The sequence below is a fragment of the Echiichthys vipera genome, assembly GCF_963691815.1.
Source record: "Echiichthys vipera genome assembly, chromosome: 6".
Classification (NCBI taxonomy): Eukaryota; Metazoa; Chordata; class Actinopteri; order Perciformes; family Trachinidae; genus Echiichthys; species Echiichthys vipera.
The window spans coordinates 22,595,191-22,715,190 of record NC_139831.1 but is presented as its reverse complement, the minus strand read 5'-3'; the positions used below and the strand labels follow the sequence as shown (position 1 = coordinate 22,715,190).

Genomic DNA, 120,000 nt, shown 5'->3' with positions numbered 1-120,000 from the left:
ACACACACACACACACACACACACACACACACACACACACACACACACACACACACACACACACACACATACTACACACTCTCATAGATTTCAAATATCTCTATCAGCCCTTGGAGGATCAGATTGTTTTATGGGAAATCATGTCACGGGTCAAATGATTGAATTATTAATGAAAGTGCAGTGCAATAACAATCGGACGGTGTCTATTGTGATTCCAACGGGATATTCACAGGCGCTCCTCTTCCTAACTTGATACTGCCATGTAACAATCCAAATCCAATAATGCAGACTCTGCAGAAGAATCCCCTCCGTCTATTGTTTCATCAGTCAAAGAGCGTCTTTAGTCTGTATCCTTCACAGTAGAGAGTATTACTGAGTCTGTGGAACCATATCGACTGCTGTGCCACATTTCCAAGGACAAGGCAATACATTTTCATCAAAACAGTCATGGGAAAGTAATTCACAATCATAGGACTCTTTCACAATACACTGGTCTATGAAAAGTGTGTTCTTGTGCATACATGTGTGTCGGCTGCAGTATTTGTGCAGAATCAAAACTGTTATCTTTGTTCCTTTTTACAGTGCCAAACATGGGTTTTTTGTTCCTGAGCATAACTGGAAATCATGCACGCAAAATCTAAAGCACATTCATGATTCACGTTATGGAAATGAAAGCAGACATTTCTCAAATTTGCATATGTAAAAGAAGCACACTCAGAGAGGTGCATGTATTTTAACCTTATTTAACACACGAGAGATTCAATTGAAAGTAATACGTTGCTTTATGATGTTTTAAGAGGAGTTCACCGCAACCAGAGGCCTTCATTCCCTTGGGTCTGTTTCTCAAAGAGCAAGTATGGAAATGCATGTTATTGTAAAAACCCCAGTGATGGATTCTTGACCTGAGAATTTCTTGGTCTGTTTTGAGAATGACCGTAGAGCAACACGGGGGGAAAGACACGTAAGGTCACCCCTTTAGCATTTATTATCAGCCGGTGCCAGAAAACACAACTCTTTTAGACATCCTAAACATAGCATGCTGGACACATGGGACTGACAACTACACTTAGGAGAAGGAAATCAAACAGGCTTGTTAATGCAGCTGCTGAAAACAGTCCCATTAGGAGTGGTCACTCCTTTTCTTTGTTTTTCTATCATTTGTACATGCCTTTTATCGTCCCTCCCGGATGGGCATGGCTGGGAAAATAATAGGAAAATTAAAAAGAAATGAAACATGTTCGCTTAAGCATTTAACGAAGACATTTCTCTTCCACTTATAGTTCAGAATGATATCATAGAGAATAAAACAAGAAAAGAAAAAAGCTGTATTTTTGGTTTCGTATTCCTGAATGAAAGCGATGCCATGTCTAGCTCCATCAAGCTTGTTTGCGTCATTGTGCGTTCTCATTACAGCTTAACAGAAGTTTCCCATCTGGAGAAGCAAAGCCCCTCTTAACGGTCCGCACGGCCCCTCCTGTCCTCCCATTTCAAACCCTATAGACATTCTGCGAGGCCTAAATGAGCTTGAAGACAAAAAGCACCGTGTAGTATATCCTTTTTTCTTTCTAATTTGCTTTTTCCCTCATTATGTTCCCTACATTATGGGAAAGAGAAAACAAAAGACGACATGTAATTACTGCATGACTAAAGCATAAACATGCCTTATAGGATGAGGCTACGCTCTCGGCGGCAAGCTAATTGTAACTTTCGCCTTCTCCTTCAGTGCCTGAGTTATACGATAGCTCAGAGTCAGACACGTGAACATGCATATGTGCTTACATGCAAGCACACACCCACACAGATGCACCCATGCTGTGTGAATGCAGCCAGTTTAGTTTCACTTTCTGTCTCTCAAAACCAGGATGTTTCTCAATGATGTTTATGGTATTTATCGCTTTATAGCATGAGATACAGGAGGTTATATTGCTGCTACTCTCTCAAGCACATGACTGTTGTATAGTTATATTCTCTGTACTTCGTTCAGGTAAAGTAAGACACTGAAGCGAAACTGTTTTAATGGTCCGTTATTGTAAAAAAGGGAGATTTCTATGCCTTTTTGTTTATTCAAAATCAGTTCGACTCGCTGTATAAATACTTTGAAGTATCAAAACACTCAATCCACAGAGAAATGCAATCAACCCGTATTCAGAAACTGTGCCTTTAAACAAGCCGACTTCTGTACGGTTATATATATATATATATATATATATATATATATATATATAAATATAAATATAAAGAAAGTGCTGTTACAGTCCTGTAACATTCCCCAACTGCAATGACGGTGCAGAGACGCAGAGAGCGCAGATGCAGAAGACCTGGAAACGCTGACCAATCGGAGCACACCGGGCTTTTTCAGGTGGTGGTCTTAAAGAGACAGGAGTGTTTCAGACAGAGAGTGAATACAGATGTGTTTTTGCGAAAACCAAAGCATATAATCATGATAGAAACCCAAAATATGAATCTTAAAATGAGCACAATATGGGACCTTTAATACACAAACTGCACTTGTGATTGCACCAGGCTGTGTTAACACTACTGTCGAGAACTTGCCAGCCACAGTCTTAAAACCTCCTCTGGCAGTCAAAACCACAACGCTACAACCATGAATGGCATCCCGGCCTTGGTCTACACACACCATTCCACACATTACTCCCCTTAGCTCTCCTTTTGATGTGTCAGAGAGAGAACTAGCCACTGTTCCACTGTTTTTTATTGCTCACACAGCAGTGTGTGAGTATATATATATGGGTGTGTGTGCAAGCGAGAGAGTGTTTGCTCTTCAAAGGCAGCAAAGGGGGTGCGCTACTTAAGGCCTATTAAACCTGGAGCTCTGTTCATTGTGACCGGGAGAGAGAGCGCTGCGTGCTGAGGCAGACAAAACGGCGAAGGCATACCTTTGAACTGGAATCATGTGGGAGCTCACATTTTCACAAGTGCTGCAGAACTGAAAACAATGTTTTGGCGAGTCCCCTGATATGTGTTTTTTTTTCTGCTAAGGGCCAGCTAACAGAGAATCTGTTAGGGCTTTGCCCTGACGGTGTGATATTACAAGCCCACAGTACATAATCCAACATACTGTGAGTTATTAAAATATGACCATAGCAGCTCCCCGGGGCTATATAACTCACACAAACACTGTCTCTCTCTCACACGCACACACACTGGTACACATTCCTACGGCATACACACATGCACACTGCCCCCCCCTTTCTCTCTCTCTCTCTCTCTCTCTCTCTCTCTCTCTCTCTCTCTCTCTCTCTCTCTCTCTCTCTCTCTCTCTCTCTCTCTCTCTCTCTCTCTCTCTAATGCAGACACCCAGACTTGAACACGCAGTTTTAATTAAAGCTGCACACAAGCTTGTATCCCACTGTAAAGGTGGTAAACTTCATCCCACAAATCGATACTTTAATGGAGTTTCATTCCTTCATTACACACCTCACACTGCAGTCCGCTGCACTGCACTGTAAAAAAAACACTATATGTTACTCTATACCGCCGAGGTACAGAAGACAAGCACAGCAGACAGAGTTCTCTCCGGAAGCAGGAAGGAAGCGACTATACCTGATCAATGCCACAGACTGCAGTTTATGTATAAGGAATCTGAAAACGGAGAGGGATTATCATAACCTACAGGGTGGTTAGAGTATGCCTGGATTGATTTCCAAAATCTCGTTCCAAATAAAAAGAAGCTGAGTGCAAGTCCTGTGGTAATGATAGATACGCCAGTATTGGATTCATTTATAGAGTGGGAGTGGAACACTATTGTTAGATCATAATTCAAACAACCTGCTTCTTTCAACTATGGTAGATGAGACTCCCGGGAGGATACTGCTATAGTCATCTGCATTTTGTGTGTGTTCGCATGCATGCAATCCCTTCACACGCACATACTGTATACGCACGCACGCACACATACATTCTGTAGATCCACACAGACTCACACAATTTCGGTGTTTGTGCAGTCCCCAGGGCACGGAGCAGGACAGGAGATTTATGTTCTCTGTCGTCCAGACACAGTTCTCCTGGCTAGCTCCCCGCTCATTAGGGCTCCTACATGGTCATACGTGTTACTCTAACAAGCTGTACAGAGTCCCCCTCTAAAGCCTGATGGATTCGAGGGGTGGAGTGAGTCCCCCCCTGCAAGAACCCGGAGGAGACGTCACAATGCATGAAGCATAGCAGAAACAACTTATCTCCAACGAGGCAGGAAGAGAACTATGAAGTTGTTCAGCCATCCATCATGGTTAGCTGCATTTATTAGGCCTCGGTTTAATGATCCTCACACAGACATGAAGATGCACTGAAATTGAAATGTTTGGTTTGCGCTGTGTTTGTGTTAGAACTGAGCGCTGTTATCAGCGCTGCGATGGCAACCGAAGCAATAGGGAATGTTTGCTAATCTCTACAGTTACCTGATATGAAATGAGTGTCATTCTCGTTCTCTGTTGGTTACGGCGACAGGAGCAAATATGAAGGCCAAATGAACAAACAGATGAATTGTTTGTGAGGGGTTTATCAGTTATGCTCCTAATGCGCTTGATAATGCGTCCAAAGTGTTTTTTTTACAACTCGTGTCTGACTTATCATGGCCTACGCACGCGTCCGTGTGTCTTTATATGTGTGTTGTTGACAGCAGGGCCACTAACTATGAGCTCAGCGCTTGTCACAGAAATCGACAGCAATGAGAAAAGGAGCTTTGCTTTGTTAGACTACCACTTCTTTTGAAAGCTCAAGCAATAAATGGTAATATCACTGCCAATGAAACTCATTTCATCGAAGTCTGCACCTAGGGATTTAATCAAAAATTCTGTTGCTATTCACTTGCAACTGGTGTGATCGGGCTCTCTACTACTGAGGAATACATTATAATGATTTCTGTAATGAAGACATATTGCACATTCTCAGACTAAGCATCGAGGCTGTGATCAGAAGAATAACTGACCTAACCACAGCTAATGATCTCCCACCGGCCTTCCTTCGATTTGTTTTATGGCGACAAAGTTACACCCAGGTGAAGGTTGAAATGAAGTAGCCAAACAGTGGGTAAAGAGAAACAGAAGACAAGTATTATTTACAATCTAGCAAGTGGAAGATAAGTTTAGGTTGGAGAGCAAGATAGATGCACCTACAGTATGCTCCACACTCTCCATATTTCAAGCATATCAAGAAGTGGCAAATAAAATGTCTGCAGTCAAATTTTGCAGACCGGTAAAGTGTAACTTAATAAAGGCGGTGAAATGCCTGCTGTATTGACTGCTTGTGCAACAACATGGTGATTTCAGAGTGATGGAGGATGCCATTAGCAGCTCCATTAATGAGCCAACTTGATGCCTTTGTTATCAAATGGTTCCGTTAAGCAGTCCTAACTTATTTTAAGAAAGAGTGGGAAGTGAAAACAGTGGTGATAGCACAGGCAAGGCAGCAGCTCACACCTCCCAAGTCTCTCCTGATTAATCACACTGCAATTTTTGCGAGCTAGGTCATTCACCTCGGCAGCTTTGGCAACGGCGAGGAGTTTGATGGTTCTTGGAAAGTGCAGTTTTATCATTGCACCAAGTACAGGCATTTCAAATGTGGGACAGGTCAATTCATTCAACGTAAAGCTGTTTGAGTTGGCGGGCTGTATAGGTTTTTAAAAAGATATTTGCACGATCCTGAGAGGGTTTCACTTTTCTAACACAACATCCAAAGTAAACCGTTTCACTTCCAATGATACATAACCAGGCAGACAGAGACAGAGAGCGGTTGCCATTGTAAATTAATCAGCCTTGTGGAGGAGAAACAGGAAAAAACATTCCTCAAATTAGACAAACCCCAGCCCCAGCTTGATGCGGGCAAGCCCTCGCTGTGTTATGGCCAGCTTCCATGCTTCATACAGAGCCAAGGCAAATTTAGAGATGATAAAGTTGGCTGGGGCTGTTACAGTTCACCTCCGTGTTATCAGTGCTCTGGCCAATTATCTTTTCAGATGCCTCCGCTTGTGCATTGTCTATCACTGCGATGGACAGATGAGGGGGGGTGAGTGGCATCAGAAAGTATTGTTCATTTACAGAAATAGCAACAACGTCAAGCTGTGTCTTTGGGTTTTTATCCAGACACATTTCCACTGCTGAGTCGTTGTCAGATCTATTGCTTTTTCCTCTGATTCCGGGAACACACTAAAGGGAGACCGTGGTGTAGTCAGTCCCGATGCAAGCTGCTCAGTCTGGGGGACACAAGGCCAGCCTGGCTGCTCGGCCCCTTCATGAAGACAGTGCTGGGTTTAATTATCCCCAGCTGTGCTTCATCTCCCTCCCCAGCTGGGCTCTGTGTCCCAGTGTCCTCTGCAAGTGTGCCACATTCACACTGAAGTCAAGGTGAGATATACACACACACACACACACACACACACACACACACACTGTGGCTGCACAAACTTGCAGCCACAAATAGAGAATGTGCATGCATAGATGAATAGCAATGGAGACAATAATATGGACACCTGTATTGTAGTTTAAATCAATCACCCTGCTAAACATGTGACCATTTTGGTGCTGTTGTATTGGATTGCATAATGTTTTATTGTGTTCATGTTGTTTTGTTCCTTCTGAATACTGAATACACACAGGACCCTGAGACAGGTGGTACAACATAATATGAAACCCTTCCAGGGTATTAAGCGTTCAATGCTATCCCAAAAAATCCAGTCTAAATGTTGTCTTGGTACCCTGCCTTTTATCAGGGAAATCATTTTCTTGGATAGATCTAAAACTGTTACACGGTACTATATTTATTCAATGTAGTATATGTAAACTTTCTAACAAAGGCATTATAAGCAGAGTTGTAGCTGCTATTAAAGACACTGAGATGATGTTGATATTTTCTCTGCAAGTTTTCAAATCCTGGTGGACGTTTCTTAGATATTTTTTATTTTGTATCTTTTGTATCTATTTTTCAAGGATTCATTATCTTCCCACTCTATTCCTGGTAGTTTGGCAAAGGCTCTTAAAAGCATTTGGTGTTTGGGACACACATGTACAGATGTACACATGTACTTTCCCCATTTCATGTAAGTTTGGGCATTCTGTTCCCATGAACAGTGTTTGGTCTGTCTGTATGATGGACATCCCCGCAGAGCAGAGCATCTGAGATCTGCCAAAATCTGCCGGATGATGTGAAATGCCTTATATAGTAGTTGTGACATCAAAAATATACAGTATTGGTACAGCATTTACATAGCACTTCAACCTGATTTATAACACAATCTCACTTTTTACAATATGGGACCACTAAAGTCATAATCCGTAAGATTTAATATACCTTATTTCTAAGATTAAGATTAATTGCAGGTGAGCCTGTTCATTCCGAGTCCTCTATCTTGTCACGTTCACGGTCACTATGTGGGTTAACATTTTTATTTTTATTGCTCTTTCATAAAGTTTATTGACACACATTTACTTCTCTAATTCAAGTCTGTCCTCTATATGTTACACACACACACACATATTCCTCACACACTTCTGCCCTCACTACAAGCCTGACTCAGAAGCCGGATATTGGAATACTGGGCAAAAAGGCAAATACAAGTGCTCTCATTAGTGGGTCATATGATCAATCACCATTGTTTTAACTCACTCTTTGATAGATAGTAACTTAAAAGACAATTAAATAAATGAAACTAAATAAGTACAAAACAAAAGAAATTCAACATATCATTTCAGTATTTTTGGGGTCAAAATCTTCTTTGGGTGAGGTGGATACTTTTGACTGAGAACTGCAAACATCCTGGCTATGGCACTGCTTAAAAGACACGATAAAATATATAACATATGCTGTGCAGTTGCTCAAGTTGTTTTGCTTATTGCCTCTATACATGCATAGACACACACATGCACCACACACACACACTTACAGTTGCTTAAAACAGATGTGAGTGTTGAGATAACAGAGTACCACCATCCCTGCTGCTTTCAGAACGAGACAAATGCTTATGAAAGCTGTCCCTGCGTGAAGCTTTTGCATGACCACTGCTCTGGCAGTTTTGATTGAATCCCAATCTGACTGTGTTTGACTTGGTCCATCTGTGCGACTGTCCTTGGCCTCGGTTAAGGGTCTTGGGTAGAGGGGGCCGCGGCGTTATCACACTGAGAGGCTGTTAGGGTCATTACAACCCTCTGCTTCGATATTTCCACTTTTTTGATGGGAGCCAAATGTTGTGCTGGAATCCCTGTGTCTGTCTGTCTTTGTTCCCGTCTCTCACCATCCTGTCCAGGCCTATGCCAGCACAGCTGTGAGCGGCAGCGTGTAATAAAAGTCTAATGCGAGCAGCTGCCGGGGGTTTAAACTGTAATGAGATGGTGTGTGAGATTACCACACTTCGCTAGTCGCTGAGAGAAAGCTTGGCACCCCGACAACACTGCCCCCCCTCCCCAATGGTACAATTACACTTTAGATATGGCTAATAGAATATCCACACAACGCCTGTAAGCAAGAAGCATAATGAGCTTTAGCTTAGCCTCTTCCTTTTCTTTTCCTCTGTCTCTCCATCTCTCTCTCAAATGCCCACAGCTGCACGGTGCATCCACCCCAAGGAGTTCCTGTAAACTGCGAGGAGCTGATGTAGGAACCAGAGACTCTTTCTGAAATCAAAGGCACGCCTAGTCAGAAGATTCCCACAGAGGGGGACAGCTTTTTTTTCTCTGATCGCTGGAAATACCGTTTGCCTGCTTACATCAACCCAACAAATAATTCAGGCCTCAAGTCATGAATAGTTGAAAGCCCTGTGTCAACTTCATTAGTCATCATGGCCGAGTTTGTGGTGCAGGATGTATGCATGCCCACATGGTGCCTGTACATTCAATAGTAGGGTTATAATGCAAAGGAGGCTTGCTATGGAGTCCCTTTAGACCTGCTGTGGAGCTTTTGTTATGCACTACTTTATCATGCAAAATCTTTTCTTTTTTGTCCCCTTTCTTATTGTCTTGCTTATTTTCCATTATCACCTCTTTTTGTGTTTGAGTTTCAGTTATTTGAAGGCTTCTTCTACTGCTAGATCCACACTAACACTTAGAACTTTGGCCACGTTTACGCCTAGATTCCAAGCTACTCCGGCGTTTCAAAGGTCCTAAAAAATAGAATTTGTAACAGACATCCTTTTTGTGGGTGCCCCTTTCTCTTTGCCTTAGCTTCCTCCAGTAGTACCACTCTAATATGTTGCCATATTTGCTTTGCAACAACTCAAAATCTGTTTCCCACAGGCTGTTCTGGTGCATTTTTCGTACATATAACAATGAAAATTCATGAGCATATTTCCATATATTTTCTTTATTTGTATTACATTTAAAAAATATGTTACATTTTATTTGTGTGTATTCCACAAATTGAAGTAGTATAAGACAGTGAATGTCTGCTTGAGGAGGTAGGTTGGGGTGATGGATGGGTGATGGATGGTTTTCTAATCCTTACCAAGTGGTTTTTATGCCTAACCCTAACCATCACCTTTTGTAGGCTAAAACCGGTCAGGTTTCGATAGTTTTGGTGCCTAAACCTTACCAACACCAAAAGCAATTGTCACGGCCCACTTCCGGTCCATCGCCTACTCGCAGTCAACTTCGTTCTAGGTTTTGTAAGATATCATACGGATTTTGTTTACCTTTACAGCCTTAAACTAATTTTTCAGTAAATGCAGTGTAACATTAGTCAATCTGCTTCTTTATAAGCATGCCTGGTACATGAATAGTCATGTGATAAGCATTTTCAGGCATGTTAATATGGACAGAGATTACTTCCGATACAAAGCTAAAATGCTTGTGGGGAGAAGATTGTTTTTTTTATCCTTTCTCTGTCTCATGTTATTATTGGAGCTCTATGCCAGGCTTGATAGGATGGATGTAGGAACATAAAAGTCCTTGTTATGATTCCTCCTCCGAGGTGCTGTGTAATGAAAGTTCACGGTCTTCAGGGTGTGAGGCGTCTGTACCTGTCACAGCAGTGTTGTGATAATGGGCCCAAAGGTGCCACTTGCTCATCACGGAGGAGGAGGAGCTCTTCTGAATTCGTGTGGCTCTTCATTACCTCATGCAGAAGGCTAAACTCTAGATTCACAGCCCTGAGGTGCTGGATATTGTGAATGCGACCCCAGGGAGCAAAGCAGTGGAATTTCAATACGCCACCAGGTCAGAATTATTCCACACCTGAGTGCAGAGCCTTCCAGACAATTAGTGGAGAATTATAGAAAGCGAGGAGTCGGGTAATTTACAGAGTCCATCTTGCCTCAGCCCTATAGCCTTGGCCTTGCGAGATTTAACATTCTCACAGCAGGAAGGGTTGTGATGCCGCCGGCAGGGAGAATGAAAATGGATGCTCTCAGAGAACCTAAATGAGAGGAAACTCAATTTCTTCAGGTATTTAGGAGATGTCGAGTGAGGCAGCTCAAACCATTCAATTTATAAACGTTATTGCTAAGTGTCTTCGTGTCAGGCTGATGTCTGCCTCGGTCACTGAGGCTGCGTTTGCAGTTATGTCTATGTTTCAGTGCAGGTACAGCAGTGAGATTTTATGTTTAGCAAATGGCCTGTCACCGTTGCACAGTGTAACCCTTTTATCAAGCCACTGCAGACAAGCCCTGTTTCATTATAAATGCAAAGGATGATCAAGTCATTAAAGTAATATTTGAGCCTGGACTGTGGCGAGGCAGCCTTATCAGTGTACTCCACCATCCCTTTCATTAGCCCACCTCATCTTGTTATCATCATCTGCAGCAGATATAGTCTACCGGAGATAACAGTTGTCATTTAACTACACCGCAGCCCTTGATTAAAGTGCTCTACTAAGTGACACTCCGTTGTTACTCAGATCAGTCTATTCATCTACACAGAAGTTTGGCTGATTATGAGATGACATGAAAATAATGGAAAGTTGAGCACAATTTCCGATCAGCAGACATGAGTTGATAACATCAAATTACAAAACACCTAAACAAATGATTCCGTTAATGCATCCGTCAGCTCACTTCTGTTCCCCTTGTCATCTGCTTGTCATGCAATGCCACGGCACTGCAGCTCAATACTCAATGTGGAATGCTTATTGCCATATGAGATCTTGGTAGTATCCCAGCTCTCTCCCTCTGAAACGTGTGTTCCAGCTGTTACCACTCTATGGAGTTGTGAGGTTATAATGAGCATGGAAGCAGCTGCTTCCTCCTACAGTAGAGGCCCCAGCTTCTCTAATCCTGATCATTAAGAAAGAAAAGGGTGTGGGGAGCTGGAGTGCACAGACTTGAGGGCCTCCGCACCCCAGGACACACTGCAGAGACTTGGGTTACCCGACCGTTTTATTAGTTGGACCAGCAGCAGGTATAGAACCTTATTGATCTGCCTGAAGTGGTAAAAAGGATTAACTTATGCAAGACAGCTGGAGCAAACACTACAAAGTGCAGCGGTTCCATTTTTAATCCGTCATTGTCCAATCTCTGGTCTGAGTTTGGACATTCAGCAAAAATCACATCAAAGTGTGAACTTGCTTAGCTAAGATAAAGACACAGTAGCCGGATATTTCCCCTATCCTCACAGCATTAACGTCACCATGCATAAACTCAGTCGTACATAGAAAATATCAGATTATGAAATATTTATGTTCTGACCTTTCTCAGTAATGATTTCATGATTTAATTTTCTCCAGCTTTACCTTAAAGTGCTGAAAGAATACAAAACAGACCCAAGCACTAGTCACAAGGGGGGAAAGATGATCTATGGAGATGATGACATTTGCATTCAGCTTGTAAATATCAACAACACTCGGGCAGATTATTCATAGGTCTAGGCTTGCCTGTTCCACTGCTGTCCCTCAATAAGCCCTGAGACAATGGCAAAGACACCTCTGTCTTTCTCTCGATTTCACTCTTTAATACTTTGAGCCGAAACAGTTGAGTGAGCGAAGTTTAAAATGGACTGATATCCAATACAAAGAGTAACTCATAGACCATGAAAGCAGCATCATTTACACAAAATATATGCAAGCATACACCATGGAATGTACCAGTGTAAAGTTAATAGCGTTACATTTAGAATAACGAGCCCACTCAACCGTGTTACGGTTTAGTCGACGTGAAACTGCACCCAGAGCTGCGACTCTAACAAGACTATGTCTATGGAGCAATTTTATGTAGATTAGTAATATGCTAATTTGAAGCATGGCCTCGCTGTTTGCCAGAGTAAATCTGTCTCCTTTTTGATCTGCATATTAATGTCCAAAGACTAGATGGAAGTTGAGACATGAAAAGGTTTAATAAAATCAGCAGGTAAAATGCTGTCTCATAATTAATCCGGCAAAGAGGAAGACTTCCACAGACAATGGCCACACCTCAAATTCAAAATTGGGCACTTTATTGATATTCCACAGCCTCTCCAGTGTATCCCCTGAAAGAGTGATTAATCTTTCACAGTCTCAGTAAAAAAACTAGTGAGATGTGCTTAACCATCCTACCGACATGTTTATTATATAAGGACCACCGAGTGGGGTCCATGGGGACCAGTAAACATCATAGAAGAATGTTAACTTATTTCTTCCCAAAACATTATTATTTATGAAATTAATGTATTTGGGAAAAAAGAGACTATTATTATTCTAACCATTAATTTGCATATTGTGCACAATGAAAATAGAGCACATGAGGAAATCTGTGAGCTGAGGAGTCTGAGTGCCTTTCCCCCCCTGAATGCATGTGATTCTTTAAAATGGGACCTATAGCAAGTATTTTACCAATATATCCTATTTTATGTATTAAAACTGCATAGCACAGCAATTGGGTGCTTTTGACCCCATATTATTTAAAAAAACAACAAAAAACAAATTCAAATCTGTAACAGGAAGCATTGATGTGAAGTCATTAGGAACATACTTATTGATAAAGTAATGAAAAATCAGAATGATCTGTGAGAAAAAACGAAAAGGATACCTCTGCTACCCCAGTTGGTATAGGATGAGGGTTTACTTCCTCCTTTGGCACACCTGGTTCAGCCTATCCCAGCCCAGAATGGTTTCAGCCAGAATCATTCCCCCCGGCGATAAATACACAAACTAGCAAAATTACTAAACCAAACTCATTTTTCAACAAGAAACACAAATGTAGGTGCAGTTCAGGGGACAGGCCGTGGCTTTATGTGTGATGGTCTGTCATTGCGTTTGCTCTACCTAACCTCTCCTGACACCTGGAGTCAGGGACCCCCCTCTGAATGTGTAATATTCAATCTTCCTGACAGCTCTGCTAATGACCAGGAGGAATCAAAACAGAGGTAATAGGTGAGCCTCAAAATTGCTTTCAAATTATCCCTGATAATGATTCCCTTCCAAGTAATAAACTCTGTGGTGTGTATGTGTGTGAGTGGCAGTGTGTTTACATCGGGTGAATGTAGAATGGCAGGGCTAATTATCAGCACTATTAAAGGTAAGTACATCCAGCTGCATCCCGGACAAGTCCTAATGAAGGACAGCAGACAGGCTGGACTCTTTCATCTGTCGTCTGTTGTTGGTCAATATCCACACCTCCAGCCGGCTGCTCTGCTTCTGCTTCTGCTCCGAACAAGCTTTGAGGAAAAGGTAAAAAAAAACATCTCATGAGGGAGATTGGTATTATTCACCATGCCGTGAGAGTAAACCCACCAAAAATAACTTTACACACCTTTAAGAAGAAAAGAAGGAAAACTCAAGAAAATCAGGTCTTTATTTCTTTTCTCTACCCAAGATGAACAATCCCGTCAAGCACCATTTGCTGTGAATTATTATCAAAACACAACTGGTATTAATTTGTCTTATTGAGATATTCAATCCATTTTTCAAGTAGCGCTGTCAAGGAACAAGTTTGAAAAAGTTCACTGCATGGTTGTCACATGCATATCCCAAACATCTGTTTCTGTAAGAGGAAACTAGATGGCTTTGCCTCATTTAGCCCATTTAATCCACCTTTTTTGTCAGATATGTAGCCACATAAATTATACTTCTTAGGCAGTCCCATACAGGAATATACATAGCTCATTTCAAAAGTTAGTGGAAAAGGGTGTCTTGTGAATGGTCACAATTTTCATCAGTGGGAACACATATAGTGTCCTAACAATATAGAAGACACAGTATATTATAAACTATAATAAAGTGTCAATTCAATTCAATTCAATTTAATTTAATTTACAGTGCCAAATCATAACAAAAGTTATCTCAAGACACTTTACATACAGAGTAGGTAAAGACCACACTCTATGACTTATTTATGATTTACAGAGACCCAACAATTCCCCCATGAGCAACACATCACACTATCTTTCATAAAAATAATAATAATGATATTAATAAACAGTATTAATCCAGCAATCTTGTGCACACAGTGTTGACGAAAAACCTTCCCTTTAACAGCAGGAACATCAAACAGACCCAGCTCTGTGGAGGACGGACCGTCCTGACCGGTTGGGGAGGAAGAAAAGGAGGGAGAAAGAGAGAAGAGACAGACAGATGGACAGAGAGAGACAAAGGCAGATAGACAGACAGTCCCAGAGATGCAAGCAACCACAAAAATAACAATAACATAATAATGTCTATAGTAATGTGAATATGACTAACAAGTGATGTCAGTTAATATACCAGAGTGATAAGGAAAGAACTGCAGTTAAGTTGATAGAAATATGAATAATTTTAAATTATGGTGGTGTCTCAACATAATAATATAGAAGACACTGTATTTTATAGACTTTAATATAGTGTCCCAGCTTTATGTAAACACATAACATATGTAAACTTGCTTAAGTATAAAGCATAAGTTAGCACACACTGTTATATTTTACTGCATATTTATTTTTATTTTGTTACTTGGGTTAATGTTTGTGTTCTACAACAGGTTTACTGATCATTGGGCTCCATCTATGTTGTTTATAAGTGTTTTTCAAAACTGTTACAAATTACCGATACCAAATTGAGTGTTTTCTGATTTGTCGCCTCCACGTCGACATCTGGTAAGGTTTGAGCAGAAAAACAATTTGGTTATGTTTGAGAGACCATGGACATTGTTAAAAGACACCATACTGACTGCTGGTTGGAGACAGGAAATGGCATCCTTCACCACAAAGTAACATTTTGTGGTGTACTACCATTACCATTATTTTTCTCATTCTACATGTCTGAATATTCCTGTATTCACCCTATATCAGAAACACTCGAGCCTGTCTCCTTCTGCCCCTCCTCCCAAAAAGCGGTGGTCAGCATTTCGCAGACTTCCGCATCTGCACTCTCGGTGTCTTTGCACCATCATTGCATCTGGGGAATTACTGTAAAGGCCCTGACGCAGCGACATCACAACTATACAGTCCAGATGACTTGTTTAAAGGCACAGTTTCTGAATATGGGCTGTGTGCATTTCTCTGTGGATTGGGCGTTTTCATACTTTCACAGTAATTATATAGCACCTCGATCTGCTTTATAATGAAAAAAAGGAAATCTCACTTTTTACAGTATGGGACCTTTAACACATAACTGTAATGTACCACTGCAGAAGGACTGCAGAAAGACTGCAGATTCTCTCCCTTGATCTTCTTATACAGTAGGCTATATTTAATACCAAACATTGTGGAAGTTGGCTAATTTAATAGAGGTCACACTCCTGGACTACAGTTCAGTGTATTTCACACTTCAGTTTTCTGTGCTGTATGCCAACGTGCAGTATATCATTCTCTATTTCTCCTCTAATGCATGTAACACAGCAATTTGTACATTTCTAATCAGTGCTGCTTAAATACATCACTGTCACCATGCAGCACACCACCGACTTCTTTCTTCTCTCAAATTACAACCATTGTAAGTGCTCTTAATTTTCCAGAGCTAGTGAATTATGAATGATGTAAAATATTCAAAAACCAGCATGCAACAGCAGAGAGAGTTTCATAATCAGGCTAAGTACGTGGTGGTCTGTACTTAACTAAATGAGCCCAGAGCTGTGCACTGAGTAACTGTTTGACCTCTACGCGACACATTCATTTTCCAAACATATGTTGGCTATTTTAGCAGCTCTGGACTGTGAAACTGAGACAGGAGGAGAGGGGTCTGTCTTGCATGTGAGCATGATCTAACTGGCTGTGAATACGGGGGAACAGACCAGCGGTTAGCGGTTGGGGAGGAAAAGTCAGCAAACTGAATGGCATGTTTGTGTGATCTAATGCAGATTTTTTCTGAGGCGCTCTAAAGGAACGGGAGGCCGAGGCCTTTGGGCTATGAACTTCAAATCATTTCCAAACATGCATGAGCACACACACACACTAACACAGGACCATAGGTAATTATGCCACCAATCCCCACTAGCATAAACACTGGTAAGGTACAGCTGTTCTAGTGTCTGATGTGAAATGACAAGGTGACTTGGTGTCCTCCTAGGCCACCTGAGACATAGACATCCACATGGGGACCCAGCAATCTATTCTCTTCAGTTGCTGAGGAATTTATTCAAGCAAAGCAGCAGTTATTTCCCTACTCTGCTCCGCACCATGCTGCTCCCATTCCCTCCCTGTTTGCCTTCAAGTCAGCACCAGTTAGTAGTTCCTTCTGCGTGTGCCTGTGTGTGTCTGTGAGACACTAGGCTCATTTCCACCGCGATGCACTGCAGTTTGCTACGAGCGTTCTCCAGGATATTGATGTGCTGGATATTAGGCAGCAGAGTGAATCAGCTCTGTGTGCTGTAAATATTCTATTGTTACTTTAATGCCTCTGTCAATGGCTTTGTCCAGAGTATTTCAGTCCTCGAGTGTTTCTGTCCCCTGTAGCTTTCACCAGCAAAGAGTCTCACACACATCTGCACACACTTTATGCACACACATGCAGATACAGAGAGACTGAAATAGAGAAAATGAGAGGAGAGGAGAGGAAGGAAGAAGAAAGATAGGGAGGACACACACATGCGCGCAAACACACACTTTGCCTCAGGTTTTTCTTGCCGTCACAGATGATCAGGCCCAGTTTTGGCTTTAGCTCAGCTCTGACCAACCCCTGGTCCTGGAGCCAAACTGTTAAAAGACATTAAGTCAGCACAGAGACGCGCCACTGCCTCCTCTCTCTGCTAACCACAGGACACTAAAAGTGTGTGTGCACACATGCGTGTGTGTGTGTGTGTGTGTGTGTGTGTGTGTGTGTGTGTGTGTGTGTGTGTGTGTGTGTGTGTGTGTGTGTGTGTGTGTGTGTTTGTGTGTGTGTGTGTGTGTGTGTGTGTGTGTGTGTGTGCGCGTGCGTGTGTGTGTGTGTGTGTGTGTGTGTACCTCACAGTGTGTGATGGAAACAGGGTGACTGTGAGCTAAGATCTGCACACATGTGTGTCCTAATGAGTCTTTGCATGTACTGGCGCATGTGTAGCCTTCTCCTTGGTGAGGTCAGATGGAGAGGGGGCAGAATATTTGGAGCAGCCTTCCGGTCTCTCTGGGCGCACCACATGCCTGTCGCAGCTCAGTGAGCAGACTATGAAAAGCTTATGTAAATGACGAGCCGCTCAGATGTGAAATCAGCCCTGTATTAAATTGTTTTGTTCCACTTGTCAGAGCTGATTAGTCCAAAAGCTCTCCAAAAGCTGCACAGGTATTGTGTTGATTGTATTCATATAGAAAAAATATTCCATAGATCACCTCGGGAAATAGCATCTGTGTAGGTAGCAGGGTGCAATTGCTTTCTGAAGTGTGATCATTAGTCAGTTATCCCATGACAGATTAGTGGGGTTTTTTTTGAAGATGCTGGATGGCCCTTCACAGATGCACACTGATTGCAATCCTCCCCCATATGTATGTAGGAACGCTCCTCCTGTGTCTTCAGAGGAGGCCATTACAAAGACCTGATCACAGGTCCCATTAGTCTTACCTTAAGATGTTTTTACACCAGCACTTTCAGTCCGGTAAATTACGTTTGTGACAGGTGTATGCACACCCGGGTGAGAATCAAAACAGCCCACCAAGACCCCCAAGGGAATTAAACACCGGAGCAGTTTGTTGAGATGGGAACGTGATCCGACCACGATCAGACCCAACTACCAGGTGTACTTGCCAAACTGCTCCCGGTGCTCTGCTGGGATGCAGCAGAGCCCCCAAACTGTAAAAGTTTGTGCAGCTATAGCTGGAGAATTGCTCAGTAATGTTTCTCTCACAGAAATTAGAACGCAGAACCTTCTTCATGTATTTACTTTCTCGCTAACCCCCAAGACAAATCACATGATTTGTTTGTCGTGATGCAATGTGGTTTGCTTTGATTTTTCTCTGTGTGAAAAAATATGAACCGACATCCAACCAACATCAACTGATTTGGACGAGAGCAAACAAACTTTAGGCGTGATACCGCCTCTAAGGGTGCCTTCTGAGCTGTTTGGTCTGTTATAACTAAACCCTGGAGTGTTTCATCAGATAGTCAGGTCTGTTTGGGATTGTGTGAAAGCTCATCCGAACTCTAGTGTGGACCTAACAACCAAACTCTGGTCTGCTTGATAACATGGGTCTAGTTTCACTGCAGTAGTTTGGTTTAGGGACGGCTGTGGCTCAGAAGGTGGAGCAGGACTTCCACTAATCGGAGGATCGGTGGTTTGATCCCTGGCTAAACCCACACTAAACCCTGAATCACGATTAGATCAGATCCTGATGAGCAGACAGCACCTTGCATGGCAGCCTCTGCAATCACAATAAGAATGTGTTTGTGAATGTAGCAAGTGTAAAAGTACCTTGAGTGATCAAAAGACTAGAAAAGCATTATGTAATTACTAGTACATTTAACATTCATGTTAGGTAAATGTAGGAAGGGAACCCAAAACAACAGTGATTTAACAGATGACAACTTTCAAATCTATAACTTATTATAACCATACTTCTGTGTAACAAGGACTGCACGTCATACTCTCTCTCTCTCTTAAGGGCCCTCCTTCTCCTTCAGTACTGTCCAGAGGTCGTATTTTCCATCTCTGGTGAAATGTTTTTAACAATGACAGAAAGATCCGAATGCCGTCCGTCATTTTGACAGATTAGAACACTGAGAATGATCTACAGTAATTTAATTCCCTCCTTGTTTAGTTAAACTGAAAATGTTCGCTCCATACAGCAGCAGCAGAGTTGTGGAAGAGTTTACTGACAAGACGATAGCAGAGGATTTGATATCAAAGTGAGAACTCTATTATTTTCACTTTTTTGCTTATTTATTGTAAGCTGCCTATGTCTGGCTAGGGAGTACAGCTGGGAATAAGTCATAAAGGCTAAATCTGCTCCTTTTATTGTACAGTTAATGTGTCAAAACTATAAACAAATAAAATAAAACTAAACTAAAAGCAAAAAATGTGGCCATTTTTAATGATTTAATCCAATGCTAACAGGGAAGCTGATCATGTTAATGAGGCACTCTGTAAACTGTGAATGCTAAAAAAGTAAAGACTTCTTTAAAAGCCCAATAATTGTGATGGCACAGTGGTCACAGTGTTTTTGTCTCCGCTGTCACTGCTGAACAATAAATCATTCATCTGTTTTATGTGGTGCTGACATGAAAAGTGACAGCACAGTGCAGAATCTATGACCATGTTCTGTATATTAATTATAAAAAAATCAAAATGAATGCATAAAAAGTAAATGTCATTAAATATATCTCAAAATAATAATCAAATGACGGATAATAACAGATTATGGTGGAATTTTTACGTCAAAATGACAACGAGAAAGTCTATCGCAACCTCTGGTACTGTCTCATTTGTCTCATTCAAAGAATGAAATGCTTGACAACTCGCTGGCATGTCAGCTGCATACTACACCAAAGCAAAACCAGAAAACGCAAGACCGCATGAATTTGGTGTTGCTCTATTATATCTGAGACCAGAAAGTGTTGAACTCTGAATGAATGAATGAATGAATGAATGAATGAATGATTGGTTTATTTCAAACATATGAAAAAAATAAATTTCACTTGAAGCACGAGTCATTAAAAACCCTTTGTATGTTTGAAAAGACTCTCAGATTCTGTCCAATGGACGGGCCAACTGCTTCAACCTTGAGGCATTTATTTACAGTGTTTGATGCACTTGACAAAGTGCAATATGAACGCTAACCAGAACAAATAAATAAAAAAAAAATAATGTTGCAACTTACCCAATCAAGAGACTACCGAACTATAAGTGTGAAAACTACTTAGTCCACTTCTGTCTGAATGTCAGGAAGTGCATGCCCCCCCTCCCTCTACTCTCACGCACATACACCTCTGGGGTGCAGCACAGGTGGCATGATATCTTCAATTCTGTGCTGGAATAGTGAGGGGGGAGAAAGCAAAGAAACAGGTTTGGGAGATATGTGGGCAGAGAGAATGAAAGAAAGAAAGAAAGAGAGAGGCAGGGAGGCAGTGAGGACATTGCAGCAAGACGGCTGGAGGGCTCCCAGCATAAAGCAGGTCTTTGAAAAGGGCAGACAAAGGGAAAAGGTCTCGGCCAAATACCTGAAAGAATGTTGAGAGGAAAGAGGAGCACGGCCAGAAGGAGATAAGGCAGTTAGCCGCACACTGAGGCAGCTCCTATGTCATTGGATCAGGTTACTTCTGCTCACGTGTGTGTGTGTGTGTGTGTGTGTGTGTGTGTGTGTGTGTGTGTGTGTGTGTGTGTGTGTGTGTGTGTGTGTGTGTGTGTGTGTGTGTGTGTGTGTGTGTGTGTGTGTGTGTGTGTGTGTGTGTGTGTGTGTGTGTGTGTGTGTGTGTGTGTGTGTGTGTGTGTGTGTGTGTGTGTGTGTGTGTGTGTGTGTGTGTGTGTGTGTGTCTGTACGCTAGTCCATTTGAGCGCCGAGGTCGATACCGGCCCTGCCGACATTCCGCAGTGGTCTGTCTGCTTTCATGGTCCAGTGAGGTTGCTGACAAAGCCGTGATGGGCAAGTCTGCGTGTGGCGCCTCTAGGGCGAGCCCAGGTTGGTGTGACAAGACCAGGACCGCAGACCTGAACCACAGCATCAGGCCAGACTACAGGATAAAAGAGTTATGATAAAGTCTCAATATCTGTTAGATTCATGAGAGTCCTGGTTCCCATGCGTTGCTTTTTCAAGCTCTTCTCCTGGGCTTCAAAGCATCTTAAGAGGAGACGCTGCTTTGAAAGTGATTTTCAAGTCTGGGCTTTATCTGTGTGTGGGAAATCACCCTCTAGCTATTTTGTAAGCTTAGCTACCTTTGAATAGACTAACAGAGCCTTAGGATAAAGGGATCTACTGAGCTACCGTAGCAACAAACCTAAATGAGGTGCAGACCAGCTTCTCCCTGTGTCGGTGTGGAAACGACAACAACTCCGTCAGGATATTAGAAGTGGATAATGTGAGTATTGAAACAAATCTAAGCAGTTATTAGTTGTGATTGAGGTCTGATAGCAATCAGTCTTGCTCCGGCGCACAGACTGACTCCTGTCTAATGATGTCATTGACCTTGTCACCCCCCCAGAGGTCAAAGTGTCCATGTTAAACCATGCGTAATGGTTCCGTGTTTAGACTACAAGGGCCTGTCCGGCTAAATGGTGATGGATCGCTTCTTTTTGCTGCTGCTGGTGTGTGTTGCATCAGATGATACGGGTCTCAACATGATACGCAGTTGATTAAATCAATACTCCAAGGAAATGTGCGGTGGGCTCCATTTCAATCCAATAACACAGAGGCTTAGGATGTGCGTGTGCGTACGTGCCCACACATGTATGAGCGTGCCCGCGTGTACCCTTGAGGAGTGCTTGCACAGTCCACAAAATAAAAGGACAAGGACATTTTGTTTGTTTGCAATATGCTTTTGAAATGAGGTCATCAACAGTAACTGCGGGCCTTTCGAAAGAGGCATCATGACCATCTGAAACACATGAAAGCAGAAATCTCTTCCTTATCAGCGATGACAGACTAGATGATAGTGGTCAATTAGTGCCCGAGGATGCTAAATCATATGGAAGGGATAGAAAATATCAGAAAGCCAAGCGGGCTCATGCAAGAACCAGAAGAGGCCAGCTACAACGAAGGCAGAACACCGAATGCGACTGGTGGATTTGCGTGTACAATAGTGGATAGTAAGGAATTTCCAGCCATATGGCCGGTACTTTCTGCGTTATGTCAGGGATTGTTAGCAGGACAGGTGCTGCCCTTAGGCTGTACACATTAACAAATGCATGCATGCTGTTCATCACACTGTTCGCACACAAACATAAACACAACACAGCAGCTCTGAGGACAAGGGAAATCATTTGTGCTGTTTTACTGCCCACCTCTTTTCCCTCCTTCTCCCTTTTTTTCCTCTCCTTCTTTCTTTCTGTCTCCCCAGCGGTGACCCGTAGCAACCCCCAGTCTAATGATCGCCACAGTTTGACACTCATTAAAGGTGGTCAATTAACCAGAGGGCCCTGAGTCACTTTCATTAGACGACTTGTAAAGGTCTATTTTAGTCTGGCTTTAAACAACAGGGGGGCAGACAGGACGGGTGCTGGGTACTGGACCTCGGGTGGTTGTAGTTGTCTACAAAGCCAAAGGCGAGGGGAGGTTTTAAAACCTGCGAAAGGAAGAAAAAGTACCTCTGGAGAGTCATTTTTTTGTTTGTTATTTGTTTTGTTGAACTGGATTTAGTTGATGTTTTATGGAAACAAACTCAAATGGTGAAAAACAGTGAAATTGTTGAATAGAGCACAGAAAATTAGATCTCATGAGAGGGAAGATGAAAAACAGAGCCATCTGCTCTGAGGGCTGGCTCTCTTAAGACGATCTGGTCTCATTTCAATCCTTTGTATCACTCCTTTACAGTAAATCAAGAGAGAAAGATTTTCTTTCCGATGGTTTAAGCTTTTGTGTGTGTATACTTAAAACTGAGTGTACCGAGGGGAATGTTTTCCCCATTGTGCATGCTTCCTGCTGTAACATATCTCAGTGTGTGTGAGTCTGGTTTTAGGTAGAGAGCGTCTCCTGGTCCCAGGCCTCTGGAGTCATCAGCCTGTGAAGGTCAAGTCTGATTCAGAAAGAGACAAGGAAGATTGGCATGGAAATGGAATCTGCTGTCTCCGTGCCAAACGTCCAGACTGACTGACTGCCCTCAGCCTCTCATCACATCCAAGTCTATCCTCTCATCGCACCGTCCGCTCCTCCGCCTCCTCCGCCTCCTCTCAACCGCCGCCTCTGCATACCAATATCAGAATAACACAGAGGAGGAACAGCGCTGAAATGGGCCTGTTTAATAATCACGATGTCAAACAATGTCTGCATGAACGGGAAACATGAATCCAGCTGTTAGCTGCAGCTAGAAACCATCTGCTTTACGCAGAGCTGTCTCTTCTCACTGCTTTTCTTTTTTTTTTTTTGCATATGGCAGATGTAGCCTAAAGCCATTTTAAGCAGTTATTTTATAATGAAACAAGAAATGCACTTATTGAGCTAGTGGATTCATAAGCATCCGCTGCTAAGAGATATTACTAAAATGTTTATGAGAGAAGTCACGTTAGATTAGTTGTATGAGGCTTAATGTGTGTGTGTGTGTGTGTGTGTGTGTGTGTGTGTGTGTGTGTGTGTGTGTGTGTGTGTGTGTGTGTCTGTGAGTGTGTGTGTGTGTGTGTGTGTGTTCTGCTGTTGTATGTAATGAGCATGCGCTTTTGATATGAATGAGTGCAGTGAGGCGTGAGATGAGTATGTGCCTGCTGGTATGGAACAAGTCCTTGCACTCCTTGTGTGTGTAAGATTTTGTCACTGGACTGTGTGTGTGTGTGCGTGTGTGTGTGTGTGTGTGTGTGTGTGTGTGTGTGTGTGTGTGTGTGTGTGTGTGTGTGTGTGTGTGTGTGTGTGTGTGTGTGTGTGTGTGTGTGTGTGTGTGTGTGTGTGTGTGTGTGTGTGTGTGTGTGACAGAGAGAGAGAGAGAGAGAGAGAGAGAGAGAGAGAGAAAGAGAGAGGGAACGAGGGAGGGAGTGTTCAATGGGCTGAAATGGGTCCCTGCCCTTCATGAATATTCAGTCACCCCCTGCGTTCCACTGATGTCTCACTGATGTCAGCTTGCGTGTGGGAAAAGTAGTTGCCCCAGTAACAGTACTCCCCCAAAGCTGTTCTGACTGCTGCAAAGAAGAAAATTGGGGACGTGTACTGGAATAACTCCCCCCCCCCCAAAAAAAGCAAAGCGAGCTGCTCTAGAGTCAGCAGTAAAACACAGCTGAGTGAAATCTTCTTGATCTCATGTGGCACCCTTAAAACTAGGGCAGCACTTAGGTCACATGTTTAGGTCAGTCACCCTTCACTGGGGGATTCTCTAATGCATCCTGTCAACTGCTGTGCAGCCACAGCATCGCAGGGAACACAAAGGCATGTCTACGCCCGCTCATAATGCCTCCTGACTGCTCCTCTCACTTTTAATTTCTCAGCTGGGCATTTGCTGTGAATTTGTCTGTTAAGCTGAAAAGCTCCGATATAAAAGCTCTGTTTTGCTCCCTTCAAGGCGAGTGACATTGAGAGATCCTTCACTGCTGCACTGAATGAGAGATATTATTATTCTGACACTGTCATTGTCAAACAGGCTTGCAGACAGAAACACAGGCCTGCGCACACTTACTCATTCACTCAACCACACACACACACACACACACACACACACACACACACACACACACACACACACACACACACACACACACACACACACACACACACACACACACACACACACACACACACACACACACACACACACACACACACACACACACACGCTATCCGTCAGCATCCACCATCTCTGCCCCCACAGATGTTGCCTAGTATTTAGGTCAGTTAGTTTGCAGATGGGTGGTCAGCAACGCTTGTATTAGCTTGGGTTTCCAGGAATTGATACAATAGGCCAGTCAGCTCTCAGCGGCCACCCCAGAGAGGCCGGAAGTGCAGCTCTTTATAATTATAATGGACAGTGTTCGCTTACGGATACCAAACAGCATTAAGGTCCGACTAATGACTGTTGCTACAAGATTAAGACTGCTGTGAAAATCCATTCTACTGATGAATGCTTCCACTGTAGCTGTGGAGATAAGATTTCTCATATGACTATGTACTGTTTGTAACCGCCACTGCACTCCCAGCTTTTTGAAACATATTTGAAATGTTTTTCATATTTTTAGGTTTTCTCGTACGTTTTCATTTAACACTCCCATGTTCTGACTCATTATTCTCGGTATCAATTTTTATGTTCTCAGTTTTCTTTGAATATTTGAAAGTTTTCATTTTTCAAAAACTTTATTCTATTACACTCTCAGACTTTTTCAGACCCTCATCCCTTTATTACTTACCATCTGGATTACTGCAATCCGTCCAGTCCTGTCTAGGAAACCCAGCAAAAGCCCGCTGCTAGGATTCTCACCTGCACCAGGCCCTGGCAGAACATCGCCCCCGCCCTCGTCTACCTGGCTCCTGGTCAAGTCCTGCATCTCATACAAAACCCTCGTTCTCACCTACCATTGCCACCCAGTACTTATCAGACCTCTTCCCTCCCTATACCTCGTCCTGGAATCTCCAGTCCGTGGACTCTGGTCAGCTCGCCACTCCTCACACCAACCTGTGGACTTTTGGGCATTCAACGGAACTGAAACCTGTAAAGCAGCATCTATGGACACCTTTAAAAAAACTCCTGAAAAGCCACCTGTTCACCAAGGAAGCAAACACTGCAACAACTATTTTTTGTTTATAAGTTATTTGTTCTTCTTTCATATATCTTAAGCATCCTTGGGCCCCTTAATAGGCCCTATAATTATATTTAATTGATATCATAATAATATTATAATACTTATTATTATTGTTGTTGTTGTTTTTATTGTTATGAGGTTGAAAATAAAGTTTCATAAACATCAACATTTGATAAAGCAAAGAGAGGCCATTACTCTACAGTACAAATATGTGTCTGGGGTGACTCTTTTGTAGTGTTAAACATCAAGAGCGGTGTGAGTGAAAGGGGGGAATGAGAGAGACAGAAGGAACCAAAGCTTCAAGGCATAATACTGTAATTGGAAAATTGTGCAAATGCATTTTGGAGTCATGTTATATAAATGGCCAGCAGAGATAATGCCTAAGATTTGAGGCATGGCCTAATTGAGAGTAGGGGAGATGGAGGAGGAGAAGGGTGGTGATGCTAAGGGGGCGAATGAAGTGTGGGTTTTAAATTGGGTGAGGGAAATGGGATGTTTTCAAAGACGAGGGAGGGAGGGAGGGAGGTAGAGAGGGAGGGAGAGGGAGCTGTTTCTCTTTAAAGGGGAGGAGGGAAAAAAAGAAAGGAAATAATTCCCACTTTCTTTCTCGGTCTCCACACCTGTGACCCAGCAGCCAGGCGCAACAGCTATTTCTCCCTTGCGTGTGTGTGTGTGCGTCTGTGTGTGTGTAAGTGTGTGTATGTGTGTGTGTGTGTGTGTGTGTGTGTGTGTGTGTGTGTGTGCAATTCTCTTTGGTTCTCTCACTCTGTATGATTGATGAGCCTTGGTCAGACCTGGATCTCTGCCATAGCCCAGGTCTGATCAGGCATGTTCTGGTCATAACAATGCCATCAATATGTAGCTGACGGCTGTGTGTGTATGTGTGTGTGTGTGTGTGTGTGTGTGTGTGTGCGTGTGTGCGTGTGTGCGTTTGTGTGTGTGTGTGCGTGTGCGTGTGCGTGTGTGTGTGTGTGTGTGTGTGTGTGTGTGTGTGTGTGTGTGTGTGTGTGTGTGTGTGTGTGTGTGCGTGTGTGCGTGTGCGCGTGTGTGCGTGCGTGCATGTGTGTAATGAAACATAAAAAGGAAGCATACCATAACCCAAGAGAACCAAGATGTTTTGGTGGAATTTCCATTTCCTGCCCCTCTTAGGGATAAAAGAGGAACGTTGTTTAGATATAGTTCCCCCCAACTGATTGGAATTTGAATCACATTAATTAGCCCTTTCATGTATGATCTATATGTAACTGTTTGACTAATGAACTCTCCTTTCATGGCTTTTCTTCTCTTTTTCTTCTCTCTTTCTTGACGCCATCTCAGGTTTCGTCTGTAGCTCTTATGATTGACCAAAAATCTGCTTGATATTTGATGAGCAGCATTTGATGAAAGGCATTAGTGGGCCTGCATTATTTATGACTGGCGAGTGATGCATTAACTCATTAAATATGTATATGTACATTACATGATAAAGAACATGTCCTATAGCATGTCATATTGATTCCGGTGTGAGTTACGAGACTCCTGCGCAATCCATATGAAAAAACATTAGCGATGGCACACCGTATCGCTTAAGAGCTATATTGACAGACTCTCCCCCTGGATGTGTTGTCACAGCTGAGAAGTTACAGAGTTTAAACTTGCTTGCTTCAACAGATCAAGGGTAGCGTCTGCACATGCAGCAGATTTTGTGTGGGAGCGTAGTGTGTGGAATAAAGTGAGGGGAAACTAAGATGTGTCCGACTTACACCATTAAAGGAATTGTACCAGTGTTATTGAATTTTCCCCCTCATCTGGTTAGCTATCACTTTACATCTCCCGCTGACAACTTTATTTTCCATCCATGGCTTCAATACAAGCTCTACCGACTACGTGGCCTCGTCAGAAGTTAAAGCGACGTGCCTCGGAGACAGTGATGTAGCAGCAAAACAACATGATAGCTAAACGATGCTAATGCACTATCGGTGGGTGATCATCTGAGGCAAACCACCACCAGTGCACCTTCACCTTAAAAAACCTGTGTTCATTTAGTTCACATCAGTTTGACAGTAATTACAATGGCAGCCACACGCTATGGTTTATATTATGCAATTTCTGTTAGTCTAAGAAGAAAGTTCATTTCACGCATAAAAGTGCAAGTTTGTTGTGCTTGTAGGTCTCTATGATAATCTCCAGTGATTTACTTCTTTTTCCACATTGCAAACGGTTATAAAAAAGTGGAACTGGGGAAAAAAGGAGCTTTCTTGGAAGTTCCTTTTTTTTCACACTTAGTATTCATGGTCATGGATGAATATGAGTGTAAGTTAAATTGTTCCCAAGCCACCTCAAACTGCTGGCAGCTGTTGCTTTCCCAGGTGACTTGTTTCATCTATAAAGACATGTGAGCCACCGTGTTACACAATCAAAAAAACAATATGGGGAATTACACATGCTCACATTAAGTGAAACTCACGAGGGGTTTAAGCTGCAGTTTAAACATGCACTGTGTTTAAATATGCAAATGAAGTGGAGTCTAAGGGCACAAATGCTAAAATACTTACAGTTAAGGAGACGACCCTTGCTAAAAGTCGGAAGATGCTGAAGCTGATGCAGCGATATACATATATACAGTACATGTACTGTATATATAGGTATATACAGTAAATATCAAATAAAAAAATCTAAGTCCTTTGTTGAAACCACTGGACAATTGAACATCACAAGCCTACAGTATATTATTAATATGGATCTGGAAGACAAAAAACAGAGTAAAAATGCTGCAGTGCATGCCGCAACGGTAATATTTCCTTATTTTTGTAAGAGCCTTTTGGCAAATGCAAACACACACGCACGCACGCACGCACACACACATATACACACACGCACACACGTGCACACAGTCGCACACAGTAGCTCAGTGGGGGGAAGGTTTTAATAAACCCACAGTAACGTGTATCTATGGGGGCGTCTCGGGACCGAGCCAGGAAACCAGATGAACGTACCTGCCCTGGGGCACAGAGAGAAACAGTGAGGGAGGGAGGGAAGGGGAGGGGGTGAGCGAGCCAGTGAAGCCACAGGCACATTATGTCTCTCACTGCCCTGACTCTTTCTCTCTCCTGCCATCAGTCTCTTCACTCGCCCACTCCGTCTCTGCTCACATCATCAGCCACACGAAAGCCATGCCCACAAACACTGATGTGTTTGTCAGAGAAAATGCCTGATCACTTTAATAACATTTCATGCCATCTCTGATTTCACCGAGGACTTAGGAGTTTGTTCCTCAGTCGGCTAAACGCAGACTGCAATTTCAGACAAACGCAATGGAAATGCCGAGTGCAGCCAATCAGATTTAATCATGTATGAAGAAATGTAATTTTGGAGGACACCAGGGCAGAGCGGGTTGTTACGGGTATTAGTTACTATGCAAAAAGGCGTGTCCATACTCCCGGAATATGAATTTATGAAGCCTGCTTGTGATTTCAATCTGACTAATGTATCAGAACAAACCCATCTGTGCAGCACTGACCCCTGAGGTGATGGGGTTTTGTGGGGGGTGGGGGGTAGAGTTAGTGTGGACGGCTGGTTGGTTTATGCCCCCACCATGAACCAAGGTGGTCAGTGACAATCTTTTTACACAGAAAGCTTGAAGGGCAAACAAAGAAGGAAGAAACACATTTCTCAAGAACAAGTTCCATGGGAAAAATTTTATTTATCAATATGCGGTAGTTTCCAAACTGGTGGAACATTATTTCCATTGTAGCTGGTGCCAATAGGTTACGCTGAGAAGCGGCAAAAGAAGTGAATGGCAAAAAAAGAAAAGAAAAGAACAAAACTTGACAGTTATGATTCAAAACAAAGGGAAACAAATTCAACAGGTTTTGCTTACACATGCACATTGAAAAATAATACTGTGGCTTTGAACAATAGCAGAAATCAACCTACAGTGAGGCTCATAAGAGCGACCGACATCCTTGTGCTAAATTAGGAAAGGAGGGAGAGAGCAACTTTAAAACAAAGGACCGCCTGGGAGATAATGAGTGGTGTAAACCGGATGATTTATGGCGAGCGCAGAACGGTCATACTCTCATACACGGCCCCATTTCTCCTTCTTCTCCTCCTCTCGCTCTACGTCTCTCTCCGTCTAGCTCCATAGACTTATTAAAACCAAGAGAAGATTCATCTTTCTGGACCAAAAATGTTTTTGTTACATCTAGTAATGTAGTTGAAGGTGTAGGGAACTCAAAGGCAGTGGAATTACACAGTCTTCATATGCAGAGTTAAGTGCTGTCGCCAACAGAGAAGGGCTTTATCATTCATAGTTTCAATGATCCATTTCAAAGCCACTTGATGACAAAGCTCTAGTCCTGAACAGTTTCTGAGCAACTAGAATCGCTGTTGAATGGCGATGTAAAAACTCTGAAACCCAGTTTTTTTTTTCTTTAAACACATGTGGTAACAAAGACTTTTTGACAATACTGGACGCTGCGGAAAAAAAAAAAAAAAGACAGCTCATGTGTCCATTGCAATATTCAGTTTAACTCTAAAAGAAAATAAAATAAAAACATATTGCAAACAGAGACAAAAATGCAAGGATTCATACAAAACACACTTTAAAAAGACAGCTATTTACAAACATCCTCCATTACAAAAATCTAACCTTAAATTTTTCTTATGAGCAGTGTTCAGGTGAAATTACATCTTAAATCGGGCTCTATCCATATATTTACATTTCTCTGTTATCTCATTTTATTAATTTTTTTTCTCCCTCACCCCCCCCAAAAAAATCTTTTTGAATAACATTAAGTGGTCACTAGAATGAATAAAAATGAGATATGGTTTGTGGTAATTTGGTAATGACTCCCTTGGCTGGTGTAGGTGAATGGGTGCGCATTGATCCGAAACAAAAATATTTGATCTAAATGTGTTTCACAGAGGGCCACTGAGGGCTGCATGCTGAGTTAAAACACAGGACCACAAAAGCACGAGCAGCTGTTTAGGCTGTTAACTCTGAGGTTAACGACACGCAAATGCCACTGGAGTCTTCCCGGAGTCTTCAAGCCGGGCTGCCTTTTAACTCAGCAGTGTATCCGTGGATGGCGATAGTATGTGGCAGCCGGTGATAGGTGAATAAACAGTCACCGGCAGAGTGAATTTGACTGACCGTTTGACTGTAGATAAAACCTGGACCCGTCAGTCTCGGTGCATCTGCGCGTGTGTGTGCACATGTGTCGAACGTCAGCTTGTGTCTGCGTGCGTGAGGAATAGCTATCCTTATCTGCTCCCCTCTCCTCTCACACATCATTAACCGGGACTGCGGTGCTCCGTACTTTGGCAGCCACTCTGTTTGGAGCACCGAGTTCCAGTCCCGAAACAAGCCCGTTCAGCTGCAAGACCACAGCAGCATTCATAACACACAGAGGAAAAACTGCAAATATAAGCACAAATAACCACTCACACCTTCATGTGCTACACAGATTCAGGCACTAGCCGTCTCTCGCCTAAAAGTGAGATTTTGTCGTGCACATGTGCGCACCTCCAGCTGCAGTAAATCCCGTCTAGGTGCCACTGCCCTGGGCTGTGTGATAGCTGAGCTGCAGAGTCCTCGCTGGCTGAACACCTTGACTGAGGAATATTCTGCACAGCATTTTTATTCACAGCACAACTGGTGAGGGGATGGAAAAATTAATGCTAAACTACCTCCAGACCCCCAACCCCACCCCACCCCACCTCATCCCCATCCGCATCGCCACCTTTCTCTCAGGTTAAAGCCAAGTCACAGGAACATTTTTTCCTTTATGCACCCCTCTCTCTTTTTCTTTCTCTCTCTCTGTTTTCCCGGCTGGTGATTGTGGGCATGGAGATGGCACATAGATTAGTCACATGCTGGCGACACCACTGACTGCGCACTCCACTGACTCATCCACAGATGGCGGCCAATTGGCATCGTGGAATACTGTATCCCAACGTTCAGCCGTAGCTCGCCATCCAACTTATATATAGGGCATCCTACCTATGTAGGCCAGCCAATCAGTGCTAACCGCACAGCAAACGCCCACATTCGCCAAGGCAGCAGGCACCAAACTAACTGTTTGATGCTTACAGACGCCAGAACAAACAAATATCAACCTGCCTGCTGTCTTAAAAACCATCTCCCCAAAAAGCTCATCAGAGACAATAAAACCTCAGAGGGTTTGTAAGATCTAGGGCTTGTCTGTCTATGGGCGCGTCAGTCTGTCTGTCTTGATATTTTGAACCTTACAATGCAGTAACTTCTGCGGTTCTACACCTAAGCCAGAATGTCTGCCAAGATATAAGACTAGTCCGGACATGTCCAAACACACACACACGCTCACAGAGGACACACCCTGAAATACACACAGTAGGTCATAAATACCAGAGTAATGGCAAAGCTCATATCAGACCAGTGGAGAAGGGAGTTTTCCAGGACACACACACACACACACACACACACACACACACACACACACACACACACACACACACACACACACACACACACACACACACACACACACACACACACACACACACACACACACACACACACACACACACACACACACACACACACACACACACACACACACACACACACACACACACACACACACACACACACACACACACCGATCAACATCAACAGTCCAGGTCAAGGTACATTCTTGGGAAAAGAATGAATTCGATGGATGACGTGGGTGGTGAGAAGATGGAGTAATCATGATGATCTATTCAACTCTATACATTGTGCACTTGTAGGAAAAGTCTAACAAAATACAACTGCTTTGTGAACTGAATCAGGGTTTGAGGAAATCATCCATCAAAAATAGTAAGTAAGGCAAACATCAGAGGTGCGAAGGGAGAGGAACACATTATTTCACACACTGTGTCTGATACCTGAGCTATCTGGAGAGTGTCCTGGCCCAGGGCGGAGCCCTGACTAACACACACATGCACACACACATTTTATGCTCGCACACAAACCGTAGGCTGAGTGGCGTTCGGGGCCTGTGTCTGCCTGTTCTTAGCTAGTGTGCTAGGGTTGTGTGTTTAATTGGGTGTAGCACAGACTGTACTTCAGGGAACTGAGATAAGTTATATCCTGCCTGTTAAAGGGGACAGCGAACCAGGAAGCTAGGGTTCCATCTGTTGGTTCGCTCTAGCCCCGCCCCCCTCACTGTCCAGCACAGTAGGGAGATGTAGCAGGTGTGGAGGTGGGGGGGAGGGGATGGGGCAGGTGGGGGACTGTCAGACAACCTAAACAAACAGAATAAACCTCTCATCAGTCAGCTCACAACCCCCCTGGTTACTGGTCAGTGCGTGTCTCTCCAGATTTGTGCAGCAGGTGGTAGAAATAACACGGGCTTGAAGAAGCATCAAGTCCCCAAAATGCAAAGGAAAGTGTTCTTCCCAAGAACATAAATCAAGCGCTCCTCTCTTTCTCTCTCCCGACTGTGTCGCTGGCTGTCCGGAGCGTGTCAGACTTTGTAGTAGATGTTGGCAGGGCTCTGCGGGGGCATCTCCTGGACAATGTAGACGGGGTGGCCATAGTCGCCGCTCACCTTCTCATAGTGAGGGCAGTAGTTGTTCTCTGTCCGCAGCGGAATGATGATGTCACTGGGCTCCGTGCCCGCCGTGCCCCCGGGCAGTTTGGGATTGGACAGCGTGCTGAGCGAGAGCGCCGAGGGGCGGGGCTGCGAGTGGGCATTTTTCCTGGAGCGCTTGCGCATCTTGATGAGCAAGATGACGAGGAGAAGGATGAGCAGGAGGAAGATGATGCAGCCGGCCCCGATAGCGGAGAACACGGCCACTTTGGAGCCGAGGATGCCGTCCGAGTTTCCAGAGGAACCAGACTGGTCCTGATTCATGTGGTCTAGAGAGAGAAATAAAAAGAGAGAGCTTAGGGACTGTTCATAAATTATTAGGGTTGGTGGAGGGAGGATGTCAGAAAAGGGGGAAGACATTGACATTTTACTTTTACAGAAGTTTCTCTGGAGAACAAGGCAGGGGTTTATATTTTCCCCTTCCCCATATTTCTATTATTTGTAAGATTTATTACAAAATAGAGATCAAATAGGTAAATAAAATTTAAAAAAAGCAAAAGCATTTTGCCATTTACAGAGGATATGGGGCAAAAATATGGAAGTGAATAAGCCCTTGAGCAAAGAGCTTTTCCCAGTTCACACATTTGAAGGCTATAAAAACTGTTTATTTAGCAGCTTTTTTGCACAAAAAAAGTATTATTTTGATATATTGCAGTTTTTTTCTAACAGTAAAAAAAAAAGGTTGAGTCAGCATACCTAAGTACCCAAATCATATTCATACAGTCCCTTAGAGACCACTGAAACAATCAGAGGAGTAATATAATTTACAGTAAGTCAGCCCTGTCATGTGCAGATCTTACTGCTCTGTGCCTAAATCAACTGTGATGACGTTCACATGTGTTGTTTGTTCTACATGACTAACAGCCCCATTGATGTAATCTAATTGAATTAGCTAATTCAAAATAGATTCCTAATGAAATCTGTAGACATCAAACAACATAACAAAGATTCCCGCCCGGATAAGATCGAGCCTCGGCAACTTGCACGACATGTCAAGGCCACATTTGAATGGCAAAGGCCAAGTGAGATATGAAGAAAATGAGGAGAGAATATCTGAACATCTGATTTTATTTTTATCCTTTTGTCTAGGGTTGGGGGGGGGGGGGCTGTTACTGGATGAGAGAGAGAATGACTGGCTCCTCCAGTGACTGAAATCTGAGAAGAACCAAATCTGTTTTCCATGTATGCATGCAGCTGCTGCCAAAGAGCAGCACTCACTTCCTCTCACGACCACCACCTCTTTACTGTCCATGACCCCCCCCCCCCCCCCCCCCCCCACACACACACACACACACACACACAGACACACACACACACACAGTCACACAAAAGCCTCAGACCTCCGGAGACTACCGTCCCCACTAATGACTGTGTCTCTGCACTTGGCTGACCACTCCGCACTTAACCATTTATTGAGGAGGGGATAACTGCGCCTTACGCCTTATCACGACTAAATGACATCACTGAGAGCTACCGTGTGCAGCCTTATCAGTGAAATCAGAGGCGCAAGGAATTTCGTACATTCAGGAGGGAGCAGGAGAGAGGCTGTCAGACATTTCATTCCTGAAATATCAGCCCCTCAAAGCGCAGTGACACGTCCTTCACTCCACCCTGCACTTCTTCACTTGACATAATCACTGATCTAACAATGGTAGACAGGTAAAAGCCTGGGTATAGGGAAAAGTGACATTAAGAAATCTTTTTATAGAGCAACTAATGTCAAATATGAGCAATTATTAAATGAGGGCAGCTTATCACATTGGGACAGGCAGAACAGTCTGTACTTGGAGGAAGTTTGTGGCGTACAAAGTTGTGGAGTAAGTCCAAAAGTTGAGGAGTGGTCCCTTCTACGGGAAGCCATTATAAAAGGTGCTGGTGAAAACATGAGGGAGGGCCCAATTATCTCAGCTTTTAATCTTAGTTTATCTGAAATTCTAATGGCGTTTAAAACGATATATAATACAGAGGAATGTCTTTGAGTCTCCTGGGCAGCAGCACACACTTTGTGTACATGAATAAGAAAGCTATTCAGGGTGAGCTATATTTGTTTTGGGTGTGGTTTCTTCTTGTTTCATTGCAAGCTGCATTTTTGTGAGCATTATTTTATTGTGTACAACATTGGTTTTACAGCATTTGCAAGTTGACCCCCAGCTATCAAAGGAATGCCTGAGGCATGAAAAAGCCATGTGAGAGAAGGCTTACTTTGAGAACCTCAAATATCATTTTTATTTTCTCTTTTACGACTAAATGTGATTAATTATTCGAGGAACACTTGAGGCTGTGAATATTCGTCTTTTTAACTAAAATATTTACACTTTATAAACTAGGGAGCATTCTGTAAAGAGTCTGAAGCTGGAGTTTAGGATTTGGTCTGTTAATCTGCTCACCAGAGTTTCCTGGCATCTCGGGACCAGGCCGACCCTGGTCCGGCGGACTGGGACTGGACTCCGGTATGGCGTTGTCTTCTGGAGCCTCCGGCGCCACGGGGTTCGCTGCGTTTGGGACTGTGGGAAACAAAAAAAAACACACAAAAACTCAGCCTTGGCAAGCTGCATGCGCTGAATTATAATGAGTTCTTCCCCTACATCGACGAGGCTTATTTTTTTCATTATCTTTTGATATATCTTTTATACATACAGAAGGTTATCTTTGCATGTGTTTCAGTAGGGAAGATGAAAGCACAAAAAGAGGAAGGACAAGCTAGCGAACGTCTGTGAAACACGCCTGTATCCCTGTCCTGTCGTAAAAAATGAGCTCACATCTACATCAGCAGCTCCTTCAGCAAACACTCAGACAGGCATTTCCAACACTGACACATTCATGAGAGCGTAGGACACACACACACACACACACACACACACACACACACACACACACACACACACACACACACACACACACACACACACACACACACACACACACACACACACACACACACACACACACACACACACACACACACACACACACACACACACACACACACACACACACACACACACACACACACACACACACACACACACACACACACACACACACACACACACACACACACACACGCACACACACACACACACGCACGCACGCACACACACACACACAGTGTGTAAACATGAGCCCACACCTAGAATATACTTACAATACACTTAGGCATGGCAGAATAAGGGTAAAGTAGTTATATATTAACTTTTTATTGTTTTACATTATTCATCACGTTAAAAGGCCATAATATGTCTTATTTATTGCTCTGGCTTTAACTCTGCCTGAAAGAGGCACACGTCTGAGGAGGAGAGGGTAGGAGGACTGGAAGAGAAGGGGGGAGACAGGGAGAAGGGGAGAGGAGGGGGTTGTACAAGCTCTGAGGGAAAACGCAAAGGAAACAGACAGTTTATCAGTCTGTCTGTTGTGATTCCAGCACTCACACTTTGAAGTCTTTGTGCGGTAAACACCGGTGGGTCCTTGGCGCGGCTTTTACGAGGGCAGGGCCGGCAGACGGAGGACAGTTATAAACTATTACCGAAGCCGGTTTGATGGATTCCACAGAACACTATCTGATGCCTCTCTTCTATCCGACCTTATCTGCATCTGCCCTGAAGGCCTGCTCGGGGTGTGTGTGTAAGAAATAGAGAGGAGGGTGTGTGGGGAAGCCAATTTACATATGTGGCAAGTTTCTGTGCCATGTGTGTGTGTCTGTGGCCCTGCACGATGTGTGTGACAGTCTAGCAGTCCATTTTCTATTTCCACCTCAGTTTGGCCGAGCCCTGGGTGTGGGGAAATGATTCGGGCGTGGGATGTCTGGAAGATATGAACGATAGAAAAGAGAGAAAAAAAGGAAAGGATAAATTCCTGGGTAATATACTTAGTTTTTTCGCGAAAATAACCTCACTATTTACAAATTGATCTCCTCTCCTCCTCTATCTTCTCCACGTCCAGACAACCGCATTGCTTCATACTACTGATTGCAGCAGTGGCGAACCAAGCCGTGAGCTGTTGTGCTCCGTCAATAATTGATGAGAAAAGACAGGAGTGAGAAGTGGGAACATTCACATATGACGGGGCGGGTTGAGGGTATGAAAGGACAGTGATATGATTCACCCGTATAGCCCCAACATTATGTGTCATACACTGAGCATGTGCAGGGAGCGTTCTAATGTTCTGACCCATTTTTCTGTGTGTACTGCTGACATTTCCCTTAGCTATGCAGACAGAAACTACCTCAGAACTGCCAACGAGCCAGAAGGGGGGAGAAGGCAGAGGGTAAGAGGAGGAGGAGTGAGAGAGAGGGACAATGATCGAGCAATAGAAGAGAGAGACAGATATCTTGGGAGAGAAAACAAGAGGGGGAGAGATGCGTGCGAGGCGGTGAGTCAACATATTTCTAATGAGCACGGTGACATGATGTGGTGGAAGAGAGACAGACATTGTGAACGGAGATGGATGTATAAAATATGGGCTTCCCCTATTTCTCCTGCAATCAATTTGGCTTCCTTTTCACTTCACATTTTATAATAAAGACAAAAGACGGAACACGAGGCATTTAAAGCACGATTAGGTATCGACTTGTTAGGGTGTATAATTCCCACAAACCCATGATTCAACGTGATTAGGCACAGGAGTGTCTCCAAAAGAAAATACAATAGAAAGAATGCGCACATACTGCAATCTGGGATGAGTCACCAAAATATAATCCATAGAGCAAAGTGCAAAGGAGTACGAGTGGGCATATGGGAAGAGCTTGGGGACTTGGCCACAGGAAGTGCTGGCATTGAGCTGCACAGGCTTAAACACAATAGTATCTGGGGTCAAAGCCAAGCAGAGCCCAGAACATTTTTTTTTTTTGTTAATTGAAACACCATCTAGTGCGGCTGCAGAATGTCTACAGTCTGGGGCCGCTGCAAATAGTGATTGTTTTTTTATCTTCAAATTACTTGCATTGTTTAACCAACAGTCTGTACGGAAAATATATCCAATTTATGAACAAATAAAACTGAAAAAAGCAGCAACTCTTCACATTTCAGAAGCTGGAACCGCCAAATGTTTTTATAATGGGATTCAGCTTCATAAATTACTTAAACATATAATCTATAATGAGAACTGTTGTCAATTAATTTCCTGTCAACCATTTAGTCAATTAATAAACCATTCCTTTCAGTGCTAACAGAACCAGTCAGAATATCCCTTTTCAGAGGCCAATTCTATTGCTTTAATGGTAAGTACAGCTGAAATGATTCATCAAATGGTCAGACAACATACAGGAAGTACGTATTTAGATCCTTTACTCAAGCCAAAGTAGGAATAAAAAGTCCTGCAATTAAAATGTTGTATATAGATAAAACTATACAGTATTATCAGCAAAATGTATAATATTAAAAGTACTTAATGTAGGAAAATGGCACATGTAAGTGTTATACTATTATGGATTATACTGTATAATTGGATTATTAACACTGTTGCATTTTACCTTTGTAGTTGTTTAAGGTGGTGCTAAATTTAACGGTTTTACACTGTTGTTCAGTCTATAACAGTGCATTAGAAATCCTACGTTGTATGTAAAATTACAATTTTCAAAGAAAATAAGACTATTCATCTAATAAATGTGTACAGAAATCCTCTAAATTCTCTAAATACTAAGTGCAGTAAAACTAATTCAAAATTGTACTGAATCTGAGTATTTGATTAAATGTCTTCCATCGTTGTTGGATAAAATAAGAACAAAAAGATATAAATAATTACTATGTGAAGCCCTGACATTAACTTATTTCTGTTTTCAGGGAAATCACAGACAGACGGACGGACAGAAGGACAGACAGACAGAAAGACACACACACACACATACACTAAATCAAAGCTCCTGTTGACGCTCTAATTTCTCACTGCCCTTCCTCTAATAGTTAGCGGGCTGGATGGGCACATTATGCATCAAATATTCCGCTCACAGAAATAGATTTAAAAGTTATAGCAGCTGGGCCAACAGCATCTCTTCTAACAAGGTTTTTAGGGCACATCGATTGTGAGTGACAGCTCGCTTCGGATCATTTTGGGAAATGAGCGCATGGCTCTGGCGAAGTTGAGGAACAGCTGGCAGCCACAGAAACAGAACTGAGAGGAACTTTCCTCGAATATGACATTTCCCTTCAACTTTCATTAACGTGAGTCCAGGGATTTGTTTTTGTGGCAGTTAATAGTATACTGTAAAAGCCTGTGTAGCCTGCGTTCATGCAGCCATGTTGTCATTAGGTGATGGTGTGTTGCAATCCCCGGCTGTCGGATGCTCAAATTGACCTACATGGAAAGATAATGCAATGCCTGCCTGTTTTCCGAGGTGGCTGTGGGCATTTTTCACTGTATCTGCTGAATTTGTTCCGACTCAGACCTTGCTAGCATCAGCAGCTTGTTAGCTGCTATTCTCCCTGCAACTGCCAGGATACACTGCTGTCATCCAAGTCGACAACATCCAAAAATCTACACTCAAACTTGGACGCACACACACACACACACACACACACACACACACACACACACACACACACACACACACACACACACACACACACACACACACACACACACACACACACACACACACACACACACACACACACACACACACGCACACGCACACGCACACGCACACGCACACGCAGAGTCTCAGTTTCTTTCTGAAGTGTTTGAAGCAGCGTTTTAGCTGGATTCAGATCATCGTGGCAGGCAGATGTTCCTCTCAGATGGTGGTTAGTGTCTGTTTCAGTCAAAACAACCACACTGACGATGGGGGGAGTGTTTAGAGAGTAACGCATCTGTGTACTGTTCCCTGTCAAATTCAGGATATAGGCGTCCACATATTGAGTAAAACTGCATCTAAAAGTGAAATGTATTATGCAAACCAAATGTTGTGTCCAAGGATATCCAAACAAAACTTGCTTGTTTACTTCCAGCATTTCTAGATGACCTACCCCGACCATGCACTTATATGCCAATTTCAAACACATTCTCATTCTGTGATTACTTTACATGGAATTTAGTTGAATAACAGCTGAACAATATCACAGGCCTTTTTACAGTTTCCTTTCTTTATAGCCATTTCTTATTTCAGTGTTATTTCTTGGTGATCTCACCATTTGCACAAACTGTTTATGTGTATAAAATTATTTATTCAGGAATACTGTGCATGACTAATATGACCAAAATCATGCATCACAGTTATATGTGATTTTACAGCATGCCATTAATATATCCCACGTTTTTACTGGAAGTTCAACTGAGAAGCTCATAATAGACCCGACTAAATACCCAACCAATCAGGTCACTTCATCACATTGATGAAAAAATCCTGTAAATCCAATACTGCAGTACATAAAGCAGTCCTGCTTATTGATTTGCAACATTGCATTCAATGGCCTAATACAACCAGACAATAGTTACCTCAGTATAATATATGGAACAATTTTATAACCATACCCCCCCCCCCTCGCACACACACACACACACGCACCTAAAGAACTGCTGATATGAAAGAGATTTAAATAGTTGGTAAACCCCTTGAGTAAACCCCTTTCTTTACAGTACAGTAACAATAATAAGTAGTTCACCTATAATGTAGCTTTATGTTTATAATGTTGTAATAATAATAGTGTATTTGTGAACAGCTAAATCTCCTGTGAAGGATCTGTAAGTGGTGTTTATACAGTACAGCACATTAATATACAGTATTTCCTTTTATATGAATGTGAAATATTTGTTTGTTTATTATATTCATTCATTTTGTAATGTATTATGTATTGCATACTTTTTTTATACCTTTTTTAAATACAACACATTTGTAGTATTTATTTTATTAAACCAGTGGTGAGTGGTTTTTTAAGGGCGGTTATAATTGTGGAAAAATATATATATAAACACTTTAAATGTCCTTATTTCTCCTTACAACTACATCTCAGTGTGTTAAAAAACTATTTAGTAAATACTTTATATTGCTAATTTATGCTACACAGTAAAGTGTTAATATCACTTTTTTTAAATAAAGAAGCAAAATATGACATTAATTGTTTATAAATGTATCATATTATCTATATTTTTCTACTATATATTAAATGGCCGACACTGGTAAGGCTGTGTATTATGAATCTTTATCAGGAGGACTATAACTATAAGTTATATATAACACAAGTCCACATCTTTGGTGCATTAGAAGGGCATTGATAGTGAATTATAATGCATTCATAATGTTTTATGACTACTTATAAATGCAAATAATGCCCTCTGATGCACTAGGTCACCAGTCATAAAACATTATAGATGTGTCTTATAATGATTTATAAGTTCATATGTCTTATGGATGCTCTTGACTAGTAAACTAAATAAACTACAGACTGATTATAATACATTATGACTACCTATACACACCTTAACAGTCCGCTGTAGAAAGGACTCACAGTGTGTTATATTGATAAGTTATGATAAGTTATGATACTATTATACTATACACTATTATATGTGTTCAGTAAAGTGAAGTACATATTGATGAATTTATAATTCTGCTTGTTTTATTATAATATTGCATTGTTGGTGGTAAGAGAAGTGTAAGAAGCTAGAAGAAGCATCACAAGGGATTATTATGTACGATGCTAAAAAAGTATAGCATTATAGCTCACGGTAAGTCCTTATATTATAGCTCACGGTGAGTCCTTATATTATAGCTCACTGTGAGTCCTTGTTACAGCTGACTGTTGAGGTGTGTAAAGGTGAGTTTAGGTCATCATAATGTCTTATAAGTCCACATCCAGTTTACAACTTGTCAAGGGCATCCAGAAGACACTTAAACTTGTAAATCCTTATCACATCTTTAATGTTTTATGACTGGTGATCTAATGCATCAGAGGGCACCATGTGTCTTTATGAGTGTAATCATAAAGCATTAGGAATACATTATAATTCGCTATGAATGCACTCATAATGCACTAAAGAGGCAGTCGTTATAGAAAGTGTTACCGAATAGAAACGACATGACGACATCATCAAAGTGCGACAGGTAATGCCGCTATATAAATTATATCAAAAATATAACTTTTTCCAAAAATTCCATTGATTTCATAACCCAACTTAACAGTTGTAGAGAGGTGTTCCTGTCGGAGGCCGGTGGCAGACAAAGTCACGCTCGGCACACATAGCGACAAATGAAAATGTCACACCAAAGTGAAACATGGCTTTAAGGCAGCAGTGCTGTATTGTGTTCTACATGTGAGGTGAGCACACATTTACCTTGCCCGACTTTCATGATGACTTTCATGGCTCGGCTCTTGCACGCGCCTCCCTCACGGTTCTCCAGGCCCTCGACTGTACCGTTGGAGGTTGCTAGAGGGGGGAAGGAAAGAAGGGGATGGGGAGAAAGAAGAAGAGGGACGGTAAAGAGGACAAAAGTGGGAGAAAGAGGAGAGAAGATGACACACTGGTTAATGAGCACGTCCATAACGCACAGAACTAATCAATATTTACGACAAGCACTGATTAGCTGTTCCAGTGATTAGCTGTTCTCACCCTCAATCAACCGCCAGCTCCCCTCAACGGTATCTCTCATTAACACAATAAAGTGAAGTCAAACGAATGGAACAACATTAGAGTCTACTGAGGGAGGGTGGGCGCTGAGGTGGAGAGGAGGAACATGGTCACCCTTTATGTGTGTGTGTGTTTTCTGTCTTTGCATACTTTAACAGTGAGACATGCCAGCGAGAGCTCCAGCTGCTTGCCAAGTCCTCGAGCTGCTTACTCGCTCTGAACCACATGTGTCATTACTTGCTGGTAGTGCTGAGAGCTGAATGCCTCTCTTAATGTTTTTGCGCGTGCGTGTGCGTGCGTGTGCGTGCATGCATGCGTGCGTGCGTGCGTGCGTGCGTGCGTCCATTTATATATGAGTATGTGCATGTGTGTCGGCCCCATCCATTTTAAAAAAAATGTGTGTTGGGCTCAGACTCGAGCGAGGAGCTACGGGTCAAGGGTTGTTTATTCAATGTCACATTCACTTCAGACACTGTGACACAATTGGCTGTCTATTTTAGGGCCCATGATAATGACCTAGGGAGACAGAGTGTGACTCTGACCTTAACACTGAGCGGCTAGCACAAGACGGTTGTGTGTGTGTGTGTGTGTGTGTGTGTGTGTGTGTGTGTGTGTGTGTGTGTGTGTGTGTGTGTGTGTGTGTGTGTGTGTGTGTGTGTGTGTGTGTGTGTGTGTGTGTGTGTGTGTGGCCGTGCGCCTCTGTGGGCGCATGAGATGGCAGCTCTAATTTTGGAATTCCCCAAATGATCTCCATCTCCGCTTAGTCTGCTGTTTCAACTTACTCCCTTCCTCTGAAATGCTTTTGTTTCTCTTCCTCGTATTCTCCGTCTTGGTCTCTCTCTCTCCCTCTCTGTTTTTTCGCTCACTTCATTTAGTTTTTTATCTGCGCTATCTGACTCTACCCCTCCCCTTCCCTCCCTCTTAACTCAATGACCATCTCCCTGGGTGATTGCTTCAGATGGCACCCTCATTATGACGAGATAGTCTTGGAGAGGGTGCTTATCTAATGATGACACAAAGAGAAGCAGACTTAGCTGCAGATGGGGGGGGGGGGGGGGGGGGGATTGGGTGCGTCCAAACAATACAAACATGGAAGTACTTACCCTCCCTGGCAAGATGTATCAATATTTCTGCAAGCATTTCCCTGCTATAAACTAATGTTGCATCAAGCAGTATTGAAGTCTGGCTCTGAACTACGGAAAAGCTCATCTGGTTGATTCATGCCTTGTCGTTCTTAAGTATTATTAATGTTGACATTTTGTTGCCCTCTGGGATTTCAAGCTTTGTACTCCAGCGAAAATTGAAGAAAACAAAATAATGAATTGCACTAATATTATGTTACATTATCAGATCATAATCAGGCTTTAAATTACAAGGAGAACCACAACATTTTGCTAGTGTGGCCGGAGTACGTGATAATTTGCAATAACATTGTGACAAGAGCTCTTTGCTGCAGCTGTAGACTCAACACGACTGAGTGAACCGGACACTGAAATATATACGAGAGGCCAAGCTGAGCCGAGTGCGGCGCAGGAACAAGAAGATTTTAAATTTACGTGGGACATTAATGTGAAAGAACACTCAGGGCTAAGTGAGTCTTATGATTTATGTAAAGTCTATGCAGGGAGTATGTCTCTTCTAAAGGGAACATTCAAAGACAGTGAGGTGAACAGGCTTGTTTGCAGTCTTAGAGGCGCACCGTCTGAACGGCCCAGACGCTGCCAGGATTGCTAACCTCATCCTGCCATTTTCCGCCCAATTTCTCCTCTTCTTTCAATTTTTAAATTTCCAGGGCAAGGTTATACAAAAATGAGCTCTTTGAAGATCCAGCTCAAAGGCGCTTGCATAATCTGACTAAGAGTGAGCGTCATGCTATGAATTTTATGTCCACTCAGGGAGAGCAAATCTTCTCTGTGTTAACTTATTTCTGTCATCTAAATTAACTATTCCTTCAGGCTGGCTGAATAGGCTCCTGCTTTACAGATGTGGCATGATGATAAGTTGCCCCTCCAAGGCTTCTGTTTAGGCAAACAACTGAAAGACAGCTAGATTTATAAAGAGATGATGACTATATATGTTGTTTGTATTGAGGCTATTTAAAACGTCAAATCATTTAAGGCTCTTACCGCGCTGATGGAAATTCCTAATCCGATTAACCGTGTCCAATTTTTAACCACATTTCCTTATGTGAATCCATCTTTTAAGCGCTATTCAAGATGGAAATCGACTTCAGAAACAACTGTTGAGTCCATTAAAAAATGTGCAGTGAACTTGCGGACTGCTAAGGACCACATGCTCCTGTGTTTGTCATTTTAACCCTTGTGTGATATCGTTGTATTTACATATATCGTGTCAAAAAAAAGCCACATTGCCCAAACACCCTCAACCTTCTCCACAACAAGGACAAGCTGCCAGCTTTTTTAATCTGAAAGCTTCTCACTCACTCTCGCTCACTAACTCAACCCCCCCCCCCCCCCCCCCCCCCTTTTTTTTGGTTACATCCCTGCATACTGACGTTAATCCAAATCTGGATTTCCAGATATTAAAAGGCTAACGGTCAAGTCTTGTTTCGGAAAGAGGAAACTGGGGAATTGGGTCTTCCTGTGTGTCTCGGCAGAGATAAAAACACAAGGGGATAAAGCAACGACAGGACGAAGAACAAAGAAACTCCCGTTCTGCTGCTAATGATTTAGTGGAACAAACCGCTTCGATGTTAGGAGAATACCGAAAGAACTGGTCATTGCATGAAGGAATGTTGCTTTTTTTTAATAAAGCGGTCAAGCTCCAAAGCTGGGGCTTCTTGTGTGATTTAAGGCCCTCTTTGTGGGTGTGGATCATTGGCCGCAGAGTGACTAGTGGGAGAACAAAAGATCTACAGCTGCTGAAGTCATAAGAGAAACCAGGTGCCAAATGTTGATGTTGGGAAATATCTACAGTACAAATGTGTCAGCCAAGAGAAAGCCCTACAGGGGGAAAAGCTGGCCTGCAACAAAGGCTCCTGTTCCAATACTACACATATCCCACTACTGCTGGCACATTAACATGCATGTGAATACTTGCATATACACAAATGCAGGGATTTCACAAGGACATTCGGGTGCAGAGTGGAGGGACTACTCCCCATAGGTGCTCCGAGGAGAAGTGTGAGAGATGCGGTGCTGACTAGCCGAGACGAGACAAGCTAAGGCTAAAGTGCGACGGTGGTCTATATTTATTCTCAGGTCTGCTAAATGAGGTCACTCAGGTGGTCCTGCTGAATACATTCCCCATCTCCATCATGAATCATCCGCTGCTTATTATTCCTGTCCAGCCCAGAGGGGCTTGCTTTCATACACCGCAATGGGCTGTGTACGTGTACGTGTGTGTGTGTGTGTGTGTGTGTGTGTGTGTGTGTGTGTGTGTGTGTGTGTGTGTGTGTGTGTGTGTGTGTGTGTGTGTGTGTGTGTGTGTGTGTACGTGTGTGTGTGTGCTCTCGTGCGAAACATCTGCCCAAAGCACCGAACGAGGGGATAGATACAGCCCATGTGACAGACAGAGAGCAGGTTGTTTAATGAGAAAGTGGATGAGAGGTGACATTCATTGGCTACCTTTCTACCCCCCCACACACACACACACACACACACACACACACACACGGCATTCAGACTTCCACTTAGACGAGCCGAGCAGGGGCAAGGTAGTCACAGTAACCACCAGTAACAATATCTACATTTTCAACAACAAAAAAAACGAAATACATCAACAGAACCAACCACGATCTGATCACTCACACTTAGCATCAAGGAAAAAAACACCGGCACACTGAGCTGTATCATCCATTTGAGGTAAAGCAGGGAGCTAAGCACAGCCGTGTCAGGCATGCATGTCTGTATCAAACAGAGTGTCACAACAGAAATGGCTATTTCTCATACCTGCGATATTCTTATCTCAGTTTTTGTTTACATTAGCACACCAGAGTCGAAGTGGGGAGAAGGAAAGGAGAGCCTATTTGCACAAAATATTTCACTCCTGAATGAGCACAGAGAGGGTTAGATTAGGTTTATGGGCCTGATTCCAGAGATAACCCTCCCCAGCAGATCTGGCATGCACGCAATCTTGCACGTGCACACACACAAACAAACACACACATACACATACACACGCACACGCACATACAGAGTGAGGTTGGCAGACTGGAATAATACTGGGAGATCTAGATGTTTGCACTTTGAACCTTTTCTAATCCTGAGCATTAGGCCATGGCTAAAGCCTGATTATGGCTGAATGAAATGGATCTAAATAGATGTCCAAGCCCATCAGTACTACATTTCTTTGTCCTAGAAATATAAATGGAAATCAGTTATCAACCTCCAGACCTCTAGCTCGCCGTCTCTCCCACATAGCCTTCTGCACAGGTTTGGCGTCGGCAAGGAACATTCATTGAGATTTTTCATATCATCTTGGATGAATTAGGTGCACTCGGCTCGACCGATGTGTTTCTTTTCAATAATAAAGCCTGGCAGACAATATAAAATAGTCATATCTTTGACATTCAGGCTGCACATTTTTCATGCTATTTTGCAAATCCAATATTGAATTTAGGTTCGAATAAATGTGGTTTTGAATAACGTGAGAGGACACAGATGATTTTCTCATCTTCATGTTCAACAACGGAGGTTCTTTTTCCATTTAGGTTTTGCAAAACATCGCCATGTAGGCGCCTCTACCGCGTGCTGCCTGTTCCCAGGAGCCGCTCCGCAGCACGTACAGTAAGCAGGTAGCAGCATTAATGTCAAGGTTTAAGGTGGTAAGCGGCCCAGTGCTCGCAACTGTTGCTCAGCTCACTGCTTTAGTATACAGCCAGAGGGGGAGCTCCTCTCCTGCTACTTGATTAGACTGCTCTCTCTCCCTTCCTCACGCATACACACGGCTGCAAACACACAAGGCTGCACACACAAATACAACCAATAGAAATGGTTGTGAAAAAAATATACAGACATGTAAGCACTTGGCCCCACACACTAAAACACACAAATAAATACACACACACACACACACACGCACACGCACACGCACACACGCACACGCACACGCACACGCACACACACACACGCACACACACACACACAGCTTGTGTAGCAAGAAGATCAGGCAGGACTTAAGAGCTCCTCCGGCACCAAAATTACAGAGTACCTCTAAATCCTTCCAGCAGAGTGCACTATGGGATAGCACCGGGTGGGGGCGGGGGGAGCGGTGCTTCTGCGGAGGGGCAAGGAAGGGAGGTGAAGTGGAGAGAGGTGTGTGTGGGGGGGGGTGAGGTGTTTAGAGGGGGGATAGAAAGAGGAGTGCGGGGTGAGGAGGGGCAGGAGACGAAGCGGGAGATTCCTTTTTTTGAAGACGACAGAGTGTGCGAGCCGGGGAGGAGTGAGACTTGATCTGTCTGAAGTATGTGTGTGTGTGTGTTTGTGTGTGTGTGTGTGTGTGTGTGTGTGTGTGTGTGTGTGTGTGTGTGTGTGGGTGTGTGGTGGTGGTTGGGGGTGCGTGTGTGTGCGTGCATATGTCGGTGAGGGAATATGGAAGGAGGTGATGAAGTGAGGAGTTGAGAGGAGGAGGAGGAGAGCTCAGTTTGGAAAGAAAAAGAAGTGGGAGTTGATCTCTCTCTGTAGCAGAGGAAACATAGCGTGCGTTGGATCATGTGCATGTGTGTGTGTGTGTGTGTGTGTGTGTGTATGCGTCTGCCAGCCTGCTTCTGTCTTACTCACACTCACCATTTCTCTTACACCCTACCCTGAGTCTCTCGTGAGTGTTTTGGCCTCCATACAACTGTGGGCACTAATGTATGTACAGCCCCATTTCCCAAAAAGTTGGGATGCTGTGTAAAATATAAATAGAAACAGAATGTGATGAGTTGCAAATCATTGAAACTCCATATGTAATTGGAAATAAGACAAATATTTCACATAAAAGAAAAAAGTAATTGTTTCTGAAACTATATCCTCATTTAAAATGTAATTCTAGCAACATGTTGCAAAATGCAAAAAAAGTCATGTTACCAATGCCATATGCACTAATACACCACCATACCACCCATGGTATCCATGATTTACAAAAAGAATTTCACATTCACAGAAAATTCATTCTGTTTGTATTTACATTTTACACAGCGTCCCACCTTTTTTGGAAATTGCATGTGTGCTTGCATTTATTTGTATTTTTGAGTGTTCATGCATGCTTGGACAGATATGTACATAAATGTGAATTTGTAATCCAGCAACTGTTTGGGAATATGTGAATTTTCCTTGGTGATTTTGGTGATTGCTTTAATGTGTGTGTGGTCCTTATACATCAGTCAAGTCCCAGATTACTGAGCCAAAGGTCGGGCATTATGGACTTCTATGGCCAGCACCGCTGGGCCGGTGCTTCAAGACTACTTATGACAGCTTTTAACCTCTGCAGAGGACCTGTCAGCAGCTCCCAAAGTATCTGCGTGTGTATCTGTGAGTGTGTGTGAGTCTGTGCAAGACTCACAGCCAGCAGACTCAGAGAGCTTCTGCATCATTTAGCCGCGGGTGTCTGTGTGTCACCTCTCCAGTGAATCCAGCGGGGCAGAGCTTTTACACCGCTGCACATTCCACTCTCCATTTCCCAACTCAGCATGCTGTAAAACCCCATGCTCCTGTACAGGGCACAAACTACCCCCGTGTCAGGCAAAGACAGAAAAAGACAGGACATTGTCCTGTGTGGGCAGGCACAGTGTAACAACATGTAACGAGGATGTGCACATGCAGCTTTTTCACATAAACACACCCACAATTAAACCAAGGTACACACGCGGTGCAGGCCGTCTGTCGGATCAGTTGGAGATAAAGGACGCAGAATAACAGGAGGACCTTGGGGAGCAGAGCAAGTCATCTATCTCAAACACGAACAGACTGAGCACACTCTAACATGACAGATGTAGACAGACTCATCCTGGAGCACATCGCATCCTGAACCTCTCTTCTGCACTCCTGCCCCCTACCCCCACTACTCCCCACTGCACCACCATACTCCCCGTTTCCCTTCACACACACACAAAATGAAGGAGGCCTGCTCAAAATGTGCAAACACGCTCCTAAGCCGAACCCCATATAATCTGACAGGTGTGCACCGGGGGGACTTGAGATCATTGAATTCTGACTGCGCTCGATTGGCACAATAAAACAGTGGAACCTGAGGGAGGAGAGACTTGCAGCTTATAATACTATAAGATGTTGCACATAGTATTAAAGTTATGAGAAGCAACGACAGCAGCCGGAGCATCCAATATTAATTTAGTAACCACACTGACTGCAAAATTGGAGCCTGCCATCCACGACTCTGCCATGGTTAATATGGACAGTTTTAGATATTAGCTGTTTCAACTTTACCAGCTATTTCAGTTATAATGTATTCTGTTGTGTGGAGAAGTTGCCAGTAGCCCACACAGCCCTCCCTAATGACAGAGTAGCTAATTGGCTGTAATGGCTCTTTTCACCGATATCATCGAGCTGCAGCCGCAGAAAACCTCAGCAGTTTTACACAAATCATGTGCAGAGTAAAAAGAGGGGGAAAACAGCCTGAAGAAGTGGCCTACAGTAGCATGTTTCGCTTCAGATGATTAGCGTTCACATACATCTCAAAGTAAAGACACAGCCATGTAAGGAAGAACAATATTTCATACTGTTATTTTGCTTTGTTTGCACTCCTGATCAATTAGATGATTATTTTAAAAAACTGACATAGCCCTAGTGGGCACACACACATTAACACCTATGACTACACAAAACTAAAAGGGGAACAAACACGCCCTTAGAACTACGCACACACACAAACAAACACACACAGCCAGCACACACGCAGTTGCCTCTGAACTACCGTCTCAGACAGTGCATCATTTCACTAATAGCAGCTGAAATGTTGCGTGTTCAGAGAAATAAGCAGAGGGGAAACTGGGTCAGAGAAAAAAAAAACTGGCATTTCACCTTCCTATTTATCACAGCTAAAGGTTAGCAGAGATGCAACACATACTCAGGCACATGCGCGCACACACACACACACAAACGCACGCAAACACGTACACACGCGCGAGCCTGCGCAAAAGCTAAAGGTTAATATTGTTCATGTGGGAGTTGCTGAGTTACTGTTTATCTCGTGCTTAACCAGTGTGTGTGTGTGTGCCTGCATATGGCTTGTTTGTGCACTTGTGTGTGTATAGCAAACAGAGTACACAGAGTTTATTCTTTTTTAAATACAAACTTACAAATTAATGTTTCAATAATTGCACTATGGACCCAGTGTTTCTGTTTATTAGTGGGCTCTCTTCTTAATCCACATCAATACAGTCCACATGACTTCTTCCACTTAATGTAATCTAACTGATAATGGCACCACTAGTGTCTGATCCGTCATCATTTCCCATATTATTGGAGCTTCTTTTAAGCTGGCTGGTCACTTCCTGCTGCTTTTTCAAACTAAAAGGTGCACACCTTAGCCATATGCTTTGCCTGTGTCCAGGCTTAAGAACAGTATGGGAAGTTATACACAAAGCAATGGAGCATATTATTCAATTTTCACTCTCCATTAACTGTCATTTTATACCGGGGAGAGTGGGGGAGAATGCAGAGAGAAATGGTGGACACAAGACAAGTATCTGCTCACAACATTATGAGTAACTGCCCTAAAAATGAACAACTAAAGCTGCTTTCACACATGCATCGCAAAACCTGAATTTATTTAGACATTACCCCTGAGGAAGTGTAGGTGAGAATGCAAATGCCCGTTTCAGTTGAATTGAACATTAAGCCCCCTAGTAAAAAGTCTGTGTAATGTCCGATTTAGCCCATATGTGAAGACAGCTGCTACACTGCTACAGCACTGGGTTCATAATGTTTCTATCGTTTGAGTTGTGTGGAACTGGAAGAAAACAAACATCCAAGAGTGTAAAGAAAGGGTTATTTACACAAAGACACCAACGGAAATGTCTAACTGGATAGACCACAAGATTCTGGAACTTCTGTCGGTAAGGAACGGCAAGAGACTACCATGACTACCATACCAGAGAAGCTACCATGCAAGGTGCTAGACATCGGAGCAGTTTGGGGTTTAGTGTCTTACCCAAGGACACACTGTGGATAGAAGAAACTGGGGATCAAACCAGAGATCAAACAACCTTGTGGTTGACGGACAACCCACTCTACCTCTGAGCCAGAGCACTCAGGCAGCGCCCCTTGTCTAAACCAAGCAAAGCATTTCCTCTAAGTTAGAATGCTTCTTACTTTAAATGGACAGTCTCCTTTTGTCTGCTACATTTGTGAAAAGGAAACTTCGAACATTGTCTGGAGTTCATATAATGGCTTAAAAGTGGCTGCACAATATATGTCCACGTACATTTTAAAATACAGAGAAATAGATACATTTAATGGATGGATAACATATGATATAAGAGGAAAATAAATGATTAAAAATAGGAAAACTGAAATGGCTTGATAAGGATAAGGATAACATGAGTAGCATCGGATTAATGCCCTTGCATGAATCTTATAGTCTATTATAAAAAACAGCAGGTGATTTCTCAAAACATCCAGTAACCTGCACATTAGTGGGTGGTATTGCTATTGCCATGTTACACGTGTGCAATCAGCTGATGCACACACACGGTCTTAGTGAAGTTTTTGTCTTGCTTCATTTGCACTGATAATCACATGAGGTGAACCATGGTTCACTGCTAAATCCCAACAGATGATAAAACTGATCCTCTATAGCTTTTCTCTGGCCTTTGTGGTCCTCTACAAAAGGTGATATGGGACTCTGGACTCCAAAGAGGAGTCGCCCTCCTCGATCTAAAGGTCCACAAGCCACAAATCACCCTGCGCTGCCTGATAAAAGAAGCGCTGGGATGGATCGGAATGTGGCGGGTGATAGTAGTGGCATGTCAAAGGCTATGAGACTCCAAAAATCAAGACTGACTAAAGAGCTAATCTGTTAACAAACGCCTCCCCTGAGGGAAACCAGAGCCCTGGAACAAGTTAACGAATACCAACAAGCGGAGAACGAAATATCCTCTGAGAACTTGCCACTCGTGCTGGTGCATGTTAATAAAATGCGCTCGTAGGCACAGCGTGTGTGTTTCTGTGTGCATTTATGCAAATGCCTTTAGATGTCCAAGCGTGTGTACATGTGTGTAAGGCTCGTCTTTGTGTGTGTGTGTGTGTGTGTGTGTGTGTGTGTGTGTGTGTGTGTGTGTGTGTGTGTGTGTGTGTGTGTGTGTGTGTGTGTGTGTGTGTGTGTGTGTGTGTAGCTCCTACACTGTGTCCATTCATCCTTTTTGGAGAGAGGAGCTTCATTTCACTGACCTTTTCAATCTGGCCTCCAGAAAAGAGTTATGACAACTGAGCCAGCGCTGTGTTCCTTGGCACAATAACACTCATCAAAGATGGGACACAAACAAACAAACAATAACTCGTACCGCAGGCTCAGGCGCTTCGCAATTAGGCAATGCAAAACAAACCCAATGAGGTATTCTAAGTTTGAGGGAATGGCATAGTGATGCAATGTGCGAGGAGAGACAGGAGTGCTTAACTCAGGTGAGAAAACTTGTCTCGGGGTAATGAAGCTGCAATAGTGATGATAGAGTCAGAGAAACACAAGAAAGATTTGGGATGCAACTATTGATTTTGGACACAGAGATTATTTTTTCTGATTTATGGATTAGCTTTTTAGTCTATAACATGCCACAGTAAAAGGAAAATGGCTATCACAATCACAAGGTGAGGCTTCCAAATGTCTTGTTTTGTCTGACCACCGGTCAAAAACCCAAAGATATTCAATTTATAATTATATAAAACAGAGAAAATCTGCAAATCCTGCAAAGAAATAGTTAAAGGTTCCATATTATGCGTATTTTTTCAGGTTCATACTTGTAATTTGGCTTAGTACTAGAGCATGTTTACATGCTCTGATGTTCAAGCTACATTTTTTTCTCATGTGTGAATATACCTGTATCACCCATCTGAAACGCTCCGCTCTTGAAGCCCCCAGACCCCCCTCGAAAAAGCCCGGTCTCTGATTGGTCAGTGTTTCCAGGTCTTCCACATCTGCTCTGTCAGCATCTCTGCACCATTATTGCAGCCGGGGAATGACTGTAACAACACCTTCTACCTATATATAGTATAGCTGTAACATCACAACCGTACAGAAGTCCTGACAGCTCCTTTAAAGACACAGTTTCTGAATACAGGCTGTGTGCATGTCTCTGTGGATTAAACATTTTGATACTTTAACAGTATATCTATAGCACCTCAAACAGATTCATAATAAAACATTGGACCTTTAATGTTTTTTTTTTCTTAATAAATGATTGAAACTAATCGTTTAAGCACAAGAAAGACTACAGCGATTGCAGAGAGAGAGCAAAACCAGTGAGATGGACAGCGAGAGATGTCAGAGACAGAGAGTGTACTTGTTATTTTGGAGAGAGCCGATGTCAGCCCATCTGTTGTCCGCAAAAACAAAATCTGCAAGTGGCAGAACAAAGACAGAGATAGAGAGCGAGAACAGTGCACGTGTGTGGGCGTGCATGTGTCCCTGTGACTGTGCACGTGTTTCTGTGTTCGTGTGTGTATTATGTGTGAATTTAAACCCTAGGGGAATCTCCTGTACCTGCTAACATGGAGGCGACTGAACAAAGCTGACTGCAGCCAACATGGGATCTGATTCAGAGCAGCTCCAACGCACACATACTTGCAGACATTGACACGCACAAGGTGGCGATGAGACAGGCAGATATATAATAGATAGAGGGTCTGATGGAGCAGATGTGTAAAAAGCCAAAGCTCCGAGCGCGGCTCCAAACCACAGCGAGGCTCCTCCAGCTCTGAGGCCAGGCTGCAACACAAGAAGCAGGAACACTTTTCCTTCATTCCCCTGCTATTCGCCAAAACCCCAATCAGAGTGCACAGCAGACCACAGAGAAAATGCTGCTGATTACATCCTAATACACACAAAGCCAGCAGCTGACGTACATATAAAAACACGCGCACTCACACACACACACACACACACACACTGATTACATCCTCTCTGGTGCTCCTCTCTCCTCATCCCTGGTATCAGTTACACGGTAAAGCCATGCTGATCGAGGATCAGTGTTTTTTGGCGCAGGGCGGTGAAAGAGTTCGGGAGCTTAACCTTTACTCTGGGAGCTGGGGAGAAACTGGGCCTCCGGACCCTAGTGTGCCCCCAGCACAAATAAACAGCTAAAACACAAAAATGTCTGGCAGACTCGAAACAATTTCCTGAAGGATCTGTCACTGTGCAGGAGAGATGGGGAGAGGAGGGAGGAGGGTAGGGGTAAGATCTAAGGAGGAGAGAAAATAAGCGGAATGGCAAGGCGGAGGGAGAGACAGATTAAGTTGCAGAAGTAAAAAGGGATAGAGGAACGGAGAGAGAGAAAGAAATTGAACCTGTGGGTTTGAAACGGAAGGTAAAATTGCTCCATCTACGAAATCATCAACTCGCCGTGAAAGGCGGCACAGCCTGAACGCAAACACAACACCCATTTATTTGTCATTTTCTTTTCAGCATCTCATCCATCCATCCATCCATCCATCCATCCAGCCATCAAGGTACACATGAACAAACGATGACAACAGACACATTTCCCACCCATGGGACCACTGCCTGAAGATATCGCATGCTCAGCTAAGCTACATTTCTCTTGAATGTGCATTAACAAAATGCACATTGCATACAGCGGCTTCTATTAAGGAAGCGAATGCCGAGAAAAGGAGGACAGACGTGTGAGGGCGCATTGTGTTTTTTTTGTGTGTGTGTGAGCATCTATTTGCATGCTAGTGCAAGCTTATGAGTATATATATATTTGAATTTGCTTATGTGGCTTTGTGCTTATTTATGCCTGTGTGTTTGTGCGCACACACGCCTCCTGTGTCTGCTCCTGTTGCTGTGTTTGTGTGCCTGTGGTCGTGCTGGAATGGAACACGGACATTTTGCCACTGAGCTGAATTCACAGAAACGGGCTTGGTCCTGGCCTCCAGAGCAGTATTTAGACTCTGTATTTATGTGTTGGACAACCACAGCAATCTCTATCACCGCCTTGTGATTCATGTGTGTTTGCTTTGCACAGCGCTGATTTGATTCCATCGAGAAGCTCAACTTTTTCTCTTCCGCTCACCCCCAAAACGTTTTCCGCACAAATCTTCACGCCATCCCCGCTCAGAGTTTCATCAGCCGCCCCTCATCGTAGCTGACCAAGCATGCAGTGGTTTCCATAGCGAGGATGCGACATTAAAACTCACAACCTCTATAATTATACAACCATATTTCTCCGATGAGTTTGTGTAAACAAGCCCGGGCTCCAACTCAGGGAGGCGGACTTCTTGGCAGGCCCTGGCTGAGGGTGCCACTGAATGGCTGTCGGAAAACAAAGCCATTTCAGAGTGCGCCTTGGAAAAGAGAAACCACTGTTCTGTTGGGACGGTAAAGAGGGTGAGCGAGCTCCATCTGACAGACAGAGCTGTGATTTGAGCTTAGCTATTGGCCGGAGAAGAAAGAATATGTGTTGTTGGCAAAGCAGAGGGCAAACAACCTCAGACATCTCAGATGGAAAGGGAAATATGCAATTCCAGAGTGTTTTAGATTATGGGCTGTCATTGTTTTATCCTGCGCTTATGTTTTGGTTTTTTTATACAGCGATACACTATTGTCCGATACAATTTGCCTTTTGGACAATGACGTTCATGTTCTCGTGTCCTACATCGACTTTTCCTAATCACCGTGGACTCCAAACATGCATCTTTCCAGCAGTCTTAAGTCCTCTCCTTTTGACCGCAGCTATTTTAGGGTTGCAAAACCACAGAGATGGTTTCTACATAGCGGACGGAATTTTAGAATACAAGGACGCTTCTTTTATCGACTGAAAAACGCTCATCGAGAAAAGAGTTGTTTGGCAAAGTTGTTTGTGTTAGTTAGGAGTATAAGAACAAGAAAAAAACAATCAACTGTTTTTGTTTCGCAGAGGTTGCTCTGTGGTCTCTTGTGGTCTGTGTGTTGAGAGGAGATCCAAGCTATCAGTTAACAAAAATGACTTGACTTCCCACAGCACCTACACACACACAACTTCTTAATGTGAGAGCAGAATAACGGAAGTAGAAAAGGATGGAGCAAAGGGTGACATAGTGGGAGAGACGGAGAGAGAGGAGAGAGACAGAGGGAGAGAGAGAGAACTTGCACGCAGGATAAAATATTCTAATAAGATAAGCACGGAGCACAGCCGAGGAGGGATGAGTGTCTGCATTTGAAGATGCACGGAGCGGACTAATTGAGATGAATACATGAATATATCAGCTTCATCTAGCAGCGATGGGTCTGGGCGTAACCAATGGTAACCATTCACTTGTACAGCCACGTGAGCAGCCCTCCCTCTGAAAAAAAGTCCTCGTGCCCCCCGCCCCCCATCTCACCCTCCACCTCCCAACTCCCCTCCCTCTCTCTCTCTCTAAACAAACTCCTCTGTAATAAACGAAAGGCAATAACCAGCGACAATAACGCTGTGCCTGCTAACCCTCTCCGAATGAAATATCCAAAGGAGAAGTAGCAGAGGCAGCCTGGATAGATTTGCAAAGCAAGCAGAAAGTCATACATTACACTGACACTCTAATAAACACTGGGCTATATTCCCTCACGGCACAGGGGGGGTTAAATCTCCTTATCCCAGGCCATGCTGCTTCACCGGTACTAACCTGACCTGTTAGAAGGGTTTACTTTGAAAATGAAATCCGTTAAGGCTTTGCGCTAATCTGTAACATCAATGACAGTTACTCCAAGTAAATCCACAACTGCTTTTCTAATTCTTAAAGCTATTTAGTGATCATTTACTAATTGAAAAAAGAGACATACTGGAACAAAATGGTTGGTAACAGCATTTAAACAGTATGAATGAGGAGACATTTTTAACACTCACCTCAAGAATAAAGGGGTAAAAACTTAAACAACTCATTCTTTTCAATGACTTTTTGTTACCATTATGATGATGATTATAATTATGATTATTATTGTTATGCTGTTTTAAATCAGGGCATTGCTGCACTTTTGGCCCACTTAGCCACCTTATTGATCTTTAATAGCTAGTCTTATTCCTATCTTCACACTCATTTTATACTTATCTATCTACTAATACTTTTTAAATGTGTTTTATTGTATGTATGTTTATATACAATAAAACACATTCAAAGTAAAATATATAATAGATCATTTATATATATATATATTGTTATTATTATCATTTAAAAACTATTATTTCTTATTTTTTGACTTACTAATGTTGGCATCGACCTCAAACATCCAGTTTACGTCAGGCTCTAGGTGTTATGTTTCTTTATCCCACGATATATATACTATAGCATATATAAAGCAGCACTGATTGAACTGTTTGCGAACACTAACCATTATTTCATGTAGTGCAAGAGACTTTTCTGCTAAATATGCAATAAAACAGTACATCCTTTGTCCACGATTGGTGCAAAGGGAAAATCCTGCAGTGTCTCTTGCTTGTAATTAAAATATTTCAGTGGTTACCAGATGTTAACAGTTATCGCTTCTCAACAAAAAATAATTTCATTGCGAGTTAGAAATGTGTGACTTATTTGCATTTCTATAATCTGACAATCAAAATGCCTTTGTCTCTTTCAAACGCACCGCTGACAAATTCAGCTGTCTGTTGTTTTTTTGGGGGGGACGGGCTGTGATTTAATTATGATAATTTTATGTTAACTCTAAAAGATGACATTTAACACTTTTTCCTAATCAGATTACTGATATTGCACTGCAATAAATCGTGCTATAAGCCTGTCTGTTTATTTATTTTTTTCACTGCGTACAAGCCTTCATGTGTTTATTCATATGTTTGTTTGTGCATGTTCCTGAGCTCACTTGCATTATTATTGCAAGGACCTGCGTGGGAGCATGCATGTGCACATATGTTGGAGTGTTTACATCCTTGCAAAATGTAGGGCAAGGGAGGATATTGTGATCTAGCTGTAGCTGGGCCAGGGATTTCAACCTTGACCTTCAACTCTCCTAAGGGCACATAAGAGGACCTGAAGCTGACTTGTACTGTAAAGCAAAAGATCATAGTGTTGCATGCATATTCCCCAAAGGAGGAGGATTTCTTTGGGGTGATATTTGGACGGAGGGGTGCATAATGTGTAGGTTGTATGAGCAAAAAATAACAGCGCTACAGAAGATAGCCCACGCAAAAATGCATGAATCTTAGTGATATGCAATATGCCTCCTAACCTTAATCCTGTCAGGTGTGAGCACCACAGACGGATCATCCCACAGCATCAAATACACATTTTTAACATAAATTTTAGTTTTCTTAGCTGACTGGGTCAGCACCCATGTATTAAAGAGACAGAAAATAGAGCTTTTCTATGACCAATTTACCCTCAAATAATAAAGTGCTTGTCAGTCGCTCTGTGTTTCCAGACTAGAAAAAAAAAAAAATGGAGGAAGTCGGATTTACCCGCAATGTCAAAGAAACAGAGCGACAAGAAGGAAAACAACTTTGCCATTTACTGCAAGCGGGCATTATGTATTGCACTGAGGCAATCTTCTGGAGGTGAGATAGCATGCGCTCCACTGCGGCAGTATTCTGGTGCGGAAGTCGGTGTGTGTCACAGTCCACGATGGTACACTGCGATGGAGAGTGACAGCTGTCAGGAGGGATCAGGCTTACCCTGCGCGCTGCACTGGGAATCAATGGAGAAGAGGAGCACGAAGACAGGCTGCCTCTGTTTACTGCCTCATGGCCTTACCCTTATATAGAACAGAGACTCACCGGCCCAGCTAACCACTGAAAACATATCACCCAGCCGTCATGGTACATTATTTCAATGAGGAGAGAATGGGAGAGAAAATGGAGGGACTTTTTTTTGGCTTCATTGGAGGATTTACAAGACTGTATATATATATATATATATATATGTGTGTGTGTGTGTGTGTGTATGTGTGTATAAGTATGCCTGTCCCTTTTCTCTCTTTCCCTCTCTATTGCTCATTTTCTCCATTATATATGCTTTGCCTTAAAAGCCCCCTGTCTAAAATCACTTCTTTCCTGACTAACCACTAAACACAGCACTTCCATTTTACTCACAAACAGCTCATTCCATATCCTGTGTTTAGACAACGCAGTGAAATACAACCAGTTTGTTCGCTCATACACCGGAGGGGGGTTGGGGGGTGGGTGGGGGGCTACGTGTATGCATGTGTGTACGCGTGTGTGTGTGTACATAGGGGGTTGGGGGTGCTGATGGACAGCACAGGCTGGTGCTGGACTGGGGTTTAGATCAGCGCAAGGTTATCATTACTGACCCCCTGCTGTGTTTCCGCGACCCCTTGTCCATGAGTTTTGACCTTTGACCCCCCCGTCAGAGCTGAGCTGGGATAGACGGGACTGAGTGGACAGGGATCCCCTGCTGTGACGCCAAGGAACAGGACACACATGTAAAAAAAATACACACACACCATTTGTTGCTTACTTTACCCCACACCTTTTGTTGCTTATTCTACCCCATGGAAGGCGCAGAAGTAGGAGCGGGGGTGGGGATGATCAAGGAAAAGACAAACAGGACCGTGGAGTCAGAGCGGAGACAGGGGGGCGGACAGGAAAAAAGTCTGTCAGAAGATTCAGTGGAATGTCCACTCCCTATGCATCTTCTTCTTGTCTCAAACGGTGTCTGCCACGTTTGACCGTTAATCAGGCAAGATAAGCCGGGTCTTTGTAGGCCGAGCAGATTTACACTGTTCTGCTGGCCGGCTGGACCGCATTCCCAGCAGAGATAGTGGGATAACACACTCACATCTTCTGGGCGGGGATAAGCTGGCCTAAAGGAGCCTTGACACACTTACAAACACAGGACCCTACTGTACAGGAAAAGCAGGAAAAGTGTGTTCTCTGTCCCTCTCCTTGCTCCCTCAAAAAAGCACACACATTACACACATAAGGCAACCACGCATGGCCATTGTCGAAATGATAGATGAAGTGTGTCATGGTGTTTGCACAGGCTGCAGTGGAATAAATAACGCAAGCTCTTCCTGTTGCAAAGGACAACAACATTAACATAATGCCAAGACAAATACGACATCCGATTACTCTTGATGTGAGTATGTTACACTGTATGAGCCTACTGACGATCCACCATCAGGGTGGATCCTGCATGGCCGGCCTCCCTCTTGAAGGATTTAAAACTCGCTCTAGTTATGAGTTCACAGTCTGAAACACTATGGAACACTTGCATAATGCACACATCAGACACAAGAGAGTGTTGTACAAAAGCAAATTTGACCTAAAGTAAAAATGAATGTTTTCCTCCTTGATGTCGGATCACAGTGTAGTCAAGATGCAGGCCCACGCACATGTCACTTCAAATATTTATGATGTAATCAGGAGACAATATGTGGAGCTACCCCGCTAAACGGCCGGCTAGGAAAACTTTGAGCTGACGCCGAAAATGCCCAAGGTATATTCTAAAAGACATGTGGGTGTAATAAAGCTCAAAGAAATATCTCTTAAAGTCCACATGATCTGTTGCCACGGGAGCGGCCCCCAAAAATTGTCCCTTGATAACATCACAAGCTTCATGCTTCCCTGCATTCTGGCTTTGAGGGAGAGTTTGCAAAAAAAAAACCACTGGACTGCTGCACATCAAAGGAAAAGCTATTAATTTAGCATGGATGATAAAAACAATATTATGTTTTTTTTGAGGATAAAACATAAAGTGGCTTGTTTTTGTTTTCTTAACACTGGGGTAATTTAACTTTATATCTTCTCAAGCATTTAACAACTTTAAGGAAGTCCAAGGAAGCATTATGTCCATATTCGGGAGGAAAAGCAGTGGGAGGAGATGAATATTTTTCATATTTCATTTTTCACGGATATTTAAAAAAAAAACACTGAATGGTTAATGTCATGGTACAGAATTAGAATTATATGCTTCATAAGAGTAGATGAGCGGTGGATGAGTTTATGTCTTATGGCCTGCAGAGCTCACAGTTCTTTGGCATAAAGCTGCTTGTTGCACGTTAGTTTAGACATTGAATCTCGTCTCTGATTGTTTCATTGATTCAGAGAGGAATCAATTACAGATGTGGCAGAAGCCCCAACTGACAGTATCCTCAGATCAGATCAACCCCAACACATGTTATGATTTTAGAAAACTGTTCAAGTCATTCCAGGAAATGTAGGAAATGACTAATTGAAGTAATAATTAGATAGATTAGATAACGTCTTCTGCATTATGAACTGAGCCTCAGTACGTGAGCTTCTGCAGCTACTGAGCTTATAAAAAGGAAAAACAGGAACTAACCCCTTGTCTAGACCGCAAACGTCACGTCAGCGGGCCACTCGAGTGTGCAGTGTGCACTTTTCCTTTGACATTAAACAATGTTAAGCCTATAGGCACTAATAAAGTTGATAATTACAATGATGAAATAATGATAAAACCCTAAAATATATAGTCAATTGTAAAGTGTAAAAATGTAGTGTTTTAGTGGATACCAAACTAAACATGAGAAAAAAATAGACTTGAAGCGTTTACTCATTAAAACGAGAGAGTTGCTGCCGTGTGTGAAGTGTGTAAAAAACACAACTGACGCACTTGCGGTCTAGAATAGCATTAAGCTGTCCGATGCCTCATACCAAGACGAACTGTACCTTTTTTAACCTGCTAACTTATGATTTAAAGGGACTGTACTCCACATTGAGAACACTGATATATAGCGACAGACAAATGTTTGCCATGTTAAGATAGGGTGGAGCAATGGCATCCTGAGAAGAGAATATACAGTATATAGAACAATATATAATTGCTTCATTTTAAAAAAAAATTTAAAGTTAGCAAGATGGTAATTGGCTGTAGTTTTGTGAAAACATTAGTCAAACAAGAAACAGTGGATCCTTTTAGGACTAATTTCAGTATTCAGTATATTCAGCAACAGGACAGTGTACTGTATTTGGGATTGCCTCAGAATAAGCTACAGAGCCCAGGTACATGGTAATGAGATCATGACACCCTGTGCAACTGTGTGGTTCATTGATGTGTTTTTAATAGTTTTTTTGACTACAATGGAGCTCCATGACACAGAGGTATCAGCTATTTATAGCAGGCTCTGGCTTCTCAGGCAGTGTGTGTTAGAAAGATAACTGCATTGTTGACATTTAGAAAATATATAATATCTGAGACCAGAATCCTGTGAAGAATTCCTGTAGTTTGAACTGTTACATTATTCCTATTTTATCCTTTAACTATGTCCAAACTGCACTTCATACATTCCAATTCCTTGTTTCAGGTGTGGGCAGTAAATGTCTGTAATAAAAGGAGGGATGTTGAGTTTGAAGCCCGAATGCTCCTAAACTCCCCAGAGGCCTTACCTCCTAATTTTCAGTGAGTTACATTTGACGCGTATTTAACAGTTAAACTGCAGTGGTTTTAATATCTCTGTGATATTCTGAAGGGTTCTAGAAATTAATTTGAATGACTGTAACCTACAGACATCCTAAAGTCCTCAGCATGGCCAAAGACTACGCCAAGATCCTGAGAGAGAAGCAGGAGGAGGCTCCCAGCTCCAAACTACTCTGTCCAAATGAGGTGGTGTTCGAGGTTATTCCCAGAGTCCTGCAGGGCTTCTGGGCGCTTCCTCCTCGCACTCTCCTGAATATGCCTTCCCCGAGGCTCAGCAAAATGTCTGTTGGGGTTACAAAGGCCGTTTTGGACCGAGTCTCCAATGCTCTCACCTGTGTGGAACGTCAGGCCAGCTTCTCCCGCTCCATCAGGGACGACATGGTCCTGTCTATCCTGACAAAGATCAGACAGACGCACTCGCATGATGTCCTTGTGAACAGGATCAAGAGCTTCTCACCAGTGCTGCTGAGTGAAATTGTTGATGTTGCTGTGGAACAGATTTGTGGGATCTTTGAATCCCAGAGCCCCAAAGCGCCAACTCATCTGACACCACCTGCTGAACCTCCTGCCACAGCTCCAGTCCAGGATGATTCAAACCTGGCTGTAACTGAGGAGCTGCCAGCACCCAGTCCAGACACACCCTCTGCTGAGGTGTCACCTCCTCCAGCTTCCCCAACACCCCCTGATCAACCTCCATCTATTACTGACGTTGAGGCCAGGGAGGAAGAAAATGACAAACCCTGTCTTGTAAATGACCCAGAACCCACCAGCGAACCAGCCTCTGTTGCGGTTCCAGCTCCACAGAGCCCTCTTTGTCAACCTGTGATCATTTCTGCAGAGCAGACCAGCCTGAGCAGCAGCCTGGCTGAAACAGAGCAGCAAACCTCCAGTCTGGAGTCAAACTCTAGTCAGGGTTCAGCTCCGCCAGCTCCTCTGACACCTGAACATCCATGCATTACTGATGTCCAGGACAGGGAGGATACAAATGAAAAAGCAATCCTGGGGGAAGGCCCGAAACCCTCCAGAGAAACAGCCTCTGCTGCTGTTCCAGCTTCATCGTCTCCTCTGACCCCTCCTCTTGAACCTGTGGTCATTGTTAAAGTCGAAGAGAAGAGAGCGCAGGGCTTCTTCAGCTGGCTCTTTCATCCACTGTGCTGTTTCTTAATGTATTTATTAAATAAATAAATACAGGTTTTAAAATATTACTGTAGTGGTCATTTCTGAAATTATTTAGATGTATAAGCACTGTTTTATAATCTAGAATGTTTCATTTCAAATTTAATGTTCAGTTGTAAATTAAACATTTTACAGTGGTCAAAGGTTCTGTGTTGCTATTGTGTCTCTTTTTAAACACCATCTACTTCGTCCAAATCCACAAATACTGATACAGAACAACATAGTAAACTATACTTCAGTCATCCAAACCATAATATTACCCACAAAAGGGAAGTGTGCACAATGTCTACATAAAGATGATATATTCGCAAATACTCAATAAGGATTAAACTGCATTTCAAAGTTTCATTAAAATATCAGCCAAATGTACTTATAGTTTCATAGGTAAAAGTATTCATATGTCATCTTTTACGTAACTCCTTATTTCATAGGCAAATTGTTTCCTAGGAATTTTGAATGAAATATTTCACTTTGTACTAATTACAGCGGAAACATGAATTTCCCTCAAAGATACTGCTACATTACCATCTGAATAAATATGAATTCATTATTTAGTCATAATTGTAAAGTCTGTATATGTATATTTAAACTGTTTGCTTTCCCATTTTGCATGTCCAGCTGACCTGCTGTGGCTTGACTACCAGACACTCTGGGTTACACAAGCTAATTGGAATAAATGAATTAAATAGAGGGGTACCTAATGAACAATGTCTCTGTTTTCCAAATAATCAGTACCTAGTTATTTTTAGGAAGTGTCTTGCCCATTAATAGGAAATTATTCTGAAATGAAGGTCCTGTAAAACAACGTGTTACATAATCTTACAATAATATAGAAATGTCCATTTATAGAAGTGCAAATGGAAAGTAGAAATGGAAGTACACGAAACACGTATTTAAGTAAAGTGGTACATGAGTAAATGTCAGTAAAGATTGTAGGTTATTGCGGGTAACTCTACCTCTCTAAACACCAACTAGCACTGTACAATAAGCAAGGCACGCCACCTCCAGCTGCTGCTGCAGTTATTAAAATAAAGCTTTACCAGGAAACTCCCAGGTGTGACTGTGTGTAACTGAGTGTGAAGCAGATTATTACTCTTTGCTTCTCTGCTTAAACGAAGGTTAAAAAGCTAAATATCAACAAATCAATCATCTTTTCAGACTAACTTACAGGTGATGTAGTAGTTGACGTTCTTCTTGAACTCCAGGCCCATGTAGTTTGGGCTGAACTCCTGGAATTTGATGGTGAACTTGATGTCCTTCTCAGGCTTGTTGCAGTTAACCAGGACATTGGGATCGAGGACCGTGCTGCAGCTCTCCGCCTGCTCCCTCTTCACCAGGTACAGCTTGTAGAACTCATACTCTCTACCTTGATCCGCTTTGGGACAGATGATGTCCAGCTTGTCCCCGATGTCTGGGTAGATCACCAGGCCTTTTCCAACCACAAACCTGAGAAGAAGAAAAAAAGATGAGCTGTTACTAACACATATTAAAGGAAGTCTGGAAAAGCAGCCACATAATTCAACAACAGTTTATACAGTTTTAATACTTTGAGCTATAACAGTTATGGGTTTAGATTTGTCTGGCATGGGCTTTTAGGCAGAGCCTAGTTAATTTACCCCCACAAAAACATTACATGTAGCAGCTTGACAATGTTCAGCGTTAGTCGACGGAGCGTTTCACACAAATCCCTTCAAAGTTTCTTTTTATACTTGGATCCAAATCAAAGCATACCAAGAGTTTGCAAGGAGTGAAACAAGATGGCTAAAAACAAAATGGCTGCCAGAGAAACGGCTACAGATAAGATTACAAAGAATGCCACAGATTCTTTTTTTCATATTTTTGGACTTCCATGTAAGACCCGTGCTTCAACACAATATCTACACTGCTGTTACTTCTGAGGGTCCGAATATCTGGAGGAAAAACAGTGTGCAGGGGTCAGCCGGAAGGTTAAGGCTTCCTGGTTCATCTTCCCTCCGCCATGATCATCTACTGGAGGATTAAGATAATCCAACTGGCCTTACTGTGCCTCTCCACCTCGCTCTCTGCTGCCAACTCAATCAGATCAACTCTTGTTCTCTTTTATTCACTAAAGGTGGGGAGCAGGAGGAGTGTGTGTGTGTGTGTGTGTGTGTGTGTGTGTGTGTGTGTGTGTGTGTGTGTGTGTGTGTGTGTGTGTGTGTGTGTGTGTGTGTGTGTGTGTGTGTGTGTGTGTGTGTGTGTGTGTGTGTGTGTGTGTGACGGGGGACGGGAGCACACTGAGTGCTTGCAGTGTGTTTGGGCAGTGGTGTGTATGTTTATGAATGTCTGCATGTGTGTGTATGTGTGCAAGTCGGTCAGCAAAATGGGCTGAGGTTGCGGTCTGATGGGGGGGCAGACGGGCTGAATCATTGTTCTGGACTTGTTTGAGGCTTAAAATGTCAACATGGTTCAGCTCTGCTGTCCCAGTTAGCCAAGCATTAACCCAGACAGCCGGACTGACCACGGGTGTGTTTATGTGTGTGTGTGTGTGTGTGTGTGTGTGTGTGTGTGTGTGTGTGTGTGTGTGTGTGTGTGTGTATGTGTGTGTGTGTGTGTGTGTGTGTGTGTGTGTTGTGGTCGCAGACAGCGAGCACAGCAGCGGGGCTATCTGCTAGATCTGCCCATGCCAGCGGATTTAAGCAGGATTTAGCAGCGCGCAATGCATTTGTTGTTTTTTCTGATCCCTCGCGTTTTAACAAGACATCAGGGGGCTGGGCCTCTCTTCTGTCGCTCTCCTCTGTCTCTCCCTTCTTTTTTCTCTCAGAGTGTAATCTCACCTTATCTATAGCCTCTCATTTCATCATCACACACATCATTTCACCACTAAATAACTGACTCTTCAGACAGGCCCGGGGAAGGGAGGACCGTGACGCCTCCAGAAAGAGACTGACAGAGGAGTGTGTAAATGTAGGAAGGGGGCTTATGATCACCATCCCTCCTCCTCTGATGTTAAACACTGGCAAACGGCCAGCCATTGTAAAAAAATTATCATTTGCAATACCAATTTTCTTAATAAAAAACAACTAAAAAAAACCTGAAAATGAACATGATTGGATTAGACCATTCTTCTTAGACATGGGGAATTACCAAATAAATGGCTTTATTCACAAAAGAGATAAATGCGACATGAAATTTGCAAAATGACCAAAATCCTGGCCATTAACCCCCACTTTTTTGGCAGCACATGATGTCATGAAAGCATGTGCGGGATAGGACCACACATATGAGGAGGCTTGGGAGCGGGTAAGACGTTATTTCCACGCTATTGTGTGATACTCATGGGGGTGAAGGGAGGGGTTTCACTAATTCAAGGGCCAATAAGAGAGAGACCGCGGGGTCTGCTTTGTCCTAAGGCCCCTAACAATTTGCTGGTTTTCAACAGCAACACTCTGCATGTGCTCATACGTGTGTGTGCATGTGTGTATCAGCGTACATATGTTTTCTTGCTTGTGTGTGTGTGTGTGTGTGTGTGTGTGTGTGTGTGTGTGTGTGTGTGTGTGTGTGTGTGTGTGTGTGTGTGTGTGTGTGTGTGTGTGTGTGTGTGTGTGCGTGCACTACACGTACATGTGTCTATGAAGACACGGACACAATCAGCCTCTAATTGGATCTACAAGATGCATCAGTGAGGCATAAACAAGTTTCCATGGCAACATTAGGCTTTGTTGGTGACCACCCCCTCTCCTCCCCACCTTCTCTCTATCCCTCCCAATCTTAGCCCCTCTATTTCTGCTCCCCAATCTCATTCCCTCTTGCTTTATCCTTCCCTCTCATTCACCTCCTCAACATTTTCCTCATTCTGTTTTCTCTCATCCCCCTCTCCATCATCCCCCCACCCCCTCCCCCTCCTCCTCTCTACACTCACAAAAAAAACACCTACAGAAAAACAAGCGACAAACCAGAGGGAAAAAAAGAAAGGCCAGGCAAACATCACAATTAGACCTCGATTTGTTTCACTCAACAAGTAGGTGTTTTCTATTTTCCGTTTCTTGGTAGAGAAAATTGTTGGGACCTTTTTTTTTATGTTCCAGGCCCCCAAATAAAACAATGAGCCTCACACGCCACCTTGCCATTTTGCAACCCATTTATTCCATTATCAAAGCGAGCCGCAACAATTAAGATGAATAATTAAGATTTTCAAAATCTTAATATCTTAATATCCCTGAAGGATTAAATCATAAGCCGGCCCCTGTCATTGATTCAATTTTCCGAGCAGGCCTCCTATTTGGCGGTTAGATAGCTATCCTAAGTGAATTCTCCGCTTCTGTTTCCCAGCCTTTGTTAACTGTCTGCTATAATGAGGCTCTGGCTGCTGTGGAGGTCTGGAAGCGCCATCGCAGATGGGAAAGAAGCAACATAAAAGAAATAGGGCAGCAATTAGTGTTTAGCCCAGTTTAAAAGCCCTCCACTTGGCAAGCTGCGGCCCAGCTCCAGTCCAGGATGTGAAACTAAACTGGTGGGCTGGGACTTTGTCTCCTGTTTGTCTCTCTGTTGGCTTAATCAGCCCACTCCGGTGCTACACACAGCCACGCAATGGAGAGGAGGAGACGAGTGACTAAAGATTATTGTACTTTTGAGGAGGTCGAAAAGGGAAAAAAGGGGGGAAAGGGAGGTTGAATTGCACCTTTCATTCATGTTGTCTGGAGACTTTATAAGACCTGTTGATGAAAGCGGTTTGAGCGCACAGAGGAAGAGCCGCGCAGATACAAAACGACGTTCCTGGGAAATGACCCTGAACGTGAGGGAACTTTTATTCCCCTCATGTCAAACGATGTGGATCTGCCTGGACCAAACACAATAAAGAAAATCATTTTCAAAACAACCAAATGAGGTTGGTTTTGTTTCATCTGGATAGCTCCATGGCATGCTCAATCCTGTAAAGAGCTTATACAAACAGGCCTACGCCACAGCACAGCAGAGAGAGAACAGAAAACAGAGGAGAAGGGAGGAGAGAGGAGAACCCCCTCCTCTCTCTTTTTACATTCCACTGGTGAATATGAGCACATGATCTCACATATGCTACACCACCACCACCACCCCCCACCTCCCAGTACACATACACACACACGGATGTGAGAGCACACAAAAGCACTGTGGGGTGCATCCTGGACCTTCCCAGCCCAACTTCCCAGCCACCCCTATTCAGGCGCCCTGCCCTCACCGACTTTCGTATAAAACGCCGCCTACACTAAGGCCCACTCAAAGCCCCTTACAGAGCCTCAAACCAGCCCTTCCCCCTGTGTTCTCCACCCCCGTCCAGTCAACTCAGGCCTCTGCCCCGAGCATAACACTGGCAGGCAGCCTCGGCCCCTGAATGAAAGGACTCAAGACACAGGAACTGTGAGAGAAAGAGGCAGAAACGGCTCATATCAACAGGATGGTGTCAAATTGATTTGTTCCTCCTGAGCAGCAGCACGAACATGCCATACATATCAATTAAAATCAGTTATCCCCCCACGACGTATACAGGCCCATCCATCTCTACCAGGGGAACATGCCAACAGTCCAGGTGCAGGTACTACCTCTTGTTCTTTCGGTCTTGTTTCTGCAGCCCAACATTCAATCTTTCCCTCTGGCCTTTAAAACACACGAGTGTGTCATGTAAAAACAAACGCAATCATCACCACAACAGGTACTCTATTCCCCATGCTCTCAGCGTGATAATTACCACGCCAGGAAGAGTGTTTCCTGACCAATTATCATTTCTCTCTTACATTATCTACAAAATCAGCGTGGCTTTTTCTTTCCACATTATTATCACAGATGACACTTTACATACAGCAGCCATATTTACACACGTCCCAATCAATATTCCATAGACTTCCCAATGATGTTATGGCTTCTCATGAAACATTACACAGTAATTCACCCACATGACAGGGTTACACTTAAGTCTGTGAAGAACACAAAGCCGCATTATCCAAAGAGTAATGTAGTTGAGCTCTTGTGTAACACATAGAGAGGCGAGGATTTAAAGCTGATTCACTTGCCCGAGGCACTCTACGCTTTGTGTAATCATAGGGTACAAGCGCATCCCGTTCGCATTCAAGTCAATCAATATTAAATAATTGTCTGCTAGCAGGGACTGTTTCTGCTTCAAACCACTTTCAGATCCATCAAGATAGAGATGCATGCTCACTTGGCCCAACAATGGAGACATTCAAACATCAGCTTTCTGAGATGGCTTCGCTCTTGATGTGTGGTTAAGATCCACGGAGCTCTGTTGACATAGTGTGATCATTTCGTATAGGGGAGAAAGGCACTTATCATCAAACTGTCAGTATGTTTGTACGGCTCCAGATAATTTCATGTCACGTGACCTTTTTGGCTTTATGACGAACTGATCTGAAACCAGTTTGGACCCCTTCACCGTAGGAAGGTGAGTCGGTCATAGGCCTGCGCCCGTAGCCAGCGGCTCAGTCCGACTGTTTGTATACATAGCTGGCTTCTGTCAGGCTGTCACAAGGGCAGATGTTCTTAGGGAGGCCTGTCTATAAACACACACACATAAACACACGCCCTGCAGTGTACACACACCGATTTCCTCACATGTCAAACCTGGTAAACAAGTCGCCTCAACGCTGGTGCAGGCCACACACACATTGAGAGACACACGAACAAACACAAGGATCCTGAAATTAAGCAAAACAAGGGCCATCTGGCTCCAGGATTGTTAAGCAAAGCAGGAAGGATTTGACCCTTATTATAGAAAAGCAAGACAAACCTGCCAACGGGTAGTGGTATTGAATAAACTATAAACTCAATCCAAGTCGCATTTAAACTCCAGTGGGCCTGACTTGGCAACAGTGACTTGCTGAAAAGCAGAAAGCTGCGTATTTTACCTCTGTGGTGTCCCTATTAGAGGGACATAAATGAAGATGTCAGAGGCAAAAAGCGAGACAGAATATCCTGAATTCCACCCTGCAGAGAACTGCTTTTGTACGTGTGAACACAGACACCCTCTCTCTCACACAGACAAACACACACTAGCTTCAGTTAGCTCAGTCAACAGGCTGGCATGCAGAGCAAATCAGATTCAGTGTGACTCATAACAGTTGCACACAGGCAAGTTACAACACACACACAGATGAGCACGGCTGACACACACCTCTCATGTTCACCAAACAAGCTCAGTATGCTTGCCCTCGATCACTGTCACATGAGGGGCTAGCATCACACCAATCGGCTGCTGTAATGAGCTAACAAGATGACGCCCAGATGGCCTTGCCACAAGGAGGACAGAAGTGGACGTTGTTACAAGACAAACAGGCTGAAGAGGACTGTTGAGCGAGAGGAGTGTCAGAAGTCATTAGGGAGGAGAAAGAACATAATCTGTTTCTTCTTATGGCCTCTGTGGTTTCTGTCAGTGCAGAGCCCATCCCTCTCTAAGAGCAGGGGAGTTAAGCGAGCATGGGTGTATGCGGTTGTGATTGAACGTCATCCATGGTATCACTGACAGCGAGAGAAGGCCCAGACTGCTGCTCTCTGCCTCTGCACTTATTCATCCTGGATCCCAGGGACTGAGCTCTTCCAGCTGGAGAACCAAGGGGTGGGGGGAGCAAAGCGAGGAGAGGAGAAGTCTTGGCTTGCCTAAATGACGGAGCTTAGGTCAGTTTCAGCCTGAGTTTAGCCCTCATTCTGGGGATGCTCTATATCACACACACACACACACACACACACACACACACACACACACACACACACACACACACACACACACACACACACACACACACACACACACACACACACACACACACACACACACACACACACACACACACACACACACACACACACACACACACACACACACACACACACACACACACACACACACACACACACACACACACACACACACACACACACACACACACACACACACACACACACACACACACACACACACACACACACACACACACACACACACACACACACACACACACACACACACAGCCAGCTGCCTCCCATCACTGAGGAGCAGCCACAGATGGGCTCTGCATGCTCCGTAAAGATCTCTCCACAGGCCCAGTCTACAGTCACTGCCAAACCCGCCTGGCTAGAACCCACTGTATGCATGAATGTGAGACTTAGTGCGCAGATATGTGTGTGTGTGTGTGTGTGTGTGTGTGTGTGTGTGTGTGTGTGTGTGTGTGTGTGTGTGTGTGTGTGTATGATGGGGATGGGGGCGGGAGGTGCTGCTCAGTCGTAGAGAGAGGAATCCCCCAGGACTAAGAGCTGCACAGCAGAGAGTCAAGAGCTGGACAAGGATGCAAGGTTGTAATCAGTGGCGAGCAGAGCAGGAGGGGAGAAAGCAGGAGAACCTCCCAGACGAACAATAGCATCTCTCACACACCCGCCCGATTGTGTTTCATTCCCACTTGGGGGGAGTGAAAGGAGAAACTAGAGAGAAACAGAATCATAATCATTATCAAACCCATGCAGCTTGCCCCGGTTCTTACCCAGCAGCCCTTTTTCTGCTCTGTATCTCCAACCCCATCAATAAGCCCTCAGAGAGTGTTCCTCAGAAAAACCAGCCTTTTAATGTTGCTACTCAATCGGCACGTCACATGTACTAATAAACACACATGAGCACGCACAAACACACACAGCCCCATATTATACATTAGTTATTTACATTCTGTATGGCTTAGAAAAGAGCCAGTCGTGGTTATATTAAAATTTTCGACAATTGCCCTCCTATCTCGGCATGGTTAAAAATGACTAGAGGGATCACAGGTTTAGACTGAATAATGAGGCAAAGTGAAATGCTCACTGAGGATGAAATCGAGATCGTCAGCCTATGGTTTATAGCTAAAGGTAGCTAATGTTTCAAACTCGTGCTCAGAATGAATTGGCTCTCGACTCTCACCAGAAGGAGAAGGAGGAGGAGGAGGAGGAGGAGGAGGTAGAGTTTGCCCTGCTCAGCAGTATTTTGGCAGTGACACATCTGGCAATCAAATCAGCAAGTGATCAGCCACAAGACATCCCCCAAACAAACCTGACACCCATTACTGATGAGGTTTTTCTACTGCGACATTTTGGGAAATATACTTATTTGCTTTCTTGCCTTGAGTTAGATGAAAAGATTGATACAGCTGTCGTATCTGTACGGTAAATATGAAGCTGGGGCCAGCAGCCTATTAGATCAGTTTAAAGAAAAAACAAAACAAAAAAAAACAAGGGGGAAACTTCTCGTCTGGCTCTTCCGGAAGGAAACAAAATCTGACCAGCACCACCCAGCAACACTGCTACGTGTCACTTTTACACTTTGCTTTTTGTACAGATTAAATATATGGGATATGACTTTGTAGTTAGTGAGCTTTAGAGGTGCTGGCAGAATGTGTTAGCTTTGGACAGAGCCAGGCTCTTTAAGCTAAGCTATGCTAACTGAATGTTGGCTATAGCTTCATATTAAGCGTACAGACAGAGTGATATCTCATCTAACTCACAGTAAGACAACAGACAAGTCCATATCTTTTAAAGTTCCAAAATTGCAAAAAACAAGATTTTCATGTCTTTTTTTATTATAGAGCAGGGTGAGGTGCTATATAAAATGCTGTGAAAGTATCAACACTCTCAATCCTGTATTGAGAAACTGTGACTTTTTGAAAGGGAGGATTTGGAACAGAGGGTGAATACAGGTAGATTCAGACAGACAATATGAGAAAAAATAATGTGTTTTTTGAACGTCAAAGCATGTAAACCTGTTCTAATAAAAGCCCAAATACAAGTATGAACCTGGAAATGAGCACAATATGAGGTAGAGACAGGAGACTGATATCTCATCTAACGCCCAGCAAGAAAAAAAAAAGTGTATTTCCCTATTTCTTAATAGAATAGGATTCTGAATCCTTGAAAAGATATTTATTGTTTGCCTTCCCCCATCCATCTAAAGCACGGTTCCTGCTACAGAAAGATTTGAGTTGGTCTCATCCAGAATTAAGAATATACTGCTTCCAGTTTAAATTTATAGCAACACTTTATGATCAAAGAGGAGTTGAATCGATATTTTACGAGTCTGTGTATGTTGTTAACAGGTGTTAATATGACACAGCCAGAGAGAGTCTGGAATACTGGAGGGAAACCAAAGCCTTCCTGGAAGAACAAAGGAAAGACATGGCGCACAGAAAGCAAATCAATCAATCTCTGCCGGAGCACGTCTGCCTTTGACAGCATGGTTCTGAACCTAGAAGTAAAAGATAGCACACAGCAAAGTTCAAAATACTTCCATTGTTCATCTGTCAGTGTGAGAGACAATTGCAACGGAGAGGGAGGGAAAATACTAACACAATATTTATCTTGCGTCCCCTTCCCTACTGACTCGCTCTTTTTTTTTAATGTATTCCTGCTATTGTGAGGAGTGCTGGGAGATGGATGGGTAGAGGAGTCCGGTAGGTGATATGTGTCTGCTACAAGCACAGTGCAGTCACTCTCACATTTCCCCTGTCTCCTATCTCAAGCAACGGCAATAATTCAGTCACCAACCGTTTTTTTTTGTGCCAGTTCAATTGTCGGTGGTTGGTGGTTTTTCTTCTGCATTGTTCTTGAAATTGCTTGCCTGGGAAACTGGGAAAGTCAAACAGCTGACGAGATGTCACCTCGTGAACTCCCTCCTCAGTTTTCACACACTCGCAAACAGCCACGTCGGCGATCTGACACACACTCTCCCTCTCAAGCATTCTCTTTTTTCGCCTTACACACACACGATTCTAAGGATCTCTCATCAACTGCTTGTCAAGCTCAACGGCACACAGCACAGTCTTAACAGGCTGTGAGCTGCAGCTTCTCTCATGCAACAGACTGCTGCCTCTCAAGGCTGGCGACATTTGATCGTATCACATCAGACATGTGAGTCTCAAGATGGCTTCTGGTCATCCCTTCGTTCACAAGTCACGGTAAAATCTGACAGTAAATCTGAGGGATTTCCGTCGAGTGTGAACTTATTCCTTTTAAGTGAGTTTGTCATTAGCCTAGAGCGACGAGAACTTGAGAGAACGTGTGTGGTGCAATAAAACTTAGCTTTCACAGTCATTTCCCTGTAGCGATACCTGTTCACTCACTGTGCATGTCCGTACCTGGGCCTCACACATGCCTGTTGTGACTGGTCATGTGGTGCTGCAAAGGGGGGGGGGGTGACCTGAGGAATTATCCTGTGTTCAAAAATGGACATGTGTATGCATGAACGCACACACACATGCACATGTACGCACATTCTTTAAAAGCCAACAGTAGCGAAACAAGAGAAGATAGGCCTCACTGTGTGCGACTGACAGAGTGAATTACACGGTGAGCTAAAACACTAACTTCCTGTCTCACACAGCAGCACTGAATGGCTTTCAGATGGATTTCGCAGAATCTTGTACAAACAGTGAGTCAATAATGGGGTAATGGCCAATCGTTGAGGAAGAACAATTCACAAGTGATTTGAGGCGAAAATGTGTGTTTAGGGCACTTTGCACCACAGTCTGTCACCCAGCCATAACAAGGGCGCTCTGCCAATAGGTTCCATTTGCAGGTCTCGACAGCAGATCTCAATGCAGACATTGGGATATTCCTGAGCCCTTAAAGGTCCCACATTGTAAAAAGTAATACTTCCATGTATTTTTTTTATTATAAAGTAGGTGTGAGTGCTATATAAATACTGTTAAGATATAAAAAATTTCCAACAACAGAGAAATGCACACAGCCCGCATTCAGAAACTGTGCCTTTAAGCAAGCCGTCAAGCTTAAAGAGACAGGGGCTAAAACGGAGTGTTTCAGACAGACATAAAAATATGTCCCCTTTAATATGTGACTCAATATATACCTCATGGCAGACAGGCGTCAGAGACAAAACAAATCCACTAAGGAAAAGCTGATAAGTCTGTCTCTAACGATTCAGGAAGCCATGAAAGCAATGACAAATTTGTGTTATAAGAAAACGTACAGGACATTTTAATCCTTTAGCACTTTGCCTCTGATATTTATGCCAGTCGCCCGAGCTTTCATTATCATAAAGCGTGTTTAATATTTCTCAGCTGTGCGAGAGGACCGTCACACTACAGATGATTGAGTGCACTAGATTTAGTGGCTCTTTCTGTCGCTCCTTCTCCTTCTCCAGCTGTGTCCGCGTACTTCAGGACCTATACACACGACAGAGGGGGCAACTGAAAGAAGAAGGGAGGGTGGGGGGGAGCACTGTGCAAGCACTGAGGACATGGTGCCAACCAGAGAGGCCCACCGTGCCTCAGTCCCATCTCTCCAGCTGAGGGCTTTGATTCGCCTGATTGTCTCCAATATTGAGACACACAATAAACACAACACTTGGCGGCCATTTGCATTTCAAATCAGTCCCTCTCAAATGGCCTGGACAACCCAGCTACAGCCCTCTGGGATATCACTCATCTGACTGCAAAATAATGACACAATCATCGCCATGGATACTCTCCTATGGCATGCCATGAGCAGAGAGGATATTAATACACAGGAGTGCTTGGAGGACTAAATGAATCAGCCAGAAGATTAGCTGGATACCAGGTTAATGAATGCGCCACGCAGGCAACTTCTCCCGTCTAGCATTTGGGGAGCGTTCGCACCTCCCTCCCCCCCAAAATCACTAGCGGCAAGTAGGCGAGCTAGCAGGTCCACACCTGCTTCTGCAGAGCATGCTGCAACAGGATTTCGAAAAACACATCTTTCAACATGAAATTCTGACTATGTAAACTTCAGCAGATTGTTTATTGATAAGGCCTCAAGTTGCAAATTTCCACCATCTGATTTTGCCATCCTGTGAAGTGATGACCTACCAGCATGCATGGCTACGATATGATCCTTATCTGCCATAGAAGTCTGTTTATGTTGGGCTACGTGAAATAGTGTGTTTTCCGGATGTTAACAATCATCAATCAATGTAATTGAAGATTGTTAAGATAAGATAAAAGCTTAAAAAAAGGGGCTTTATCTTTAACAAACTGTCCCAAAATCCTACATCTGTGAATAATAAAACCCCATCTGTTGGCTGTTCCGGTGCTGTTTTCATTGACTTGACAACATGATGGTAATAGATGCTTGCAGATAAATGAGAGCAAAGTGACATGCAATCATCCACGTTTTAGTGGCCTTGATGTATTTGCTTTAACAGTCACCCGGAAGATGAGAACCTCAAATTTATTTCAGAAAATAACAGGCACATCTTATGAAACACACGATTTGACTTGCAAATCACTCAGATGATTCATAACATTAACGATGCGCGTCCGCCTTCTTTTTTCAAGCGAGCACGCCTGTCTGCCTGCATGCGTCCAAGTGTGTGTGTGTGTGTGTCGCAGATGCATGTGAATGGCAGCCTGTCAGTGAAAGAGATGTCATTATCTGGTTGACGTCTGTGTGAGTTGTGACCGGGGGCAGGGTCACATCACTAGCTCTGCGGACAGGAAACATTACTTTCTGATTTCCCACTAGAGAGGAAACACTCTTGTCACAATCTGCAATGCCACTGTACGACCTCATTTAGAGGTTATTGCAATATGTGTGACAAAAAAGTGCCTGAGTGGATGGCAATAGCATGAAAGATACTTATCTCAAAATCTTTTTTTTTTTTTTTTTTTTTTTAAAAACAACATAGTGGGGATTTTTTTCCTTTGTTCGAAAGGCCTTGAAGAGAGGAGTTTTAGCAAACCTCTCCCCCCCTGTCCTTAGCCTTTGACTTTTTCTGTGTAACAACAATACAGGGGCTTTAGTTCAGTGTCCTGCAGTCGATCTGTTAGGGCGCTGATAAGAGAAGCTGATGGATAGGTTTAATCAGCCGAGCCCAGGGATCAAGACCACGGGACAGATCAATCAAATGCTGTGTGGTTTATAAAAGAAACAGTTTTTATCAGTGTCACCGGGGGTCTCTGCCTACACTTTTTTTTTTAACCACTGAGCAAAGAAACCAACATTAGATCAGAAAACTAAATAGAGAAAAAATAGAGAAAGTATCTTTGGTACATGTGTTGAAAAGCTGCACTAACTGAAGAAAATCATAAGCCACTTGCAGTGAAAAGCACATCTGTACACACTGTAAAGAAACTATTAAACTCCCGAGGCAACTCTCCGACAAAACATAAAGCTAAATGTCCCTGGTCTCTAACATAAAGAACTAAACCCCTGCTGAAACATAAAAACTTAACTGAAACTAAACTAGCGCTGAAATCAAAAAGGAACACAACAGAAAGACCCCCAAAAAAGATGAAAACTATCGACAACAAACAAACAATAGATCTCCATATACGAGAGCACTAGGCGGGCGGGCGGGCCCTCTTATAACTGGGACACGCGTTTCTTTAATACACAGCTGCCTTCTGAGTCTTAAAAGCAGCCTCTTATCAGACAATTTGAGTGACATGTCTATTCTCTGCTTAAAATCTCAGCTCGTGATTGTAAAGGACAGCTACACATGTCCCACCCAATCCAAGACAAATTAGTTGCTCTTTCTTTCCTCCCTTGGATGGGAGATCTTATCCAGGCGGACATGCTTAAGTTGTCAGTGGGTTTCTAAAACCCATATTGAACAGCATATTGACTGATGCAATCGCCGAGACACACATCATTAGGCTCATTAACAGTGAATGTAAAAGGGGAGGACGGCCTAACTGGTGCAGCGGGAGTCTGTGTCTCCTCTGATAACACTCGCCTTTAACAAGCAGAGCGGAGGCAAGATTCAGGCTGTCGGTATTAAAATGAAATGTGTGTGTGTGTGTGTGATATGCGTACTAATAAATAGCTTGTCTGACATGATGCTATTCTCATTCACACACTTTGCTCTGTGATAACCAGGCGGATTGTGGCCTCGTAAAGACGCTCCATGTGTTGTTTTAGGAAGCCATTACAAACTGGGCCGTCTCCATTACAAGGGCTATCTGATCATTATTACCGCCATCTGTAACGCACGCTCAAACATTAGTCTGTTAACCACAGCTGCACACACACACACACACACATCCAAACTACCTTCGTCCCGCTGTGATGTGTGTGTGTGTGTGTGTGTGTGTGTGTGTGTGTGTGTGTGTGTGTGTGTGTGTGTGTGTGTGTGTGTGTGTGTGTGTGTGTGTGTGTGTGTGTGTGTGTGTGTGTGTGTGTGTGTGTGTGTGTGTGTGTGTTAGCGGCTGTTCACCTGTCACATTGCGGCTCTCGGGTCAACACTTTTTTAGTTCAACCTATTTAAAGGAGGAGTTTAGCACACAATGAAAAGTACATGTTTTCTCTCCTGGTTGTAGTGCTTTTTTTATCAAGATGGATTGTTTTGGTGTGAGTCGTCGAGTGTTGGAGATATCGGCCGTAGAGATGTCTGCCTTCTCTCAGATATAATGAAACCAGATAGCATTCGGCTTGTGGTGCTCAAAGCACAAACAAAAAAAATACATTTCAAAAACTCAACAGCAATTAACTCAAAACTGGTTGTGAGCAGTTTCATGTAGGAATTTGATCACTGTGCAGACGGAAAGATACTCATGGAAGGGGGGCTTGTAGTTTGAGCACCAAAAACCTGAGTGCCATCAAGTTCCATTATATTGGAGAGAAGGCAGACATCTCTACAGACGATATCGCCAACATTAGACAATACATAGCAAATCAGATTTTTTTTTTTTTTAATGTATGTATTTTTAATTTTGGGGGGGATTTGTCCCTTTAAGCGACACTGAGTGGAGCACTGCAGTGCCGTTGAAGTACTTGACTTGCAAGTCTCTTTGCGAGGCTGAACCCCAACAACCGTGCAATGCAATCGCAATCTTCCAGCCAGAACTGCCCTTCAAAGGCTCATCACAGGACGCACATCTAATGCAGAGAGAAGGCCGGTTAAAGCCTTAGCCCGGCATACTGCTTTGAAGCGACTGCTCCAGCCCCTCCAATAGGAGCCAAATCATTTCCCTTCCCTCTGCCATTCCATTGTGTGAGAGGTGCACCAGGCAGCTCTATTTGGTGGCCGCATGTGGGGCGCCTTCAAGGATCACGCCACTCCATTCCAGAGCAGGGCCACTACAGGAAATGAGACTCTCCCGGATGCAGAGGGGCTTCTTCTTCTGCGATAAATATATTCATGCATTCATGTATATTTCAAATAAGAAGTTGACTCAGCCCGCATAATGCACATGCAAGGTTCTGACTTTCAGATTCTTGACATACACGAGGTGCTACAATCAGAAGTGTATAAATAAATCAGAAAATGCAGCAAACAGAACTACTAAAAGCAGTGACACAGGCCCGGGCCACGGCGCACAGAAGGGACTTGCAGAGGTTTGTCTGCAAAAGAAAAGCTTTCATCTCAGAGACAGGAGAGAAGAAGAGAGGAGTGATGCGGCGGAGGTTCATGCTGTCATGTTTCACAGTGGGGGGACTTGAGAGACAGATGAGCACAATAGTTAAAAGTAGTCAAAGTTTTCCTGTGCAGAAGAAAAAAAACGGAAGATGAGACAGCAGAGCTCGGAAAGAGTGCCACATATCAAGATTAGCAAGTTAAAATCACAGTGTGAAATATTATATTTCAGAGCCTTAAGAGGAAAAACTACCAGAGTTAGTCATTAAATCGAGTCAACGCACCGCCTTCGGTCGTATTCTCTGAATAGTTCATAAAGTAAGCGGAGAGTGGTTTAGGATATTGTGTTTGCTTTAGCAGACCTTCGCTCCTATTTCCAATATCGGAGAGATGAGAGGCTCCCATGGCCAAGCACATCATGGGGGAGAATAAACACACATCTGATGGGAAACATGTGTGTGGGAGATGAAACGGCCTCCCTCATATGAATGGGATGAAATATAGACCTGTGTCCTGCTGCGCTCCAATCACGGCCGTAAGAACTCGGCGTGGAGGGGAAACGGCAGACCCCCGACAGACTCTCTCACTCAACACACACACAAGCTGCCAATATGGCCATTCTGTAGCGGATTCATGCAGAGGCCAGAGTCTGACAGTGACATCTCCATTCACTCTCAAATTCTTTTTCACACACACACACACACACACACACACACACACACACACACACACACACACACACACACACACACACACACACACACACACACACACACACACACACACACACACACACACACACACACACACACACACACACACACACACACACACACACACACACACACACACACACACACACACACACACACACACACACACACACACACACACACACACACACACACACACACACACACACACACACACACACACACACACACACACACAGGCCATGGGAGGAGGAGCAGTGCTAGGGCAAAAGCCTTTCTCTCTGCCATGGGTCTCTGTGGGGTTTAGCATGGCATTATGGGAAGATTAGACTTTAAAGTGCTCTGCTATCTGATGTCATTGTTGGTTTTTACGTTGTCTGGATGGCTTGTGGAACTGGGACCTGATGGCAGGCACATTTCTCTCCAAACAAAATGCTCAGTTTTGATTGATTGCAGGTTCCTATTGTATTTGTCTGGTATGGCTCTATTGGAAGAAGAATTAGTCAGACAAAAAGTCATGGAAAACGCTCCACATCTGACTCCATCAATCAAGTCAGCAATCAAAATAATTCAATTAAGAGACTTAAATCCTGCTGGCTTACGAGTCCCTGCTCCAATAGCCCAGAGACAAACTCAATTTACTGACAATCCATACATGATAGCATTAACTCCACTTTAAGGCTCAAATCTTTTTCCATTACTTACATTTTCTCAATATCAAGGGAAATGCAAAGGAAATGGCTCACATATACTGTTTACTTAGGGAGACGACTACTCGGAAAGAATTAAATAAACAAGAGCAACTTTATATAATAAAATTGCAGACAGGCTGTGCAGACAGCTAAAGTAATTTGAAAGTTGTTTAGAAGGACTCATTTACAAAACACAGAAACTTTAGAAACGTTTTTTATAGATCTGGTAAATGGCCGTGCATCTGAGATGCAGGATTGTGGAAAGACTGGGAGAGGGAGGTTGCTGAATATGTGTGTAATTGTCATCCGCCCCCCCCCCCCCCCCCCAACCGTTTCCGAGGTGTGAAAGGGAATGCAGGGTTGCACTGGGGTGTCCCAGGGAGAGGCGATTGAAGCGTCAGTCACAGCTGCCACACAGAGCCCCGGCGCGCAGCAAATCCCAGGACCGGCCCTCGTGGGCGGAGGGGCCAGGGCCAGGCCTGGGAGCAGCGGGTGTCCTACAGGCCCTTTCTTCCAACTCCTCTCACCAGCACAAGGGGGACCGGGATCATGCTGGGAGTTTGCTTAGAAATGGCTGAGCCAAAACTCGGCAGAATGGGTTAACGGAGGCATGCATGCACACTCACTCACACACAAACTCCTAATAGTTTTTGGGCTGTCTGTCTTGCCTGTGGGCATGGTGGGAAAGAGATGAAGTAGAGGAAAACAATCTGAGATAAATCAAACTTCCAGTTAACATAATTTACAGCACACACACACACACACACACACATAGTGAAAGAAAGGGACGTCTAAAACAAGATTACTGGAGAAATGAGTGGTTTTTGCTTGATGCCTGGGGAGCCTAATTGTGGTAAAGTCCTGAGGATTAAACACTGTGCCATTTCCATGCTCGCCCTAATAGTCTCCATGTCCTGCCCCTGTATGCCGTAGATGGATTATGATGCTTTATAATTAACATGGAGGAGGGGGATGTTACAGACCGCCCATCTGCCACACTGACACACTTATGGGGGTATCCCTTGGGAAAAGGGGGACACTACCTCACAATTCCATTACTTTATCATTCTATCATTCCATTATCCCACCACTCCATTCAATTACACTGTCACTCCATTAGTGTACTCATAACAGTGAACAAAGCGCTCCATGATGATCATTAATGGTATGTGCAGAGCTGGTTGGGTATGGTCATGCCTCATCCTGTCTCTACTTGTAAAATATTATCTGTTACAAAAGTAAGTTCCACTTAAGGGGCCACGGGTAAGGGGTTCGACAGTTTCCATGACCAATTTTAATTATATTATGTATGTTTACATTGAGTGACAAAATTCCTTTTTGAACAGAAAATGTTTTTTGACCAAAGAAAAGGTAAAATTACTATTGAAGCTATGAACCTTGAGGAAGATGTTTTTTTGTTGGTCTTGATTTTTGGTCTACCATCTTTTTGTAATTTTGTAGATGCTATTGGAATCTCCAGAAAAAAAGTAGATAAAACAAATATAACAACTTAAGACTGTTTTTGTTTAATATATATTTTTTATAATTTCTTAGATGCTGTTGGAAGCTCCAGAAAAAGTGCATAAAATGATTACTAAAACTTCAGCTTCTGTTTAATGTTTGCGGTTGTAAGTGTGTAGATGCTTCTGGAAGCTCCAGAAATGTGTAAAAAAATGACTACTAAAACTAAAAAACTTAACTAAAAGATTTTTTTGTAATTTTGTATATGCTGTTGGAAGCTCCCGGAAAAAAAGCATGCAAAACTACTAATAAAAACTTAAAAACACTAAAACAAAGACTTAGAAAGCTTTTTGTCTTTGTTTTGTTTTGTTTTTTTCAATTCCATGGTCCTTCTTGAATACTCAGGAAATGCTTGTACAATTACTTACTTAATTTTGTAGCTCTGAAAAATGGCCATAAAATTAGTAGTAAAGCTAGTAAGTAGACTTTGAGCATTTTCTAAAATGTAGTTCTTCAGCACTAAAGAAATTATTTAAATATGTCTACACTTGCATCATAATTTAATAACTTTCATTTCTCATCAAAACATTTTTACCTATTAATAAACATGCACGCTTCCTCTGATCCCACAACATTGTTTATTGTCATCCCTCGCCCCCTTCCCCAAAGTCCTGGCACACTAAATTCAACTTCCTACATATTCCTACAGAAGTCTTTGGAGTGCCACAAACTAGGGGAAACAGTTCCCTTGCTGCCTGTGTGCCGGTGACGACTCATGACGTCTTCGACAGCTTGTAGTGCAGCTGGCTGTTAAGGTGGCCTGCCCGCTGCCTTTGGTGCCTGGCGCCTGATCAGCTCTGCCTCTACAGCACAGAGGGGTTCTCTGAGAAAGAGTTAAGTCTATGAGGTCAGTCCAGAGGAGGAGGTTACCAGTTCCCGAGTTGGAGCCCCAGGGGTAATGGTTTTAGAGATGGCTGTCACACAGATCCGTTCCACTGTCCACACCGCCGCTGATCTCCACCAATCCAAGTCCGCTTGCTTTTCAAATTGCTCAACTTTCTCTCCCTGTCCCCCTTTCTTCTTTTCTCCCTCTCTTTCCCCCTCGCACTGACACATGGAAGTAATCTGGGAGCTCTACGCTGGACTGAAAGGATGTGCGGTTGAGCCCAGGGCTGCGTTTCAACGCTCTACATTAGCTTCCTTTCCTCTCCTATTTAATCCCCTTATTTTCAACTGCTCTTATGTAAAAGAACTAAGATGGCAAACAAAAGGCCGACTTTTCACTGCTTTTGCCCAACTCCCCCCCCCCACAGACACACACACACACACACTTCCTGTAACTCTGCATCCCTACATTTTTCGCCTGATTCAGCTGAAGCGCAGGCGAGGCGACGAGAAGAGATCTTAAGGGAAGCTTTCCAGCGCCTGTGCCTCTGCTTGGCAGAGCTGGAGCTGATGGGAACTTCCTGGTTGCTGCCAGCCAGGCCTCCATCTAATGAAGCCGGGTCGCTAACAGCCTGTAAGGCAGCCACTGTGTTCAGCCACTCCACACTCGTCCACTACTCGGCCCTCAACACTTTCACAGGGGCACTCTGGCACGCTTCTAACACTTCCTTAATGCTCCTCTGTGGCTGGACAAAGAACAATGGCACACTGACATGCACTCTCAAGCACTCATTCATTTCCATAAGCTTATACTTGTCCCTTTCATATGAGACTTTAATTGCAGTGTGAACAAATAAATTGAGTAAGAAAATGAACAGTACGTATAATGATGAGCAATTTATTTTACAAAATAATTGGGCTCGAAATTAGCGCACCAGATAAAGACCACACATCCAATACTCTGTTTGTTTTGGCCCGCTTTAATTAATGTGGTCTTATTACCCAAACAATTATGTCGAGTAGCACAAAGTTTCAACAAGTTTAATTTTCTGTGACTCAGCAGACAACCAAAGCCCTGTCTGTCACGCCCTATGTGGGAGTCTAGTACTTCCAAACTCTGCTGCTCAGGATTATTTCAAATAATAGTCTGTTCTAGGGCTGTAATTAACAATTATTTTCATTATCTAATTATCCGTCTATACCTTAATTGGAGCAATTAGTTGTTTAGTTTATAAAACTATGAAGCAACAATTTATTGAAGCCAAAGATCACACAAAGAAAAAAACACACAACGTTATTAATTCAAAAGCATATAAAAACTGAAACATGGTACATTCTCACATTATGTGAACAATACATTCTGTGAGACAATATATATTAGTGAGATTTTTCTATCTTTATATTGTGGTATCTATCTCTATGGTTGTGTAAACAGGAGAATTGCATCAATGTGATGAAGTATCTTGATGTGTCTGGTTTTTGATTCCCAGGATAAACCTAAAAGATACTCAGACATTCCTGTCTGGTTAGTTTAACCAACAGTTTCACAACTGAGCTTCTAAAAATTATATCACAATACTCTGACATTGTGATAATATATCGTATTATACATTAAAGATTTTATGGATATTTCCTACCCCTGATAGATTATCAAAATAGTTTGTTTTTTATCTTTTCCGCTCTTCTTCCAACTGACTCATTGCATTCAGCTGTTGTCTCAGTCCCTATTATATGTCTTGAAAGGAAACCAACTCTAACTCTGGGTCATGAGAACCAGTTGAGATCTCATACATGCACATATTAAAAAAAAATTTAAATTAAAATGAGTTGCAAATGCTCCCAAAGCCGGGGACCGAAACCCAATTTCATGTGCGCGACTGTTTGAATATAAAGAAATGAACGCATCAATAACACAAGAAACCGAATGATCAGTTTTCAGTGATGTGGCAGCCAAACCACCAGTGAATAAAGTGAGTCCATCTGGAGTGAAACCGTGATGGAAATTTTTTTTTCCTTCTCTGAAATAACCTAAAGCGCCGCGACCCCTTTCCGAGCCCAGGTGCCCCTCGTAGATAACCAAACGAAGAATCTGTCGTGACACACACCGCTGAAACAACAGACATGCCGACGCAGAAGTGCACACACGTAAAAGCAAACGCAGCTGTCCTCGGACTGAGACACAGGGTGCCTTTACAGCACCATGGGCCAGTTGCTTTCCAGAAGTATTTCGTATTGGTCAGCCCCTCTCTCTTTCTCTCTGAGTGGGGCTCAGGCTCTGAGCCTTCTCTCTGTGTAATGAGATCTTTATCAGAGGGAAACACGATCAGAGTCTAAAGGGGGAGAAAGGGGGGCAACTCTGGGAAGCAGGGAGAGAGAAGGTGTATCGCAAGGGGTAAAGAGGGCAGGCAGCGGGGAAGAAACAAAAACAGGCCTCTGACCCTCTCAGCAGTGACCCACACCGCAGCGGAGCAGCAGAGGGGAGCGTTCACCGGACTCTTTCGCAAAGAGCCAAATCCTGTTTCTGTTCTAGTCCTGAAGTTTCACTTGACTCATGTTCAACAGGTTGCGGCAGTTTCAACCACTGCAGTTGCAGGGTGTTTGTTTTTAAGCTCCTACTGAAATCCTTGTTATATTTAAATGTCAGCTCAGTGAAGCGTTCCTGAACACCAGTTTACAGGAGTCAAAAGGTTTCTCTGTGTTCCAGAACAAACCATTACAAAAATATACTCTGATAATATCTTGTTCTAAAAAAAACAACGATAAGGCAGACGTTTGTTTTTTTTCCTAATTACCTACTTCATTTTTTTCCCACCCCAATTATCTTATCAGAAGAAAAGCTAATTATGAAAACAAAACTTGAATTTTAATGAGGTCTTTTGTGTAAATATTCTATGAATAACAGCCAAATAAAATTATGTTGTTTTGAAAACGTATTTAAGAGTAAACTTGCCACCTCAAGTTTTTTTCCCCCTCTTAAGAAATGTTCTCTTTTGGAAAACATGTTTGTTAAATATCACTAATCAAATCCAGCTTAATCATCATCAAACTCCCTGAACCTTTAAACCATGCAAGCACATTATAAACAAAATCAGCCAACTGTTAAACCGTGAGCCAGGCAGCTGAGGTCAACGGACAGTAAAATAAGATGAGTAAGAAAAGGCCCACAGCCACAAAGGCTTGAGCTGACTTTTATCAACACAAACGCCTCTCTCCCTGTTATGCTATTTTGTGCTCTTTTTGTGGGCTTCAAACTCGACAAAAAAATGTCTCCAAACTGTTTCCAAGCCTCGCCGAAATGTGAGGAGGTCAAAATCAGTGCAGCAGACTTCCTGGCCGGCCCGTGGCTGTTTCCTCGCTGTGTGTTTTCAGAGGTGTGCAAATGTGTTTCTGGCCTCTCTCCCCATCATTTTGTTTGTCTCCTGGGCTGCTGCAAAACACGCTGCAGTGGCTACGGGTCATGAGGTAAATATTAGCTAAGGAGAGGACGTGCAGGAACCACTCATAGCATAGCAACCTTGTCAGATTATCATTAAATCGGCACCCCTGCAGAATTCCTTAGCACACTGTGAGTGTATGAGTGTGTATGTGTGTATGTGTGTGTCTATGCCTGTACAATGCTGCGCAAGCTTCAGCCAAACTGATGGGACGTGATCAGTCATAACAAAGTGACATTTTCGGTGTGTAATCCCACTCAGCTAAATAAGAACTAATCCGATTTGCTCTGATCAAATGTTAGAAGCTTCTTTACCGGGGCCGAGGACATTGACACATCCAGGATTCTTCTGCACGGCTGCTCCTCAACCCCCAACTTTACCCCCATGCCATTTCACTCATCCGGCCTCAAATTAAATATCAAAAAGGTCTCATGCATCCTTCAGCAAAACTAAAACTCAGGGATGTTTCTTCTTCTTCTTCTTTCCAGACGGCACTACAGTGATGATGTATGTTGCCTGTTCAAGCATGCTGGGAGGAAATCAATTAAGCAAACCCCAGTTATTGATAATGCAGGAGCGAGAGTGATAGCATCCTCACATGGAAATCCATAATAGCAGGAAGGCTCAGTGGGACCGGCACAAAAGCCTGAACACACATAAAGAAAAGAAACACACACACTATAGTGTCCCAAACCTGCTGGTTTCCTTCACTTTGTCTCATAACTCATGGCATGCAGGGAGGAACTGGTATTGTTATAATGTGAGTGTATGTGGAACAGTGTGCAAGCAGAGGGCCACATTAATTTATTAGCTGAGGCAGCAGTGCTCCCCAAAGTAGGAACAGGAAGTAAGACATCGTAAATCTAGATAAGTCACCAGATAGTGTACCTACTGTACATTTCTATAGGCCTCTCTTAAGGCGTAATACAAGGCCAAGACAGAGAGATGGAGTTTAAAACAACAAACAGTGAAGACGGATGCTGATTGCTGTACACATATTCCTGTTTTTTATTGCCTATCAGACACCGCTGCTGACAGATACATTTCAGAAGAAAAACAGGTTTGTCTTTTGTTATTGCGAAGCCTGCACACAGCGAGATAATTGTCTATTGTTTCCTAAGCGCAGAGCAGCAGGATAATTAGGTTGAGAGAACACTTTGCAGAGTGCATTATTGTTCTACTGTGAACTTTATGAAATATTGGGCCGGCTTGGGGATTTTACAAGGAGCACAGTGGAGAAACAGATGGAGAAATGATCTTCCAATCCCCTAAACCAGCGTGGTAACCTTCTAAGACATTCCCTGCAGGTGAAATCATCAATCAATAAATGTCTCCCCCAATTTTTTTCATGTGTCTGCCCATGACTGACACTAAAATGTGGGTTTTTGGTGCGTGTGTGTGTGTGTGTGTGTGTGTGTGTGTGTGTGTGTGTGTGTGTGTGTGTGTGTGTGTGTGTGTGTGTGTGTGTGTGTGTGTGTCATATCTCTGTCTGATGACGCTCATTGTTCCACTACCTCTGCAGCACATAAGTCAAATAAAAGCTGATGGGCCGTAGTCTCGCCATTAGGACCAGGCCACACACACATATCTACACACACTTCAGTGAACATGGCAGCAATATTCATACCCACTGACTGCACAAGGAGCTACTATGACATCTGACATTTGGGGGATAAATCATGGATTCACTTGAATGAGTAAAATCTAGTTATAAGCTGGTCGAGCTACTCTCCATTTCCCCTCGGTGCAGTGAGCTCAAATGAAGGTCAGCTCCTCATGAAATACAGGAGAGGTTTTTTTTTTCCCTTATGTATGCTTTCCAACATCATGCAAATGTGGGAGTCAAGTCTAAGTGGGTGATAATTGTTACCAGAGCGTATTTTATTATCAGCAGTCTGGGCTCACTCTACTTGTTTTGATGGGAATAATATGAATCTTTAGAAAAAAATGTCTGGCTTCAGAGCTTGCTTTTTAAGACACTTGATTTGATGTTGTGTGTGTGTGTGTGTGGGGGGGGGGGGGTACACTGAATCCAAACCAGGACAATTAAGACAAATTAAAATTTGTTTCAAGCATTCAGTTCCTCTAATATCTGAAACCATCTTATCACACATATGTGTGGGCAAACTAAATTTCTGAGAGAGTTGGGACGCAGGAGTGTGTGGCCCTTACAGAAGCAAAAGTATAGCACCAATGTTCAGCACTCCTGAGACACACTGAGAGGAGAAATATGCTCAATCCAGTTAACTAGACCACACCTTGACACACTTGGCAAGCTCTCCCTGACTTTCATTATCCATTCTCCAGTCAGATAATTACATCAATTACAAGAAATCGTAGAGAATGAGGGAATAAACTCTCACAAGTCACACAAGATAACTGAAGTGTAAAAGCGGACTTTGACCCCTCTCTGGTAATAAAAAGTGACATGGCATGTTGTCATACATTGCTATAATTACCCATGTAATGTTGGTGTTTTAAGTGAGGCCTACTGTATATTGTATAAGCCTGAACCTACTGTGTTTCTTTGGTGCTGGGAAATCCCCCACTGAGAACTAAATCAACTCAAAACTGTGTGGCGCAGGAATGACAATTAAAACCAAAAAAATGCATTATGTTCTTTTTCAGATAATGCCTACATTTAACTGAACATGTAACGCAGCTTGCGCACAGTGGCAACTTTTTTTCCTAATATTTGATAGTCCTCCATTACGCACACACCCTGCGAGTTTGGCGTGCGTGCACAAATGAAATTCGAGAACTTACTTGGGATTCTGCGAGCTCCAAATGATAGTCTCCAAGGATTTCGCAGAAGGTAACGCCGACCTGCACAATAAAATAAAGATCCAGAGGTAATACTTCCAACAACCGAGTCCCGCCATTCTGATCAACGTCTACAGACAGTGAGCCGATAACTCAGAGCGTCGGACAGTGCGTCTGGCAGCCTTTATCTGTGGTTCGCCCTGTGGGGAGGTGAGCAACGATCAGTCGGGAGCATGTGAGGTCGATATCAGATACATGTCCTTCTGTCCAACCTTTTTTTTTTTAAAATCTGCCTCAGACCCCCGTGTCCTTGACTGAACTGCCCACGAAGCAAAACCCTCTCGGTTTCTTGATGAGGATCTGGGAGGAAAAGCGCAGCCCCCGAGTGTCCTGCTTGACCTGTGGCTGAGACAAAAAAAACAGCCGCTTCACGACCTTCTCACTCCGTAGAGACAAGTCAACGAAGCGATCTGACGTGCGATGAAACAGACTGAACCAATCGCACAGGTTTTTTTTTCCGGAGACACAATTTTGTACGATGCGGCTGCCGGTGAAGCGCTGCGCCGTGCCTTTGTCAAAGCTCCCCCCGACGGTGTCTCTGTACCTGTCGCTGTATATAGCCTACAGATGGCCACATTCATCCATCAGTCACAACTCCGCAGCACGCTGGGAATCCCGAGGTCCACTTCATTCCAGTGTTATCTTTCACTCCTCCTCCTACCGCTATTCTTCTTCGCAAAAGGAATTGAGTTTCTATTGTAAATATTCCCTCCACCCCTCCAACGGCTCTCAGCGCCGTTCCGCGTGCGTGTTGCGCTCCAGCAGGGTGTACAGCCTTCTAGTCCGACTGGGACATGCTGCGTGGCCGGTGCGTAAATAAACTGGAGCCTACGTATCCTTTTTGCTTGCTGCTGCTCGGGCACACAAGCACAAAAAAAGAAGGGAAAAAGTGCTGAGGAAAACGGTTAGACCTGCTCGCCAGCCCGCTTGGTGTCTCTAAATCCGCTCGCCAACATTTCCGTGCCGGCAATGTGAGGTTTTTTTTTTTTGTAACCGTGTAGAGCACTCTCTGCGCTCCGGTGAGTGCAGCAGCTCGAGCTCAACTGTAACCCGAGTCGAAGTGGAGCGCAGGGGGGAACAGCCCACAGTGCGAGCCGCGGCCAATCACAGAGCTCTGTCCGAACTTGGAAGCAGGAAGCGTAGGCATTTATCGGGACGTGGAGGGAGAGGGAGGGGAAGGAGAAGGGAGGGAGTTATTGGGTTGACCCCGCATCTCCACCTCCCCCGACCACCACCACCACCACCACCTCGGCCCGAGCCATCGACCCAAATTGAAATGGACTTTGGAGTTATTCGTCATACCAAATGCTTTGGTGAGGAAAACGAGCGTGATAGGCTCGCAGAGCGTGCGTAAAAAGTGCCTACAGGAGAAAAAAACTTTGAACCCTTTAAGCCCAGGACCTGCTTGTCCTTGTAGATCCCGGATGAAGCATTTATGCCATAACATTCCTTTAATATAGGCCAAACAAAACGTCGCCATAGGGAAATATAATTGTGGCAGGATGCATGAATGTGAGATATGTTCTCTCTGAAACTATAGGCAATAAATTCAGTGTACAATCTCTTTAAATGTATATATAGTTTTCAAGAATCTATAGAATGTACTGTATAGAATTGCACTATGTTATTTCGGTGCTTTCTTTTCTATTCTTTGAAAGGAATGATGATTAATGGTCTTTTTGGATCTCTTTCTGGTCCTCCTCTTTTGGGATAATGAACTGCATGAGAACTTAGTCTCCAGTGTCAATAGACAATAGACGGTCGGTAGCCTATAGTCATTGGGCCATTCATTCAATGAGGAAGAAATGCTTGACACATAATTGATCATGTCCATGTCTGTGCCCCTTTTGTGTGCATGTATGTGTGTGTGCGAGAGAGAGAGAGAGAAGAGTTTCTCTTAATTTTGCTGCATTTATTCAATCAATGCCGCCCCCTAATGGTTGTGATGCAATTGATTCATGGAGGGGAATTCAGTATAATCGGAAAGGAGAGATAAGACACATTTAAAGGCATGTCTTATGGTTCCTGAAGTTATTCTTTATTACATCCCATTGTGCCCTGACAGACCATAAATCTTTATGAAACATGATCAGCTTCAAACCACAATGCTTATGCACTCTTTTATCTAAGATTATTTCTGTGTGCGTGTTGAATGTATGTGTGTGTATGAAGCAGTGATAACAGGGGCCACAGAAGCTGGGATCGTCATGGTTACATGAGGATTTCTGGCTCAGCTTCACCTATACCTCCAAAGTACAGGGAGAAGGTCAGGAAGTCGTTCTTTATGTCACAAGTGCTGCTGGAGTTTTGCCATTGCTGCATCCAATAGACGGAGGGTCAGAGTGTTGGCCAAACACAAGCCAGTTGCCACAGAGCTGGCATGTCTCTGTCTTATGGGCCGGGACGTCTGGGACTACCTGATACCTCAGTGGCCCATCAGATGGTCACAGATAGATACCTGATCTGCTGCGAGCCAATGAGACGCCTCCTGCGTGCAACTTTGACGAGCGCCACAGCTGCTGACCAAAGCTCAGCGGCCAATAGGAATACAGCTCCAGGACGATGATGGTGGAAATACCATTGTGTTGTTGTAAGAGTGTGCGCAAACCACAGCCGGGATGCAGCAGAATCAAAACACATTATTAGCCAAGTACAATAAAAAATACAGGCATTGGCCTTGAGAAGCAATCAAATCTTTTTTTTACGACATTACATGTGGCAGAAGAACAACATATCATCATATACAGTACAGGATGATTATGGATATGTTACAGATATTGGACTGTCCGTATTATTCGACGTAAAAGCTTTATGAAATGTGACTCTGTGCTGTACCTATATGCAAGGACAAAGGAGTGTATTGAGCATAGCTTTCATTTTCATTTACACACGGAAGGCAATTTGATCCCCCCTCCTCCTCCTCAGACAGCCACCTATGAAATAGTGGCATTTTCAAGGAATGAGGTCATCATGTTAATGTGTATAGGTGGCTGTGATTAGTGCTTCTATAAATAGCCCGAATGTACTTTGATACCACAGAAGCTCATACACAGACACTCTTCGGACACTTTAAAATGGAGTCAGGCAGTAACTAAAGATTATTTTTATTATTTTTAATCAACAAAGTTACTACAGTTCATCCTGAGAGGGGCATGAATGTGTGGACCGAATTTTTCCAGCGCTACGTCCAATAGTTGTTGAGACATTTCACTTGACATTTGAACACAAATGTCAACTTCATGGTTGCACTAGACTAGACAAAGGCCACCACAAGCATATGGATTCATTCGCTGGGAACCAAGAGTGGCTGTGAAAGTTTGTGCTAATCTATAGACTGTAGTAGATTTCATTTCACAAAATAAGTGAAAACATGTGACATCTAAGGGAATGGCCAAAATAAGGACAAAGTCAGGAACATTTTTCCTCACGGAGCCATTAATATCTATATAAAGATGGCTCCCCAGAAGTGAAGCCAAAGCATCTGAATCGGTCATTAACCTCGCCCCATCCATGTTAGCGGATGGAACATCGGCCAAACTAAGTCTGAACACGTATGTTTTTTCCCAAAGAGGATTGCTGTCAGTGGTAGGTGGTTTTTGTGTTTGTTTTCTCGTACAGGGTTAGGGTTAGCACAGTTTCTTCAATTAGTTATTTGATGCAAAAAAAACTGTGACACTCGCGATTGGTCAGACAGGAGTATGGACATCACTTTGATGACATGACTCTACCACCCAGTCACTACTGTGCAGACTGGTTGCAAAAATACAACATGGCAGCGCCCGTATCCGTGATATCTCAGCTTCACTTTTGTACAGTGGGAGAAAGATGAGCCGCGTTGTCCATCCGTTACATATAGTCTATGCTCAGGACTCAAGGAAGTGCAAGTGTCAAGTGTGAACTTGTTTGGGCCAGTCGTTCTTGAGAAACTTTCCAAGAAAGAATGGTCTAAGTAAATACCACATTTAAAGATGGCACTGCACTAGTTTCACTTTAAAGAAAAAAATGCCATCCTCATGGAGGCGCTAGTAGAAAAGACCAGGGGATCGTCAAAAGCCCTATTCGGATGAGATTACTTTAATGTGGGGATGTGGGGTAAGGTCATTTTTACCAGAGGTTTCAGAATGCACCATGTCAGTTATTATTTCGGAGAATGTCAGTAAAAAATATGGCGCTTATAACTCTCTATAAGCGGTCCGAAAAAAATATCTCAGGTAAATCTAGTCCTGTCCGAATACGACCCTCTGTAAAACATATGTTGATATTCAGTCATATCCCATCAATACGTAGTTTACACATATTGTTGAGCATGGAGGTGCTTGAAGAAGCACTCTTCTCACTTTTTTAGATGCTAGATTTTCTCCTTTTGTTTTGTGTTTACTTAATTCTGTGATATCAGGAAGCTACGTAGCACACACATGGAGACAGGGAGCTGACGACAGTGCGTAAATCCAGTAACCCCTCCCACCTCTGGTAGACCACAGGGATTTCTTAATCTTGTGCAGATTGGCCATTTATATTACAGATGTCCTGAGGTAAAACCATTTTATCCCATGTCCCCACATTAAACTTATCCCGTCCGAATAGGGCTATAGTCTGGATGATAAATCTTATGGGGACCATGAATGTCAGTACCTAATTTCGAGGCAATCCATCAAATAGTTGAGACATTTCAGTTCCACAGACCAACATGATGCTAGCATGGCTGAAAGATATTCTGTTTATCATGATAGAAGAGAGAGAAGCAAGGCATCCTCTCATTTAGAGAGAATAAATGACGACAAAGATGAATCAATTAGCAAAATGGTTGTAGATTGATACTCTCTTCATCGTCTACTAATTTGTTTCAGCTCTAAAGTGGAGAGCAGTTAGTCATTCTTTGTAGCTTTTGTTTTCCACTCTCTGAAACTCCAAGATGAACCCTAATGCCAAGGACATAGCTCCTTCCCAATCTGCTATTTACACTTCACAAACACTGAAACAATGACATCATCATTCCGGGATAAAGCCACTGCGGTCCTGAAGTCGACCCAGCAACCTCACAGTGAAAATAAATCACAGTTAAAGTGGCCTCCTATTGCTTTTAATCTGCCCTTAATGAAGTCTGGCTCATTTCCCTTTGGTGTGGCTCCATGACACGGCCGTGATCTACAGGCCAGGCTGGAGACCAGAGGGCTGTGGCCTCTCTGGAGCTGTGGGACATGTGGCTTTTGCCCAGGCTATAGATCCAGGTACGAGCGGAGCCCCTTTGGCATGCACGGGGTCAAGTGGTTAACCCTCGTTATCTGGAGAGGACAAGGACCATGTGACTCGGACTTTCCAGCTGTAATCAATATCGAACAGCCATTAACCACTGAGACAACACGTCCTCACTAAGACAGATGCACACAAGCACTTAGCAGCATGTTTCCTGTCCGTCTCACGCACAGTAAAGTGTTCACTAAAGGAAACACAAGGGCATAAACGCAAACAACATGGATTCACTCCAAACACTGGGCCAGTTGAAACAGTGGGAAAACTCTTGTTAATGTAAACTGACTATTTTCGGAGCAACACTTGAAAAGTTGTTGTATGAGCTATTCCTGCTGCTTTGATTTCACTGTAACAGCAGCGAGGCCAAACACAACAGCTGGGGCATCCGCAGACTCACATTTCCTGTTTGCGGTACGCTTGATTGCTGTCCAGACGTCTTCCTCCTCTCCCTTCTACATTTCTTGCTTCACTCCACCTCCTCTACTCGTCTCAGCCGCCATGACTGACAGGAAAGCACTGATTACAGGCAAATAACAATCTGCGCTAAACATGTCCTCCACAATTTAACATCCCAGCAAGAGATGTAAGCAAAAACCTCATCTCTTCTCTCTCTTCTCCTCTCCTCTCATATCAGTAATTAGATGTGATAACAAGCCACGACAATAGCTGTTTCGTGTAACCATCTTTGTCTACATATAAACATCTGGGGATCTTGATAACAATCCTGATTAGTAGCTGGTTCTGATCCTCATATCTTAACTCACCACAGTTCCCTACATAAGAACTTTTTTTAGCCTCTCAGATGAGATTAGAATTTGAAAAGAGAAATTGTTCTTTGATGCTTAATATCAAAGAACTCCGCACTCAACAATTCCCCACAGAAAAAAAAGTAGAAAGTTCGCACACAGACACACGTTATTAACTCGCTGATTATTTGTTAGCGTAAACTGCATTTTGCAGGCCGCTGGCCCGGAGGGTTTAGAGAGGAGCTGAATTGATGGAGAGAATATGCCAAATGCTGGCCTGGGGGGGATGTTCTGTCCATTCTAATAGAATTACAAGCCTCTGATAGATGAGTCCTTTCTCCAAGGCTACTTGTCTGTCAAACATTAGGTCACACTCAGCTTCCAGACTGGGGTGCGGGGAGGGTAGAGAGCAAAGAGAGAAGACTGGGGATAGAAGGGGGCTCAAGGCATAGAGAGGAAAACGTCTGGAGAGGTGCCTCACTCTCTGCCAAGAAAATGAGGGCAACAAAAGTGAAAAAGGGTTAGGGGAAAGAGGGAGGAATGAGAGAAAAAAAGAGAGGGTGGGAGCCAGTGAAAGAGAGTGAAATGAGCGAGGGTGGGGGTTAAAGAAAGAGGAGAGAGTGAGAAGGGGTACAAAAGGGTGCATTCGAATCCACTCTAATTAAGGCCTGTGTGATGGACAGGACCTGCGGACGTGCCTTCTTTTCTTTTGGAGTGTGTGTGTGTGTGTGAGGGGACGGTGTGATGATGGGAGGGGCCAGGCCTCTAGTAGAGATGTCTACTGCCAGAAGCCTGAATGGGACAAAGACCTGAATAGAAACTTCAAAGCGACCCCCCTCTTCTTCACAGTCCCTTGGCTGTGTGATGGTCAACAAGCTCCTGTTCAAGTGGTGTGTTTGTGTGTGTGTGCATGTGTGTGTGTGTGTATGTGTGTGTATATGTGTGTATATATGTGTGTGTGTGTGTGTGTGTGTGTGTGTGTGTGTGTGTGTGTGTGTGTGTGTGTGTGTGTGTGTGTGTGTGTGTGTGTGTGTGTGTGTGTGTGTGTGGTTGTGTGCGCGTGTGTATGTGTGTGTATATGTGTGTGTGTGTATGTGCGTGCATGGCATGTCTGATTCTGTTTTCCAGTATGTTACTTTCTGACTGCTACATGCATTTCTTAACAGATGCGTGCAGTGTGGATTTCAAAGAGTGTGTATGTGTGTGTGTGTGTGTGTGTGTGTGTGTGTGTGTGTGTGTGTGTGTGTGTGTGTGTGTTTGCTTTACAAAGCAGACTGCAGGATGCAGATATAATTGGAGCAGAGGATCTGACTCATTGCTCTCCCCCTCTGAACAGAGCGTTGGCGCTCTTTGGCGGGATTGGAACTGAAACAAGTAGCCCACAGAGCTGATGTTTTGAAGAAATTATTGTTGCTAAATGAGAGATTTAGAGTGTAATCTGATCCCAATGTCTTTACTGATTTTGGCCCGTGTTATCATCATGTGCTGTGAGTCATCTAATTCTATTTGGCCCCAGCTCAGGGTTTCTAATGATCTTCCACTTAACACCCCTTTCTGTGCTGTAGATACTCCTCAAAAGTGGTTCTCCCAGCTAATAGCCTCACACTACTCCACTGAGCTGGAATCTTTCTGGGCCCCTGAGAAAAACAGGAAGGCCCGGGGTGATGGCCAGGGCAGGCAGAAAGATAAGATTTGTGTGTGTATTGTGGGCTTTGGCTTGTGTGTGCTCATATGTGAGTGTGAGTGTGTGTTTGCATGCCTCACAAAGGTATCTGTCCTGTCTGAGCCCACTTCTATCAGTCAAGAGTCAGGTCAGTCTCCAAAGCCCCCCTGGGATCAACGTGTCATTGTTGCTGCCTGGTGTCACTGACATGTCCTTAGTGACATCATCGCTCCGGGACACTGGATAGATGATTCATCTCTCTTCAATGCTTAGTTGAAGAGGCATTTATACCTCTAATCAGAGTACAGCATAAAGTAGTCCAACAACCTCATCACCGTTGCCTGTTTTTCCCCTGGCAGGTGCGGTGTAACAGCGTAGGCTGCTGCAGCTTTGATCATATATTTATATTTTAAGAGGTAGTACAGAAGTCCTCAGAATGACTGTACAGAACACCCTCTGAATATGCCTTTATTCCAAATCTAGCCGTTTCTGTCATCTGTTCCGCTTATATTTGAACCATAGAAAATCACATTGAGATAACGTTATCTGCAGATAGAATGTTATCTGTCATCCTGATTATGTCATATGTTTTTCAGCTGAGCGTGAGTCTGTGCAGCTATAAATAAAAAGGCCATAAAAATCCTGGAGAAGGTCCCTAGTGTGTAATTCCTACACAAACACACACACAATGCTGTAATTGTGACACGCCTTTAAAACAAAGCAGAAGAATCACAGCTAATGTACACACTTGTGCACACAAAAAGGAGGCACTGCACCCCAGCTCGTGCTGTTGCACAAACACACCTTTGGCAATGTAAGACTTACACCAAAAAAAAAACAACCACACACTTTAAACCCAGGGAGACAAACTCCTAAATCTGAGGATGTCCTTGTTAGTAAGAAGCCGAGGGTACACGAGGGCTCTCAGCCGCATCATCAAAGTCTCAGCAATTACTCCCATGCTCCCTTACTCTGGCATAAATCTGCTCTTATCTCGGCTCGCTGCAGGATCAGGGAATATCAGCTCCAGCATCTGCTCCATCTACAAACCCAGCCACTAAAAGCACAACAAAGTGGCTCTGCAGGCATAAATAAAGGAAGGAGGGGCACCGGAAGAAGCGAGGGGGGCATGAAGAGAAACGGAGAGAATGAAAGATAGGCAGACGGCGGCACAGGGGTGTGTGTGTTCCGGCTTGTCTTATTTGCCTTGAGCATTTGAGCTCACTCACGCTGCAATCTGTCAATCAGCCAGTCAAAAAACAAAAAAAATCCTCAAAGCAGCTCTGCTCGGCTCAGGAGAAATTCTTCACGGGAAATGAAGACATATGGCGTGAAGGAAGGTCACCAGCTCGGGTTGGGGTAAAAGGTCGGAGTTGAAGGTTTAGTGGTCAGGGGCAGATATTAAGTTAAGACCGGCATGTCATATTTATTGGTGGGGTTAAGATAATCACTGACTGTTTGTCAAAGGGACTATGAACTCCAGAAGTTAGGCTCAAGACCCCCACACCATAGAAATAGAATGAGTAGAAAGGACGTTGAAGTGTTTTCCGTGTTCATTAGCTGTATTCAAAATTGTTCCCTCATTCACTATCCCCTATATAGTGTTTAGTAAAGTTGTGTTTGTTTATATAGTACACTATATAGGGAATGACCAAACAAGATTTCAAACGCTACACTGGAATTTTCTGACAAATCATTGCGTCAGCAGATGTGCCAGATATATGTGTGACGTAGCGGGTGCATCCAGCATCATGTAAACAAGCATAGCTGTAATCCTATTTTGCAGTCTGTTTATTAAACAAACTGGGCTCTCAGGAGGACAGTAAACTGGTGTATTGATATTGTATGTTAATTTCAATGTTAAATCCCAAATAAATTGTTAAATTTCGATGGTGTTAAAGTTTGGTTTTGGTAACAATAGTTGTGTCCTGATTGGGAGCTGTAATAGCCCACGGTTAATTTATTTCACTAGGGAGTAACAGTAGTAAGTTCACGATGAGTAGTCAGGTAGCAAGTAATGGTTGTTTGTAACTGCAGTTAGCTTAACACGGAGCATTCGACACCACTACAAAATGGAGTAGTAGTACAGAGTACGGAGTACTGATAGGAAAGGATTTCGAACACAGCTACAGACTAGCAGCCTACAAAAGAAAATGGCACTTATTGTTAGCTAACGTTAGCTGCCTTCTTACTTAACTGTTGACACAGTTGTTGAATTTGACCCATTTAGCGGTTGGCTCTCTGTGCTAACGTTACTGCTCCACTGCTCATTTAGCCGTTACTGTAAAACCTCTCCTCAGTGAGGCTGTAACTTACTTATTGATGGTTTATACGAAAGTTAATACAGAGGTTAGCAACGCTAACCGCTCTGACTATCCTGGAATGTCCTTTCTACTCATTATATTTCTAGCCCTAGGCACATTTTTACATTATTAACCCAGTTTCGCGCAGGGAAGTCACAGAACAGATTTGAGGCCTGTTATCGAGCGCAAAGTTGCTCACACCTGGATGAAGCACCAGCGATGACGGATGAACAGGCCTCACAACTATTTTTAGGAGGGTGTTTATTTTCCTCACGGCCAGACTGAAGTAACATCTTTCATCCTGACCTCTTTATCGCAGCTGTGACCCTGACCTCCCTCTTCCACCTCCCGTTCTGTCTCTCTGCTGTACCTCCCTATTCTCTCTGCATTTCCTCCTTCCTCTCCATGCCGTCCACTCCCCATTTGCTCTGGGTCAACCACTCCCTACTCTGTGAACACGGCCTGTTGGAGCTGGCTGGTACATTTTTTTCCCCTGCGATTTGCACTATAGATACTGAAATTTATAACCATTGAGAGGCAGTTCAGTGTGAGTTGAAAGCCTTCAGTGCGCCAGTCCTGAATCAGAGACATAATGTTACAAGTAAATGTTATGAGGAAATACCTCAACTCCAGGTGCCGGCTGAGGGTTCAGGGGTGAGAGGTGATGGGTCACACACCACCCCTCAGGGTTGCATGACCTCACATGACTGATGAATAGTGTGCTAACAAGGACCAGCTCTCTCTTACCGTGTCTGCACTCTCTCTTCTTGTCTTGACTATACCTCTAATTTTCTTCCCTCCCTCCCCCCTACGCTTGCTCTCCTGGGGACTGATCTGGCAGCAGAAGAGTAGTAATAGTTATACCTGCTGAACTTTTAAAATACCTCACCATCTGTCGTCCCCGTTGGATTTATAATTATCATCATATCACATTCAAACTAGGCACTGTCGCACTCTTACATAACCTAACCCCTATCTACCGGCGCATGCAATACTTAAGAATAGATTGAATAAATTACTATTGGGTGAGGTGTTAAATCCTGGCCAGCTATAGGAGTGCTCTTGTTCTAATGAGACTCCTCTACCTCATCTCTGGCTTGTATCAGAAGGGAAGTGGGGAAGCTAATCACAGGCACATGCATGGGCCGCCCGCACATACACACGCAGTCACACCCAGTACCCCCACCCCCACATGTGTGCACAAATGGACAGAGACGTGGGCATAGGACACACATTTAACTCGCAAATACACACACATGCACCAGCCTAGGGCCATTTGCACAGTCATATCATAGAGCCAATTAAAGAGATGAGTCTTATTAGCAGAGGTGCCCTGGCCCCCGTTAATCACTGGGGTTTCCTGGCAGGGGCTGGTGACGTGCAGAGCTCTTCGTCATCTTTATTAGACCTGTCTCATCACGCCCTTATAAGACACTCATCCAAACTTTACTGAGACTCGTGATTTAGCAGAGCTGGCTTGGCCCAGAAACACGTTCAGTCATCGCGCGGGTCACCTTTGCTTGAGCTTCAATTGGTTTAGAAATATGGAGGAAATGTAGGCCTTGTGTAGGTGCAAAGCTACCTCGCAGGCTTGCATGTTTTCAGAGTTTCCCCCGTATAACTGAAAAAAAAACATAATCTTGTTTCGTCTTCCTGCAGGGAGGGAAACCGTTATTATCCTCTCTGCAGAATTCAGACCCACTGGGACGAGTGAAAGTGGCTCCACAACAATGATGTGGAGGTGAGAGAGAGGAGGTGTAGAGAATCGGATTCCAGGGTAAATATCATCCCGCTCCCAGCTGAAAACTCGCCTTGTTTTCTCGCCTCACAGGGTCGAATGCACCGCGCAGACCTTTTGGACCACCTGCAGCTTTGCTGATGACAGATTCCCTCCACACACTGGACTATCACAGCCCTCAGTGTCAAAGGGAGACTAATCCTCCTGCTTCTGTCCTCTAAGTACAATAGCCCTGTCACTCGTTCAGTCATTCAGCATACTTTTAGCCGCTCTGCCTGTGTGTCAATACGAAGAAAAACCGACAGTCGGTTCCCACGCGGTCTATTCATAGTCTTCCACTGGAATCTCTGACCTGTTCTGGCCTGTCTCATGAAACCTGCTCCTCATAATGAAGGGCATTGATCCTTTTCTCATTTCACATTCACCTTGACATCTCTGTTACGGCCCACAGAGTCTCCTCTTAATCCAGGAGAGATTCTTTCCCTTTTATTTGGTTACCAGATATTTTATTGGGTGCTCAGTGCATTGTTGGCGATGGCACAGAAAAATCAAGGGTGGGTGGTACAGCAGTGCACCGTTCGGCACTAAGATGATGAGTTTGGACGTTTGAGTCAGTGGCCTGGAAGTTGGTATATCTGTGTGCGTGTGGCCTAATCTGAGGCTGGACCTTGTAAAAGATTTTTCAGGGTCAGCTTCTTTCCTCTGCCCTCCCGAGCCGAAGAGATTACAACCAATGCTCTCATTGATGATTAAGCCATGGATTTTACATTCTGTGCGTCTATCTTCTTGCAGGATACCTCAAAAGTCTTGTCCTCCATGTACAATTGCTCTGAGAGTTGTAATCAGTGTGTGAAAAAGTTAAATCTATATTTAGTGATTCAGTTGTTATTAAAGTTGATTTGCTGTATAAATACTGTGGAAATTATCAAAACGCTCAATCCACAGATAAATGCACTTCTGTACAGTTGTGATGTCACAACTATACTTTATATAGAGGTAGAAAGTGCTGCTACATTGTTGTTCCAATCATTCCTCAGCTGCAATCATGGTGCAGAACACAGAGAGCACTGATATCAGGCCAGAGTAGACTGGGCTTTCTCAAGAGCGGGTCTTTTAAAGAGACATGCGCTAAAAACAGAGCATTTCAGACAGAAGGCGAATAGAAGTATAATCAGACAGACAGTACAAGACAAATGTTTACATTTAAGCATGTATACATGTTCTAGTTGAAACCAGATGCAAGTATTAAGATATAAAAATGAGCATAATAATAATTTTCAGATTCTGTTCGTTTCCCCAGTGGAGTCTGCAAAGGCATGTGTGAATCATGATTCCCAGTCCTCCTTGACCCTCTTGAGGTCTCAACACAAGCTCAACTGATAGGGCCTGTGGAGGCCTTTGGGTTATCAGGAGTCAATACAAGCTTGAGGCCCTGTGGCTCTGATTTAAACAGCAGGTCTGACCTCAGAAACACAACTTAACCATACTCAGCCCAAGCTGAAGCACTGCTGCGGGAACAAATCACAGTGAGAAAAGCAGACGGACACAAAGCACCTCTTCATGAAACTGGTTTGACAACAGCTACACACTAATCCAAAATGTCCTTTTGCTCTCTTTCTGCATCAACTTTGTAACAGTGTATTATGACAAGAAGACAATCAAGCAGAGCTGCAGGGGTAAGTGCTTTTCCGCACATTTTTCTGGTAGCCCATGTGACAAGCTGCAGACTGACGGAGTGATAGACAGGCCTCTTCATTTATCACAGGCTGAACATGAAGGGGAGAGCTCTGCCAGGTCCCATTCTAATACGCCCGCATTGATCTGAGCTCCTCTTTATTATTAATCACGCACTTAACACAGAAGTCTGTTGCTTTCATCCTCTCTTCTGCTGCCTCACGTCCCTACTTTTATCATTACAGCAACTGTGGTGCTCTTTGTCTCAGCAGAACAAGACATTACTGTCTTTTGACTGTCATCACAAATGTAAAAGCCGTCACATACAGCCTGAGAATGCATATTCATAGCCTTTTCTGCAAAGTGAAAGAGATAAATCATGTAGTTATCCCACTGCCATTGTGGGACGATTAGACATCCACCTTGGTCTACACTGCCCTCTTGTGCTAATAAGCTGAACTACCACCCCAGTTACATTTCACCCCAACATGCAAAGGGAAATGATACCAAGATAATAGGTAGGCTGTGCAGCCTGGAGCCGATTACCCCACTATATATTGTACCTAGTGCGTTGTGGTCAAAAGTAAAAAGTATCACAGATGAAATGTGTTGATTTTTATTTAAAAGTTACTGTCTCCAGACAAGTACAAATCAGAAAACAGAATGACTGAAAGAGGATGGGATAATAGACAACAACTTAGAGTGTAGGCAAGAGTGCAGGAAAAAAAATAAAACACAGAAATGGCCAAAAGGAAGGAAAAGAATTTAAATTTTGTATATATACACATGATCTAATAAGAATTTATACCAATGTAGTGGTAAGTAACAAATAATAAACAGTACTTTTTCCTTAAAAGAATTTTTCTTTTACTTACATAAAATAATTAGGCAAAACACATATAGGCTGTTCATCTACTTTATCACATTACATCTGACCACCTCATGTTTCATGTTCTAAGAAGCCAATTATCCACCTTTAAACATGACTGATCCTCTGACATGGAAGATTACTGTGAGAGAAGGTGACCTTCACAAGCATGTTTAAGGCTTAAGCATGGAATGACTACAAAATAAAAACCTCAGTAGACAAAACATTTCATTAAAACTTGTGTGTGACAAATGTCAAAATCTAAGCTTTGTCTAGCTGCCACAGCGCTGCTGAATAACTCATCTGCAGTATTGTCTGAATGACTACCTTTCACTTTAAACATTTGAAATCTTGAAGTATGTTGTGACAGGACTTTTTAATGTTGAGAAAACCTTAAAGCTGAATTTCACAAGTCTTTTCATTAGTTTTATCCAAACTAATTTACATGTAGGAAAAAAGGTAGAAACCCGAAGACATTATCAAGACAAAAAGAAAAAAAAAAGAAAAAAAACATAAAAATACAAATTTAAAAATCTTCCTTGATGCATGGCTTCACATGCTTTCACTTTTTTTTTTTAAGTTTTACTTACATTTCTCAAACTTTGTGACTGAAGGTTGAAAAGTTGAAAATAAGAAAAACCAAAAGCACATATATAAAATCAGCACCGATTCATATATAACTTTTATTTAAAATGTAGATACCCATTTCAACATTATGCTGCTGGATTTTAAGAGAAAAAGATGTGTAATTCTTGGACTGAGTTGCGATCTGCCAGAGCCCACACAGTGGCACTACTGGGAGAAAAATCTGCTCATTGTTGGGAGGGTGGGGGCACATTTTTCTAGTAGATGGAGGTTAAGGAGTGGTCCGAATCTTGGGGTAAGCTCTAGGACTTACTGCTTAACAGTGTGGAGCGTTCAGTGGACTCTGGGAATCTTCACAGCATAAAGGGATCATGATTCTACGCCTCACCATCTTAACCACCAGTGGTTACCAGGACCTCAAAATCAGGCCCAACAACAGGGAAAACAAACTAAAGAGATATAAGGGGAGGGGTGGGAGGGCACAGAAACATAAAGACCTCCATCCACTTGGCTAACACGGTACAAGCAAGCTACTACAGTCTGTTTATAAATTACTACTTCACACCTGGTAACTCACTACAATTGTAAAAAGGGTTAGACATAAACAGAAAAAAATGTATCTTAAGTTAAACACACCAAATCATCCCCGCTTTAAAAAAAAAAAAAAAAAAGGAAAGAGGAAAAAAAAAAAAGCTATTATGGATTTTACTTCAGACATGTCTCATTTCTAATAGGTTTGGAAGTGGCCTGTTACACTATTTCTGCACAGGAAGAGCTTACCCAAGAATATAAAAGTAAATATTTGAAACAATGTCCTCTCTGAGCAAGCAACACTGAGTGTGGGGTTGTCGTTGGTCCACGTGGAGTACAAGCCAGAATTTTTTTTGTTTTGTTTTTGCTTTTTCTTACAGAAAACACTGCTGTTTTCGCATCTAAAATTCTCTTTAAATACAAAGCGCCTCTTCTGTTATCCCAGCGTCAAAATCATCTGGATATAAGCTTAAAACATGGACACCCCAAGGACCTAGAGGAAACAACAGAAAAAATATTAATGACTTATAATAGACACATGACATGTTGAGATTAAAATTTATATTGCCTAGGACTATGTAGGATGAACATAAAGTATTATTGACAATTTATCATATTGTTAAGGGGGGAGGCTTTTCATTTGTCAATCAAACAGCACCGGCCTGGTTGGATTTGCTAAAAAGTAATATAACAATTACTGGCCGTTTACCATTTTTGATATCACACTGCAGTGAGTGATTTTCTGGCTGTTGTTTCAAAATAAAATCTCCTCTACAGCCACATCCTTTCTAATACTGTGCTTGTTCTGAATGTTGTGTCAAGGGCCAAAAACTGAGCAGCAAGAATGTCGTTTCTTTGCTCAGAAGAAAACTCATAGAACAAGGTACTTGTTCTATAAAACATCTTCCTGCTGTGATATTTTTTTGTGACAATGAAAATATTCAAAGTTGAAAACACCCACACATATGTCAGAAGTCTATTACAGACGTAATGTCTGAGGAGCCCCGCATTTCAAAGCCCAGTGTAATAACAAGCCCCGGGGCAAATCCCCAGTGTTTCTTAAGGTTGAGGCACGTCGAAACAAGAATCGAGGCCGTAAGTACATTGTCAAGTAAATAAAAGTTAGTGTGTTTTCACGGGAAAAAATGGTGGCTTTGCAACCAACAGCAAATGTTGTGTTTGGCTGCAGAGCATGCAGGCTGATCAGCTGAACTTGTGTTAATGATTTGCACAGCCTTATTAAACTCTCCAAATTCAACACTCTTGCAAATGGTCCATGTAATGTGACTGGTTGCATGGCACCTACTCTTGATTTACTTCCATATATGTAAACTAATATAAGAGCAACTCTGTTTACTTTGAAGAAATCGTAAGTTCTGTCATCTCTCTTTGTGTCTCACAAGCTTCTCCAGCTGGCCATTACACAAACACACCTAGAGTTTCTTTGAGTACACTGCATTTATATATAGGGAGTATGCCATTAGTCTGGAGTTAGTGAGCATACAAGGTAAAACAAATCCAACTAAATAGAGTGTAGTTGGTTCTTACCGATTCATCCATGATTGAAGCAGGGTCAAAGTAGTCTGGCTTGAGCTCAGACCGTTCACGTCGGTTCTTTGAGGGTGGCTGGAAAAGAAAACTGTGTTTAGAGCAGATACTCCCACAACTTCTCCTGCTCCCACAGCCACTTTGGCAGACAACCAATGAACATTTCAAACATATTTGCCTGTACAGAATAATTAGAGCTGAGCAATACTGAAAAACAAAACAACCAGATTGTGTTATGGATTTGTGCAATATATATTGCAATTTAGAAAAAAAGGGGGATAACTACTTTGAGCAGGTATTTTTGCAGCATTGAACTACTAAAGCTCAATTTGGAAAGAATGTATCACATATGTAACGCATTGAGTGAATTTAGAGAAACTAGGGCAGTTGTTCAATTTTCTGGCTGATTCAACATGACATCTGGATCCCTTCTCACAGAATGCAGCACCAACATGAGCATCCAAAATAGACATTTGTCTGGGATAGAATTTAGTTCTGGCTTTACTCATCATACATGGAATTATGGTGCAGGGCTAAATGGTCAAATAAATTAGTCACGTCAGACACTGATGAAAGCTTTGATTATCTTACCTAAAAAATAAAAAGATTTAGCCCTCCACACAGCCAACCATTCTTTTTGATGATCTCTTTTGTCTTCTTTGCTAATTTTGATGTTACATGGAAAGATAAACACGAGCTGCTTGTTATTGATTTTTGCATGCTTTTTTAAGAATAACTGACTGGTTATACTCCGTGCAGGCAGAGTATGCATGCAAAACCAGTTAATGACCACAACCATAATGGGATTGAATTAGTATAGTGTATGGTCTCAGTCATGGAAAAGCTAATTGGGTTAGTTTAGCTCGAAAAAAGAATGAAACTGAATGGAAAAACTGTATAAAAAAAGGGTGGACAAATTCTGAACACTATTGCGACCTAAAAAAACCCCAAAAAGGAGTAGTGTAGTATTTTTTTCTACAGAGTGCTGTTCTGCCTTCCTTGACATTGGACTCAAATGACTTGATTGATGGTCTTTAAATTCAGCAAAAGTCAAAAGAAAAAGGATAAAACTTGATGTGACAAAAATCAAATTACGTGTTTTCACTGCATATATCCACCACATTGGTTTCGAAGTTAATTAAGGTTTATTGTGTGGCTCATGGGCCCAAGATGGTGCTGGACGTCTGATATGATGTCAGGATCTTTGGGCTGCTAGTTCTTAGCTGGTGCCGGGGATAGCATGCTACTGAGAATTGCAGTGCTTTTGGAGACTTTTATGGATGAATCAAGAGTTTTGAGGAGTATCTCAGAATTAAATCATATTTCGAGCAACTGTTTCTCGCTGCATGGCATTGTATCCAGTATTACGACTGTAAACTAATCAGATTACGATGAGTCTCCAGAAGTAACATCTGGACTTAATGTTTTAATACCAGATGATACATTAGTAGGCAATTTTACTAGTTGTCTGAAAAAAGATGTAAAAATGCCTGTGGTGCACTTTTCAGACAGTCTGATTGTTCAGTAAGGCATGAAATAAAAGAAGATGTAATCAATTACAGCAATTGCAACTTGTTAAATTATCGCAACTGGAAAGCTGAGTAGGACATCCCGATGATTTTCTCCTGCACTTTATGCAAGATCCATTTTTAAACTTAAAACATTATTTTAAACAATACTGGATTTTAAATTAAGTGCAAAATAATAAACAATTAATTCCGTTAAATGCACATCTTACCAGATCAATGTCCATGGTGTCAAAGTCCATGCCTTCATTGAGGTCATCCATACGACCCTCAGATGACATCATCACATCCTCCACAATCGGCTCTTCGTCTTCCTCCATAAGCCCAGTACCGCGACGTCTGCAAAAACAAACCATTATACTATTATGGAAACATACTTTTAATTAACTTTTCAGAGTTAACTCTACTGCGTGCGTGCGTGCGTGCGTGCGTGCATGCATGTGTGTGTGCACGCCTTACATAGCATGCTGCAGATTGGTCCTGAGCTTGGCGTAGTTCATGGCCCTTTCCTGCTGCTGGCGTGCTTCTTCTTGTTGTCTTTGAGCCAGCATCCACGTCACCTGGGAACTAAATACACCAGCGTGCACTAATTAGCAACGTTTTAATCCACATGTGTTTAGTGATTTAACTGGAGATACCTTGAGGATGTCAGATACAACTATATAGATGGCCCACTGGCCTTGTGCCTATGAAAAGTCAGGTTGGATAAATAAACTAATCAATCACTGTCCCAAAAGGGCCAAAACTTGGCAGGCTGTTAACTATATGCATTTTGCAGCCATTTACCCTCAAAATGAATAGCACACAAATGGGAAATTACATAGAACCCTGTCCTAATGCATTTTGGCTCATATTCCAGGCCTCTGATCCCTTTCTCAAAGAATAAGTGATCCACTGAGGACCAATGGGCCAGGATAAATTTATGTGGTAAGAGGCTTTAGAAAATAACAGATAATTAACTAAAATGATCATTAAAGAGTTTCTGAGGAAACAAAGCAAATGAGGAATCGTGGAATTTAAAAGCATAAGAATATGCCATGGCACAAAATTCAATGAAGCGTTTGATGGTGTGCACTGTGGAGCTGAAAGAAGATTTCCTCAAGGAAACTTGTTTTTAAATACATAAATTAAAAGCAAGAGTGAACACGAATGATATTTATCTGAAGTGTAATATGTCCCAACAACTTCCACGTCAAACATTTGTCTGAAGAGATTTTGTGTTTTTGTGATTGGGCCAACTAAAGTGTTCTTTCATTTGATCTTGTACTGAAATGTATTATTAAAAAAACAAACAAAAAAAACAACCCTTGTATTTATTGAACTGAGACCAGCTGTAACGTCTATCGTAGTGAACTGTGAACTGGCTGCATCGTTACAACTCAGAAATGCAACAGGGAGGCATACATACTTGTAATCCATGGGTGTTTGGTGGTGCTGAGGCGTCTGTTGATGGTGCTGTGGATGTTGGTGGGGTTGTTGCTGGTCGTGGGGGAGGGGGTAGACCCCCATGAAGCTGTCATCACGGCTCCTCTTAGGGTCCCGCATGGCAGTTGAGGTGAGGTGGGGGGACGGCAACATGACTGGGGTCTGCATACTCTGCTGCCAGACCTCGCTGCTGCTGCTCTCCTCTGCAGAGGAACGTCCATAGTGTTAGAAAAACATGCAACAAACATGCTCATGCTTTTTTCATTATACTCGTTTTAAGGGCTTAAGATTTTACCAGAGTAACCAATGTCCTGCCAAGCCCTCTAACTGTAAACAAGGTTGACATTCAAAGTGTGAGACAATTTAGAACTGTTATTGTGTAACAAAAAAACATCTTTACACCACACTTTACAGTTTGTCCATTTCGAAGACGTTTAAAAGAGAGGTGTTGGAGATGACTGTACACTCACTGTACCCAGAGGTCTGTCCTTACACAGAAGGAGTTTGGGATTCACAGTTATGAGTGTGCCAGAAAAAATCCCAACGGCGAAATCAAAACTAATACAACTATGACAAGGGGTCTAAAACCTACCAAAATAAGGATGAAAGCAAATAACAGATAATTCATGTGAATACCAGTTGACCATATTATTAGCCTCAGGTGAACTAACTCCTAAAACAGCTGTTTTCCTCACCAAGCACTGCATTTTGCAGCCTTGGAAATGGAATTAAATTTTACATTTAATATCCTTGGTCACGAGCAGGTCTTCAGCAAAATCTAAGTGACCCTCTGTGATTGGTGAGGAGCAGTTTGACTCTTCTGACTCTCCCCCACCATCTGCTGTTTAATCTCCTCACCCATCCGGCCGGCATCTGGGTTAATCTGGGCTCCAACTCTGCTTTTGTAACATCATTGCTGGGTTGGTCTATAATGTATGTGGTTCTCATGAAGACCTATTTTCAGTATGTTTATGCATCGGTAGGTGTCGTGTTTCAACTGATGGATGTTTATAGGCAATGACAGAAAATTAGGTTGTCGTAAACTCTAAACAATTATGCAGCTGAATTGTACCGACTGTAGAAAACTAAAGTCCATGCCCATTTTTTTCCTGAAGTAACCCAATTGTTAATGACATTTCTGATTCCTTGGTGTGCAATACCTTCTGGCAGCTTCCTCTTGGCTGCTGAAGTTCCAGCTGTAGCAGCAGGAGGCTTGATCTTCTTGGAGCGGACGGAGGAGCCTCTGCTGGAATAGCCACTCATCACCGACATGGTATCGTCATCACCACCAGCCTGCAGGGAATTCCTGTAGGAGATGAGGGGGAGCCAGCAGTCCTCTCGCTGCAGTGCCATCTGGAACGTCATGAAGCGCTCCAGGTACATGTGGCTGAGGAGAAACAGTGCGTCACATAGACAATTTTAACAAACTCATGCAGCTTTACGCCTATCCAACTGGAGGGTATATAAAAAAAAATTAAAAAAATCAACCATGCATTAGAGACACCAGTTGTCACAAACACCTGTTACACTGAAGATTCCCACCCACCAGCTTAGCAGAAAAAAAACTTACACAGTCCTCTTGTCTTGTCTCATAAGCTTGGAGGAGAATTCACTGAGGATGTCCAAGAAGGCCAGGTTAAGGGGAGGGCCTCCTTCTCCCTGGGTACTAGGATCCTTAAATGCAAACTCAATACCATCCCTAAGAGGTGCAGAGACAGAGAGGAAGAGTAACACACTGTGAGCAGAGAAAAATAAGTAGTTTCATGGGCATAAAACTTCAAATATTGTGTGGTAAAATTAAAAAAAGGGGAGGTTTAACTAATGCAAAATCTGATATGGAAAGACATGCATTTATTTATTTGAACCAAGAACACTGGTCATGTGGTACATGTTTTAAACCATTAGACCACCAGCATGTCTGACTGACCTTTCAATGTTTTCTTTAATCGAAGAGTCTCTCAGGCACGATTTAATACAAATATTTAATAACTTCTAATTTCACGATTAGCAACAGTGTCTCTCCAAGTAGTTTTTTTTTAAGCAGGGCAGAAAAACTCTTACCATGAAACCAAAAAGGTTATTACAAATCCTCTAGTGCACTATTAAACAAGTCAAAATATTGGATTCTTGATAGGTGTCTCGCTCGCTTCTTTCTAAATGAATCCTAGTGGTTTTACGCTTGCACCAACCTCTATGTTCTGTTACAGAACAAGCAGAACATTTAACCTGTCTATCATTACTTAATGCCTGTCGCACATCCAATGTGATGGGAGTGGGGTGTTTAAAATGTGGAGGATTGCGTCATCTCCATTGCAGCTGAAAATAAACAACATGCATCATTTTAAAAAGCCCCCAATGGCATGAAAAAGGTTTTCTTAGTTTGTATGAACACACAGGCGGTTAATACAAGAGGGAGCAACAGCAATTAGTGTCACTAATTTAGGGTTACACATTTTGCCCCATAAGAGCAAGGAGAGCACCCTGAGAAGCTCTTTTGATAAGTGCGTGGGTATAGAGTATGCAGTTTCGTGTTTATAGCACTGTCGCTCTTCTGTGTGTTTGAACAGCCTGATGTTTTTATACTTAGAAAAACATGTAAGTGCATGGGAATAGAGGCAAAATTGAAAAAAAAAGATCCTCTCCAAATCCAGAGTAAATATATCATGGTAAGAGGAAACAAAGTATTCAAGGAGTAATTTGTCTTACATGACAGTTCCCAGATGCAAAGCCAAAATGTAAGGATAGCAATGTAACAAGAGCAGAAATGCGCCTTACTTGTGCAGCATAGCAATAGCATCCCTGGTTTTGACCTGGTCGAGACCAAAGGTTAGAGAAAATCGACGGGCCAACTCTTTGATTCCGCAGAAGGAAGAGGAGGAGCGATCAAACCCATGACCCAGTTCAGACAGCATTTCATTGAACAGCTGGCAGGAAGAGATACGTGAAACATTAGATTATCATTGGATTAGAGCCAAAAAAGTCAGAATTACTGAAAGAATTAATGAGTGAGCAAAAGTGTGTACACTGACCTGCTGCAGACTGAGGATGAGCGTCTTGGCACACTGAATCTTGTCGATTTGCCGAGTCTTACTCATAGTCTCCTTGATGATGTCACCATAATCATTGTAATACTGTTAAGAAAAAGAAAACATTACTGGGACATGAAAAATGATCAGTGTATGCATGAGCTAAGTTACATGTATTACGGTAAGACAGACAACGCAATCAATCCCTGCAACAGCAGATGTGTCTGTTAAAAACCCATCTGCTGTTACTATACAACCCTCTTTATTTAACATGCACACGGATATGCAGCACTTTAGAAATTAGTTTAACTTACCCTCATGTACTGTTTAAAGATGTCAGCTCCAGTCTTCATGTCTACCACACAGTAGATGATCAGTTTAGAGTAGGCAGCAAGGAGGTTTCTCCTCTTGTGCAGAGCTTCAATCTTTACTGCCTCATCGTCCTGTTGCCCATCTACAATGAGAGTCACAGATGAGAGGAGCTGGTCAACTTCCAGTGACTAAGAAAAAGGTGTGCGTTCTAAAAACTTAAGCCTCAACCCACACATCTTGCATGAGTGTAGCAGGTGCTTCGCTGAAAGTGCTGCAGCTTGTGATGTCCACACATGCAGATGCTGTTGTTGCAGCACTGCCTGCCTTTCTAAACAGATATTTGCCTGTGATAATGGCCAGAAATAATTGAATGTTTCATTTCATTATAAATGTTTTTTTATGTTAGACCAAGAAGGGTAGGGTGTCACAGTAAAATAGGAGACACCCCGAATCTCTAGATGTTCCACCGCCGGGCCACCACTGGGGTTAGGCGGGCTTTATGGCTGCTCTAACCTGTTAACACACACACGGCGCAGATATTAAAAGGAACAGGTTTGGCGACGCACACTCACTGCTCAGACAAAATGTGTGGCCCGGCCGTAAGGTGGTGCTGCAAAATTTTGAAGGAGCAACTTGTCACTAAAATAAGGTTTAAAGGTTGGTGAGCCTGGACCGTTGTTTCTAACTTTGGAGCTAACTTCCTAGACTTTAATCTGCAGGTAGCAAGAAAGACATTACAGCTAACTTCATCAACTTCTGTGTGAAACTGACACAGTACAGTACTGGGTACAGAAGCAGTCTGACCAGAAATGACAGAAAAACATTTCTCAGGATAGTTTCTGTCTCTGATTATGCACACATACGCACCAAGGTATTCCTTAAAGGATGCTACTTGTTTAAGTAAACTAAAAATCATGTTGAAAATACATGGCTTTTATTACACTGGAAGAAAATAAATGAGCTGCTAGAACTGAACATTTGCACTTGTACCTGTGCTATTTGTGTCATCATCCTGGTCTATGAAGACATGGTTCAAGATGAAGGAGAGCAGTTCAGACTGCAGCGAGTCGTCTGGGGAATAGACCAGAGGCTCCAGGTGTTCCCTGCCTCCGGACACCATCTGGTGGCTGAAGATGAGTAGCAGATCACACAGGATGGTGAATGCCTGTATGAGAGAAAGAGGGGAAAAAGACAAAAGATAAAATAAAACTTGGTATGCTTGAGTGCAATATTAAAGGACTCTTTGCAAGTTGGGTTTAAACAAGGTCTCTTTACTAATTATAAAAAAGCCATTGTGGATTTGTGAAAATCTCTTGCATCAGCTGTGACGCACAGATGGCTTCAGTAACAAGTTGAATCAAAGACCTTTTCATTACATATAAAAAAGGCAAATAGAGGGTTTGAAGGGTATGAAGTCACTTGTTCATGCAAAACCACCCTTCTTACCAGCACTTTATGGCCAAAACATCCACTGCAGCATCAATAGGGACTTTAAGCAGCAGCAGTCAAAGGGACAGCTACGGCATACTTATTGCGCAAACCGTCATTGCTCTAAACATTATTTGGGCTACAAGAGGTCTCTTAAAATGTCCCGAGAGTTTGCATTACTCTACGACATGAACAGGTCCAATAATTGAGATTTGCCATGTCAATTACCTGCTAACACTGCCATCACGAATCGCTGGGTAAAGGTACAGTTCAGTGGCTGGTGCTGGTCTATCAAGGAGGGGAAGCTCATCTTTCCGGCCTATATCATAAAATGTGTTTATTTGTAAATTCTACCCTTCGTTCCTTTTCAAGAAAATGATCTGTGACCTTGTCGTACAACTAGGCGTCTTTTCCAGGGGCTTGACCAGTGTCCTCTCAATGGCCAGCAGAGCTAGGCTGCTTAAACGGCCTTGGCCCAGCTGGAGCTGCTGCGCCAGGCTACTGTGAAGTGTGACCGCCTGTTAGTGGCAGTGACGGGGGGAGGAGCTCCGCAGCTGTCGCTGCTTGTCGGGGAAAGAAACCGCAGTGACAGACCAGACTCGCCAAACACAATGCTAGTCGTTTTTAACAAATACAAAGTCTCTGGAGATCGGTAAAGTCTCCGGAGATCGGTAAAGTCTCCGGAGATCGGTAAAGTCTCCGGAGATCGGTAAAGTCTCCGGATCAGTTGAGAACAACAGAATGAAAAACTTGGAAAATGCTCCGGTGGATGTTTATTCTTCAAGATCGCTGATTCGCTCATTAAGCTGTCAATCAAAAAAGGATTCTGCCTCAGATAGCTCATCCAATCATTATGCAGAAGCATCTGGGCCAGCCCAGTGCCCCATAGACCCCCAGAGACGCTGAGCGTCCGATGGGCGGGGACGCTAAAAGCTTGCAGTCTTAGAGCAATTACCACTGGTACAGTCTTTCTCCCGTAGTCGAAACAGCCGGGCTATGGCAGAAAGTGTTTAGCTAGTACTGCATATGCGCAAAGTGGATATTTTTACTCAAACATTGTAGCCATCCGTCCCTTCCATGATCTCCGCTTAAAGTCCCTAATGAACAGGAGCCAAACAACCTCTGAGTTAAAAGTTGAGAATTTATTTATCGTTGTTGAGGCCCATTTTATATTTGTTTTTTGCCTTTTTAAAGTAGATTTTACTACTACTTCACATGTAACGGTGTCTGTGTCACCTGTTCTTTGACAGCTGTGTTGACATTGGTGAGGTAGCGCTGACACATCATACAGAATGCCCTCATCTGCTTCCTCAGGGTCACCATGTCATCCTGATTTAAAAAATAAATTAAAAAAGTATTTTTAACATCACACTTACACATATCCAATTAAATTGTCTTCAAAACAGTGCAGAATAGGGATGATGTAGTTGGCTTTAGACCTCACCTTCCTGGAGCTGCCTTCAGATGACTTGGCCAGGTGCCACAGGATCACATAGTGGGTACACTGCAGCGAGTGGATGACTATCTGCTCACCAGAAAAAAAAAATCAATCCGAGATGGGTGAATATTACTGTACTATTCAAAAAACTGACAATTTATTACTTCAATTGGTGCGTGCATGTGTGTGTATATTTAATAACCTGCTCAGGCATGTCTCCATTCTCTATTCCTGTGTTGAGTAGCTTGAAGTTGCTGGTAAACAGGTCCCACCCCGACAGGTCATGTGCACTGCAACAGAAGTGAGAAAGTCAGTTTCAGACACACGTTCACAGAATCACAAGTAAATTATTGTTCTAAATGTAGAGGGCATTGAATGCAGGAGACATTGAAGGGGGAAGTGTTTGAGTAAACAGGTACTCCAGAAAGAAAAAATGCCATACTTGTGAAAAGCTGTGATCCTCTTTAGAGTTGACAAAACCTGATAAGCATCATCTTCATCAGCCTCTTCACCCTGGAAAGATACATTTTATGAATCAAGATCTTTACTGAAAGACTGGGGCATCTACAAGGGATTAAAGTGTTTTAAATTCTTCAGATAAAGACAGACACGCATGCACGCACGCGCCCCCGCACACACACTCAACTTAGGTGGTCACAAGAAAGGTTTCGGCAACAATACATAACAAAAAGCAATCATAGCGGCCATAAGTGGTATTATATTATTAAGTTGCAGAGTTAAAAAGGAGTAATTAGTAAAAACATGCACGTTTAGGAATCATGTCACTCCCACCTCTTGTAGAAAATCCTCCAATAGCCTGTTGAACTTGTCCACCAGCTCATCCAGCAGTTGGGAGCGAGCAATGTCCACCCTGTTAAAGATTGTGAACTCCTCATTGCAGAGGGAATGGTAAGTCTTGGAGCAGACCTCCAAAACTTCAGTGTCTGTGTGCTTCTCCACAATTTCCCTGATCTGACGCAGTAGGGACTCCAGGTGCTGGATCAGAAAGAAAGAGTGAGACATCATGTGTGATAACAGTCAATGGGAAGGTTCAATTATTTTATCATTGTGTTAAATGAACTGATTGAATTTTTCATAATTTGATTGGTGATGTCGGATAAGCGTCTTACCTTCTCTAAACGTCCCGTGGTATAAATTTCCAGGTCAAAGAACTGAGGCAGCTGCAACAAATTAGTCACCTTCTCTGCATCCACAGCGTACTGTAGAACAAACATTTCATAAAATATTTTGTGATTGATGAATACACACCTGAAGCTCTAGAGGAGTGCTTGTGGAGAACATAGAATAGATATAACAAACCTTGGCCAGTAGAGGGGGCAAAGCCACAGCAAACAGCTCTGTCATTCTGGTTCTGTCATCCAGCTGAGTCTTCTTCTCTTTGGCTGTCATGACCTGATCATAGATGCAGCAAGTTACAGGTTTGTCCTCGCGGCTAGTTTGCATACATGCATGCAAAAAGTCTGCTTATTTTAACACTTAACCTTGTTGTCCAGGTTACTCTTCGACCAGGCTAATTCTGGTTAACTTCAAGGTAATGCAATGTGCAATTTTTTGCCCATTTGTAGAGGATTAAGCTCCAGACCAGTTAGCCAAGTGCAGGTTCCCAGTGGCAGGTTTTAATGTGTTTTGGGGATAGAGTTACTGTATAAAACTACAACTAGAACAGTCTTAACATTATTCAACCTGCTATTTCAATAAACCTTACCGTTGAAACAAACCCCATTAGCACAGCTTGCAAATACAAATTTAAAGGCCACAGCAAGCTCCAACAGTTAAATCCAAAAGAAAAGTGTCTATTCAGCACTATAAGTTATCTACACTGCATGTAATCAGGATATCTGAAAATATTTTGCAGGCTGTTATACAAAATCTGACATGAACGCAGGCACAAAACTTTAGTACATTCATCAATATCAATAAAAAAATCAAAGCTTATTTCTCTAATAGAGAAAGAGACAGTCAACCATACGTAAAAAAAAATCCTTTAGTGTTCTAAATTAACTTAAACACAGCAGTCAGACAAATCAAGGAAGAAAGCAATAGTTTAAAAAACACTTCAAATACACTATTAGCATTTATAATGGTTTGATTACAGTTATTTAAAGACATTAACTGTGCAGGTGTGGTTGAAAGAACATGTCTGAACTCTGAACTGAATTTTCGGCTCAGCTTGCACAGAAGTTAACTAAGTGATCGATCGGGATAGTCAGGCCCATGTTAGAATTTATTTTTAATTATCCTAACAAATCTCTTACCCTCTTCCCTGTGCCTCTTCCAACAGGTGGGTGGCATTCAGCAGCCTGGCGTACAGTGCACAGCATGATTTCAATCAAGGCTGTTTCTTGCCTGTCTGTAAGAGCTGTAAAAAGCACGAGACAATCAGCATTATCTGTATCACATTTATGCTCTGCACCGTATACAAGCTGCATACGTAAGTCTGGAAATAAACAGTGCAATTACCTTCCTCTCCTGGCAAAGGGTCATCTAGCAGTAAGCTAATCATACACTCCCAGTCCTTCAGTAGCTCTGCACCACATTCCCAGAGAGAGTCCACTAAGTAGGCCGCATGCTCATGGAGCTAAGGGGAGAAATTTTAACATAAATGAAGGCAAGGCATCTTTATTTATATAGCACATTTCATACCAAGGCAACTAAATGTGCTTTACATAAAGACAAAACAGCATAAAAAACAGTTAAAAGGAGGAGCAAAGAATAAAAAAAGAAAACGGATATTGTTTAAAGTTATTAAAAAGAGCTCAGCTATAAGCATATGAAAAGAGAAATGTCTTTAACCATTAAAAAGTGCTCACAGTTGGTGCGGATTTCAGATCTGCTGGTAGTTTGTTCCAATTGTTTGCAGCATAACAGCTAAATGCTGCTTCACCATGTCTAGTTTGAACTCTGTGCTCCACTATCTGACCTGAGTCTGTAGAGCTCAGAGCTCTACTGGGTTTATACTCTAACAACATGTCATTCATGTATTCTGGATCAAAACCATTCAACGATTTGTAAACCTGTAGCCGACTGGGAGCCAATGAAAGGCTGGATGGATGGTTCAGGCTGCCGTTTTAGTGTTAATTGGCAGTATGTTAGCAGTTGAACTACTGCCAATTGACACTAAAACGGCAGCCTATGTGTGACAGTAAATGAAAAAAC

At 43.0% G+C, this 120,000-nt stretch overlaps 2 protein-coding genes across 2 annotated transcripts in view; both read right to left on the bottom strand.

Moving 5' to 3' along the window:
- Positions 1–31,368: 31,368 nt before the first annotated feature.
- Positions 31,369–91,776, bottom strand: efnb1 (ephrin-B1). The gene is made up of 5 exons (XM_083914809.1): positions 90,706–91,776; positions 65,626–65,903; positions 42,511–42,603; positions 35,634–35,750; positions 31,369–33,515 (listed from the first exon to the last, which is right to left on the bottom strand). Exons 1-5 carry the CDS (start codon positions 90,819–90,821, stop codon positions 33,121–33,123), a joined length of 999 nt encoding a protein of 332 aa, XP_083770935.1. The 5' UTR covers positions 90,822–91,776; the 3' UTR covers positions 31,369–33,120.
- A 12,997-nt stretch (positions 91,777–104,773) lies between these two features.
- The window catches only part of stag2b (STAG2 cohesin complex component b), a 25,028-nt gene continuing 9,801 nt past the window's right edge, over positions 104,774–120,000 (bottom strand). The window contains exons 15-34 of the mRNA XM_083915759.1: positions 119,305–119,422; positions 119,100–119,203; positions 118,144–118,236; positions 117,954–118,043; positions 117,616–117,819; positions 117,266–117,336; positions 117,026–117,113; positions 116,830–116,910; positions 116,622–116,714; positions 114,948–115,122; positions 113,960–114,099; positions 113,649–113,750; positions 113,395–113,543; positions 112,190–112,318; positions 111,780–112,006; positions 110,603–110,822; positions 109,654–109,761; positions 109,407–109,533; positions 107,669–107,746; positions 104,774–106,613 (exon numbers count right to left, since the gene is read on the bottom strand). Coding sequence (XP_083771885.1) covers positions 106,590–106,613; positions 107,669–107,746; positions 109,407–109,533; positions 109,654–109,761; positions 110,603–110,822; positions 111,780–112,006; positions 112,190–112,318; positions 113,395–113,543; positions 113,649–113,750; positions 113,960–114,099; positions 114,948–115,122; positions 116,622–116,714; positions 116,830–116,910; positions 117,026–117,113; positions 117,266–117,336; positions 117,616–117,819; positions 117,954–118,043; positions 118,144–118,236; positions 119,100–119,203; positions 119,305–119,422 — 2,421 coding nt within the window. The 3' untranslated portion in view covers positions 104,774–106,589. The remainder of the gene's footprint in view (positions 106,614–107,668; positions 107,747–109,406; positions 109,534–109,653; positions 109,762–110,602; positions 110,823–111,779; positions 112,007–112,189; positions 112,319–113,394; positions 113,544–113,648; positions 113,751–113,959; positions 114,100–114,947; positions 115,123–116,621; positions 116,715–116,829; positions 116,911–117,025; positions 117,114–117,265; positions 117,337–117,615; positions 117,820–117,953; positions 118,044–118,143; positions 118,237–119,099; positions 119,204–119,304; positions 119,423–120,000) is intronic.

Excerpts from the sequence above, each read along its gene's own strand:
- efnb1 (XM_083914809.1), bottom strand. The coding sequence starts at position 90,821 with ATGGCGGGACTCGGTTGTTGGAAGTATTACCTCTGGATCTTTATTTTA. Across the intron at positions 65,904-90,705 it reads TGGAGCTCGCAGAATCCCAA|GTTTGTGGTTGGAAAAGGCC; the intron begins GTAAGTTCTCGA and ends TCTTCTTCTCAG. Across the intron at positions 33,516-35,633 it reads CGAGATGCCAGGAAACTCTG|ACCACATGAATCAGGACCAG; the intron begins GTGAGCAGATTA and ends TTCTCTCTCTAG.